The 108,811-nt window shown below is 39.3% G+C and overlaps 3 protein-coding genes across 5 annotated transcripts in view; 2 read left to right on the forward strand and 1 right to left on the reverse strand.

Moving 5' to 3' along the window:
- Positions 1–19,021, reverse strand: part of phactr2 (phosphatase and actin regulator 2) — a 43,600-nt gene extending 24,579 nt beyond the window's left edge. The window contains exon 1 of the mRNA XM_037679688.1: positions 19,004–19,021. The gene's annotated coding sequence lies outside the window, so the exon portion shown is untranslated. The remainder of the gene's footprint in view (positions 1–19,003) is intronic.
- A 27,780-nt stretch (positions 19,022–46,801) lies between these two features.
- On the forward strand, positions 46,802–71,146 carry LOC119418726 (pleckstrin homology domain-containing family A member 1). Of its 3 annotated transcripts, none has more exons than XM_037686069.1 (14): positions 46,802–46,935; positions 47,085–47,136; positions 55,093–55,302; positions 56,200–56,256; positions 56,379–56,424; positions 59,969–60,066; positions 60,350–60,481; positions 61,325–61,465; positions 65,063–65,131; positions 65,661–65,725; positions 65,812–65,875; positions 66,057–66,146; positions 67,040–67,113; positions 70,267–70,584. In XM_037686069.1, exons 3-14 carry the CDS (start codon positions 55,162–55,164, stop codon positions 70,496–70,498), a joined length of 1,209 nt encoding a protein of 402 aa, XP_037541997.1. In that variant the 5' UTR covers positions 46,802–46,935; positions 47,085–47,136; positions 55,093–55,161; the 3' UTR covers positions 70,499–70,584. The 3 variants fall into 3 exon arrangements, with proteins under 3 accessions (XP_037541997.1, XP_037542002.1, XP_037541991.1); XM_037686074.1 differs by lacking the exons at positions 67,040–67,113; positions 70,267–70,584 and adding exons at positions 69,321–69,395; positions 69,943–70,072; XM_037686063.1 differs by lacking the exon at positions 67,040–67,113 and having other exon boundaries at positions 70,267–71,146.
- Positions 71,147–75,444: 4,298 nt separating this feature from the next.
- LOC119430071 (serine protease HTRA1A-like) lies at positions 75,445–90,833 on the forward strand. The gene is made up of 4 exons (XM_037697510.1): positions 75,445–75,904; positions 88,653–88,752; positions 90,488–90,692; positions 90,810–90,833. The coding sequence occupies exons 1-4, from the start codon at positions 75,445–75,447 to the stop codon at positions 90,831–90,833; spliced, it is 789 nt and encodes a 262-aa protein (XP_037553438.1).
- Positions 90,834–108,811: the final 17,978 nt, after the last annotated feature.

The raw sequence follows: 108,811 nt of genomic DNA on the forward strand, positions 1-108,811 counted from the left end.
TATATATATATATATATATATATATATATATATATATATATATATATATATATATATACACGTGTGTGTGTGTGTGTATGGTGGCAGCCATCTTGGATTTTGACACAGCAGCTCAGTTTTTGCACTACTTGATCTTTCAATGTAACCAGCCAAGAAGCGATCATATCTGGAACATGTCTTTTTTTTTTTTTCTGAAAATGGTGATCAGATAAGCTTTTAAAGGCTTCTGTACTGGATTAAACTCCCAATGTTTTTAGAACCAGAACAGTTTTCTGGTCGGAAGTTTTGAGCAGAACTAAGTGCTATGATTTAACTTATATTAAAGGCGTTTGTTTTTGTCATTCTCCAACTTGAACCAAACCCAACTCAAACAGCATCAATTAACAAAGGCGACTTTGTGCTTGTGTTATGCTGACAAAAGTAACAAAGTTTTTCTATATTGCACTCGAGTGGCATGTCCTATTTAACATAACATTTGAAAACATCTTGAAATATATATATATATATATATATATATATATATATATATATATTAATCAAACTAAAGCAAAAAAGAATACTAATCCAAGTTAGCCCTGTCATCCAGATGACATCCAGTTAAAAAAAATAATAAAAAAATAAAAAAATCACCGAGGTAACAGTTGTTCAAAAAATACATAACAAATATCTGTAATATTTTCCAATTCAGCCATTCAAGTGAGACAAATCCATATTTTGTTCTTTAGCTCAAAAAATTTAATCAATATTTTGTTGACTGGTTGGCTCTAACAAGCTCTGGCAGATTGTTGATGTCAATATTAGATGCTTGTGGCCATATAAAGCTCAATATAAACTGACGGACAAGAGCTAAAAATCACCAGCAAGCAGCAAAAAGCCTCAGAATGGTTTCTGTTGGTGAAAATAGATCAACGCACAGTTCATGTGCTTATTATTTAAGTCATACAAACAAGTTCAGACTGTCAATTCTTGGCCATTTCCTAAAAGAGCTGGAGCCGTGTTGGTCAAACCTAGAAAATAAACAGTAAAGTTCATCGTTTCTGTAGCTTCATTAAAATTTATCCAGTGGTTTTTGGTATATTTTATTAACAGAGGCACAAACACGAGCAAAAACATTATCAGCTGCCGTTGCCTTTTAGCAACAAAAACACAGCAGTTAAGACTGACGGGATGGAAAAGTGACAGGCAGAGAACTAGAACAAGCTTTCTTGCACTCACAGACACACATTTCCTGCTCCTGCGCAGATATCAACTCACAATAGGTGTAGTTTGGCAGCTGTTTTAGGCCTCGAATGCTGGGAAAATCAGTAAAAGCAATTAGAGCAACTTTAAAACCTCTAGTGTGACCAAACTGGGACAACAGGCTTGTTGCTAAAAGGCAAAGAGGAGAGGAATATATAGAAACTGTGCTCAAGGGTGTAAATGGCTACATATTGAATTTTAAAGGAGGGAAAAACAAAAACTAGAAAAGAAATAAGGAAGAATAAAAAAGGACATATGCTTCCATTTTGTTACATAAGTAATTATTACGTGCTCTTATTGATGTAATATTATCACAAATGGGTCCTTTAAGAGAAAGGAAAGAACTGAGAGTCAAACATGATGAAGTGAGATAGGAAATCTAAGCTCTGCTCTGCTGACTCATGCAAGGCCTACAAAACAATGTAATGCTTAAATCAACTTTACTGAGAGCATTAAAGAAATCTCAGTCATTTTATCATGGATTCATTATGAGGAAGAATTTATTTTCCCCTTTATTTTTTCCATTCATTCAACCTTCACAGGTTAGTCTCATTGAGTCGCGAGAACCCATTTACATGAGAGACCTGTTTTAGACAGACGACATATAAAGTACAGACGACAATAAACTACGGTAAAATGCAATTAAAATACAAGTAGTGTTATAAAACAATAAATCAAGGTGTCATACAAAACAAAGCAAAAACACTAAAAACGAGAAGATATCTGCTTTGATGTTTCTATTGACCTTATCAAATGTTTAAAATCCCCCAAAGAAATTAAGGTGGACAGCTTCAGTTCTTGTTACAAGGCGTTCCAGGTTACAGGAGCAGAGTAAGGCGCTCTTTACACGGACATGGGCGGGGAAACGCACAGTTTTTCGGCTGTTGAGTCGAGGGAAAAAAAAATTCCTCATTTACGCGACCGCATTCAGTGTTTACATTCGGATTCAAATATTCTTTATTGTCGTTCCACCACATGTGGTACATGTGGTGGAACAAAATTATGTACACAGGGTCCCAGTTACATCCAACAATAAAATGTAAAAGAAAAACAGTAATAAGATCTAAGATATGAACTAAGAAAAACATAAGCTAAATATACACTAAGCACTAATAGCATCAATCAACCTTTATTTATACAGGTAAATCCCATTGAGCCTCGAGGACTCATTTACAAGAGAGACCTGATTTCAACAAAGAAAGATGACAACAATGGACAACAGCAACAACAATAAACAGTTATAAAAAAGCATACTACAGTTTTTTTTTTTTTTTTTTTTTTAACAAATAGGATGGCTAAAAGGAAAAGGTAACAAAACAAAAAAAACAGCTAGATTCCAAGACAAATGTAGAAAACTAACAACAGGAACATGTCAGCATTGGACCCTGCCAGGTGTCCAACAGATTCTTAAAGACACTTAGAGAGGTCAAAGTCGAGAACTTCAAATCTTTTTGTAAGATGTTCCAGGAAACAGGAGCGGAATAGGAGAAGGCCCTTTTGCCTAGTTCAGTCCTCATTGAGGGAACACTGCAGGTAATAATGTCCTGAGAGCGCACTCCGTAGCTGCACTCACGCAGAGACATGTAGGAGGAGATGTATGAAGGCAACAGACCAAGAAGTGATTTAAAGATGAAAATATACCAGTGAGAGAGTCTGCATGAAGTTAATGATGTCCAGTTAACCAGTGAATACAGTGTGCAGTGGTGGGTACGATAATCACAGCCAGTTAAAACAATACACCGAACAGCAGCACGAACATGTAACCATAGGAACACCCCCCTCCCCCGATGTCTTCATTTTCAACTTTAATAACATGCAATATGTTTCACATTATCATCAATAAAGTTTAAATCACATAACATGAATTACATAATGTCCAGATGGTTGAATTTTAGGGATGCACGATATTATCAGCATGGTATCGGACGATATTAGCGTTAAAGTTAAATATCGGACATCGGCCATTCCATCAAAATAACTCGTCGATATAGAAGACGTTGTTTTTGTATAACTCAGTGACACAGATCAGATGCCTGCAGCGAAAGACAACTTGATGACGTCACACGCGCCTACCTGATCTGATCACGGTGGAGAGGAAGAAATCAAAATGTCGGCGGTGTGGACGGGTTTTTTTTTTTCCATTCAGGATGTCAGATTCCAAAGATTTTTGAACTACATTGAACCTCGCTACATCATCCCCAGTCACAGATATTTTTCCGAAAATGCCTTACCCGAGTTACAAGCCATCATTTCCGCCGTCATTGAGAAGCTAATAGCCGATAGCACTTGGGTGAGTTTTACCACAGACATTTGGACGTCAACTGTTAGCCCCGTTAGCATGATTAGTCTTACAGCACAATGGATAGAGAAAAGTTAAAGTGCTATGCATTTGGCTGTTACTGAATATATGTCACCAGCTGTTACAGCTGTTACACATTTTTTTTAACAAATAAGCCTAAATAAGAGGACTAAGTTCTGACAAAGGAAAGTATATAAAAATATCGATATCAGTTATCAGCCAAATAAGTTTTAACATATCGGAATATCAGATATCGGCCAGTAATCCAATATCATGCATCCCTACTTCATTTAGCTCAGAAAGATTCATTACATCTCACACCACTAACAGAAACACGGTCTAATATTTTTGTTATTATTTAGCACATTTTGTGCGTTATACTCCAGCGCTACGTGTGAAATATACGCCTGCCTCGATAGCCTCGTTCAATACATAGCGATTTCGAACTCGATCCGACCGGCGTCTTTTCCCAACACAGATGTCGGTCACAGCAGCTACATTCCGGCGTAGATTAACTACGGGACCCAAAATATATTCCATCAGTCGTAGTACACAAAGCAGTGTGTTATACTCCGGCGCCATTGTTGTTGATAGAAATATGCCGTTGGTCCGCGCATGTGTGAAATATACGCCTGTAGTGCGCGTGTGCTTTTCACACTTTTCGGGGGCTTTTCACACCTCGGCAGGGGGTTTCCTTGAAACACTCTGAGACCTGGGTTCAAAAAAACCTCCTGATTCAGAGAGAGCAGGGGGCTGGTGTCGTGTAAATTAACAGCCGAACCACAGAGGAAACGCTGTGGTTTCACTCAAGATTGTGTAAATGGGCCCAAAGAAAAAGCCTTTTTGCCAAATTCAGTCCACACTGACAGAACACTTCAGGTAATGATGGTCTGAGGCCGCATGGGCAGGGCAACATTTGGCAAGGCATTTTGGATTAGGATGAGTGGGACTACCAATAATCTGACTAAGATTGGATGTCAAACAACACACTGTAAGAAATGTCAGTAGAATTTACGTAGAAACTATGTAAAATCACAACATAAAAATACTGTAAATCAGAAAGCATAAATGTTTTGTTTAATTCACAGTTAACCTTTGTGAACTGTCAAACAATCTTTTTATGTTGTTTGTACAACAAAAACATGTGCAAATAATCAAATGTATTTGTTAAAACTACAAATGGTGGTAAAAAACACAAAAAAATATTGTAATGACCATAACAAAGCAATTTTGTTAAAATGACATTTAAATGCTGGAAAAACTAAAGTTTTTATCAGTTGTTTTTGAAAATACAAAATACAAAGGTAAATCACTTTACAACTTTATGCTGTACTTTTAACATGATTGATGAAATAATAATGACAAAAATAAGTTTGCCTAGAACACGAGACCTGAGTTCGACTCATGCTGAAAGCTTTCGATAATTTTGAACTTTGTGATATGAGAAAATTATAATGAGATCTAATATTTCTTATTTTGAAGGGATCTGTGACCGGAAGGAAAAGTTAGTCCTGTTTGATAATTTCAATAGCTTGAATTTTATTTATATTGAGATACACGACCATAAATCTATAAATATTTTTGTTTGATTTAGTGGAGGTATTTATTGAAACTGTTTTCAAGGCCAACCTGTTAAAATGCATTTAAGAACTTTAAATTGTTACTGCAGTGATATTATTCTGTGACTACAAAAACGTATCAATCCAAGCCAAAATAAATATAGTTTTAACATGGGTCTAAACAATTTTTAGACTGACTAAAACTAATCTATATTTGATGTTCATCCACAGTTTATGAATATTGTTCATCGTCCTGCTGAAAATAGCGAGTTTTTTTTTACATGTTTCCATGGCAACACCACTTCAGCTAGTACTCCGTTTTACCTTTGATCGTGATAAAAATTTCATTTTACACTTTAATATTGTGTGCAGATGCGGGTCAGATATTTAGTGATTTGTATACTTTTTGAAGCTAGAAAAAAATGTTACGTGTTGTAAGTCATGTGACCTCGGGACTACTAAGTGAATATGGTAAAAAGATTGATCTTCGTTTCATTTTAAAACTTTACATTTAAGGAGTAATATAAATTTGAATTTGAAAGTGCGCAACTGACGCTCGTTTTTATTGGATGATCCACTGAGGGCGGAGGAACACGAGCCTCAAGTTCACTGCCGCAGCTGACGTCATAACGAGCCAGAGTTGCCGTCTGTGGAGGAGCGGAGAAGAAATTTTCTAACTGTTTCACAAGTTTTATCGACACTTTTTACACCTTGTTTTTGAGTCTTTGGCTGTTCATTCAGAGAAAATAACATTTCCACGGTAAGCTTTACATTTACTTTTTTCCTACCGGAAATGTCTGCTGAACTGTTGTTGTAAGCTAGTGTAAGCGCATGTTGTTGTAAGCTAGTGCCGTTAGCTTTTAAGACTGCTACACCAATGTGTGATAGTTTAGTTTAACTAAAAGTCACACACCAAATTTTCTAAAAATGATCTCCTGCGTCTTTTGCACAAAGAAACTGGACACATTAAGAGGGTATGTGCTACATTGCAAAGTGCATAGGAATGAGCCTCGTTGTTTTTTCAAGTGTGTTGGCGCTAACTGTAGTCAAACATTTACATCTTACTCTGCTTTCAAGGGCCATTTTTATCGTGTACATAATGCACCTGCGCCACAAGCTACAGCCATTGTTGCCGATTTAAAATGCGCGGTTGCATTATGTGCCCGCCATTTTCTCACGGTGAAAGAGCTAGTGTCTCACTTAAATGACCATATTGGAGAGGGCAGGTCAGTGTCATGCCCAGTTAAATGTTGTAAGAATGTCTTTACAAAGAAGTCGTCATTTACTTCTCACATGTGTAGGAAGCATAAAGCATGCTCCCCTGATAGTATTGATGACATGTACATGGAAACTCGCCCTCAGTCCTCAAGTGCACTTGCCAGCACAGACAATTCTGAAAACACACATGAAGCCATGCAAGCAGCCAGTGGAGCTATTGACATGCCAGAGAAAGATAGTGACTTATATCTCAGAAATGTGAGTCTCTTTTACCTTAAACTGCAAGGGCAGATGCTCATACCTGCCTCTACTATACAAATTATTGTTGAGGAAATGCAAAATATTCACGAGTTAGGTCAAGCCTACACCATATCGAAAGTAATGTCCTTGTTAAAAAATATGAGCCTAACAGACGAAGTGATCTATCAAATCTGTGACTGCATGAAAACATCAGATTTGTTCTCTGCCTGTCATCGGGGACAATTAAGAACAGTGTACTCCAGAAACCAGACATTCACAAAAATGTTTAAATATACAGAACCCCAAAAAGTGGCTTTGGGATTGGATGAAAACATGAAACCAAAACATGCTTACTACATACCAGTGACAGAAACTCTGAAGAGCTTCTTACAGTCTCCTTTATGGAGGAACACAAAGTCAGAACAGTCAGGAGATGCTGACACAGAGATTCTTACAGATGTGTATGATGGACAACATTTCAAACATCACCAGTTTTTTATTGAAAACCCTGAAAGCCTCAAACTGATTTTGTACCAAGATTCATTTGAAATTGTGAATCCATTGGGTTCTGCTAAGAGGACACACAAAGTTCTCGCGGTCTATCTTTCAGTAGCAAATCTACCCATACATTTGCGTTCAAACACTGATAATATGTTTTTAGTATTGCTGTGTGTTGAGAATGACCTTAAACATTTTGGAATACAAAAAGTTTTCTCAGAATTACTGGCAGATCTGAAATCCTTGGAAACGGATGGAATAAATGTAGATGGAGAAATTGTAAAAGCGGGTCTGTACTGTATTGCTGGGGATAACTTAGGTTCTCATTGCATAGGTGGTTTTACAGAGAACTTCAGCCGCTCTAAATTTTTTTGCAGGTACTGTGAAATCACAAGAAGAGAGTTTGAGACTGATCCGAATGCCTGTGGTCCTCCACGCACTCCAGAGGCATATGACGCAGCTGTTGCTGAACTTCAGGCTGAAAACATTCAAGAAGTCAGAGGAATAAAGGTAAACTCTATATTTAATGCCCTTAAGTCCTACCATGTATCACAGCCTGGTCTGCCACCTTGTTTAGGTCATGACCTCTTTGAGGGAGTTTTGTCATATGATCTAGCACTGTACCTGAAGAATCTTATAAAAAATAAAAAATGGTTCTCATACACACTCTTAAACAGGCGCATCAAACAGTTTAAGTATAAAGGATCTGAAGCCCTCACAAAGCCATGTGCTGTCAACCCTGATGGATGTAGGTTATCAGGGCAAGCCGTTCAAAACTGGAACCTTCTGAGATTGTTACCTGTTTTAATTGGTGACAAAGTGCAACATCATGAAGATGAAGTATGGCAGTTAGCTCTTCAACTTAAAGACATTGTGGAGCTTATTTGCGCTCAAAACATTTCCTTGTCCCAGACAGCATATCTTGAAATTTTGATCCAAGAATATTTGGAGTCGAGGAAGTTGTTATTTCCTGAAATTCCACTCAAACCGAAGCACCACTTTTTGCGCCATTATGCTGCACTGTTGTTGAAATTCGGTCCACTCATAAGATTGTGGACGCTTAGATTTGAAAGTAAGCACGGTTATTTTAAAAGGTGTGCCAGACACTTAAAAAACTTCAAAAACATTTGTCAAACCTTGTCAGAGCGTCATCAGATGTATCAGGCGTATCTTTTAGCTGGGCAAGAATGCAGTAAAGTACTGCATGTGAAGGATGGCTCTGCCTTTTATCCAAACCTCTACAGTGACACTATTAAACATGCAGTCAGGGAGTTTGCTTTTACAGAAAGCAACACTACAGTTACCACTGACATTCAGTACAAGGGCACTGCATATAAAAAAGGACAGTTTCTTGTGTGCAGAAAAGAGGAGTACATGGAGTTTGGTGAACTTTTACTCATCTTGATTCAAAATAATACAGCTGTGTATGTTTTGATAGATGCCCACAAAGCCACCTTCCTCTCAGAATACCATTTGTATTCGGTGACAAAGGACAGTCTTGGGTTGCAGTGTATTAACATTGATAACCTACCAGATTTCTATCCTTTGGTGTCCTACATTCTTGATGGAAACCAAGTCATTCCACTAAAGCATAGCATTGTGGAAAAATAAAGTACAAATGAAGCTAATGCTTCTCACACTGTAAATATTATACACTAACATTACAAGTGTGACATGGTGCATGTTCCTGCTGTATTACATTTTTTTTTTTTTTCATTTAGCCTTTATTTATCCAGGTTAGTCTCATTGAGCCACGAGAACTCATTTTCAAGAGAGACCTGTTTAGGGAGCACATGGTGGGGGTTAAGGGCCTTGCTCATGGGCCCAGAGTGGGGCGAATGAGGGTGGGGGCAAGTGTGGGTGTTTCACCTACCCCACCCACAATTTTGATGTTGTCGGGGCCGGGGCGTGAACCGGCGATCTTCGGATCACAAGCCCACCTCTCTAACCTCTGCGCCACCACTCCCCAAATACCTCCCCATATATTTTTTTCTGTTTTGTTTGAAGGTGACATTTCTTCTTCAGCACAAGTATGAGTGACTCAGAGCCAACCTTCTTACATGATGCCATTATGGAAGTCCTACCAGAACTTCCAGCAGTAACCAAAGACATCCTAGAAGAGCACTTGCAGTCCATTGGAGTTGAGACGTACGATGATTTACGCTTCATAGAGGAGGCTGATTTGAAGACAGTATTAAGACCTGTTCAAGCCAGAAAACTTCTTTCTGTTTGGAAACAAAAATGTAAGAATGCCGCACAATTATGGGTTGCCAAGTGAATGAAAAGTTAAAACTTCTCACTAATATTTTTTTATTATTGAGCTCACATTCTGGGTGTTACAAATTTTCTACTAACGTTTAACTGTTATTTAGCTCACTGTTCTGACATAGCTAATTTAAATGTTTAAAAAAAATAACTAATTCTAAATTGAATTGTGTAAATCTTATTGTGAAAGTTAAATGTTGAATTTCACATTTAGGTATTTTGGAAAGGAAAGCAGCTTTTGCTGTTGGTGCTGGACTCATGATATGACATCATCGTTCTGAGACAATGTCTTGTACAGAAGCTTTAGCTGCATTGGAAGGCTAGCAGTTGCTAATGTCTCAAAATGATGACGACATTAATATTTACATGTATTTCTTAAAATTTAAATGTAACATATTGCAGTGAGTTAAATAACAATAAAATGTTAGTAGAAATTTTTAACACTCAGAATGTGATCTAAGTAATGAAAAATGTGTTAGTGAAATGTTTAAACATATTTTACACTTTGCATCCCATGCACCATGTTCTAAACAGGCATAGACATCTTCTTATATTGTACATTGTAAACCTTTTCTTTGTCTTCTGTAATTTACAGACCAGACCCCTGAAAACAGCTCTCTTTCGTCTGTTGAAGCTTCACCTGCCCAATCGCTGTCATTGCTCTCAGTTTCACCCCAAAGTTCAGCATCTACCTCATCCAGCAGCCCACAGCTTGACTCACACTGGGAGGACAATTTTGAAATTCCATGGACTAAATTTCAAGAAGAACTGATGCAATCTTTGGAGAGGGGGAAAAGACCAGGCCCAAAACTCAGGAGACAGATGGTCCGGATTGTTGTGACTGAGATGATGGAAAAATGCCCTCTCGTAGGTAAAAAGCATTCAACTGATGTCGCAAAGAAAATGGTGGCCAAGTATCCAAAATCTTTGCAAGATGTTATAGATGGAGACATTGTAGGCACAGGCTACCATTCCCTTGTCAAACAGTTGCAAAACAGAATTGAAAATGTGCGGCGCACTTCAACACCCAAAATGAGAAAAAGAAAACAGAGTAATTCAGATGACACAGATGAGATCCCATTAGAAGAGAGAGCAGCAATGCAGGACACTTACGGATGCATTAAGTGGAATGTACAATTCCTGCCTCGTGAAGAAACTCAAGAAAGCCAGCAGCAAAAGATGGAAAAACTCAAGGTGATGTTTCAACAGTCTGATGCCAATCCAGAGGAGGTGAAATGCTTTATGCAGTCCACCTTTTACACGCAGCGCCAACATGGGTAAAAGTATCAAGTGCCTCAGAGAGGAGTGGCCATTTTTGTTTGATGAAATTGGCATGTCGATCCACTTCAAGGAACTCACTGGGATCAACCTCAAGGACACCTTCATACGCAACTTGGATCTGAAGGGAAAAAGGCTCCTCAACTACCTGACCACTGTTTGTGTCAAGAAGAATAAGAAGTTCCTTCAGACTTATGCAAGACTTCAGAGGCTGCGGAGACAACAGAGTGGCTGCTCAGAGGATGTGAAAGAGATGGTCCTGCTTCTCCTCAACTACTTTGATGAGAAGGAGGAGTCCATGTTCTTCTATGTAGATGAAACAAGTCTGGCAGAAGATGTGCAACTGGAGCAAGTGGCTGTAACGCCAGCCATCATTGTCTGTGGTAAGTCTGCTTCATATCTAATTTATTACGTTGTACTACTAATGGATTTTATCATGTGAGTATAGGACCTAATAATATATACCCTGCTCAATGATTTTTTATTTTTTTTTATAGGACAGTCATGCTATTCCTCAACAAGGTACATGCTGAGTCTGGACCGGACCCTTACCAACACAAACATCCCCTCCTTCATTTCTGCGTTGTGCCTGATGTTCGGGAGCTATTACTGTTTCAACATCCATTATCCGTCTGAGCTGGCTTCAACTCTGGAATTTCTTCAAAGGTAAATAAATATGGCTTGCTTTCAATTTGTAATACTATAAAACAGTATGCATTTTACTTTACTGAAACTTCAAAATAATTATAATGGTCGTCTTTTCTTTTAACAGGTGTTTTTTTCGGATAAATCCAGAAAAGGGAACCAAAGTGGAGAACAAAAACTCAAAGCGTCGTCTCAACCTGAACCCCCGAGTCCTCACCCTGATACAGGAAATCACCGATCACGAGTGGTGTGACACCTAAATAAGGACTCTCTCTGTGGACTCTTAACTGTTCAATGAAGAGGTACTGCAAGTTTTTGTTTTGTGGACTGTTAGTAGGAAAAATTATTTGAAGTTTCTGCTCTGTGGACTGTTCATTGTAGAACACTGCAAGGTTTTGTTTTTGGACTGTTCTGTTGGAGAAAAGGTACTACAAGTTTTTGCTTTGTGGACTGTTGACGTACTGCACATTTTTGCCTAAACTTCCACATTTCCTCATTTTTTGAAGACAACTGCTAAAAATGTAAACTTTTACATTTAATTTCTTTTCAGCCTGGCATTTGGAAAATTTTGTTAATTGAAAACTGTCCTGACTAAAAGAGGCTAATCTTCTGCAGTTTTTGATTGTGGATTAAATCCGAGTCACAGAATATATTGACGCTGAATTGTTTACAAATGGTGACAATAAATTTTTTAAAGTGATATGTACCGTACCTCTCATTCCATGATGTTACATTTTGCATGTTTTGTAATGACAGTAGTAGTACTGGTAGTCAATTAGCGGGTTTAAAAAGTAACTCTTACCGTATAATTTGATTATTAACGATGAACAAAATACACAATATCTTTTTATTTTACATACAAAATTTTACTGTGGTTTTAACAGTTTAAATTAGTTTTTTGTTTGATATTTCCCAGTTAATTTTGCCTGTTATTGATGTACTAAAAACATTTATTAGAGGTAAGAAATACAGGAAAGGGTTGTCTTATGTAGAACACAACTATGCAAAATTAACATTTAATTTGTGTTGACTTAACAGACTAATAATGTTAATTAACAGTGATTTCAATCACTGTAAGTTAATTTACATCTTTTCTCGGTAGATTTAATTACTTAGCACCCGTAATTTTTACAGGAAAACTCTGGTAACCACAGCTGCCAGAGTTTTCCTGTAAAAACTACAGTTTTTTTTTTACAGTGCATGCTTTAAATTCCTCAGACACAGGTGAGAGACGATCTAAATTAAAATCACCTACCAGAATAATTTCATTGGGATGTACATTAGATAAAAGCTGCATTAAAGACAATGGGCTTTCAGATGTTGCGGTAGGGGGTCTGGAGCAACCAACAACAGAGAACAATTGACCACCAGACCGTTCAGTGTTTAGTGCCAAGATTTCAAATTGCTTAGGTGCCGATTTTGTAAATACCAGGTGTGTTGCCAGGCTAGATCCGACTTATACTGCTGCACCTCCTCCTTTTCTAGGACGATCTGAACGATAGGTATTAAAGCCATTAATTGATACATCTTTGTCCAGAATAGATTCAGTTAACCAAGACGCAGAAATAACAATAATATCAGCACCAGTTGAACAACACAAATCCTCAGCATATCTATTTTTGGAAGGAGGCTACGAGTCAGAGAGAGTTTCTTTATTTGTCATTCGCTCCACATGTGGTGCATGCGATGGAACGAAACTGTGTACACAGGGTCCCAGTTACATCCAATAAAAGTGTAAAATGTAAAAGAAAAACAGTATAAGATCTAAGATATGGACTAAGAAAAATGTTAACTAAAAATATGATACGCACTAGTACGAAAACAACTGAAACATGCATTAATATGGACAATGTGTAATCCTGACACGTTTTTTAAGATCTGTTGGAGTACTACATGAGGTGAGAGGACCAGGATTGGGTTGAATACCAGACAATAATTTAGAACCCAGTAACAGTGAAGTTGGCATGGACGGACAAGTTCAGATGCACCAACATGGTTTGACCATCCAGAATATCCAGAATGGATGGTCTGCTCCAGAACCACGCACATCGGGCGCAGATTTATAAAGAGAAACATTTTTAAAACACAGCTAGATGTCCAGTTAAGAGAAGTCTCCACCTTAATGTGTGGATTTCAGATTTTTTTCCAAGTATTACATTTTTTTAGTGGTGAAAATGGACAATTTGTAAATTGGAAGCTCCGATTGATGCATGTGAAATCACAGTTTGGACTTTAATTTCTGAGCCTTCTAGTGGTATTTTTAATGTTAAAGCAAACATCTCACGGTGGCTGAAACGACCCAGCTTCCACGATTCCAGATCAGATTTCACGCTGAGGTATTTTATTTTGAAAGATAGAAGAGTGAGTCAGGGTTTGAATAAATCGCAGATATAGTACCATAATTGAAAACACAACTTGTAACGCATTAAAACATCTTACTGAAGTAATCACTGGCTGGAAAAATCCAATAAAATGAACTTAGCGTTCAGGTAGTGATGTAATTTATTTTAAAAAAGCGAGAGAAAAACACATATTTTAACATCCAAAACTTTTGCCGCCTTTTAAGTTATTTTGCTTGTTTGTATCATGTACTAGTACAATATGAAACTGCAAAAACAATCTTGCGACATAGCCAGAAAGTTTTTTTTTTTCTTCCTCAGAAGTTACAGAAGAGACGTGTGTTGGGGAGGAGGGGAAAGGGAGAGGCTTCCTTCCTTCACGGCAAGTCACCAGAGAGAGAAGTAGACGTCACAAACAGAGGAAGAGGGATGGAGGTGGGGAGAAAGAGGGGGGGAAAAAAGAGACAAAAGCAAATAAAATGAGGAAAGAAAAAAGAACTGCAAGGATGGTCAGCTGGAAGGAATGAGAAGAGTGGTTAACACAATAAAATATTAGGATGAATGAGGCAAAAAGAGGTGGACAAGAGAGCAGGGAGGGGCTGAACTCGGCATTAGAAGCAGTTTTAACACTTAGGTCATTTCTTCAAACTAAACCCTGGAGAACCACAGCTCACAGTTCTGATAGAGCAGCCGTCCAGAAACAAGTCACACAGGAAGCTGTGGCCTAACTGTGCTTTAGTGTACAGTCATATTTTCTGAAGGAGGGCTCAAGAGTTAACAGTTTGATGTCGATCATCCTTCACGGTGATCCTGATAGAAACACTTCCTGCTTTTAGCGCTGTAGATTCAGCATTTAAAGCACGCCACACTATTATGTCTTCCATAATACAGCCATCCAAAGCATATTCGTGTTTATAATGGACTCGGGTTCCTATGCAAGTCAGTTCAAGTCTGCAACAAAACAATCTGGGTTCAACTTTAAATGCTGACACCACAGAGGTCCGGTTTGTTTTCATCCTGAGCTGAGTTGGTCGTTCTTTACCTCACTGCCTAAAAACATAAACCGAAGGAACGGACCGCGTTGGTTTTACCATCACAAACTGTACGAAGAATTACTGTAACCAAGAGGAAATGTAGGGATTTGATGTTTTTGTAAGGTTGTGTTGGACACTCAACGCAGATGTAAGACAAAACTGAACATTTCAACACAGAATGAGGAAAATCGCTTTATTTTGGTAACAAAGAATTAAAGATTTTAAACCTATTATTTTCTTAAACACAAATGAACAGATGTCTATTAACATGCACTGGTTTATAGTCATTTCTAACAGAAGTGATCACGTCATCGATCAGCTGGTTCAAATAAACACATTAGTCAAGATTTTGATGCTTAAGTGATAATTATAAAGAAATAAGTTTTGTCATTTTTGACTATTATTAAGATTACTGTTCTAATTGCTTTAACTTATTGAGATTTGCCTGTTTGGTTTTTTTTACTAAACCACTCTTCTAATCATCACTCTTGTTTGGAATATGCGTTGCCTGTTACAAACCACATCCAAACCAGGTAGTGAAGACAGAGTTTTCCTCATTATTTTCACTGACATAAAAAAAACAATAGATTAAAAAAAGACAGAAAGAAAAAAGAGGAGATCTATGGATGCAGTTAAGGAGGACATGGAGGTAGTTGGAGTGAGGACAGATGATGCAGACAGATAGAGGTGGAGGGTGAAGAGGGGGAAACTTCGGTTACATTTTAAACATTTGCTTGAATAAATTCACAAATCAATTGTGGCTTTGAGAATATTTCTTGTTATATTCTCCCCCTTATGTTCCCCGTCAGATTCCCAGGTTATTCCATACGTTTGCAGACTAAAAATGTTCATTCTTCTATCGATTTTCAAGTCACTTTGACCAAAATACTTGCATATTTTCTAAAATGTACCAATTTTGTACAATAAAGTAGTGCAGCTTTGTTACAGGTAACTTATACAATAGACTACTGCACCATTATACGCCCGTCAACAAACTATACAGCAATCTAAAGCAATGGCCTGGACAATCAAAGAGCTTGCGTACAATTTGACCTCGATTTTTTTTTTTACCTTGACCTCAGCGCTGGGGTGATGAAAAGACTACACTGTCTAGTGATGGTAAAAATGTGTATCAACTTCCGTAAAATTGACTTGAGCGGATCAGAAGTTATGGCCTGGACTAGCAAAGACCTTGTATAAAGTTTGACCTTGACTTGTGATCTTGACCTTGGAGCTGGGGGGATGAAAAGTATACAGACTCTGTATAGTGATGATGCATGTGCTTATCAGAAGTTATAGGCGGACAAGAGGAAGTTTACAGACGGACAAGAGTAAAAAAGTTTAGATGTTGAAAAGATTGTCAATTATTTAAACTAAAAAATCAATTTTGTGACGATAAACAACTACGGTAGCTACTACTGCTTTGTTTTATGTCCATTTGTGAAAATATATTAGTAAAAGTTTAAAGTTTTTTTTTTATGTGGCAGATATTTCACACCCTTTCACACCAACACACAACATTAACTAAACTATTTTATTTCTTTAGCCTTCCATACATATATATACATATAGGCCTGTACATTTATGTCAGCTGAACTATTAAATCATTTCCTTTTTGCGATTATGAGCTTGTGATGACAACGTAAATACTACAGAATGATATCTAACAACAACAAACGATGCGCGTGTCCTAATTCAGTTCCTGGAAGATGGCAACTGTAGAGATGTATACAAAACAAAAATAAATTGTGGTGACTATATTTAGTTTTTAGCTACTAAAAATATACCCTGCTCACATTTGATCAATTCATTTTCTAAGAAAATGGAATAGGTAAAAAGTTAGGAAACACTAATATTTAATCTGTTTTCAGCTTTCCTTATGAAACCTGGAAAATACTAAAGTCCAACTCTAGGTTTTTCCAGAATCTGAGAACAAAACCTTGAAATTCTCTCAGGATATTATCCACCTTCACTATTTTATTGTGACATTCTCAGGACTTGGATCATTTGTATGTTTTTCAACAGTTAGTAAAATATTAATCGGGCTGGAAAAGTATTCATTTAAATGTGTATCACTGTGAGCTCGACTTGAATAAAATCAAAATAATAATTTGCAACAGTCAAATGTCAGCTAGAAGTTTGGAGATTTCCTGGGACACCGTCTCCAACATAAGTCTGATTAAAGTAATTTTGTTTTTGTTTTGTTTGTCCACAGTTTGGTTTATTAAATGCATTTCATCTCTAATATTAAAGAATATTGAACAACAACCTTCATATCAATGGGAAGAAGATGAAGGAGATGGTTGTGGACTTCAGAAGGAACAAACACACCTCCCCTCCCCTGAACATAGGAGGATCTGCGGTGGAAGTGGTCTCCAGCTACAGTACTTGGGTGTGCATCTGAACAACAACCTCAGCTGGAGCAACAACACCACCAGCCTGATCAAGAAAGCTCATCAGAGACCCTACTTCCTCAGGCGGCTGAGGCGAGCTGGACTGGGAAGCTCAGTCCTCACCTCCTTCTACAGGTGTGCAGTGGAGAGCATCCTGTGCTCGAGCATCAACGTGTGGCATGGAGGCTGCACAGCTGCAGAAAGAAAAGCCTTGCAGAGAGTGGTGAAGGCTGCACAGAAGACTGTTGGAGTCAGCCTCCCCACCATCACATACATCTACACCTCCAGATGCAGGAAGAGAGCCACCTGCATCATGAAGGACCCCGCTCATCCAGCACACTCACTTGTTGCCCCGCTCCCCTCAGGAAGAAGATTTAGGTGCAATAAGTGTAGAACCACTAGACTGAGGAACAGCTTCTACCCTGGGGCTGTTAGACTCATGAATATCTAACTAGGATAAGCACTGTGAAAAATCACATCATGTTGCTGCTGATCTGTTTCATGTTGCTGCTGATCTGTTTCATGTTGCTGTGTTCATTTGTACTCCTCTGCTCACACACTCATGTTCGTGCTGCTGTTCGATGTATTGTTTTTATGTTATTTTAAGCTACTAGTGCTTAGTGTGCTTTTTCTTAGTTCATAACTTAGATCTTATTACTGTTTTTCTTTTACATTTTAATACTTTTGTTGGATGTAACTGGGACCCTGTGTACACAATTTCATTCACACGACAAATAAAGAACCTTGAATCCTTGAATATTGACTGTAAACTGAAAGCAAATGGAATTATAGTCACACAGTCATTTTAAACCGTGACTTTGCAGAAAAACAAACTTGTTAAAACTATAATTTACTCTCCTTTAGCCTCAAATTAGACTTGCGGTTTACTCAATTACCTTGATAGAAATCCATCAGTGCCAAAAACGTGTGACTTCGACATGTAAACATTCCATAAGCGAAACATATTTTATATGTTGTTTTTTTGTATCGTCAAGCTGTTAAATACGCATCAAATTTTCACGTGTATGGGTAAACAATGCGTTAACAACAGCACCAGCTTCTTTTTTACAAGTCAGCTGTTTTGTCTCTATTACTACGTCACTCCATGGCACAGTGCACCAGAAGTGGACTGGCTTCAACCTTGCTCACGGCCTCTGTAAATTCAGAAGTCGCACCAATATTGCTAGAAGGAGTTTCTGTCCTGGACTGAAGTGTCTTGTGAAAAAGCCTATTAACAGATTTATTACAGAGGGAACATCGATGACGACACATTGCAACGTTGTGGTTATTTGTAAAACAAACAAACAAAAAATTGTTAACCACAAAGAGAATCACTAAAGCAAGGTAATTTATTATATTTTGTAAATAACAGGAGGCAGATGTCCAACATACATTTAATGCATTGCGCTCCATGTCAATACAGCTGAGTTCTGCTCCACACCTCTGTTGGTTCTGCAACGCTCTTCATTTTTGAAAACGTGCGTCTGCACAGGAAATGGTCAGCTTCACTTGTAATCTATGAACGACGACCCAAGGAAGGACAAAAATGGACTGGTCTGCACTGCCATTTCACAAAACTGTCTTATGAAAGACCATGTGAAGTGCTTGTTTACACGCGGTCTCTCCGTAAAAGTCATGTGGGATGTCACTTGTTTTTGGCACTGACGGCTTCCCATACGCCAACGCTTCCTCCCAATGAATGTTGCCACATATAAACAGTTATTTTAGCCGTTTCACTAGTTTTTGGCCACAGAACAATTCAGAAACACACACCGCGTTTAAAACTTTGCAAAAACATAAACGCTCTAGCTTGGGTTCAACCGTGTCGAAGTTCTGCAACAAATAATGAAATAAAAAAAAGTTAACGAAGGAAAACAAACTGAGCACACTTCCTGGATAAAGATAGCGGATTGTGTGCGCGCGCGAGAGAGAAACCAGAGGAAGGGAGAATGCACGTACGCACGCACGCACGTGCGAAAGACAGGAACACACTCACCGCTCGCTGGCTGAGACACGGCAGACACCGCGGTCTGACCCATATTTCAGCTCGAGCTCCGGGCCGAACCGGGCCCCCGAACCCGCTACCACAGCCGTCTATTCCCGCATGGGCTCGGTCCGCTGCCGCCGAGGCGGTTCGTTTCAAGAAAAAAGTTCCGCTCAGCGATGGCTGAGGCGCTGGAAACTTGGTTCCTCTCTGACTGACGGAGTGACTGATTGGGTCCCACGCAGCATCGTAACTTCCCCTCCCACCTCCTCGCCCTGTGAGCGCCTGAAAAGTGCCTCTCGTTCCGTTATGCAGATTAGACTGCCCGCTGGGGTCACGGGGTTGAGGGGCTCCGACACCTCCGGTCAGTGTTTTACTCACTGAAGACACCCACTGAACCACAGCACCAAAACTGTATGTATTAACTCAACTATCTCACCGGTTTAAGTACAATGTGGAGATTTTGCTACTTTATATTTACATAATGTCTTATTCCAGCACATATAAATCATAAACCAACTCATTTCAAGATGGCTGCCACTGTAGTTTGTTGCACCTGTCGGCCACCGTAATTTTGACCTTAACGCCCATTTAAAAAAAAGCTACAACTGAGTCAATTTCACATTGTTGAGCTAAGCTGAGGTGTGGTAGTAGCTAGGAGCTAACGCCATATACTCTGAGCGCTAACAGACCACACAAGATTGTTAATAAAAACCTTAGCACTGACTTTGTTGGTCATACTCAAGATGGCGGCCACAAATAGGCTATCTGACTTTAGCAATTACAAAATTCGTCTCAGTTGATTTGACAGAAATTTGGCTAAAAATTCGATGCGGTCGTAGCTAAAAGCTAACTCCATCACATACGCTGAGTGCTAACAGACCAGACCACAAGATTGTTAAAAAAAAATAACTTTATCATTGACTTTTTTTAGTCAGACTCAAGATGGTCACCCGCCACAGATAACTGACTTTAGCAAACACAGTAAATGGCTGTTGACTTTATTGACTTTAGAAAGCACAGAAATGTCTGTGGTTCAGTATGTTTTACAGATACTGAGCTATAATTTAGTTTGGTAGTAGCTGAGACTCATTCCAACACAACTACGTCAAGCACTGATGGGTTGTACAGAATTCAATAAAAGTCCATCAAGTCATCTGGACAGTTTCTTTTTTGTGGAAAGACGCTTCACACTATCCGGAGGGCTTCATCAGTCTGAGGAGTCCCAAGTAAACTGTTTTCCTCACAAAGCAGTACACTCCTTTAGTGGACCAGCCAGTTTGCTAGTGAAAAGATGGTTTGTGGGGGCTGTCCTGTCCCCTGTCAACTCCTCCCAGGCAGGCAGCCACAGCCAAAGTGGTTCAAGACATCAAAGTTCATGCTCAGTCATCCAGGTACAAAATCCAATAAAGGTCAACCAGTTTATCTGGACAGTTTGTTTTTTTGTGGAAAGACGTCTCCACCAAAAAGAAACTGTCCAGATGACCTGGTTGAACATTGCTGGATTTATATCTGGATTAATGAGCATGAACTTTGGTGAAAAATGCTAATAATTCAGTCAGTTTTACAGTTATTGAGCTACAATTTGTGGTGGTAGTTGCTGACACTCGTTTCCAACCTGTATTTTGAGCACAAACAAATTGTGCAAAATTTTAGTTTAAAACTTTAGCGTTAACTTTAGGGAGTCAATACAGTTCAAGAATTCTACCACAACATTGTCAACCTTAGCAAACTCAAAAATGGCTATAACTCATTAAGTTTACAAATATTAAGCTACAGTTTGTTGTTGTAGTAGCTGAGAGTCATTCCCGTCACATACTCAAAGTGCTTTGTTTAAAAATTTGGCATTAGCCTTAAACTTCAATCCAATTTAAGATATCTGCCACAATCTATTAACCTTGGCAAACATTAAATGGATATAGTTTTGTCAGTTTACAGATTTTGAATAGTATTTAATATTATTGTAAAATGAGAGACTTCACTGTGACTCAAGTAACACAAAGGGTCATCAGTGCCACAGTAACTTCAAAAATCTAGTTAAATGTAAAAATTATTGCTAATAGCACATTTTTGTCATTTATTTTCCAAAGATACTGGTGTAAAATCACAAAAAATACTATAGTTGTCAAGGCCATCTGTTGTCATTATGCTCTTAATTAACAATCGTTTGGCAAATATTCGGAGTCACAATCCTCTGCCATTGTTATTTTTTTGTGATTCAAAATCTGAAAAGTTAAAGAACCACTGCCTTTAAGTTTTATAATAATATGCTTATGAAATACAGCAACTTATTAGTCAGTGCGTATTTAGAAATGTGGTTTGTGATTCTTTCCAGGAAGTAAAGACACAATGATCGGAGACCTAACCACTAACCCTTTTCAAAACTGTCCACAATTTTACAACAAAAGCAAATATTTCAGCAGAGTTCAGCAAATATGTTTTCACAGTGTCCTTCTCACTTTTATTCCTTCTCAAGTTGAAAATAAAATCAACATTTTGGTTAAAATAGGCAGTCAAAAGCGAACTCAAATGAAAATTTGTCTGTCACTCAAGAAATTGCATCCTTTTTTTTTTTTTTTTGAAAATCTTCAAGTGTAGAGAGAAAGTTATGAAGAGGAACTGAAAGAGTTTTAAATCAAGGTCAAGCGTCATCTTCACTGCAACATCATGTTTCTGTACACAAACACCCTTCTGCCCATTCTGTATAGCTTCATCGCAGGAACAAAAGGGAAGATTAAGATATTATTTCACAACTAACTGAATGTTAAAATTATCTAACTAAATCTGGGTTTCAATGCTGAGATCCTTTATGCTGCTGGCTTGTCAAGGATTCATGCAAAAGTATGAAACTTCCAAGAAAGAACATCAATATGTGAGGCGTTTTTGACGACTAAACTTCAATGAGTGTCAACATTTTTTTATCCAAACATATGTAACTTGACTATTTAATAGATGGTTTCCCAAAATAGGAGTGAAACACCAATTGGGGGTTTTAAGATAAGTAACAAGACCGATGGTTTGAGAGGGGGTGAAGGAAGCCATTTATGTGAAATAAGAGAAACCATCTTTAAACAGAGGAGGAGGTCTCAGATTTCAATAATGCAGCTTTAGGCCTGATACCCAGTCATTTTCACACATATCAGGAATTTCATCCACATGACCAGAGTGGCTCCACTGTGAATCAGACTAACAAAGACCCTAACGAACCCCTATTGTGAGGAGTGATAGGGCAATCTGCATATGTATCTAGCTTACCTCGGCTTTATAACTTGAATCCCACACTCTGTTCTTTGAATTAAGAAAGCTCCTCGGATGAGAAGCGAAACGTCTTCTGTTACAAAATAAAGTCCTGCTGTTTTTATCGTGAACATTTTTTTAATTGACCATAAGTAATCAAATGAATTAAAACAATAAATCATGTTCATAATTTCATACTTTGTCATGAAAAACAACTGTGTAGTGGTTTTTATCTGTTTGTGTTGTAAAAAGGCCCACCTTTCAGCTGGTTTAGGGATGTTTTTATGCTTCAATCACCGACAGGGATCAGAAGTATCTTTCACTGTTATTTTGTGGTTTGAGAGCTGAAAAGGTAATGGACGCAAAGTGACACCAGATTGTAATTCGTTTTCTGTTTCTTCCCTGTTTATTCATCTTCATGTGTCAATCTTTCAGTATCACATGTTAAATTTTTGCAGATATCTTCTTGATTAGAGTTCTACAAACAAACTCAGATTTGGAATACAGTAGTCTCTCGTTTATCACGAGGAATCCGTACCCTGAAGTCCCGCGATAAGTCCGGCTGTACTCTCGGCCACGCCCACTTCTCCACTCTGCACGGAGATCAGCTGATCAGCTGCAGGAGGAAGCTTCTCCCCACAGCTGTCGGCTGCACACAGGTGCTAAATCATTTAAAATAATTTATTTTAAATAAAAAAAATCCATGCCAATCGTGTGGCTCATCCATCAATCAGCCATTGTGTGTCATGTCCAATCTTATTTTGAAAAACCGCGATAAAGCGAGTCCGCGAAAAACGAACTGCGAAGTAGCACTACTGTACAATATTTATACTTAACAGAAGATAAATTAAGCAAATTGCAAGAAAGCGGCCTTGTGAGCCAGTCAAAGTACAGATGAGTGAGAACAAAGAAGGCAGATAAACATGATAATGTACTTTTACTTCAGGCTGAGACACAACTGGGCCAACAAAAATAGCCAGTATAAAGTGCTGCATTACAGTACAATGTACAGTGTAGAATACTGTTGTTTGAAACAGGTAACATGAGTTTACACAAACTACTGTCGTAAATAATCATATTTTGGCATGAAAACATTTATAGATGTGTGTGGGTCAATGCTTTTGGATCAAGCTGCCTCGTTAGCCCATAATAATTAAATGAGCTTCTAGTCTGGACAATGTTAGTGGCTCCAGATGAGGCCTATTACAGTAAACTGTGCACTGAAGGCAATTTATTATGAGAATAGAGGATGACAGCAAAACCTGGACCCTGCTGTGAATCAAAAAGGGGAAACCAGCCAACTATATAGGAGGGCACCAGCGTAATGTGTTTAATATTAATGCTCCCTAACAGAGCCAAGCTGTCCTGCCTCTGACTTACAGCGAGCCTGCATGTGTGTATTTGAGCTTGTGTGACAAAGAGAAGACTTTAGCTGTCATCACTGTCAGCTGAGATCTTGCAGGACACCCCTTGATTCAAGTTAGCCATCTCACACGCAGCTGTAGCTGCATTATTCCAGATAAAATTACACTGACCACCTATATTAATGAACATTTTTTACTCTAAGCTTTAATCATAACCTTTACTTTATCCCCCTACTTTGAAACTCATTTATAGTAAATTATGACATGCTTTTTTTTAAATTTTCAAATAGAAAATACCATTGCTCTATTAGATCTCCAAACATATGTGAACTTTCCCTACTGTCACAAACAGCTGCTTGCATACAAAGAGACACTTGTGTGGCCACATGAACTTGTTTGGCAAGGAAGTGAATGGATTTTCCATTTTGATCAAGACTGCCATCTAGTGTCAGAATAAAGCAGATCAGTTTACTTTGATCATTTTGTATACATTTTAATGCAAAATGTTTCCTTGTGTCACTGCTGTCCATCTGCCGTTTTATTTTATTTTTTTACCCAAGCCTTAAAAGAGGAAGAAGGCAGATACTTGGGTCGTGGTCACAAGAAGGCCATTCTTTCAAAGGATTTAGATACAAAGTCAGTAAAATAAAAAAGCTAAGTTGGCACATTCACAAAGGAAAGGGGGAAAAAACAGTCAAAACTAAACAGTTTAGTTGGATCATGCACACTTTATTAAAATGTTTTTTTTTAATCCCTCTGACTATTAATACAATAACCTGACTATTCTGTAGTGATTTACATGATTTTCTGCTTTTATACAGCTTTAGACAGACCCTTTAAGTGATCCAGAGATCACTAACTGTGTTAGTCAGTTTAGTGTTGCTGCAGAATGTCCACCCATAATGTTTAATTTTCAAAAGCCCTACATATTCACTTTACAGCTCACTTTCTACCTGTCTTCAAAACGTGGAGAAGGCCATCCATGCCTTTGTGAGCTCTAGGCTTGATTACTGTAACGCCTTATATGTCGGTATTAATCAATCTTCTATCTCCCGTTTACAGCTTGTACAAAACTCTGCTGCTCGCCTGTTGACTAACACACGTAAATATGAACACATCACTCCTGTCCTTTCTTCTTTACACTGGCTCCCGGTTCAGTTTAGGACACAGTTCAAGCTGCTGCTGTTTGTTTTTAAAGCTTTGAATGGCCTTGCACCACCTTATATTTCAGAACTTTTGAAAGTCCACCAGCCCAGCAGAGCTTTACTGGGCTGGTGGTGCCACGCTCAAGGTGCAAACAATGGGGGGACCGGTCCTTTTCTGTTGCAGGCCCAACAGCCTGGAATACTCTTCCCTATGAGCTGCGTGCCATCTCTGATCTGGTTCTGTTCAAAGCCAAACTGAAAACGTACTTATTTAAAAGGGCTTTTAATGTTTAACTATTAGTAGTTTAGGATTTATTCATTTATTTTATCTCTTTTACCTTCTTTTATTCTCGCTGTGTTTTTAATTTGCACTGATTTATTGTGTCCTGCTTTTAATCTTGTCTTGTCTTGTGAAGCACCTTGGTCAATGCAAGGTGTTGTTGGAAGGTGCTATAAAAATAAAGTTTATATTATATTATATTTATATCCGTAATAGAACCAAAAAGCACAAGTTAGCTGTGCAGCCATGTTTGTCATGAGTGCCCTGTTCCAAGTTCTAAATACTGTTTGATTTTTTTTTTTTTTTAAGTGCCAGATTCTACTTGGAAGTCATTGGTCATAAGTGAGTATGATGGACCTGCAGGAAGTCGGTGAAGGACAGGAGGATGGAAGTCCTTGAAGAGATTAACAAAGGAGAAAGATGTTGATCTGTATCAGTAACAGACTGAATTTGTGTTAGTCAGTTTAGTGTTGCTGCAGAATGTCCACCCATAATGTTTAATTTTCAAAAGCCCTACATATTCACTTTACAGCTCACTTTCTACCTGTCTTCAAAACATTCTTATAATTTCCCTGCAGATCAGAAGAATTATTACAAATACTGTCAAATCATATCTGACCCATATAAATATGGCAACACAGTTACACTTTATTCCTCAATATTTCCTTCAGAGTCACACTTTAACAGCTGCATGTCTATTTGTTACCAGCTTTAGTCTTTAGCAAGTAAAAAAAATCAGGTTGCCATTATGTGACTAAAATAGTCAGGTGAGGTGGTTTTATTCTAAAAAATAAAAAGTTGCAAGATCGACTGTCAACCAAATCAAATCAGAAACACCATGTTGCTTTGCACTGTTGAGTTTGAAAATTGATAATTGACCTGATATTTTTTAATCAAAAGCCCGTACCTACATTTTGCAGAGTGTTTTCCACTTATGCAATTGTTTTGCACCATATTCTGCCTCTATAAGCTCTTTTAAACGTTTTGCACGGTGCTTTCTATGTTTGTGTCAAGTACTGATCCGCTACTGGAGAAAAACTCCCTCTGGGTGTAGCTTGGATCAATTTGATGCTTTTACATGTAATTTGTAAAGAAACACACATCCACACATACACTAGCTACAAAGGGGATCTGCAAATATATTCAAAGTCAAAGGGGCACACATTCTGGTGTCGGAACCAGTGTGTCAGGATAATGCTTTTTCAGGAAGTGGATCTTGATTGTCCTGGCACTAAATAACAGAGATCAACCGAGACCGGCTGACCTGTCACGTTCTAGAAGAGTGAAAGGAGAAGACGGCGGAGGTGAAGGAGACGAGGGGCCAAAAAGAAAGGAAGAGAGTCATCAAATATTAAGTAGTAGTCTCAGTAGAACAAGGGATAATAATTGTTTAAGTGCTGTATTTCAAAGCTTCTCGCTTCACTGACTTATTCATTAAACTCCACGACTTAGTACCGTCACCGACGAGCCCGAGTGTTTACTTTCACGACAGTCTCAAGCTAAAATAAAGAAATGCATAAACACACACACATAAGCACTTTGAATTCTCCTTGGCTCTTACATTGCTACAGCACACTTCCTGCTTGTACATAAATGCGTGGAGAACAAGAAGTTACTGAGTGACCTTTCAAGAGCTGGAGCTCAGACGTTTCCAAAGCGGGATCATGAATCAGACTGCACGCTGTCATAACAGTCAAGTGTGATTCAGCAAGAAGCAGGCTCCGCTGTACACGACACGAGTAAAGACAAAGCTGCAGGAAAAAGATAGCAGTGAAACGCTTCCATGGCTCCACTGGCTCCACTGGCTCAGATTTGATTAAATGGCTTTATGATGAATCTTGATGGGTGGATTGAATAAACGCCCGTTTTGTGTTCATTCGTCTGAGCTAGCTTAATATCAAACAAATAGTTAATTAAGCAAATTAAGCCAACATTCTTTAAATTCTAAAACTCTGAAAAAGGAGCTCATAAAATAACACTTAATAAGGCCCTCATTTTCCAGATGAGTCTCATCACAGCTTTCTGTGCAAGAGTTTCATCTCATCTCTAAAGTACCACTTAGAGCCAAATAGAAAGTAGTTTTCTGTGACACAGAGGGATGAGGTGCAAACACTAAAACTCAGATGAGTTTGAAGAAAATGCTCAACCTCAGAGGTTGGATGTTTTTTTTTTTACTGCTTTATCTCTTATACTGTAAGAAAAAAAAAAGAAAAATCACTGTAATCCCACTTTAATTGGTGATATGTGACTTATCTGTGCTCCTGATTATCCATGCTGCTGATTATCCATGCTGCTGATTATCCATGCTGCTGATTATCTCATGCTGCTGTATTCATTCATACCCATCTGCTCACAGACTCATGTTCGGGCTGCTATTGTTACACCGTCAGTCGCATGATAAATGAAAATGATCAACCTTATTTTCATTTATCGGCTTTATCATTTCTTCATGTCTCTCTCTTTCTACTGAAGACACTGGATGACAACAGGCTCAACTCTGGTGCTCTTCACTGACCCCTCCCTTTCTCTTTTCTCTTCAAAATCCATTTTAACCGTCCAAAATTGTGTTTTTGGATCGTTAAAAGAAGCGAAGCTACGAGCTAAGCTAACAGGCCGACCTCGGGGGGGGAAAAAACCTCCGTCTTGTCGAAGCTCCAAAATTCACGGTTGAAACCCGTGCCTTCGTGTAAAAAGTTGTTTTTCTCTGCAAAAAGAAGCTGAGAACTTGTTTACTGATTTTTTTATTTTTTTTAAACTTTGTGTGAAAACTGCTATGCTAAAGAGCTCAAACCACAATGAGCGTCTGCCATTTTGAGAACCGAAGAGAGACACCCCCCCCCCCCCCCATGTCACGTCAAGGGGCCTCCCTCCCATTTTTCTTAAAGAGACACGCTGCTTGTTTCCTCACTATCCATCCTTTGTTTCAAACAGTCTTATACTGCCATCTGGTGGTTGAAAAAAGGTACTACACTCAAAACAAATTAAACATTTCTTCTTAAATTTGACAATAATTACTAACTATTGTCAAATTTCAAACCATGTTATCAATTATCTCAATAATTTCTAAGACAATTAATTGCCCAGCAAAATATGTTATCATGACAGGCCTAATCTAGCATATTAGATCTTTTAGTCTAACGTTTGGCATTTGTTTAGCATATATTTTAGTCTATATCTTAGATCCTTATTTACAATTTCTTTTTATATTTTGCTATTTTTGGGTGTAACTTGGACCCTGTGTACATAATTTTGTTCGGTTGACTTGAACTTGATCTCTTCCGAGCAGTTCCAGCAGACGTTTCTTTGTGCCATCATTAATCCTTTCTGTATCTGTTTCCATTACATGCTGACTACATCTATATCATTAAACTAAACTTCTACCTCAGCAAAATGTTTGAGCTTTTACCTTTGGTTATTATATAGTCATGATTATTTAATGTAATAGAGGGAGTTTAAATTTAGCCTGAACTCAAAGGTTCCCTGCTTCCAGTAAGTGAGACTGTTTTTGTGTTCGCTACTTGTTTTGCCGACCTGTCTTCGCTTTAAAAATAACGACTTAAAGGCTTCCTTGAAGGAGCGCTGCCATTCATGCCAGAGTTTTAGAGTTAAATCAGCTCGTGCTGAGAAACGACAAAGTTGTAGCCGTTTTGGTTGAACCTTAAAAAAATACTGTTCTGTGCTCTCCAAGTATGAGTTGTCAGTGACTCTCAGCTTCTTCCAAGTCAAATTTTAACTTTGATATCTTAAAATTAACTGAGTTATAGCCATTTATGTGTTTTCTGAGGGAAGTTAGCTAGTTTGACTCTTAAAATGAGATTAACTCAAAAGACAATCAGTTATAGAGGCACATCTACTAATTATTTTCTGAACTTTCCATTAAAATACATCCAATGGTTCATGAGATATTTGGCCAACAGAAAGGTAGAGTTTAATCCAAATAGTTGATGGCAAAATTATAATCCAAGGTTTCGCACAGTCTGTTAGAGTTCAAAAAATATGTTAAGGATCAGTATCGGCTGCAACCACACCAACTTTTAGCACAACATCTATACACTTGACTAAAACGGAACAATTTTTGTGTGGATCAAGGTGTATTAGATATGACAGCCTTCTTGAATTGTGTTAACTCCAAAACATAACCAGTTGCAGATGTGCATCCAGTGCTTACTTTCTGCTTGTTTCGTTAAAATCTGTCCATTAGTTCACGAGATATTTTGCTAACAGACATGCACAGACGTAGGCAAAAACACCTTCTCAACATCACCTTTTGGTGGTGGGTGATAACTTAACATTGAATCGTTTTGCTTTTACACATTCATATTTCACAGCCACAAAATTATCTCTCTCGCAACCATCTCATGCACTTCTATTTAAAAACATAGCTGAGAAAATCATCTATACGGTCTTCGGATGAAAGTACGCGTTCGTGTTTACTTCTGTTCCTCTTCCTCTTCACATCAGCCAGTGAGCCTGGTCTGAAACCTGATCTCCTGTTTGTTGTGTTCTGTTCGGCGCGGCCCATCAGCTGCCATCACTGCTAAAATGTTGTCCACATAAATCAATAGTTGACATCCTGCCAGACGAGCAGTCAGACAAAGCAAGCTTTGAGAGAGACGGAATACGGGTAAGAAAAACAAAAAAAAAAACAAACTGGGAACTAAAAAAGAGCCAAAGGAAAAACTGATACAGAACAGAATTAATAGTAACCACAAAAAAGGGTCAAAGGGGCAGGAAGATGTTCAAATTTAACACAAACCTGTTCAGAATCATCTGTTGCTTTATTAGTGTGTGATAATGAGTCTAAAAGTAAAAACTAAACCGTTCCGCATCTTCGTCTTCTAACTATAAAAGGTCAAATCACACATCTACTAGATAGCCACTGCCAATTGCAAAAACAGCTGCTGTCTCAAGCATGTCCGCCATGTTTACTTAGCTGCGTCGTGTGGCTGGGAGGACATCATTCCTCTTTTAGAGGCTTTGTTTTAAAGTAAGCTGCCAGCGGTTGATGATGGTTGCTTTGGCCACTGTCCAGTGAGCGTTTTAGACACACTGAGGTCTGTTTTAGCAGAGTGTGGCTCAAAAGGGTCCCGCTTGAGGTTTCGTTGTGTTCATCTGACACGTTAATTCCAAGGTTACAGATGCGATGCAAACAGTCGTAAAAAGCCAGCAAATGCAAACATGGGGTTTCGGTTAGATAGACCACGTTAAAAACAAGCGCCGCTCAATCTTCCCAGGGGTTGATGACTTCTGAGGCAAGTAGGCCAGAGTAATTATTGGTGTGACGAGAGGAGTGTTCTGGTTAAAAATGTAATTGAGTCACAGCTGCTAGGTGTACCTGTCAAACCAGCAGATCAATCTGGAGTTAGGTTGTTTCACGTGGGCAGGCCTCATTTTTACTGAGTGGCATAACTTAAGCCATAGGAGTGGCTTTTTATCAAGCTTCTGTATTACTAAATGTGTTAGTCTGAACAGTAGAATGCCAGCATTTAAAGAAAAACTTGGGTTAGCTAACATCAGGCCAGTAAGAGCAATGAGTGTAACGTTTTAGAGAAGGTGAATCTCTCACAAGTAAGGATGGGCAGAGGTTCACCTGTCTGCAAAAACCTGTGTTCACACAAAGAGGCGCACTTTCAAAATAATGTCCCTCGGTGGGGAAATTTGGAATACTTTGAATATTCCATAATCTAGAGTTTGTAATTACATTAAAAGATTTAAAGAATCTGGAGAAATGTGTGCACAAAGGACTAGACTGAATGTTTGATGGATGCTCGTGAGCTCCAGATGAAAAGTCTTATTCGGACATCACTGCATGGGCTCAGGAATACATCCACAAATAACTTCCTATAAAAACAGTTAACCAAATCCACAAATACTGGCTCTATCACCTTCTAACAGAACCACACTGCTAACAGTACCATGCTGCTGTAGATGTAGTTCTTTTTCACTCTTGGCGCCTTTTTTTTGTATTTTTGTTGCATGCTTTGGTATTTGATTTTTATTTATTTTTTATTTTTTGGCAAGTCAAGAAGGTTCTCATCCTGAGCATTTCATTGCATTGTTGACCTTGTGTTTATTTGCGTATAACAAATAAACCTAAACCTATCATGCATCGATGAAGCATGGGAACACCATCTCCTCTGGGTCAAAGGTCATTTAAAATGGACTGAAAGAAATTGAAAAAAAGAAAACAGTTCTGTGATCAGATAAGTCAAAACTTGTATCTTTTTAGAAACAATGGATGTCATGTCTTCTTTACTGAAGAAGAGAGGGCTAATCAAACCTTTTGTCAGCACTCACTTAAAAACCTTGCCTTTCTGATGGTATAGGGGTGCATTAGTGCCTATGGCATAGGCAGCTTGTACACCTGGAAAGGCACCACCAATGAAGAAACATATAAACAGTGCAGGTTTTACAACATGCGCTCCTATCCGGACAACATCCATCTTCCAGGGAAGGCCTCGCATATTTCAGCAAGACAATCGTAAACCTCATGTTGCATCCATTACTACAGCTTCATCGTAGAAGAGTGTGAAATTTTCTGCAGTCCACTTTCACCAATTGAAACCATTTGGTACGTTTTGAAACAAAATAAAAATAATCCAGCAAGACCCAGGATTGTTGAACAACTAGAATCCTACATCAGACAACTGTCCTCAGCTCCAAGATGTTTACTGGCTATCGTTAAAAGAAGAGGAGATGCTTCACAGCAGGAAACATGGACCCTGTCCCCACTTTGTTCTCATAATTGCACAATTACAAATTGATACGTTGACTGTTTTCCATTATGAATTAATAATGGGTTCTTGAGATGTGCAAATCATTGCCTTTTGTTTTTATTTGCAATTTACACAACGTCATGACTTTTTCAGAATTAGGGTTGCACGTAAAGTTGAGTGGTCACATAGGGCTGTTACACACTGACACACAACGCACACACTCCACGGCAGAGTGAGAAAACGCACACAGCAGGATAGTATAACCTGGCACAGAGTTCGGAGTAAACCAGCACAAGACATGCAACACATGCGTGTGGGAACAGTCGCAGGAGCTACTTTGCCTTGCAAAAGGCTGACTCACAAATTTGCAACGAGCAATAACTCGTCACGTGCACATGTGAGCTCACTCAACCCAAATCTCTGTGACCACAAACAAGATAACACACAAAGAAGAAAGTTTCGCAATTTCTTTATTTCTTTATTGACTATAATTTAGGAGGTGTGTTTTAGTGGTAGAAGGGGAGATTTAGGAGCAGTGTGGCTTGAGCTCCAGATTGTGTTCGATGCCCCAAAGATCTTTATATGTGTGACTGTAAACTGAAAACCGCATTAATATAACATGAAACAATTTATTAAAATTAAGCGTCTAGGAAAGACACGGCCATTTTCATCGGGCATTGTATGTGACACTGAAATGTAAATGAGTGAATGACTCTCAGCTGCTCTCACACTAAGTTTTGGGTCAATATATCAAAATTGACTAATTTAAAGCTGTATATGGGTCAGTTAAGGTTGATTAGCTGTGGTGGCCACCTTAAACTGGGGTGACTCCAAAGATCCATGAGTTGTGGATGTACACCAGTTAGTTACTTTCTGAAACTTTTATTAGAACACAGCCAGTGGCTCCTGAGATATTTTGCTAACAGACAGAGCTGACTGTATAAGTTGATGAGGGAAAATTTGTATCAGTTAACACTCCTTTCCTGCTTGCTCTTGCCGAAGGCGGACACTTTTTCCTCGTGCTCCTGCTTCCCTCCTGCTTTGCTCTCTTTCCTGTGAACCCTACCAGAGCCTCTCTTTACATATCTTCTGAATTGTAAATTATGGATCTGGTCAGCTGGTCTCTCAACGCAACTGATACAATGAGAAGACAGGGTGAAGGAGAGCCCTGGATACACGATGGATTCCTGGGGGCAGTGGAAGATCGTGCGTCTGTCAGTATTGTCGGTTGATGACGTAGAAGAAGTGTACATAATTGGATTTATGATAACAGGATTTCTGCTGTTTGGAGTTGGTGGTTACCTGGCATATCAACAAAACGTTGGCAGCTGTTCTGGCCATTGTGTTGCTGCCCACCTTGTGTGAAGGAATGTGCCGTGCAGTGAGCACTCAGACTCAGATGCTGTGTGAGCTGAGCCGTAAGCTGGACGCGATTTCTGAGAATTACAGGCCACTTGCAGCTCCTGAAACTCGCTGGCGAAAAGGAATCGACCTTGGAGAAGCTACAAGCTCGGCCCAGTGGTGTTGATGTGGCTGTTTAAAGTTGCCATTGAGATGTACCAGTAGAACTATGAAGGCAGACAAATCAAGCAGAGTCGGCCTGACCCCAAATAACGGTTGTCATCAGAAACTGGCTCCCCGTGTCGGCCTTGAATTGGCCAACTATCTCAAACTGTCCTGGATGTTATGTGAACAAGAAGCTCTGCTCCCCCACCTCCTCTACTCGCTCCCTTCCCAAGGACATCTGTGGACCTGTGTCAGAGCTGAGCCGGCTGATAGACACTGTACCATTTCTTATGAGGACTATGGAACTATCTGGCTGTGTCCACGGACAAACTCACCGCCTTTGTCGGCCTTCCTCATGCATAACTGTATTATGATGTCATCAGTATGTTGCCGTCTCTGTGCTGAGGCCATTGTATGCAACTTTCACACTGTGTCCCATGTAGGACACAATGCAAGATATGATTTTTGTTATACATCCCCTTCCCTCGTGTTTCTCTTTTCCTTTTCTAAACGGAAAGGGCAGCGCCTCCCGAGGCTGCAGCCTCAGACACCTCCATCTCCCCATGTCCGTTTTTGTTTTTCTCAGACGGGTTGTACTGAAATGATTTTGTTGTGCTTCGGTGCAATGACAATAAAGCTGATTCTGAATACTCAACATATGAGTTGGGGACGAGTCTCAGCTACTACCACACCAAATTTTAATTCAATATCTCTAAAACTGGCTAAGCTACAGCTGTTTTTGTGTCAGTAAAGGTGGCATTAGCTGTGACAGCCATTTTGAATGGGGGTGACATCTGAAGTTAAAAAGTGAGATATGTCCCTCCAATGATTACCGTTTAAGAATTCCATTCAAATCTGCCCATTCATAAGATACTCTAGTAATGGGTCAGACAGCACAACACACACACATACACGCACACAGGCAAAAACATTATTGCCCTCGGCAGCAGCAGTAACAACAGCTGACACATTAAAAGGCCAACATAGGATTAAAAAGGTGCTCCATAAGCATGGATCATTTGCCAAGCTTCAACTTATAAACACGCTGATATGTTATGACAACCTCTGCAAACAATAATTAAACTATATTAGATAGCAAGAGCCTAATATAGCCTGCACTGACTGACTGACTGACTGACTGATGTATCATCGTCACTTGGTCCAACACACCCAAGTTGGCAATCAGCCAAGCATGCTGGGAATTATTAGTCGAAACCAGTTTCTTCTTCTCTGAAGAGATGTTCAGAACAAATTAGCTGCCATCACATGAAGTGAGTTTCCTATTTTTTTATGAGAGAAACCAAAGTGCTCTATGTCAGTGTGGACAGACTTACAAAACCAAAACAAATACAACTATTGTTGCTTAACCTGCTTTGCCAAAGAGTGTGTTAAAATGTTGTCGGCATGGCAAAACAAGAGAAATGGTATTAAGTGATCTATGGTATAATTATTATTGCATGATAAGCGTTTATCTTTCATGTACTCCTGTACACTTTGTAGCTGAATATTTACTGCAACATGTGAGCACACGGAAAAGGAGCACAAGAAAAACAAGTTCCAGGCAAATGACAGCGCTCTCTGACAGCAGTATGAAGAACACGGTCCACGTGAACTCTTTAAAACAGAATGACATTTTTGCTCTGGTCTGCTCTTAAGTGAAAGAATCAGCGTTAAACAGGTGAGGAGTGAAGCTCAGAGTGTCCGAAGAAGAACAGATTCATTCTGTTTGTGCTCAGAGAGAAAGAGGGAAGAGCGCCTTTTTTTTTTTTTTTTTAAAGGAGGTAACTCACCATCATGTTCCATGATTTGATCCGAGGAATACGATCAGGAGTGTGAGTCGATCCTTGCTGCTTCCCGACACACAGCCTCCCTCCTCCTCCTTCTCCTCTCCTCCTCTTCAGCCTCTCTGTACTTCCCTCCTCCCTCCTTTACTGCACCCTCCTCTATTCGCTCCTCCTTCCCTCCTTCTATCCACAAATAAAGAACATTAAAAGTTAATGTTTGTTTCCATCTCAGCCCCCCCACCTCCACCCCACCATCATCTCTCTGGCCTGCATTTGTCTCCATCTCCACGACTCTCAAGGTTTTTCCCACTTCCTCTGGCTCCAGTCTCATCCATTTAAACTCCACTCCTCCCCCCATAAAAAACCAAGAAAACAAATAACTGCACGATTACAGCTGCACTGCATGTCTTTAAAAACAATATTTTCATAGCACATTTAGTACTATACTTTATACACATTATGAATGAGAACTTTTATATAAAAGTTCTCATTAAAAACGTGTTTAATTCAAAGTTCAGTGGAGACAAAAACAACGTGTCTTAGCGCAGCGGAGATGTACAGCAAAACAGGTTTAAACTATTTCACAACAAATCAAACTTCACTTAAGTTTCTTTTATAGATTTAGAAAATGTTTCTACATGCTGTTTTCACATAAAATATGTATCTGTGCAAAATGTTTTATTCCATTCAAGTATGTTTAAGGCTGAAATGCAACCTGTCAAAATAAAACTTTTTTTTTATTTGATGGAAAAAAAGTTTTATCAGAATTAGATCAAATGTAACAATTTAATCACTTCCAATTAAACTGGATGTATCTTAATGAAGCACTTTAATTGTCTGTTTACCCAGTAAACCATGTTTGTTGCTTAGCAACCCAGTCAAAGACCATGGCAGCCGTATGAGTGCGTCATGACAAAATTAAACAAAGTAGATATTGAACCTACGAATGATCAAACAGAACATTAGCTGCTTTACAATACAGATTATATAAATAAACACATATATTTTATATATTTTAACAATAAATAAACAAATAAGCATTTCATTACAACACACATTGAATCAAAACAGATACCATTGAAAAACAACTGATAAACAGGCAGAAAGTTTTTTTTTTGTTGACACACATGATCCAAACAACATGGATGAACATCATCTGATTGCGCCACTACTAACCGATGTTTGAATACACGCTAATGGCCATATCAGTCAGTTTTACAGATAATGACCTAAAGTTTGGTGTGGTAGTAGCCGAGAGTCTGTCCCAACTCACATTTTGAGTGCCTACTGATCGCACCGTTGTGTTAAAAAAATTGCCATTCACTGTCAAGAGTCTGTCTGTTAACGAAATATCTCATGAACTACTGGACGGATATTAATGAAACCTGCAGAAAGTGGTCACTGGGTGGACTTCTTCAACTGGTTTACTTTTGGGTTCGCTCCCATTTAAGAAGGCTGCCAAATCTAATCGACAGTGGCAGTATGGAAAAATGGCAGTAACTCATCAAATACACAGATATTAAGTTAACATTTGGTTTGGTAGTAGCTGAGAGCCAATCTGAACACCTGCTCAGAGGGCTATCCATTGCGTGACATTTTTCTTAAAATGTTACCATTAACAATTTTAGTTTTTAGAGCAACACTTCCTATTTGCTGTTGTGTATTTGCTGCTGTGTTCGGCGTATTGTTTTTATACTATTGGTGCTTATTCATTAAGTTAGTGCTTGCATTCAACGTGTAAATTATAGCCCAACTGAACCTATGAAAACTGTGCTGCTGTTGTTCCGTGTATTGTTTTGCACTACTAGTGACTAGCGAATATCTTAATCTTTTAGCGTCCCATTGGGCGTTCGTTTAGCATATATAGTATATATCTTATTTAATGTTTTGTTTTTCATTTTATATTTTTGCTATTGTTGGATGTAACAGGGACCCACACAATTTTGTTCCACCTCACGTACCACATGCAGTGTGAATGACCGTAAAGAACCTTGAATCCTATTTGAGATTAGAATTCAAGTTAAAATGTTGGGACGGTTAGAGCTGGGTTAAAAGGGGTGTTAAGTCAGTGGATAGAAAATTGTACATGCTACAAACGTGAAACAAATAATCAGCGTTGACTCATAATATCCTCACAATCATCAGGATATTAACCAGAGTTTAGGCCTACTCCCCTCTCATCAGTAAAACTGCTCCACACACTGAATCTTCTACTTTTCCTGTTTCATTTGTTTCTATTTCAGTTTCTTTCACTTTCCTCCTCTGGTTTTAAACCCTCTCTAATATGTAATATTTACAGTCAAAAATGTGTAATCTAATATGACAGCGTAAAGTTGTCATTTTGTCATGCCCTCTGCTCAGCGGGCTTCCAAAATCAACCCCGCAAGTAGCGATGCATGATATTGGATTATTTTTTTTTGGTCGGTAACCGATACCAATACCGATATTTTTTGCCCTAGACCTACTTACAGAGGCTACATAGCTTTCTCTGCTGTGGAATTAAAATACTACATTATTCTGCATTTGGCCTGATGCCAAATGTAGATGCCAAAAAGGGAGCTAAAAATGATGCAACACTTCAAACTGGATTATGTTTAATGTCAAATTTATTCACGACATTTACTCTCTCTAACACAATGACAACACTCGAACAGTGTAAATTTGTAAATTTTCATAAATCTAAACTCAACCTGTTCACAAGCGACAAGTGAAAAGTACATAAGTAGTAGTGCATTAATAACGTGACAGTTTCTTGAATTAAAAATTAACTTAAAACAGAAGCCCAGTACGTGGTTATACAATCTTAATGATCAATCCAAATCTCTATGAATTCTGCTATGTGCAAATAAAATCCAAAGTGCAAAAAATATAGTCAGCTTATTTCCTGTGTCAGAACATAGCCCTCTTATTTAGGCTTATTTGCTACAAAAATGGTGTAACAGAGCATGGGAAGTTCAAACAAGCCTCGAGTTATTTTGATGGAGTGGCCAATGTACAATACTTAACGTTATCGCTAATATCAGCCGATACCATGCTGATAATATCATGCATCCCTACCCACAAGTGATTCACAAGTTTCCATTACGTCCAAAGATGCACTCAGTGTATGAGCAAAGCATCTTTAGAGTTGGGTTAACATCCTGTTCATTTGCTGCCGAAGCGTTTTCACAAATATTAATAGAGTTAAAGGCTTATTAAGTAACCACAGAGTTGCTGATGGACAGATGGAAGAGGAGAGGAAGAGTGTAAGTGAGACTTTGACTTTTCAAGCAGTCCAACGGAGCGACTCGCAACAACTGGCTCATCGACTCTGACAGCACCCACCCCCACAGACACACGCACAAAAGCATTTTGTGGACAAAAAATAAATCATCTTGAAAGCTCGAGCACCTCGAGAGGTCAGCTGGCATTTAAAAAGAAAGTCTTCATTAGTCACTTTTAAATGTGGGAGCAACACATAGAGTCCAGGTAAAAGTCAAGTCGCATTTATTTATATAGCACGTTTAAAACAGTAACTGTTATCAAAGTGCTCACCAAAAAAGATCACAGGATCAAATATTAATAACAAGATATTACAGCAACATGAATAAAAGCATAAAAACATGAAATATAATGAGAAACAATGAAATACTAAATCAAATCACCCTGCGTTAAATGTCAGGGAGTAAAAGCAAAATGGATGAACACAATCATCAACAACAAAATACCAAATGAGATCACACTGTGTTAAATGCCATTGGGTACAGATGTGTTTTGAGGAGAGATTTAAAAATAGAGACTGAGGTGGCCTGTCGAATGTTGATGGGCAGATTATTCCAGAGTTTAGGGCCCATGACTGAAAACACCCGATCTCCTCTGAGCTTCAGCCTGGTGTTTGGTACGGCCAAAAGCAGCTGGTCTGATGATCTCAAGGCCCGAAAAGGAGTATAAGGATGAAGGAGGTCGGAGAGGTATGAGGGTGCAAGGCCATTAACACACTTAAATGTCAGCAGAAGAATCTTAAAATCAACTTTGACACGCACAGGAAGCCAGTGAAGAGAGGACAGAACTGGAGTAATGTGCTCAAACCTGCGAGTTCCTGTAAGTAGCCGAGCTGCAGCATTTTGGCCAAGCTGGAGACGTGAGAGAGAGAGACCTGACTGACCCCAGCATAAAGCGAATTACAGTAGTCCAGCCGGGTTGTAATAAATGCATGGACTAATTTTTCAAGGTCAGATCTGGACAGCACGGACTTGAGCTTAGCTATCTGCTTTAGCTGAAAGAAGCTTTTTTGAAGAACAGAATTTATCTGCTTATTAAACTTAAAGTCCGAGTCTAAAACTATCCCGAGATTGGTAACGGACTGTTTTAGATATGGCTGAAGGGAGTTCAGGTTTGCAGGATCAGTGACAGTGGCAGAGCTAGGATTAAACACAATGACCTCAGTCTTCTGATCATTAAAACTCAAAAAGTTCGCAGCCATCCAAGTCTTGATGTCATCAAGACATTTTAACAAAGGGCGAATGGAGGAGGAACTGTTAGGTGTTAACGGCAGATAAATCTGAGAGTCATCAGCATAACAATGAAAGGAAAGACCATGTTTCCATAGGATAGCCCCTAAGGGGAGGAGGTACAATGAAAACAGAAGGGGTCCAAGAATGGAGCCTTGCGGGACCCTGCAGGAAAGAGGCACTAGCTATGTTTACATGCACAGAATTCTTTGACTGGATTGAAATGTGTTCTGTTTGAATAATTCAAATGTATTGTTTACATGGGCACAATCTGTTCATGATGAGCGTTTACATGCAGCGGGCTTTGTTCTGAACAGCAGTACTGACATGCGCAGAGTGGTAAACTCTCCTTAAAAAAAACACCGAAGAAGAAGTTCTACTTCCGGGTGAACGTAAACAAACCTGAGCACCCAAAATGGACCCGCGACAGGTTTTAATGATGGTGGAGACGTTATTGCACTCCCTGACTGAGCTACAGGTAATACAGATCATTTTGAGCTCTTTCAAAGTTTCTAGTAGAAATGTTGTGTCACTCACCGACCAGTTTTACTTCCCTGACATGCTAATATTATTAGCGTTAGCCAGGCGGAAATGGCAAAGTCGCACATGCGCAGTCAGGTCAGTTTTTCACCATCAGATAAAAACGAACAGATCAAGCGTTTACATGCGCACCGATCAGGTTTCGGATCGGCGTAAACCACCCGTTTCGTTCTGATCAGAAATTATAACGGATCGCGCCGAATACACAAAAAAATAACCCGAACGGAGTGTTTACCTGACACACTTTTATTCCGACCGGCCATTTGATCCGGTTACTTATGTCCATGTAAACATACCCATTGAAGTAGATAGAGTGTTAGCAAAATTAACACAGAAACTCCTGTCGCTCAGGTATGAATGGAACAGACCAGGACGGAGTAGGATTACTGTATATAAAAAAGAGAGACAATCACTTTACAGTTTGAATTTAAAGTATTAAATCTTCGACACAGCAAAAGAAAAGCAAAAACTGTCTATCTGTAAGCAAAATATCTCATGAACCACTGGATAGTTTTCAATAAGACTCACAGAAAGTAATAGATGGCAATATCGCCTGAGTTGGTGCAGAACATTTGCAAGTTTTGACTCACACTTTGGCATAAAAAATGCATCGGGCGAAATGCATTGCTTCAAATAATGCTAAGCAATGTTTAAAATTATACTTAGTATATACTTAAATGATCTAATTAATTAATTAATAATGATAATAATAATAATAACTTAAACCTCACCCCTCCCTGCTTCTCTGTTAATTTCTCTGTTTTCAATGGATGACATGTTTTTAGGGTCAAAGGTCAATTTGTCAATCATGCTTATTTATTTATTTTTAGGGGTTTGGAGGAATTTATATTTAAAAAATGGTTGACATAATTTTCCAATTTTAAACTAGGCAACAAATTTCATTACTTTTAAATAAGATATGGAAATCTTTTCTGAACATTTATAAACTTTCTCTTATTTACTCGTGTGTATGTGTGTGTATGAAGTATGGCTCGACAACACGTGCACAGGAGAGAGCCAACCTCTTCTATCTGTTATCAGCAAAATAGCATAGTGTAATAATTGGAGCTTTGGTTTGAGATGCATCTCTGAGGCTGTAACAGAAGCCTAACAGGAGACCATGTGGGAAAAGAAGGCGGAAGATCTGCTGCAACGGAACGATTTGAACAAGTAGCTGTTAAAGCCTGCAGAGGTCTATAATCAACGCTATTTTAAGAAGAGCAGCCAAAAAGAACAGAGCTACCAGCAAGTGGATGCTCCTTATTGTCTTTTCTTTAGCCCTTTCCTCCTCCTTAATCATCACATGTCTGTAGGATGTTATACCCTCTTTTTGTTTCCTTTGATTCTGCTTAAACTGACGTATTTTCTGTTTGTACATCTCTTTTTAGGATGGTATTATTCTTTTATGCTTCAACATGTCAATGGTTTTTGGTTTTTTGGTTCATCTGTCACTCCTTTTTTCCTCCTTCCCCCTCTAATTACTGTATAAGAAATGGCTGCTTCGTGGGGGGCTCCACAGGTAGACAAGAGTTAGTATGTGCCAGCGTTGCCAGATGTACGATAAATATTGTATTTGTACGATCATTTTGCCCTCTGTACGATCAGTAATTTAAAATAAATCCCATAATCCTTCTGCTCTAAACACTAGAATCTATAAAATGTCATGTAAATGATGGATTCCTATACTGGTGTGGAGAAATGAAACAAAATCTCGTTCAGTTTTGCATGGCACACTGTACAGTTTTGAATGACAATAAAGTTATAAAATATAATGTACAATAATTTGACAAACTCAACGCGTGACCTTAATAAGACACCGCGCGACTGTCTGACACGTGAGAAAAATGGCAGATTGCGTAACACTTGCGGTGTTGCCAATGGGGCGACTTTGTCCGTGTCTTTAGTGAGTTTTCGTTATGAAACAAAAGGCGGTTAGCGACAAGTCTAGTGAGACTTTTGGAGACTTGTTATATCCTCCCACCCCTGTCCTAGAGTACTGACAGTCCTCCAGCAGTGTCCCTCCCAGCTGCAGTCAGAGCAGAAGATGTTCACCACCTAGACCCAAAAAGACTGACACATGCATCACGCTGCTGCTGCTTACTGAGCTATGGTAGCATGTAAATGTAGCTTTTACCTCCACCAAGGAGGTTATGTTTTCAGTAGCGTCTGTCTGTCTGTCTGCCCGCCCGCCCGTCCGTATGGGCACAAGATGTTGCTGGGTGAGTGAGTCTTGGTGTGCACTTTCTGACTGCTTCTAATTTTTATTTTTTATGTATAAAACAAGGACAGCATGATGTCTAAGTTGCTAGAGTTGCCTCTAAAAGAAGGTTGTCGGTTCAAATCCTAGCCGGGGACCTTTCTGGGTGGAGTTTGCATGGTCTTTCCGTGCATGGTTTCCTCCGGGTACTCCTGTTTCCTCTCACAGACCAAAAACATGCATGTTAGGCTGATTGGTAACTAAATTGTCCCTAGATGTGAGTGAGAGTTAATGGTTGTTTGTCTCTATGTGTCCCCCCAGTGGTGGGATGTAACGAAGTACAAATACTTTGTTACTGTACTTAAGTACATTTTTCATGTATCTGTACTTTACTTAGAGTTAAATATGGGTACTTTATACTTTTACTCTACTACATTTTACATCAAGTATCTGTACTTTCTACTACACTACATTTCTATAACGTGTTGCATTACAAGTTACATTCATGTTGCGGCTTTTTGATTTGTTAGTTAGTTTGAAAGTAACCAATGGTGAGAGGGGAGTTGGTCCATTGAATCACTGCAAAGTGGGCAGGTAACGTTAGACCCACCTTCAAGAAGAGCTGGGCCAATGACATATATTCTAGTATATACATCATTAAGCTGGGTGCACCCACAGCACCGCTAACACACCCAAAATGTATTCCACTGCAAGAGAGTCACCCAGAAGATACACACCACCCATGGCCTTATTGAAAGACTGCTCAGTTCAGCAGGACAGATTCTTTCTCCCAAAAGATCCAGACTGGACTAAAAAAAAACAACTTCTTCTGAACTTGAACAAGAAATTCTTGCTGCAATATTAAAATGTGTCAGTTCATGATGTTAGGAGACAAGAGATGTCTCCAAATGTCTCAACACTCGGGTCCAAGTTTTGAAAATGGTGTCAGGAAGTTAAAATATTGTTCAATATTGACCCATTACAAGGTTGAATAGACATATTTTAACTAGAGTTGATGACAAACTGGAGTTGAAATGATCAGTGCCTGTTCCTTTGTTAGGTCTAATGCTCCTTTTGTTCAGGCAGACAACTTTTACTTAAACATGTTTACTGCAGTTAAAATGACACATTGGTTTTACTTTGTGTTAAATAAAAACTTTCAATGATAAAATCATTCCTCGTTCTTATTTTGCTTAATGGCATTAACTCTGCAGGTCATCCCTGAAATTCTGACACACAGAATCACAAGTCCAAGTGTGAACTGTGTCACAGAGTAAACACAATAAAAACATGTATTATCTGCAGCATTGTTCATTAAAATGACTCAACACTATTAATGTATTACAGAAAATATATGGTAGGTACACTTAAAGATATGTAGACCATTGCATTAGGTAACACATTCAGTAAGTACTTTTACTTTTAATACTTTAAGTATTTTAAAAGCAAGTACTTATTTACTTTTACTTAAGTAAAAATGTTAATGTGGTACTTCTACTTTTACTAGAGTACATTTTTGTCTGTTTATTTGTACTTTTACTTAAGTACAGTGTTTGAGTACTTTCTCCACCACTGGTCCCTCCACCTCTCACACAGTGAATATGGGCATCAGTGACCCCCCATGACCCGAAAAGGAAGAAGCGGGTAAATGATGATGGACGGATGGACGGACGGATGTCTAAAACAAATCACTGCAGTCTGATTGTTTCTTTTGGGTCACTTCTGCCAGTGTCAAACCCAGATAAGGCATGAGGTCATCCAGGTCATGATTAATTAAAACAAAAAGGATAAAAACAAAAACAACTGCACTTTTATTCTGACGCTGAAGACGTTTTGCTTCCCATCCAGGAGGCTTTATCATTTCTAATTCTCAGACATTTTAGAATTAACTAAAACTAAACATTCTGATAAATAATTTTTTTTTTTTAATAAAAGCACACAGAAGGAACTCGGTATTCATACAAGTATATTTTATTATTATTTCTTTGTTTAATTTCCAGAAACGGAACAGTTTTTTTTTTTTTAAATGACAGAAACACCAGATCTGGAAAACTCACATTTTCAGCAGCTTCTATTTGGACATCGTCTTCATTAGAGGTGATTGTTGCCACAGAAGGCTTTACAGGCCTCAGTAAGTGCATTAGCTTTACAGAAGATTAAAGTTGTATCTTTAAATGGATTTCACATCCTCAGTTATTCTCATAACAGACTAAAAACATAAAAAGACTAGTGTGGATGGGATTAACATATTCTGAATAATGTGTAAAATGGTGAAAGAGCTCGCCCTGCTGTTCATTTTACTATATTCTGCTGTTTGTTGGTTTTTTTGCACATTAAAGCGTGAAGAGTAACTATTTTATTTTTATTTTTATATAAAATCTACAATCTTAGATCCATCCTATATAATATGAAACTATTACTGCTACTAAACCACTATTATGTTATGACCATAAATAGTATTTAGCAACAGATTATATTTATGTAAACTGTGTTTCTAAGGCATTTCAAGTCATTGCATTCAAACAAGCAGAATAAATAACTTTGAACGGCTAATTTCTTAACTACTCCACTCTGCCGCAATTTCCTGTAATTGCAGCTTAAACATAAACACACACTTCCTGTGCTACCACTTCACTGTAATTATATACCGTGCAAAGCAAGACAGTTTTTATTAAAATTACGTGTGCTTTTAAACTTGAAGTCTGCAGTCAGAGATGGCTAAAGTGCACAGCTGCAGGATGAGATGAAGATGGTTGATAGGAAGTGGTTCAAACCGCTGAGATCACATCGAGGCCTGAATGTGCTCGGCATCGGGCAGAAGACAAAGTGTCCCACTGACATTTAAGAAAGACGATGAGACCAGAGAATAAATTAACGCCATGGCTGAGGTGTTACACCACCAACAAATTTGTCACCCCCCCACTGGACCCTGCAGAGTTTCCGTCTTTTTTTGTAAATAGCACACGTAGAGGTGATCCTTCTGTTTTCACAAGTTTTAGTTGAAAGTACCTTTCTTTGCTCTAAACCTCTAAATGCATTGTTTCACAGCCAGATTAAAGTGTGAATTATGTATTAAAGGATTAACAACTGAGCACGGAAGTGTGGAGCTGAGATAAGCCACAGAATGGTCAGCCGTATAATAATAAAACATTTATTTATTTAAGGAATAAAAAGCGGTAAAAATGAAAGCAAGACATTCTTGTGAACGACCAGGAAGTCGTTTGAGATGCTGTCTAATGAAAAGAGTGAAGTCAGATATTTTTTACTGTGGTTATTTTAAACAAATGCACCACCCATCAAATTTTGTTTAGCTGTTTGCCTTATTGAACTTTAATCATGGGGTGTTTGCACTGCAGGTGAGGGTCAGACATACCTGATCGGGCCCCCCGGAGCCTGAACAGCACCCTGCTGCGGAAACCCGAGGTGTCACTGTGGGAGCGGAACCTGGGAGCAGGCAGCAGCTGAGAGAAATGTCTGACCTCCGGGTAGGTGTCCCCCTCCTCATCCTCCATCGTTGCCTCCTCCTTCAGAGCCACCTGAAAAGCAGCAGCAGACTGAAAGTTAACAAGCACATCAGCTGCAGCAACAGGCTTCCCCCTCCTCCCTTCAAACATTTTCTTGTTTTCACCGCCCCTAAAAAAAAAAAAAAAAAGCCTTCATTTTTCTTTTATAATAGGTTAACACATTTTAATAATGTTAATTCATTCATTCAACCTTTATTTAGACAGGTAATCCCAATGAGTCTCGAGGACTCATTTACAAGAGAGACCTGATTTCAACAAAGAAAGATGACGACAATGGACAACAACAATAAACAATTATAAAAAGTCATACTGCAGTTTTTTTTGTTGTTTTTTTTACAAATAGGATGGCTAAAAGAAAAAAGGTAACAAAAAAAAACAGCTAGATTCTAAGGCGAATGTAGAAAACGAAAAACATGAAGTTTATTTCAGCTAAAAATGCACGTACATATTTGCATTGGTGTTTGCTGCAACTATTAACATTAAAAAGAGATTAAAAATAACTATCAAAAATGTAAAATTATTACATTGCACGGATGGCATGTAGGTAAATAAAGTAATGCTTTCTTGACCAAGTTGGCAAAAATCAGTTACTGGAGCGAAATTGCAAAATGTTACAGAGAATGAAAAAAACTATAATTTGTTTCAATTTAGCAACACTAGATGGCGCTAAACCCCCGTTTTAGTGTTAATTTTAAAACGGAGGACAGTATGGTAATATAAAAGACAGACCTCTTACTCCGCTTTTCTTTTCTTTACAAACAATGCGAAATATAGATATTTAAGTAGTAGTTTTGTTTAAAAGTATTAATTGTAAAGGCACAATGACCGGGTAAAAAATACAACTGAATGAGAAACAGAATCCGCACATATTGGTGGTTTATGTGTTCTTGAAATAAGTAAGCAAAATTTGTGAACGGCGGTCAAGCTATGAAAAGCATCGAAGTGACTGAAAAAATCCATCCAGCTAGCTAGCGTTTTCAGTTCATGATTTAGCTTCGGAGTGATCATCTTCACAACAGACGATCTTTGTCGGGTTCGCACTCTGCAGTAGAACGTTAGCAGCTGTGTTCGGTTCCGAATCCGAGATGGACCGAGACGTAGAGGACGAATATTATAACTAAATCGCCGAAGCGTGGCTTTTACAGGAAGGGACACATCGAGGTAAGCTCTTTTTTTTTTTTCAGTTACAGGATAAGTTACCGTGGGACATTTGTTTTGTTTGTCTGTGTTTGGCTTTTGGTGAAGTTTCGACTCGGGGAGTATTTTGCGAACGAAGCTGGCTAATTCCAGTCGCCTGTGTGTGTTTTTAGCCTGGTTTTAACGAAGATGACGAAGCTTGTTTGAAGAAACAGCCAAGTATCGGTAAGTCCGAACAGCTTTAGGGTGTGTCTGTAACCGTATAAAACTGTTGTATTAGTATTTGGCATCGTGCGAGTCAGCTAACAGTTGTGCTAAGCTAATCTGTGCCCTATCGCTCCTGAACAGTGAGCTACTGTTGATAATGCTAACACTAAACGCTAACGTGTTGTAGTTACACATTTCCCAGTGTTAATTGAAGTCTGGCAGTGCATTTTTTTTATTTGGGTAAACATTTGGGGTGGTTGGTTGTGGGCTGTAACTGAGGATCCATTCATCTTTTTGAGCATTATCCTTGGTCCCCAAATACCCACCTTTTCCTATAAAAACCAACTTGTCTAACCTGCTAGCCCTTATATGCCCCATTAAAAACCATGATTAGTCCCACACCTACAGTCTGATCCACACTGACTGAGGCTCCAATTGATTTTGTTCATGTTGTCTTTTCTTTACACCTTTCTTATTTAAAGTTTTAAAAGGCACATTTATCATCACGGACACTATAATGTATTTCTTAGTGATTTGTTTTGTAGTTTATGTTGAACTCAGGCAGCCCCTAAGTTTATAGCGCTTATTCTTCTGTTTCCTAACTGATCTGAGATTTTAAATCTAAAGTACAGGCTCCCTAAGACAAGTTGCTTGTCATGTAACAGTTGACAAAACCTTTCAACAAATGGATAGAATGGGGATATGTTGGCTGTGAAGAAGTCATCTGTCACATGTTGTCATTGTTTGACTGAACTTGAGTGTTTTCTCCGTTTTATCTGATGTCAGTTTTTGATACTGCAACATTAACCATACAAGAAACCCTTTTTTCCCCATTTACCAAGAATAGTTGTACAAAGTAGAAGAACGCTCTGTCACAATTTCGTTCTAGGAAGAAGGGAATAAAAGAAAACCACAATGTGCAGTAGTTTTAAACTGTTGATGAAAAGTATTGTCAGATAAGCTCCCAATGACGAGTTTATTTTTTAAACTATTGCTAAGGGTGAAACTACCGGTATGTTAAATATGATAAGGGGAACGGAACCAGCGTTGTACTAAATGCCAGTCATCTGAAACACAAACAAATGAGAGGAACATTCTTAAGTGATCAATTACTTCTCAGAGTACGTGTTGGAGATGAGTTTCAGCTACTACCACACCTAGTTTGAGCTTTACATCTTAACTGCCAGAGTTAAAATTGTGTTTTTGTGTCTGCTAAAGGCAAGAAACAAGTGAGACGAATGAACAAATATGACTAACCCCAAGACAATTAAATGATCAGATAGTTATGTGCTGTCACTCATGTGGGCACTTTGCTAGTCACCATGTTGATAGGGTTAGGGGCTGACAATCCAAAAATCAGGAAACCCGTATAATGTTGACAGCAACTTTTGACTTGTCAACCGCCAGGATAAGCCTTCGAAAACATCCTAAATCTGATACATTTTGTTAAATAATGTAGAACTACTCAGTTTACGATTTAGAACATCTTTACTGTAGATAACTCAGCTATGTTGTGTGCTAAACCTCCAAACTGTGTTGATGCGTTGCACCGACCAATTATCTAACTCTCAAACTCATTCACTTCATATGGGTCAATCTCATCAGTAGCAATCTTCTGCATGTATATTTCCCTCACACATTGCTCAAGACTATCTATACACCTATGTTTAGTTTGTTTTGAAGCCACTGTGTCTAGTGCTTGGCTTGCCTACCAAGATGGCAGCAATATTGTGTTGCACACATCTGGTTGAGAATTGTGGGAACTACTGTACATGTACATCCTAAACTTGTGAGGTAACTGAAGTTTAGGAGGATTCAGGTTAACGCTGTGTTAATGCTGTTAACCATTTTCTTTTTTTTAAATAAAATCATACATATTTTGAATATTTTTAAACGTGAACAACTTCAAAAATAATTCTAACTCTCTTTTAAAAAGGCTTGTTAAATTAAAATCTTTAGTCGGAATGGTTAAAAACTGCTGACAGTGAAGAATGTTAATCATATCACAATGGCATTTGTTAAGTGGCTGGTACAATTCCAGACACATTTACAACCGTCTTTAAAGTGTAAATACTTTACGGTAAGTTAAGATGACATACAGGTGCTGGTCATAAAATTAGAATATCATGAAAAAGTTGATTTATTTCAGTAATTCCGTTCAAAAAGTGAAACATGCGAGATGCTGGCCGATATCTTTAACTACTCACTTACCCTGCAACAGTTCCCACTTGCCTGAAGACCGCAACTATCATCCCAGTCCCAAAGAGCTCTACAGTGACTGGTCTGAATGACTACCGGCCAGTAGCCCTCGTCCTGATAGTCGCGTAATGCTTCGAAAAACTGATCATGACCCACATCAAAACAACAATCAACATCAACAGGACCCTCACCAGTACGCATACCACAAGAATCGATCTACAGAAGATGCTTTCTCCTCTGTGGTCCACACTGTTCTCACCCACCTGGAGCAGAAGGACTCCTACGTCTGTATGCTCTTGGTGGACTTCACGTCTGCCTTCAACACCATGATCCCCCAAACCCTGATCGACAAACTATTCACACTAGGATTAAGCTCCTCCATTTGCAACTAGGTCCTAGACTCCTTAACAGACAAACCGCAGTCAGTGAGGATCCACAACATCTCTTCCTCCACCATAACCCTCAGCACTGGCTTCCCTCAGGGCTGTGTGTTGAGCCCTCTTCTGTTCACTCTGCTCATATGACTGTGCACCTACCCATCCAGGCTGTCACATTACAAAGTTTGCAGATGATACAGTGGTGGTGGGATGCATCACAAACAACGAGTCCAGCTACAGGCAGGAAGTGGAACACGTGGAGAGCTGGTGCAAAGAGAATAACCTTCACATCAATGTGAAAAAGACGAAGGAGATGATCGTGGACTTCAGAAGGAACAAACACACCTCCCCCCCCGAACATAAGAGGATCTGTGGTGGAAATGGTCTCCAGCTACAAGTACTTGGGTGTGCACCTGAATAACAACTTCAGTTGGGGCAACAACACCACCAGCCTGATCAAGAAAGCTCATCAGAGACTACTTCCTCAGGCAGCTGAGACAAGCTAGATTGAGAAGCTCAGTCCTCACCTCCTTCTACAGGTGTGCAGTGGAGAGCATCCTGTGCTCCAGCATCAACGTGTGGCATGGAGGCTGCACAGCTGCAGAAAGAAAGGCTTTGCAGAGAGTGGTGAAGGCTGCACAGAAGTCTGTTGGAGTCAGCCCCCACCCCCCCACCATCAGACATCTGCTCCTCCAGATGCAGGAAGAGGGCCACCTGCATCATGAAGGACCCCACTCACCCAGCACATACACTTTTTGCACCGCTCCCCTCAGGAAGGAGGTTAAGGAACATGAAGTGTAGAACCACTAGACTGAGAAACAGCTTCTACCCTGAGGCTGTTAGACTCACAAATCTCTAACCAGAATAATCACTGTGAAAAATCACATCATGTTGCTGCTGATCTGTTTTCGTGTTCATGTTGCTGTATTTTTCCTGCTCATCTGCTCACACACTCATGTTTGTGCTGCTGTTCAGCGTATTGTTTTTATGTTATTTTATTAGTGCTTATCATATTTTTTGTTTTTCTTAGGTCATATCTTAGATCTTATTACTGTTGTTCTTTTGTATTTTATTGTTAGCTGTAACTGGGACCCTGTGTACACAATTTCGTTCCACCACATGTACCACATGTGGTGTGAATGACAAATAAAAAAAAACTGACTGACAATATTCATTCATTACACAGAAACTCTTTCAAATGTTTATTTATTTTAATGTTGATGATTATAACTGACAACTAATGAAAATTCCAAACTTAGTATCTCAGAAAATTATATTATTTATGACCAATAAAAATAAAAAAAAAGATTTTTAGAAATGTTGGCCAACTGAAAAGTTTGAACTTTTAAAAGTATGAGCATGTACAGCACTCATTACTTAACTGAGGCTCCTTTTGCCTGGATTACTGCAGCAATGTGGCATGGCATGGAGTCTATTAGTCTGTGACACTGCTTATGTATTATGAGAGCCCAGGTTGCTCTGACAGTGGCCTTCAGCTTTTTGAATTGTTGGGTCTGGCATATCGCATCTTCCTCTTCACAATACCCAATAGATTTTCTATGGGGTTAAGGTCAGGCGAGTTTGCTGGCTAATTAAGAACAGGGATACCATGGTCCTTAAACCAGAAACTAGTAGCTTTGGCACTGTGCCTCAGTGCCAAGTCCTGTTGGAAAATGAAATCTGCATCTCCATAAAGTTGGTAAGCAGCAGGAAGCATGAAGTGCTCTAAAACATCCTGGTAGATGGCTGTGTTGACCTTGGACCTCAAAAAACGCAGTGGACCAACACCAGCAGATGACATGGCACCCCAAACCATCACTGACTGTGGAAACTTGACACTGGACCTCAAGCAACGTGGATTCTGTGCCTCCTCTCTTCCTCCAGACTCTGGGACCTTGATTTCCGAAGGAAATGCGAAATTTACTTTCATCAAAGAACATAACTTTGGACCACTCAGCAGCAGTCCAGTCCTATTTGTCTTGAGCCCAGGTGTCTTGAGCTTCTGGCACTGTTTCTTGTTCAAGAGTAGCTTGACACAAGGAATGTGACAGCTGAAACCCATGTCTTGCATACGTCTGTGCGTGGTGGTTCTTGAAGCACTGACGCCAGCTACAGTTCCCTCTGTGAATATCCCCCCACATTTTGGAATGGGTTTTGTTTCTCATTTCTCTAGGGTGCGGTTATTCCTATTGCTTCTATACTTTTTTTCATCCACACCTTTTCGTTCCCTTAGCCTCTCTATTAATGTGCTTGGACACAGAGCTCTGTGAACAGGCAGCCTCTTTAGCAATGGCATTTTTGTCTCTTGCCCTCCTTTTGCAAGGTGTCAATGGTTGTCTTTTGGACAACAGTCAAGTCAGCAGTCTTCCCCATGATTGTGTAGCCTACAGAACTAGACTGAGAGACCATTAAAAGGCCTTTGCCGGTATTTTGAGTTAATTAGTTGATTTAGAGTGTGGCACCAGGTGTCTTGAATATTGAACCTGTTCACAACATTCTAATTTTCTGAGATACTGATTTTGGGGTTTTCATTAGTTGTCAGTTATGATCATCAACATTAAAAGAAATAAACATTTGAAATATATCATTCTGTGTGTGATGATCGAATATAATATACATGTTTCACTTTTTGAATGGAATTACTAAAATAAATCAACTTTTTCATGATATTCTAATTTTATGACCAGCACCTGTAAAGTTAAACTAGAACTGGGCTTCCTGGATAAATATTCGAAGGAGGAAAAAGGTTGGTAAATCACAAACAACTCTGTCAAGAAATAAGGTAGACGATAAACTTTAACGTTGTTTTCGTTAAAATGAGAATATCTGATTGTATATCAGGCTAAGAGTTTGACTTATTGCTATTTTTTTTCTACTTGAACATCATAAGCAGAAATTAAATTTCTGTTTGTGTAGAAATGTGTTTTCAAGAAAAACGTTTTAATTGTCCGCAGTTACGGAGCAAAGAGTCAGAATTGGAAACACCGTATGTTTGTGCGTGCATGCATGTTGTATGCATGACAACTTGAAACAAGTGAACTGCAGACATCTTTTTTTTTTTTTTTTTTTGGTTGTGTGTGGCTACATACAGATGTAAGGAAGGTTCCTTTCAAAAATTGGTTTGCCATATCAAAACCCAAGTTAGCTGATGTTATAAATGTCTGTCCGTGTTGTGAGCATAACTTGAAAAATAAATGAGAAGTACCATCTTCAATTTTGGTGTGTGGCATGGGTAAAATAGAACAAGTACGCAAACAAAGATTGGATTTACTATTACTACAAACAGAAATCACTTATGTCAACCTCTGCTTTTGTTTAGCTGCAAAAACAGCCACATTTACTGAAAATTAGAGCCTGACTGATATGGAAATTTTGTCTTATCACTGATAACGATATTGAGAGGGTAAGGTGGCTGCTGAAAACTGATATAATGGCTGAAAAAATTGAGCTTCATCCACTTCTAAGAATCCAAGAAAACAGCCTGGGCTCCTTATCCAACAAACTGTCCAAATCTGTTGCAGTGTCTACTTGGAGAAATAGGCTACATATATACTTGGAGCACACTCGTCTAGCTGTCAAAATGCAGTGCAATAGTGCAAGCAAGAAAAGACCATTTCAAATAACACAAAAAATAGGAATGTTAAAGTCGGTAGGTCCAACAGTGATTTATGTTAACGGGTGTGTATTCTGACCTAAAAATGTGTTCCTATGCAATTAAATCACCATGACCTTGATGACTGAGAATCTGCACAGTCATCTTATGCAGTTGCTTTGAAATGTTTTTTATTTATTCATAGGAAGAAGGAATTGTTTGTAATGAAAATGTGTTTTAGTATTTAAGTGAGCAATAAATATGAGATTTAAGTTAGACGTGCACCGATAAATCGGCCCCAATTTCCTTAATTTTGGGAAATGGGAAATCGGCCGATACTTGCATGAGAAACCGATTTTACAGATGTTTTTTTGTTTTGTTTTAACAACAATTGTCTAAACGTCATTTATATTTCAGAGCATTACCTCATGGCCAGATAAAACAAATTGGTATTGTTTCCAAGATATTGTTCAAGGGTATGTTTTTTCAATAAAATAAGATTGGAAAATTCAAGGTGCATTGTGACCTTGTAACACTTGACAGTGTCGTTTACAAAACAAAGTCGGTATCGGCCAAAATTGGAATCGGCAGGTCAGACTTTTTAGAAATCGTTGATCGGCCAGAAAACTGCAATTGGTGCACCCCTAATGTAATTATTTGTAAGAATACTGGTTTGTCTCTTCACTTTAAAATCAGTCGTATGCCTGTTTCAGTTTTATTCAGTTTTCCCTACCTTAAATATCATCACTAAAATGCACGCTTGTAGCTAACTCGTGCACTTCATTTGCAGGATCACTAAACTCCACTGGTTGGTCTCGCTTATGACAATCGTTGTTTGTGCGGTGCTGAGCTAGTTGCCGCTGAGTGCTGCCTCTTTCCTCATGCCTGCGTGTCAAATGGGACATCTCGGGTACATGCAGACCAGGCACTAGACTGAGATGCTCGCAACACAGTCTGCACAAAACAACCAGGCCTTTTGTCCTTTCCTTTGCCTCCTGGTCACCCACACAGCCCTCGTAATGTCGTGGAGAAAGAGCGTCTTTCTTTGCTTTCCACCGACTCATCTCAGTCCCGTTTTTTTGTGTTCTGTTGGAGAAGCCTTAACAGGCTGTTGCAATGATGTGCTTCCAGTAACTATTCACCCACACAAGCTCCGACATTGAGATTTAATCATTTACACACAAAGGCACCTTTAATCATTTACTTTTTATTGAATAGCACGAGGCAGTATATCTCAGGGATGTGTCTAATTCAGGTTAAATACTACACATTCTGTCCTTCACCGATCCTTTAGTTGTGTCAAACATGGCTGAATGCGGCTGTGTCCTTTCTATTTTTTTTGACGATGCTTAAAGCGAGTGCTCAGTTGCAGGTGGGAGGAGACAGAAGGGGCTGGACAGAGGCTTGCCAAATCAGATGAGTGAGCAGTCAGGAGGAGGAAACTCAGAAAGTGAAAAAGGAGATGTGGGGGTGGGGGAGAGAAAGCAAAGGGGTTGGAGGATGTAGACGAGAGAGTGTGTTGAGTATGTGTTTCAGACAGGGGAAAAAGCGACTCGAGGAGAGAGGGTGGGTGAGGCTGGTATAAAAGGATAAAGACAGGGCTGTGGTTTGTGTCACGTGATCTGCTCGCTGACTAGCCTGGTGAGCTCCAGGTGGCAGCGAGACCACAGACTGTGCATGCAGGGGGAAGGAGAGAGCAAAGCTAACCACGAAAAGACAACTGAAATCCCTCGTTTCCTTTTTCCCGCCCCACACATTTCTTTTTCTTCTTGTTTCTCTCTGCGTCCTGAAGGGAATTCCTCCCAGAACCGCTCGCCCAGGCTACTCCGTCTCCCCTCCTGGCCTCAGCAGGCCAGGGAATGTCCGAGTGGCAAGATGCCTTATGTGGACCGACAGAACCGCATCTGTGGCTTTCTGGACATTGAGGAGAATGAGAGCAGCGGCAAGTTCCTGCGTCGTTACTTCATACTGGACACCCAGCAGGGAAGCTTGGTGTGGTTCATGGACAACCCACAGGTAATTACACAGAACTGTGTTAGCTTAGCTTCTAGCTTTGTTTCTTAGAAGAGATAAGAAAAATTGCACAGGCAAATGTTTAACCAGGGGATGTAAAATCGGAGAACTTCAACCAACTACACATCATATATCATGCTTGAGAGATGATCAGTTCTTATGCAAACACAGGCATCTTCTTGGTAAGCACGCTCCATTCATTGAGCACACAGTTCAGTACACTCAAAATGTTTCCAATGCCAGGCAGCCCCATGAGGATAGGAGAAGTTGTAATTATGTAATTCTAGCTGACAGAATTGGGAAGCACATATTTTAGGCACAAGTGTCTAAGGAAAGTGGTGTGTCTGTTTTAGCTGCTGGCAGACACCGCTGTAAATCATTTAAAATGGGGCTGGTTGTATTTTAAGTTTAAACCTGAGATTTGCCTTTTTGTTTTAATTGTCTAAATTAGTCCACAACTTTAGCAGCAGTGTTTCAGACTAAAAGTGTTGCCACAGTCTGCTCTGTGTTCTTTCAATATTCTTTTTTTGTTTGTGTGTAAATCTTGGTTTAATTTTTTTTTTCTCCATGCTGGTTTTAAGATGCTTTTACATGAACGGTTTATAAATAATGTATTACAGGAAAAAACTTAAATAATTAAGTCCCTCTCTTTTTATAAATTGAAAAAGATAAAATTTTAATTATGTTAAATCGAGGTCTCCAAGTTTGAAAAATACAACTAGGCTCTGATATTAACTAATGAATTCGGCCAAGTTGCACTTTATAATACTGTCGCGCTTTGCTGAACATTTCTTCACCTGATGACATTGTTTTACACAAGCTTCAACTATTAAAAACGTTGATCCTTCAATTTTAATGCATATATGTTTTTTTACTATTATTTTGACCAATTTTCCATAGAACTTGCCTGTTGGTACAGACAGTGTTGGCTCGCTCAAGCTCGCTCACATCTCTAAGGTAAGCAGAAATGCCACCGCAGCATTTTTTGAGGCTACTGTAATATGACTGTATAGAAATTGTTTAATTATTTATAATTTAGTTAGACAAGGAAGATAACTTTGGGATTAATCCACCTTTAGGTCAGCGATGCCACTAAGCTAAGACCAAAAGCCGAGTTCTGCTTTGGTAAGTAAGCACTTAACAGCCTAATCTTGCTATCATTCAATAAAATGTAAACTTATTTCATCTGCTGACATTATGATGATGAAACGGCTTGCTCAAAAATGTTAATGAATAAGCTTGTCAAACTTCACTAAGTGAACGAAACGAAAGAACGTTTACTGTTTTCCCCTGTTTAATTTGGCCTAACACTGCTCCCTACATTGGCAGCCTCATTAGTTACTGTGTTTTAGTCAACACAAAGATGCAGGAAGCTGCAGCAGTTAGTGATCTGGGTTTATGTTTGACCAGTTTACCTTTCAGTGGTTGTTAGTATAGTTAGGATTTATAGTGTAGTGGTTGAGTTGACATTTAACATAATTTCTGACGGTTTATTGTCCTCTGTCGCGGAGTAAAAAAGGGGAATTGGAAATACCCTCCATTTGTTTGTTAGTTTGTCATGCGAGTTAATAACTTGAGAAATAAGTGAGATACCGACTTCCATTTTGATGTGTGTCTGCTTCTAGGCGTAAGAAATGTTGCTGTCAAAAACTGGCTTGCCACGTCTAAATCCAAGATGGCAGCTTCCATATATATGTAGACCTTGCTAGCTGGCTAACTTGAACAAATAAGCAATGTGCACAAATCCATCCATTATCTTCTGCTTGTTCTGAAGTCTGGTCGCGACTTGAGCAGGGAGGACAGACATCTTTACACAGCCACCTCTTCCAGCTCTTCTGGGAGGATTCCAAGGCATTCCCAGGCCAACTGAGAGACAAAGTCTCTCTAGCATGTCTTGAGTACCCCGGGCTCTCCTCCCAGTCGGACATGCCTGAAGTACCTCCCTAGGGGAGGCGCCCAGGGAGCATCCATATCAGATGCCCGAACCACCTCAACTGGCTCCTCTCAATGTGGAGGAGCAGCGGTTCTACTCTGAGTCTCTTCCAGATAACTGAACTTTTCACCCCATCTCTAAAGGGGAGTCCAGCCACCCTGCGGAGGAAACTCATTTCAACAACCTGTATCCACGATCTTGTTCTTTCGGTCACTACCCCAGAGTTCGTGACCATAGATGAGGGTAGGAACATAGGCCAACTGGTAAACACAGAGCTTTGCCTTATGGCTCAGCTCCCTCTTCACCACAAAGGACCAGCGCCAAGTTTGCAATACTTCAGATGCTGCACCAATCGCTGTCAATCTCATGCTCCAATCTTCCCTCATTCATGAACAAAACTCCGAGATAGTTGCACTCCTTCACTTGAGGCAGAACCTCACCCTCGACCCAAAGAGAGCAATCCAGCCTTCATCGGCCATCCCCTGGCTCCATCATTGTGCCTAGTGGTGGATAAAATCGGTCCCCACGCTCACCAGGATTTGCAATCTGCACCTCTTTGGATGTGAAAAATATAAAAAATATAAAATTAAAAAACACCTACCTCTGCTCTTATGCACAATGTAACTCCTACCCACTTCAGTATTTTAACACTAAAAACATTAAGGTTCACTTGAGACCAAACTTTTAAGCATTTTCTGTCTGGACTTTTCAACTTTTGACACCCTTTTGCAACATTTTTTTTCCTTGTAGATAAAGCATTTAAAATATGTTGCCTCAAAGTCTTCTTGTAGGCAACTGGAATCTCAAATTGTTACATTACAAAATAAACAAATAAAAATCAGAATATGGCATAAACTTACCAAAACCCTACCTGTCTGCATTGTTCTGCTTTTTGAGAATGCATGGGCCTTAAAAGCCAAGTTGAGTTTAATTTAGACTAAAATGTGGATGTTGTATCACTTTTAGGGTTTTTCCAAGATTGAACATTGACATTTTTAGTAATCTTTAGGATTTCCATGCAAAAGGAGATAATTACAGATCAACACTAATTGAAAAGACCAATTCTTAGAGATGTTTCTTTTAAGTATTTGAGGAAAAACTGCATCCTTTAAATAAAATTGACCCAAGTAAATGTGTTCTTATTATACTTTTGATTAAATGATTTCATTTTACGTCTAGTTTACACTGAAAGCAAACTATTTTTCATTGGCTCGGACATCCTCTGTTTTTAGATTTAATTCATGCCAGAGACATAAGGTTTCTTTAAATCACTCGTCATCCCATCCCATGGGGGCTAGCTTTCAACAAAGAAATACATGTGTCTCCATCTGTCCTTGACTTGACACTCCTTTGTGGGCAAGATGAAAGTGAAAAGTATTTCATAAATAAGAACCATCATTGGGTTATTTAGGAATAAACTCCCATCCTTGTTATTGTTTACGAACGTCTCGCCGCTCCTTACATCAGATTCAGGCACAGGAAATACTAGTATGACCAGAAGTTGACTGTGTGCGTGTGTACATATTGTGCGGCTATGTGTACACCACTGTTGAGGTTTCAACAGGATGCCGGCATCCTAATCGGAACCTGATTCCTAGATGTATGAAGTTATTTTTAAACTGTGCACCATATGTTGTACTGATATCCACAAATCCTGCCCCTCCCTCCTTTATGCCTTGAGCAATTCAAGAAGAAATATAGAGGTATTCAAAAAAAAACTCTGTGGCTGTCACGTTTACAGATTTATTTTAAAGTAAGAAAACTATTTCCTTCTGTAGTTTGTTTTGTTCCAGAACTGATATCCTTTGTATTGTGGGAGGTATAAGTAGTGCATGTATAGCTTTAATGCCTGGCAGCGTTTTCCATTAAAGTCTTGTTGATGGCCCTTCTCCCAGATTTGTTATCCCAGTGCTCAAGAGTCCACTGCACTTGGTCAACACATTTGTAGAAAGTTAAAACTGTTAAAATATCTTATGCTGGTCATCTAAATAAGACTGATTTATTTAGTGGGATTGGGGGACAGAGAGGTTTTATATGGTCTTAAAGCTGGATGAAGCACGCAGAACTAGAATGAATATGAGACAATGTTTGCCTTGTGCCTTTTACAGCTTGCCCTTGACAGTTATACCAGCTCAGCTTTAATGTAATTTATTACCATAGTGTCAGAATGAAACAGACGACACAAGGAGGCTTTGAACAGCAGAACTTAGGGATTCATGACAAAGAACTGCAGACGGATCTGTTTCTAAATCCTGGATACCCAAAGAGTTTAGTGAATAAAAATGTGTTTAGCTCATGTTTACCAAGGAACCAAATTTGCTTGCATATTTAGTGTTTGCTGGTTGTATTAGATGAACGAAGGAGCTCAATCTAGCTTAGTCATCACTGTGTTCACGTGGTGAAACAATGCTGCTGTACTGAGTGGGGAAACTTCTGTGCCTCAGCTGAATTTTCTTTCCAGAAAAGCCTGTCTCTGTCTGCACTCCGACGCTCATCGTTATACAAGAAAGGTCAAAATAACAGTTCAGCTCTTCATATTTATTGCAAGTTCCAAATAATGGACAAGAAATTCTTGAAAACGTCATTAACTCACCCGAGACCTTTCAGGCATGTAGTGTGAATTTGATATAGTGCATCAAATCGATGGTATAATAATTTGTCTGACTGCAGCAGGAGAGGGACGCCTGAAGTAAAATTCACTCTGTCTAATGTCCCAACTGTTTTATGGTCTGTTAGTCATCAATGCTAAGATGAGGAAGTACTTCCTGCAGGCCAATGACCAGCAGGACTTGGTGGACTGGGTCACCGCTCTCAATAAAGCCACCAAGATCACTGTGAGTCAAACACACGCATGACATGCCAGCTCTTCCTGATTGACTGTGTGGATCATTTCTTTCTGGCTCTTTCTCCCCCCCCCCCCCCCCTCTTTTGTTTAAACTGAATAAGAGGACTTTCAAGGTATTAGATGTAAGTCAAAGCATGACTAACAGGATGCTGCATTGTTGTGCTGAGGTTTAGGATGAAGAGCGTGTCCATTGTTCTCCATGAAGACTTAACCATGCAAAGAGGAAATGGATGTTACAGAGTAGTGTTTGTCTTTTCTTTTCCCTCTCTTAGGTGCCAAAATTGTCTGACAACCAGCAGAACTCCGAAAACCAGAAGGTTTTGCCTGACGTTGTAGGAGCCAAGAAACAAGTTTCCTACAAAACAGAAATAATTGGAGGAGTGCCCATTGTTACCCAAACACAAGTAAACATTTCTCTAAACACGGGCATGGGATTTTATGAAAGATTCAGGCTTTAGGTTCAAACAAGCCTGACCAACCGCAGCTTACAAATATGATCTAATCCAGCTTATTTTAATGTTTCTATAAATAACATGCGCCATTACTTCTGCTTATTTGCAGTAAAAACACAAGCTGGGAACCAAAGTCCATGCTCAATGGACTTTGGACAAGCTGGGGAGGCTTCCCTTCAAAAAAAAAAGACTGTTGGCCAGCACCACATGTCTACTACCTGTTCACTATTCAATATTAGGCTTGTTGCTTGTTGTTTATTATTTTGAGAAGCAAGTTTTTATTGCTTTACGAATCTTTATTTCATCTGCTCATATAACTTTCAAACTGTTAGTTTATATGTAAAAAAAAAAGTAAGTTATTTTATTTATTGCAGAGTTGTTCATTTGGCAAAAATACCCCAAAAGAAGTTGATTCCAATTTCTTAAATGGGACTTGTGAACAACAAAAACAAAACAAAGGCAACATCTTTAGGATGGCTTTTAGTTTTTTCAGATAAAACACAGCAGGAAGGTCTAGAGAGCTCAATTCTTTGTAGAACCGTTCTGTTTCTTGGAGATGATCTCTAGTTAGCAGAACAGATGGGTTCTTTTTGGTTTTGTGGCATTTTTGGCGTTAGCTTTTGTTTAACTTAAAACATTCAAACCAAATGCAGCAATGCCATACATCTAGCTCAGGTTTTCAAATTCCATCTTTTTTAGATTGCATCAAAAAACATTTTGTCCGAATGTAGAAATTTTTTTTTTTTTCTTTAGTCGAGCTTTAAATGCAGTACCTTTCTTAATTTTATCTTTCAGCATGAAGGTGGTGACTCTGCTAACAAACTGGAGCGTGAGGCCATGCAACGCTCCCACAACCAGCTGCCGTATTTTCTGAGCAGGCCAGCTCAGGAGAACACGATCATCAAGTCAGGCTACTGTGTCAAGCAAGGAGCTGTGGTATGCCACTCTTGTATAAAGAAGAATTATAGTAGTCCTTTTTTTTTTTTGGGGGCCCCCCCCCCCCCCCGCGCCAATAAGTGAAAACCCGCGAAGTAGGAACGCTATACTTATTTTAGTATTTATATATATTTTAAGGCTTTAGAAACCCTTCTCACACTCTTGCAGTGTTCTAAACTCTTGAACTTACGTAATCTTAACAATATGTATGTACTGTACACTAGCTACGTACTACAAACAAAACCACACAGTGGTCCCGATCAAGTCCAAATCCAGATAAAAAAACGTCCCGGTGAGCTTCGCAGAAAACACCGGGCTGGCAAGCAGCACTCGGATTGACCAGTGAGGCTGGAAGTCCGGCTCTGGTCCAACTCTCAGTTGGTTCCGTACGGCTCTCTGCATCCACTGAGCACTGAAGTCACTATGAATAAGGACTAAACTTTTTTGGATCGGATCAAAACTTTCCCTCCATTTCAGCAGAAAGCCATCGGCTGGTGTCACTGTTGGGGCTTCTGGGAAATGTAGTCCTTTTGAGTGGTGATACAGTGTAAGCTTATTGAGAAAAAAACTACAAAATGACAATGCATATCCAAAGTATTATTTTATCTTTTCGTTAACTTTTTTACTGTATCATGATTACATCACGTGAGTAATAAAGTTGACAATCGTGTGTCATGTACAATCTTACTTTGAAAAACCGTGAAAGAGCGAGTCCACAAAAGTCGAACCACGAAGTAGCAAGGGACTACTATAGTCTCAAAATTATTCAAAAATGCATAAAGTTTTTCAAAATGTACACATGTCAAACTGCATAAGTAGAAATATACTACTTGTACAAATTGTCAAATGTAGATGAATCCGGATCCATAGATGTGATGCTGCATTCCAGACTGGTGAAAAGCTCAAACATCTTGGTCTTACCAGATTTACCGGTTTATTGGAAAAAAACGTATTTCTGATGTGGCCCAGTAGGTCATAACCCCCTTTAATAACACATGTTCAGTTGCGTTCGAAATAGTAGCAGTCCAATTAGACTAACCAGATCCATCACTGTTTTTGTATAAATCATATTACCAGTACCACAAGGCAAATAATTTACTAATAGGTGTAGTAGAGTCGTAGAAAACCAAAAATACCAACATTCATATTGTGCATGTTCCTGAGTCTGTGTAATTGAACGATTGAAATAGGCATTTTCCAAATAATAGAAGTGTGGAGTTCAATTTCTGAGGTCATTTTTTCTGTGAAGAAACAGGTGTCAGTCAGGTGGCCCTTATTTAAGGATGAAGCCAGCACTGAACATGTATTTCTCTGAAAATCTGACAAAAATGCGTTGTTCCAGGCTTTGTTCTGAAGAGCAACGTACTTTGATTAAAACGTTGATTGGAGAGGGGAAAACGTATAAAGAAGTGCAGAAAACCATAGACTGCTTGGCTAAAATGATGTCCAGTGCTTTAAAATGGAAAGCAAAACCAGAGAGACGTGGAAGAAAATGAAAGATTACTATTCAATTAGATCGAAGAATAGCCAGAATGGCAAAGATGCAGCCAATGATCAGCTCCAGGGTGAACTAAGAAGGTCTGAAGTTAACAGTGAGTACTGTGAGAAAACGCCTGTGTGAAGCTAAGCTATTGTTAAGAAGCCCCTGCAAAGTCCTGCTGTTAAAAAAAAGACATTCTAAAGAGGATGCAGTTTGCCAAAGAACAACACATCAACTGGCCTAAAAAGAAATTGAGAAACATTTTATGGTCTGATGAAAGTAAGGTTGTTCTTTTTGGGTCCAAGGGCTGCAGATAGTTTGTAAGACGACCCCCAAACCCTGTATTCAAGCTACAGTGCACTCTGAAGACAAGCATGGTGGTTCAAGCATAATGTCATGGGGATGTTTCTCTTATTGTGGTGTCGGGCCTATTTTTCCACATACAAGGGGTCAGGATCAGTTTGCATATATCAAAATACTTGAAGAGATCATGTTACCTTATGCTGAACAGGAAATGCCCTTCAAATGGGTGTTTGAACAAGACAACCCCAAACATACCAGTAAGCAAGCAGCCTCTTGGTTCCAGACCAACAAAATCAAAGTTATGGAGTGGCCAGCCCAACCAGTCTTTAATTTGATTGAAAACTTGTGAGGCGACATCAAAAATGCTGTTTCTGAGGCCAAATCCGGAAATGTAGAGGAGTTGTGGAATGTTGTCGAATCATCCTGGGCTGGAATATCTGTGCACAGCTGCCAGAAGTTGGTTTACTCTATGCAACACAGATGTGAAGCGCTTCTCAGAAACTGGTTATGCAGCTAAATTTAGTTTAGTGATCAACAACAAGGGGCAGCACGGTGGCGCAACTGGTAGAGCTGCTGCCTCTCAGCGAGCAGGTCCCTGGTTCAAACCCTGGTCCAGGGGCCTTTCTGGGTGGAGTTTGCATGTTCTCTCTGTGCATGCGTGGGTTTTCTCCGGGTACTCCGGTTTCCTCCCACAGACCAAAAACATGCATGTTAGGCTGATTGGTAACTCTAAATTGTCCCTAGGTGAGAGAAAGTGAATGGTTGTTTGTCTCGTTTGTCTCTATGTGTCCCTGTGATGGACTTGCGACCCGTCCAGGGTGTACCCCGCCCCTCGCACAGTGATTGCTGGACATGGGCACCGGCGACCCCCGTGACCCAAAATGGAAGAAGTGGGTAAAGATAATGGATGGATCAACAGCAATGATAAATTCCAAAGATTGTTCAGTTTAAACAGTGAATATGAGTTTGTAAAGCAAAATGCAGACACTGATTTTAAACGGCCCATTCATTTTCTGTAAAGTGATTTTAAAAAGTAATTTTTTTTGTCATAGTTTGATTTAGAATATAATATACAGTGTTCCCATTGCATGGATATCAACTATTCTAAGCATTTTCAGCTACATTTGTAAACATTGCTATTATTTCAAACACAGCTGTATGCAAGACACTGAACACCTCATTGCCTCTGATGTGTCCCATCACTGTATGAATGTGATAAAGCACCAATTAGTCTTTGTACAGATACAGTAGAGTGCTGTATGAATGGGTAAATGAGGGCACATATTGTGTTGTAAAGAGCTTTGAGTATCTTGATTAAGATAGAAAGGCGCTATATAAGTACAGTCCATTTACATTGACAGTACAGGATTCCAAAAAGTTTAACTTTGTGGACTTTAGAGCTGAAATAAACAAAATGAGCAATTCTTCTTCGCGTTTGACACCTTCTGTGTGTAGCATATTTGTACTTGAAGTTTGAAATGTGAGCATTTAAAAAAACTACGTATTTGTGAATTTTGTGGTACACTTTCAAATCTTGTAGGCTTTTTTTTGGACGATTTTTGAGACCAATTTATCTTCACGCTCCTGCTGCTTATTTTCTGTTAGGCTGCATGGATTTCATTTGGTCTGCTAGTATTGTTAAGTTTTTTTTAATTTGTTGGTCAACAGTCTTTGTGAAAAATCATCCTTGTTCAGTTTAGTAACACATGTAAAACTAAAAATGTCTTCATTAATAACACAACCGTTATGTTTCCTAATTTCTCTAAAAGCCACACCAAATATAGATTTGAACATCTTGTCTCCTTTTCCCACAGATGAGGAACTGGAAACGCCGATATTTCCTCTTGGAAGAAAATGCTTTGAGTTACTTCAAGTCAGATTTGGTAATTAACTTTAATTACGTAATATGAAGAGTTTCAGGAATGTTTTTATGCATGATATATGTGGAAATATAAGCTTAAAAGCTTACAGTCTTCGATGAAGTAACATGGTTCAACGAGACGAGCTTCAGCTTGTTTTATTCACAGACTGGAATTCATTGCCTGCACTTCACACGTTCAGTCATGCCTTGATAACCTGGCCTTTCTTACACCCACACACACGCAACACACACTTTTCTGAGGACAACCCGTACATCCCATACCCTGTCCTTGTCAGGATCTGCCCCTATTTGACAAGTTTGTCTGTGTATTTGGCCATCAACAGTCCTGAAGGTCGCAGACACTCTGTCCGCTCAACAAAAACATTACAAGTGTCTGTTTTTTTTAGTTGGATGTTTGTAGGCTGCTACTTCCAGGAACATTCATGATATTCTGGCTGTGAACAGAATCAAACTCAGGCTTTTTGTTTTGTAGTTTACATACAGATAAGATATTTGGCTTTTGCTTTGAACAGTGTTGTTCTTGCTGTTAGGAGAAAGAGCCTTTGAGGATGATCCCACTAAAAGAAGTTCACAAAGTCCAGGAGTGCAAACAGAGGTATTTAGCATGCTCTGACATTTTCTGATAAGACCAAGTTCTAGATCAAATAAATATGATTCAACTTGTTTTTGTCTTTGTTGTAGTGACATCATGATGAGAGATAATCTGTTTGAAGTTGTCACCACATCAAGGACGTTTTATATCCAGGTATGCTGATTTTGATCACTCAATGTAGTTCATTCACGTTCTCACTGGAGCTCTTACTGATGATATCAAATGGCCAAATTTCTTATTCATTCAGGTTATATCGTTCTGATTTCTACACCTGATAGATTTCATTTTCCAAACTTTCATTCTTCCTGTTGATTTTCTTTTCTGCTTCTGTTAGGCGGACAGTCCAGAGGAGATGCACAGCTGGATCAAGGCTGTCTCAGGGGCCATTGTAGCTCAGAGGGGGCCTGGGAGATCAGCAGCTACAGTATGTATTGCACACATTATCACATCTCAAATTAGATTTAATTCTGACTGGAGTCAGAAATTTTGGAGGATATTGCTTAAACTAGAACTTGAAATTTACAGCGACATCTAGTGGTGAGAAGAGACAACTTTGTTTGTTTCCACAAAGCCCCACAGCTCTGGTGAGGTCTTTTTGACATCACTTCTTAGAGTTTTAGCTACATGTCATTTGTGGATTTGTCCCCAATTGTCAATTTTGTAACTATATGGAAGTGAATTTCTAAAATCCAAAAATAAGAGATAAAGATAAAGTTTGTGCTATGTCTCACTTACACCAGTTATTCAAAGCCAAAATGAAGCTGTGGGGAATGGGGCTCCTGGCAGCATAATTTACCTATTAAACTGCTCACTATTAGGTAATTTAATAAACTTATTTTACAGCGCGCACTTTGAGCTTGTCATAACGTATTCTTAATTTTCTGGATTTCTGTTTTATCACAATTTAAACAAATAGTAATAAGACAAGCAACAGACTGTGTGTCATTAAATGAATGGGAAGCTGGTAGAAGGAGAATAAGACAGGTCCTCAGGTTGATACAAACCACTTGGAACTATCCGAGTTTTGATGTCGGGAGACGACGTGCAGAAAAAAAGCATGAACCTGGCAGGTGATGACACGAACCACCTTCTAATCAGATGAAACTCAAGCCTCTGCCTCAGTCGTGGTTAGTCTGGACTCAGTCTTCTTAAAATTTTCTGTCTTGCCTCGTCTTCTTTTCTCTTGCTTATTCTTCTAGATCTCTCTAGCCTCTTGTTCCCACTGTTCTTAGTTTGTCCCATTCTCTCCACTGCCTCCTCTCCTGGTGGGAAAACAGCCCTTCTGCTCTAACCCTGCTTTGCACTGTGTTGTTGCAGATGCGGCAGGCCAGACGGCTGTCGAACCCTTGTATACAGAGGTATACGTCCCGAATTGGGGAGTGCAGCAGCACGTACGTCAGCTCGTCTGAATCCCCTTTAAAGGCTCTTAAGTTCACCTTTTCAGTACCTTCTTTTCCTCTCACTGGCTGGCCCTTTTGGTTTTAGATATTAGCCGTTTTCACACACGAACACCGGATATGTTCCGGCGAATGTGCAGACATGCGCTTTTACCTCTTCAGAGTGGGAGCTTTTCTGCTGTAGAAGTGCTTGTACAGCATGAAATGTGAGGAAGGTGTGGAGGAGGAACGCTTGTTTAAAGTGCAAAAGAGGCAGGACATGATCCAACAAAATGTCGCTAAAGCTTTTTTATAAGGAAAGCAGATGAGATCTAACGAGGTCTTTCACTGTGTCCACAATAATAGAAGACAGAGGTTATCAAGATAAAAATAAGCTCACCCACTCAATCTTTTGGAAAATTAGAAAATATATTTGCACATTTATTCAACCACTGCTGTATAAATATTGTTCTTAATGGTTGGAAGAAAGATGTCTGCAAAGAAGTCCAAACAAATACTGCAGGTATTTGCATACTGTTCCAAAACATCTCTAGAACATTTTAATGCTGCTCTGCACGTGTGAAAACGGCTATTATGAGAAAATCAGACTTTAATTCCCATCTGATGTTCTCCATTTTTATTTTTTTATGCTAAGTAGCAACCACATCCCAAATATGGCTGCAATAACTCGGCAGGCCCTCCTCTCTTCACGCCCCCATTCTTACTGCTTTTCTTATTGACCTCCTTCCTCCTTTGCTTTTAATTTGCTAAACTGTAACATAAAGTTCATCTGTGCTTAAAACTGCTGCAGTCAGGATGTCTTCTGTGAACAGGTTTTATGAATCGACAACATCAGGCGGACATTATAATTTCTGCATGCACAACAGAAACATTATCGAACATGACTAATGGAACGACACTGATAAAATATGATGTACAGTAGTCTCTCGCTACTTTGCGGTTGGTTTATCGTGGACTCGCTCTATCGCGGTTTTTCAAAATAAGATTGGACATGACACACAATTGACTGATTGATGGATGAACCGCATGATCGGCATGAAGTTTTTATTTAAAATAAATATTTTTTTATTATTTAGCACCTGCTGCAGAAAAAGCTTCCTCCTGCACCTTTATGCAGCCCTTACTGCCGCAGGATGAACTTCCTGCTGCAGTTGATCAGCTGTTCTCTGTGCAGAGTGGAGAAGTGGGCGTGGCCAAGCACACTTGCAGGAGGCTGAGAGCAGAGGAGGCAGGGAGCTGAAATTATGACATTCTGTGCTCTTAGTGCATTTGGAATATTGCAATAGTGTGGGAAGGGTTTAAAATGCCTTTATTTATATATAGATATAGATAGATAGATATATGTATAGATTTAGAGATATAGATATAGATGGATAGATAGATGGATATAGATAGATGGATATATATATATATATATAGATAGATAGATATAGATAGATAGATGGCTATAGATATATATATATAGATAGATATCTATATCCATCTATCTATATCTATGGATGGATGGATGGATAGATAAAATAAACTACTACTTACTACTTGTACTACTATTCCTACTTTGTGGTTTTTCACTTATCACGGGTCTGCAGAGTACGGATCCCCGCGATAAACGAGGGACTACTGTACTGAGCACGCAGTGTGTAAACTTCTTGTTGTGCCTGTCAGCATCACTCCAAGAGTAGTCCTCTTATATAGTGTATAAAAACAGTACACACTCGAAAATCCTTCAGAGTAAAAAAAAAATGTTTTTTTTTTCATCTTAAATAATGTTTTGTTTTGTTTTTTATTCAGCTGCACCACCCCTGGGATCAACCCTGTCGCACTTAAGGGATTAAATATTGCAGATAAATATTCTTTTTTATATAAATCTTATTTTTTGTGAGGGGAGCAGTAAGTAAAAGTAAAATATCAATATATATTTTTCTGACATCATCATGCAGCATTAGTTTGGAATCTTGAAGCTTTGAGTCTCTTTTGCATCTGATCCACTCCAGTTAAGCTTTCCTCTTTAAAACGCTGAAATACTGTTTTTATTTTTCTCTCACGCTGTTTTAACAGTTTTACCGATTAATGATGTTTATAGATGTGCAGTTCGTTACAGATGTGTACCCACTGCCTGCCCTCCAGCTCGTCTTCTTTCAACTGTGTCGTTATTGCTGTCATTCACACCTTCTCCCTTTCATGCCCTGTTTTCTCTGCAGTCTGCTGCAGCTGTGTACCTGTCTTAGATGTGTGACTTCCTGCTTGTCTCTTCTGTTCCCTCCTGTCCGCTGCCTGTATGTTTCCTTTATTTACATGACAAGTTAACTGTTTCCATGTTAATGTTCTATAACTTTGTCTGAAGCTATAAACTTGATAAATGTTATTTATAAATATTGATTAGCATGAGAGCGTTTGTGTTTCTAAGAGCTAATTCAGCATGCAGAGGACTTTATCTGTTAAACAACTGCAGTGGTTGTCCAGGTTTACAGTGTGTTCATGTGAGAATCTTCATTAATCCCTCTGAAATGTTTGAGCCTAACTTTGAACTTTCGGCTTCAGCGTAAGGCATCGACTAATAAACTTGCAGTGCTTTGGCATCTGCAAGTTGAATTTTACAAGCCTTAAGCGATCACTAAGTGAAAAGGAGTCGTACGAGTCTGCTGTGCAGAGTCGAACATTATGCTTTAGGATGATTTGGAACAGTGACAGATGCCTGCACTGCAGTCTTGCAATGATGTTTATCCACCATGTTTGTCTTAACTCTTCACCAACTGTTCAGTGGCTGCTGTGTTCATGCTTTCTATTGTTTTGTCTCTTTTCTTGCATCTGTTTATTTTTCAGAGATTGAAATCTGATTTTGAAAAGCTGTGAAATAATAACCAGCCACTGCTCCCAAAGGCTTGAACTTTCATTGCAACTTATCTAGACTCCAACTAAAACCTGCTGACACTATTCCTGCTACCTCTTCTACTACCACCATCTTCACTCTCAATGCCATGATCTTCAGCTTCTACAACCTTCGAGCTGAATCAGGCTCCACGCGCTGGTGCTAATTCTAACCTTTTTGATTAAACATATCAGGATTTGATTTTCCCCACTAACGGCGTCCCCCCCCACCCGGCTGATTGTTAACCTCTCTGTGTCCTCCCGCTGTCTCCGCTGCAGGAACACGGCAGCCGCTCCACGTTTTACCGCAGCCCAGCAGGTCCCCCCGTCCCTCGCTCGCCCATATCCGCAGTGCCACCGTGCTACCCAGAGTGGGGAGATTCTGTCACGTGCGGCGCACGCCCGCAGCCTGGCGTGGGACAGCGAGCACTTCATGAGCCTGCTGCCACGCCCCATTCACAGCCACACGCCAGCACGCCTGTCCCTGCAGGAGACACACCTAGCAAAGTGAGCACCCAGCTACCCGCAACCACCAACGCCAACTCCGAGGAGTCACCGTGGCGACGTCGGAGCAGCTTCGAGCCCCGCAGGCCTGAAACCCCCTTTGGAATAGATGATGCTGATCTGCCAGTGAGCGAGGTCTGACCCACTTTACTGGACTTCAAGGCCGCATCTGTTGATGGATGCTGACTGGGAACTAATGGATAAACAGGAAACTGTTTATTAAACAGCAGTTTCACAAACTCATCCTCTGAGCTCTTGCATCTGAACAAGGGTCTGAATTGCACTTGTGTGCCAAAGGCAACAGAGTCCTCTCCGAAACCCCTCGGCCTGCCCGCTGAACCACTTACAAAGGCACAGGTACTCCTAGACGTTAAAACAAACAGCAGATTTTACTTGTTCTGAATCAAATTCAGCAGCAGAGCTTTGTTTTAACATGCGGGCACAATGACTTTTGTAAACCACTTTGCGCCAAAAAAAATAAAGAAGCTTGTAGGAATGCAACTTTTTTCCTAATTTCTGAAAGGAGTGTTTCAACTTCGGACGGGCTTGTCGGCACCGCTTACATCAACAATGTTAGGTTCTCTGCTCCGTTCACACTCATTACAGCAACACTGGACGAAACAGACTAAATGTTTTACAGCTCAACTTTGGATAGGCACCTCTAACCTCTTTGTTTTCAATTATCAGTGTGGGGGGTGGGGGGGTCCTTTTAGTTCACAGAATAAACTATAATTAACCACACATTAAACCTACCACGAGCAGATTTTGTAATTTAGAGAACTGCAGGCGGTGGAGTCGGCTATCCGTTTCATGTCTTGAGAAAATAAAGATTCTGTACGAAAGCCAAGATTAGTCACTTAAGTTGCATGCTAATATTTTAATAATTCTTCCGGTGGTCTTTGTGTTTTGTTTTTATTTGCAGATGTCCTGGTTGTTGTGAGGTTGCAGACTAGAGAACAGATTTAGTTTTTAAATGCTTTTAGACCTGTCCCGTTCCTGTTTTCTTGTCTCTGTATTGCCAGTGTAATTCTAGGCAGCTGCCTCATGGTGTTATTTAAAAATGTCTCACTGTAATCCTGCTAAATGATGTACACTAATCTTTTTTTTTTTTTAATTAAGTCTGATAGAGCCAAGCTATTTCACTCCCGTTTCTGTCTGATGTAACTGATATGAATTGTTTCTATTTATTAAGTGGATGACTTGAATGAAATAAACACTGAAAATGTGCTCAGGTTGTGGTTGTTTTTTAAGTTTATGCGGAGCATGAGAGATTTCCAAAGAAAATAATTCAGAGTAGCTTTCACACTTTTCTCTCTCAGCAGTAACTGCTCACATCGTCCTCTGCCCTCTTGTGGAGAGTGAAAAACCTTCACTCACTCGTCCACATGGCTCCGTTGGCCACTTGTTGGGTGTTTATTTCTTAAAAACAATTTGTGAAAATCACCAGAAAGTGCATCAAAGCTACACCACAGTTGTGCATCACGGCAAACATTTTGTCAGTAAAATCACCTAAGATGCAGCTTGAGACCAAATTTTAGACACAACAGTTCAATTAAACAGGAGACTTTGTTTATAGCAATTACAAAATCAATCATGACTCAAATTCAATTATTCATTTCAAAGGCTTAAAACGGCTTAAATGATAAATGTTTACATCCAGCAAGTAAAATACTCAGTTCTTCACTTATAAATTTGTCAAAATGGAAAAAATTGACTAAAAAGATTATTGCTGCATGATACTGGAAGTAAATTGTAGGTTTTGAGAATATAATTTTAATATACAACCACAACAGTAATGAATATCTATTTAGCAAAGTGTGATTGAAAATAAGACCATCACAATAACGGATGTAGATGGATGATAATGTATACTTTATTGTCCCCAAGGGGAAAATTGTTTTGAACATTGTGCGCTAAACAAAGCTTCTTCCACAATTAAATATACTACAAACAATAAAACCATGTGAACACCACAGTAAAATAATAAAACACCTATTGCTCAATAAAAACAATTCAATAAAACCACATATTGCACATTCCAGCAAGTAAACGAAACGGCAAATCAGGCCAGAGCATCAGCACCATGACAAAAGACTATGACAACTTTATTTAACTGACTGGTGTAGGGACAAATTAATTTTTAAATACGTGCAGGGATTCGCCGGATGTGCACATGCACTTCGTTTCAAACTGATCATTTAGTGCAAGGGTCTGCAACATGTGGCTCTGGGGCCACATGCGGCTCTTTAGTCTCTCGTCTGGCCCTTTGAAGCTTTGACCAAAACTTAACATGATATTTAATTTTACTGATTATTTTTGTACCCACAACCGAGGAAGTGGTGGCGCAGAGGTTAGAGAGGTGGGCCTGTCATGGGAAGATCGCTGGTTCAACTCCTGGTACTGAAAACATCAAAATGTGGGTGGGAAAGGTGAAGCACCCACACCTGCCTCCACCCTCCACTCTGTGCCCTTGAGCAAGGCCCCCACCATCCACTCCCCCAGTTGCCCCAGATAGCAGCTCTCTGCTCCACACAGAGGGCTGTGGTAGCTCAGTGGTTGCATCAGGAAGAGCATCCGGTGTCAAAAAAATAATTGCCAAGTCTTCGTACGACTAAGTTCACTGTGGCGACCCCTGACGAAGGGAGCAGCCGAAAGAAGAAGGAAAATAATAATTATACCCACAACCGAAAATGCTATTTTTACAGTTGAAACTACAGTTTTCTGTCAGTTTTCAGTAAATTTGTAAAGGATACTACTAATACAAGGAGAGAAACGTTGATTACATTTAGCTACTTCATTTATCCAACCTCCAGGCTTACAGTGATCTTTCTTTCAAAAATAAATAAATAAAAATCAATAACTTGTCCAGCAAAATGTCCAATGTTTCTGTACATGTTAAATTGGTTTTATTACTTCTGGTATACTTAATTTTAAATCCTATAAAAAGACTCATAAACCTGCAGAGACTCGGTGTAATTTTTTTTCCTACTTTTGGTCTTTTGCGCTAAAAAGTACAAATGATCAATAAATGTAAAAATTCATTATATGTTTTTAGTTTTATAATGTCACCCCAACAGGCAAGAAACACCTTCCTCCAACGACCTATTAGTGGCCCATGAGCCACCAGTTGATGAGCAGCTTTGCGGCTCCAGACACATTGTAAAGTGGCAGAAATGGCTCTTCTGATCAAAAAGCGTGCAGACCCCTGATTTAGTCATACATGAAGGAGACAGGGTTTTATCGCCTCTGTGATGTTTCATACATGTTCGGCTTTTAAAGTGAAGCTGGACATGCAGATGGATACAAATCTGAACACTAATCAGTCAGAACTTATCCTAAAGAGTTAAAGTTAACATAAGGAGAAGGAAAATGGTTCACTTTGGATTGTAAAGCAGCTTGGGTGCATTTATTCGGCTTAATAAAGGCTTAAGACTTGTGTGGGATTTTGGACATTGCACTAAAGTCCATTTTTGTTCCTTTATGGTCTTGGTTCCTGGCTGAGACGTCATGTCAGACGGGTGACGAGGGATCACACAGCCCTCAGCTGAGTCCATCCTTGGCTGAGTTCACTGGCCTCGGTTGGAGAATGGGTGTTCCTTATAGATGAGGTTGTTTTCATCTGCACATTTTCCCAGCGTTTCTCGCCTATGTACAATCTGTCCCTTTCACTCATTTTTACATCAGCCCAACAATGTGTTTTAATGCATGAGAATTACAGGGCTCATTCTTTTCCACAAACAAATGCCCTCTCATTTCAGAAAAAAAAAACCCGGAAGAATTCAGAGCGGTAGACATTGTGAAAACACTCCCCACTTCCGGTGCTGCCCTCTGTTCATTCACGCTCCTTTCTTATTACCTTCCAGATACAAAATCTTCTGTTTATCCTGAGTTCTGGTGCACCACAGGGTGTATCCTCCCTCATTTCCCCCCCCCCCCTGCAGCATTTCAGAGGCCCTTGACTTCAATTAGGGGCTTTTCAACCGACCCTGCACCCACAATCAATCACTTTGTTCTGAGGCGTTTTATGATGCTGATTTACAGCTTATTGGACTCCCCACACATTTAAATCCAACAGAGGCCCGTTGTTCTGTTTCTATAGGAATGGGCATCGTTTCAGCCAAAAATTAAATGAATCAGTGGCTTAGACTATTTTTTTAAATATATTTTTAAATAAATCAAGCAAGGATTTGGCACACATTTACTGATAATTTACATTAACTCAAGGAGGGAACCAGAAGTTAATGGGACATGTGCGTGTAACAACACGTTTTATTTTAAAGATAAATGTTTTCTTGAATTCCTACGATTAGGGAAAAAAAGAGGCAAAAATACCTGAACTCTAATAAATTCCCTACTAATTTTTCTCCACGTAGCCCTAAGGCTTGTGAGTGATTCAGGGGTAAAAGCAACATAAACAATAAACCATTAGGATTATAGGAAATAATCCTGCAGAGTGGAGTTCATAAAACTCGTTTTTATTTATTTGTTTATATGTTTCATAATCTTTACAAACAATGCTTGCCTAAAGTGATTTCACAGGCAGATATTTGCTTTCTGCTGCAAAGAGGAGTTTTATTCACGGGCCTGCTGCGTCACGTGCGACTCCTAAACAAATAAAAGAAGCCGTATCTTTATACCCCACTCCTTACTTTGAGTTATTCCCTTGTTATTTTATCCCCCCTCCTCAGTAGGATCATCAATAACTCGGCTCGTCCTCGGAGTGCGTCACGTGAACGCACCACTCGCCCGGTTTGGTGCCCGGCCGGCGCAGAGCTGCGCAGATTGGATGCGCAGTGATTCAGTTAAATGCCTCCACAGCTGGGATGACTCCCCCCTTTCTGCTCCGAGTCGTCTCCTCTTGCTGCACCGCGAGCTGGATTTAACTTTTCTCTTTTAACATTTTGTTTTCGTTTGTTTTTTTAAACTTTGCTTTTTAATTTTACAATTTGAGTCATGTTTTGGTGCTTTTTCTTCTTGTGCGTAATGTTTGCGTCGTCGCGGGCTGACGCGCAGCTCTCCGGCCGGTTTGTGGTCGGATGTCCCGCTGTCTGCGACAAATCCATGTGCCCCCGGGTACCGGCGGACTGCGCGGCGGGACAAACCCTCGACGCCTGCCACTGCTGCCAGGTGTGCGCGTCCAGCGAGGGGGAGGCCTGCGGCGGGAACGGGAAGCTGGGCGACCCGGTGTGCGGAGAGGGGCTGGAGTGCTCGGTGTCCGGCGGGGTGGCGCACTCTGTCACGGTGAGGAGGAGAGGCAAGAGCGGGATCTGCGTGTGCAAGTCCGCCGAGCCGGTGTGCGGGAGCGACGGGGTCTCCTACCGGAGCCTCTGCGAGCTGAAGAGGGTCAGCCGGCGCGCGCAGAAGCTGCAGCAACCACCTGTCCTGTTCATCCAGAGGGGAGCCTGCGGGAAAGGTGAGGCTGGGAAGGTTGGGTGGCCTCTGCAAACCTCATTAACTTTTATTCTCAAAGGAGCATGTACATACATCAACTGAAACTCTGAAATTGTATCATGTTTTGAAAAAAAAAAGGGGGGGGGGGTGTTTGGATTTTATGGCAGCAACACATTGCAAAAAAGTTCAAGTGGGGTCATGTTTACCTGAAGCATTCTCTTAACATTTATTTATTTTTATCAGTGCAATCAGATGCCCATGTCATAGACACGCATGTACCCCCATACCATCAGGGAGGCAAACTTTTGACATGTTTGCCAATAACAGACTGGATGGTCCTCCTCCTCTTTAGTATGAAGAACATGGTGTTTATCGTTTAAAAAAATAAATAAATAAAAGATAAAGTTTTGATTCAACCGACCACAGAACAGTTTTCCACTTTGCTTCTGGTCCAGAGAAGATGGTGCAGTTTCTGGATGGAGTTCACATATGGCTTCTTCTGTGCATGATAGAGCTTTACCCAGCATCCATGTTTCTGATGAACTGTGTGTACAGGAAATGATTTGTGGAAGTGTCCCTGGACCCACGCAGTCATGCCATAACAGAATCCGTTTTTATGTAGAGCCGCCTGAGGATCACGAGCATCCGATACTGACTTTCAGTCTTGTCCTTTGAGCTCAAAGAATTCTCCAGATTCTTGAAATCTTTTGACAATATTATAAACTGTATCTAACAAGATACAGTCCACTGGACTGGTTCAAGAAGAACCCACCCAGAAGATCTGACTCAACCTTGTTACATTCACCTGGATTATTGAGCATGCATCAGGACATTATGAACAAACATGATGACATGTTCAAAGTCAAATTGTTTCATCATTTTTAGATGAAGTTTATCAGTTTATTTGCAAACTGGTGAAGTTCTCTGCCCATCTTTACTTCTGAGAGTTTCATCCCCTCTAAAATGTTATTTTAATACCCAGTCCTCTTACTGACCTTTTACACAACGTCCCAACTTAATTTAAACTTGAGGTTGTAGATGCGTATTGTGTTCTTCAAAACTTCTGCAAACAGCCAGTGTTTGAAACTCAAACGTTTGTTCTTCTTGCAAAAATAAACTTTAAGTAATCTAAGAAGTCAGTCAACCCATTTTCTTCCCATACTTTTTTATTCAAATATGCTGCCTTCACTGTCCCTTGCTTGAAGTCTGACCCTTCAGTTTCCCCTGGATGTTTGTGGTCTTAGGTTTACACAGATGTTGCAGCTCAGAGTGGCACACAATCGCCATGTGTCTTGAACAACAAGAGCCACCATTCAAGTGGGTTTCCGTCTTGTTCCTGCATTAGAAGTAGCCTCAGACCATCAGAGGACGGTTTGTACTTTTGTCTGTATGAAGTCATGAATGCCGCCGTCCGGTGAAAACACTTGACGTGACCTTTGGGATTACCGCTTACGCGTACGTCTGACATCCACATGGCTGCTTGATTATCCCTGCCAGGTCTGTGTGAATTAATCCAACAGGAAAGTATTTTTAAAAACCTGATAATTAGGCCTGTCACGATAACAAATTCTGCAGGGCGATTAATTGTCTCAGCAATAATTGCGATAAACGATAATATTGTTTGAAATTTGACAATAATTAGTCATTATTGTAGGGCAGCACGGTGGTGCAACTGGTAGAGCTGCTGCCTCTCAGCGAACAGGTCCCTGGTTCAAACCCCGGTCCAGGGGCCTTCTGGGTGGAGTTTGCATGTTCTCTCCGTGCATGCGTGGGTTTTCTCTGGGTACTCCAGTTTCCTCCCACAGACCAAAAACATGCATGTTAGGCTGATTGGTAACTCTAAATTGTCCCTAGGTGTGAGTGAGAGAGTGAATGGTTGTTTGTCTCGTTTGTCTCTATGTTGCCCTGTGATGGACTTGCGACCCGTCCAGGGTGTACCCCGCCCCTCGCACAGTGATTGCTGGACATGGGCACCAGCGACCCCCGTGACCCAAAATGGAACAAACGGGTAAAGAAAATGGATGGATGGATGGATAGTCATTATTGTCAATTTTAAGAAGAAATGTTGTTTAATTTTTGCATGTAGTACCTTTTTTACCACCAGATGCAAGTATAAGACTGTTTGAACCGAAGGATGGATAGTGAGGGAGCGAGCAGTGTGTATCCTTAAGAAAAATGGGAGGGAGGCCCCTTGATGTGACATGGGATAACTTTTTGTTTTGTTCTCAAAATGGCGGACGTTCGTTGTGGTTTGAGCTCTTTGGCATAGCGTTTTTCACACAAAGCTTTTAATAAAAAAAATCCGTAAACAAGTTCTCAGCTTCTTTTTGCAGAGATAAACAACTTTTTACACAAATGCACCGGTTTCAACCGTGAATTTTGGAGCTTTGACAAGACAGAGTTTTTTTTCGCAAGGTCGACCTGTTAGCTTAGCTCGTAGCTTCGCTTCTCAGCTTAGCTGCTTTTTAACGATCCAAAAACGCAATTTTGGACGGTTAAAACGGGTTTTAAAGAGAAAGGGAGGGGTCAGAGAAGAGCACCGGAGTTGAGCCTTTTGTCATCCAGTGTCTTCAGTAGAAAGAGAGAGACTAGAAGAAGCGATCAAGCCGATAAATGCAAAGGAAGTCGATAATTTTCATTTATCATGTGATGAATTGATTTATTGTTTATTGCGACAGGCCTACGGATAAGTAAGAATTCGTGCGTGATTATGAAACATAAAAAGAGTGTCATTACATACATATTTCATCCTAATCAGAGAAACTATTAGAAAAGTGTTTGCTCTTTTTGAGCTGCTCAACTGGGAAAACACTCTGTACAGTTTCCGGGGGTGGGGGTGGTGGGTGTCATTCATCATCATCAGTGTGGTATGTGTCTATTGCTTGAAATTTAATGTGAAACTCAGAATTGAGAAATGTTCAAGCGTTTGCACACGTAAGGCTACAGCTGTTGGGATGCATCAGTCTGCAGGTTATGATGTCTCTAGCTTTTTGGGGGTGGGTACCTGCACCCTGAAAGCTTCAACACCTGTTGCCTCAAAGGCCTAAAACTTCCCTCAGTGCTGTGAAACTTGTTGTATTTTCCTCGTAACAACCTACCCAACTGCTTCCTCTCCCTCCTCCATGTGCCTCCCCTTTCTGTCTGTTTCTTTTGTCACTCATAAATCACAGAACCGTCACATGAAGGAATTCCTGGCACCGACTCAAAGCCACAATTCCTCCTCTGTCGAAGACGGCTTAAAACGGGCAAGAGACACCAAGGAAAACCCTAAATTAGCAGCCTGTATATTTTGGGGAAAGGTTCACTTGTGCATTGAGAACCGTGTGGGTCGACTGAATTGCCACATTTGTTGTCAGCAATGGCAGCGACTGAAATGGTTGCTGCAAGTCATTCTCAGGCAGCTGAAACCGATTGTGGTAGTGCGACTGATTTGTCAGCGCACCCAGTGAAAATGTTGTTTTCTGCAATAAAATGAGCCATTTTTCAGCTTATGGTAAAAAAATAAATAAATAAATCCAGTTTCAGAATAATGGAGTCTATTGCAGTATTTTTATTTTTTTAACTTAATGAGTTGTGATCAAGGCAGTACATAAAAAAAAAAAACCTGCAGAACTTGACCGTAAGATAAACTCAACCCCCTTGGATGTCACCAAACTGCTCCCTCAGTCATGGCCCCACATTAAGAAAACATGTGCAAGTCCATGTCCTGATTCATGCTCAGTACTCCAGTAGATGAAACGTTTTATTTTTTCTTTTATCCAAAAGACTTCTTCAGTCTGAGGAGCTGCAGCACCTTCTCATAGTGGATCAACCAGTTTACTGGTGACGGCAAACTGGTTGCGAGTATCACTCAGCCCTCTGTGAATATCAAGCGACCATCAGGGCACTAAAGATCGGTTAGGCTCTGTTTGCACATGAACAGCTACTGGTAGTTTTGGCTGTCACCAGCAAACTGGTTGATAACTATGAGAAGGGGCTGCTTAAATGACAGAGTTTGTTGCAGCTCCTCAGACTGAAGAAGTCTTTTGGATAAAAGATGAAACGTTTCAACAAGAAGAACCCATCCAGAGGACTTGACTCAAATTTATTAGATTTACCTGGATTAAAGAAAGTTTTGTAAGCTCAATCATCCAGGTAGATGACAACAAAAATGATTATGCAAATCATGTCATCGGGGTCTGTTTCTTTAAGGGAAGAAACGTTTTGGCCCCCATCCAGAGGACTTCATCAGTCTGCGGCCTGTCAACCAGATCTGTCCCATAGCCTTCACTGTTGTGTTTTAAGCCAATTAACCTACTGCTGGAATCTCAGAAGCAGGCTTTTTAACATGTGCAAACGGAGCACGCCCATCCAAAACCATCAATTATCATTAACATCAATCAAGTGTTTTAGCCCAGGTGGCCAACTTGCTACTCACAGAAACAGCCTGTGGACAACCAAGGCCACAGTGGTTCAGAAAAAAAGTAATTCAAGCTCAATCATCCAGGTAGATAACAGCAAAAATGGTTGAATAATGTCATGGACCTGTTTAAGTGAAAAAAGTCAGGCTGCAGACTGACAAAGTCCTCTGGATGGGGAACGAAACATTTATTCACTTAAAGAAACAGGTCCAGATGACATGATTTAACCATTTTTGTTATTTACCTGGATTGCTGAGCATGCACCAGGACATAGACTTGCACAAGTTTTCTTAATATGAGGCCATGGCTGGAGGAACAGTTCAGTGCTCTCAAAGGGGGTTGAGTCTGAGATATGCAAGTCCAGTTTTAGTAGTTAATTTTATGTCCGGACCGTAAAGACGGTGATTAAACAGTTAGTTTTGGCAAAGGAAAGTGGGTCACATCATTAGTGTGACATTTTTCGACTCATTAGTTAAAATGAGCAACATTTTGGAGTAGTCTAAAGCTTTCATCAACAGCAGAAGACAAAGGAATGATGGAGTTGTTTATGTGCTGCACATAAATGAGTCGACTAGACTTCATCAGTGGCTCTGATTTAATTTCATATCTGCATGTTGAGGCTGTCCAGGAATATTGAGCACGATGCCAAACATGGATGCGAGTGTTGGTGATTCATTCTGTACTTCTGTCTTTTGAGCCAGCTGATATTCCTGAAACAGTTTAAAGCTGTTGTCTGTCTGTGTCACTCACGTGTTTACCGGCTGATGTTGCAGAACTCAATGACTCCTGACTGCTGGGATCTGCTGAATCCGCACATTCTTCTTAAACTCGTCTCAGCCGCAGATATTATTAAAGCATCGGTTTTTTTCTTTTCTTGTGTGTCTCACTTCTTTCTGTCAATCTATCATTCGATCTCTGCCGCTGTTTCTGTTTTCTTCATCTGCGTCCTTTCCTGTTCTTCTTCTTCAATGTTCTTTTGCGCTTGTTTAATGTCAGGCTATAAAAAAAAAATGCACCCCCCATTTTATTCTAAGGGTTTAAAGTTGTGAACACGGCTTGACGCGGTGCACTGCGGTGTTACTTATTTGACACAAACAAACAAAGTTCACCCCGACTGCTTTCATAGAAATGAAGCAGAAGCTGTCGGACGACTGGTTTAGATGTTCCATCTGATCATCAGTAACTTGCAGCGTCTTTATAAAGGCGCATGTTTTTGCAGTTTGTTGGTCTGGAGCTTCATGGTGCATTAAAACAAAATGCCAAGGAGAACTAACATCAACAGCCATTAGATAGAGGCAACTGTTACCTGCGATCGTTCTACAATGAAAAGATTTTTAAAAGTAGAAACATTCAAGGCAGATGTTGGTTTTCCCAGAACTGGACGTCCCAAGAAACTTGCCTCCACCAGGTCCCACCCTGAAAAGCTTAGAATTTAAAACAAGCCAATTTCAAACTCGAAACATATCAGTTAGCAAGATAACATTTTAATTTATGACAGTACAGTTGTGAAAATATTGATCAGACACCAACTAATCCAGGGGTGTTCAATCCTATTCTGCGTTCAATGGTTCAGTTTCCTCTTGCTGTTCTGCTGAAGCCTGTGAATCAGCCATTGAGCAGAAAATCATCTAAAACATGAAGGATACTGGCCCTTGAGCACCAGGATTGGGCACCCGTGAACTGACCTGTCACACAGTTATGCAGCACAGTGGTGGTAGGATGATGGTTTGGGCACAAAACTTGAACACCTCATTGTCACTGAATTGACCAAACAACCTTTTTGTTTACCAAAGTGTTCTCGAGTCAAATGTGCTTTGATAGTAATATTTTATACTTGGGCATCCATAAAAACAAAAACAACCTACTGTGTGTAAGAATGGTGGTAAGAAGTTTATTAGTCTATTCTCAAAACCAACAATGTTCAGTCAGGTCATCTGCATGCTTTTTTTTTTTTTTTTTTGCTGAGATGTTTCATCCTTCATCTAAAGGACTTCATCAATGATAAATGGACTGTACTTATATAGCGCCTTTCTATCTTATTTCAAGATACTCAAAGCACTTTACACTACAATCTGTGTCCTCATTTACCCATTCATACAGCACTCTACTAGATCTCTACTAAGCTAATTGAACAAAATCATTCTAAAGAGACTAATCAGAGCTTTATCACGTTCATACACTGATGGGACACACATGAGAGGCTATGAGAGGTTCAGTGTCTTACCCAGGGACACTTCAGCATGTGACTGCAGGTGGATTCAAACCCTCAACTCTTGCCCTGGAGGACGACTGTTCTAACCACTCAGGCTGTGGCTGAGTTCAGTCAGGTCATCTAGATTATTATTATTATTATTATCATAATTTTTATTATTATTAACAAAGTCCATGCTCAATAATCCAGGTATACAATCCAACATGTTTCAGTCAGGTCATCTAGATTATTATTATTATTATTATCATAATTTTTATTATTATTAACAAAGTCCATGTTCAATAATCCAGGTATACAATCCAACATGTTTCAGTCAGGTCATCTGGACAGTTTCTTTTTTTGTGCTGAAATGTTTCACCTTTGATCCAGAAAGCTTCATCAGTCAAGGAAACGCACAACACAAAACTGATTCTTCCCCCAACAGCTTACTCCAAAGTGGAACAAACCAGTTTTATTGGTGCTAAGATGGTCTCGTTGGTATGCCCCCTCATCCATTGCTGGCCCTCTTCCTTGTTGACAGTCGTGTCAAAATCGTTGAAAACAGCAAAGTGTTTTGTGTGTTTCCTTGACTGATGAAGCCTTCCGGATTGAAGGCGAAATGTTTTAGCACACACAAAAAAAAGAAACTGTCCAGATGACCTGACTGAAAAATGTTGGTTATTATTATTATTTATTTTTATTTTTTTCTGAGACATTTTGTCCTTCATCCAAAGGACTTCTTCAATTTGAGGAGGCACCAAACAAAACTGATTCCCTCACAAACGGCATACTCCATAGTGGATAAAAAAAAATATAAAAAGTTTGCTGGTGCTAAGATGGCCTCTGAGGCCTGCCCTCTCCCCCATCAACTTTTCCACTATAAAGGAGTATGATGTTTGTGGGAAACCAGTTTTGTTTGGTGGCTCCTCAGATTGAAGAAGTCCTTTGGATGAAGGACAAAATGTCTCAGTAAAAAAAAAATCTAGATGACCTGACTGAACATTGTTGGATTTCATACCTGGATTATTGAGCATGAACTTTGGTATTCTCAAAACATTATTTTTACCACATCAGCAGCATCTGTCGTAGTTCATTCCCAGTCATCAGATTTAGTACCTCAGCCGTGTTTTTTTTTTTTTTTTAATCCTCATGAATTTTCCTTCACATTTGTCATTAGTTGGCATGACGGAGCAGGCTCTGCACCTGCTCGTCAGCTGACGCCCTTTTATTTGTCACCTGCGCTCTGAGGCCTTGCTAATTAGTTTACATAGTGATTTCAAATTAACCTTGAATGTGAAAATAAAAAGTTTATTTTTGCTCGGTCATAGTTTGGCAAGGCCTACAGGTTGTAGTCTAACCTGGTGCCAGCTGGAATAAGCTCCAGCCCTCCCATAAACTCACTACGAAAATAACTTGAAGCTATTTTCCATAAAAATTAAGGGAAAGTGGAGCGTTTAACAAACATGGTGTAACTTTTCTGATTATTTGAGCGTTAAATATAAAGAGGTTACACAGAGCAGACTGAGCCAATTAAAGGAAGACGTGAACAAGATGACATGCAAGTGTTTTCACGGCAAAACAGCAAATGATCTCTGAATGAGCCTTAAGCCTGTGGTGGGATATTAAAACTGGGACATTATTGGTGCATATTCGTTTTTATTAAAAGAAAACATGTCTCAAATTGAGCTTTGCATGTAGCTGAACCCTGTTTCCACTAAAAAAAAGTAATCCACAGGAAATCATTACATTTAAATTGCTCATTTGCTTACCATACTGTGCTTACATATACAGTACTTTTTGTCAGCTTGTTTTTAATGGAGAAAATACTGTTTTTTTTCCCCATCTGCAGACACAAATAAAACCCTGGGTGATAAGTATGGGAAAACTAAAGTTCGAAAACAAGCTGAGAAAATGAACCAGGACCCCTGTAACATGCAGTTTGAAGGGGTATATGGGGGCATTGAGGCCTGTGAGTGTGTGTTAGAGACTGTGAGGAAGATTTATAAAGCCTTTATAAGCAAATCAGTTGGAAATGTTTGACCAGTTTCCTGGCATTTATTGGATTAACCATCTTCAAGAACCAACCTATGAGACATCTGATTGTTATGAACGGATGCTTAACTTTCGTTTGGCTCTTTTAATAAGAGTCACCAAATTTCTCCATATGTCTTCCTTATGGGGGTGGTGGGGGGCTTTATTTGCAGTAACCCAAAGCAATCCATTAATCTTTATATCTCTCTATCTGGCAAACACTTGCATCTATTTCTACAGAATTAAAATGACATCATCTGTCGACCGAGAATGGTTTTCATAAGAAACTAAATTCAGCGCACCCCTGAAATAACACGAGTGTTATGTGCACAGGGGCTCTTTTGTTAAGTCTTGTTTTAATTTCAACACATCTAGAACTCCAATCCTTAATCCAATGTCCTCTCCAAAAAATTTGTGCCTGTAGTGATGTAACGTGCGAAACATTTCAGGGATTCATACTTTTTTATTAATTCCTCTCTGGAACGCACAGAAAGCTTAAAGACATTTGAACAAGATCCTGTTTACACTTTTACACTCGTGGTTTTATTGTTTAATCACTGAACAAGTAAACTCAACACTTTGAATTTTTCTCTTTAATTTTATTTTTATACTTAAACAAATAGGAATTTCTCTTCGGCTCTCTTTTTAGGAAGCAAATGCAAAGAAATATCCTGATGCATGCTCAATAATCCAGGTAGAAAAATCTAAAACGGTTAAATCTGGTCCTCTGGACATTCAAAAAAAACAAAACAAAGCAAAACAACAACAAAAAAAAATGTAGAAACGTTTCGTCTCTCATCCGAGAGACTTCCTCAGTCTGAGGTGCTGTTTTCAGCTCAGTCTCTTAAATAGCACCTTCTCAGAGTGGATCAACCAGTTTTGCTGCTGACAACCAAAACCAACTGATCACATGCTCAAGAAGGACCATCAGCCTAACAATGGATCATTAGCACACTGATGGCTGTTTACTGTTCACAGAGGGCTGAGTGATACTAGCAATCACAGCATTGTAAGAGGGGGACAGTTGAACACGTAGGCCTCCACCCCTGTTTAATGATGGACAATTTCTTTTCACAAAGATGGCCTCCTTTACTCCTCTCTCAAACCATCGTTCCTCTCTGTCCAGGATGTGAACATCTTCATCCCTGAAAGAGTGACCGCTGGCCTGGAGATGAGTGTAGACCGCCGAGTCCTGGCCTGATGATGTTGATCTTCTGTGCTGGGCCATCCTTTTGGCCAGTGGCTGTTTAGTTTCCCCGATGTAAGACTGATCACAGCCCTCCTGACACTGAACAGCATACACAACATTACTCTGTTTGTGCCGGGGGACTGGATCTTTGGGATGAACCAGTCTTTGCCGTAATGTATTTTGGGGTTTAAAAGCCACTGGGACGTTATGTTTAGAAAATAAACGTCTGTTTCTCTGATACTCCCTCAACATATGGAATGACCACTGGTCTGGGTTCCTCCTTTTCACCTGTTGGCTGACTGGAGTCCTGTTTGGGTTTCTTCTCTGCTTTCAGGAAGGCCCAGTTAGGATATCCACATTGCTCTAGAGCCTGTCTTGTGTGGGATTTCTCCTTCTGCCTGGCTCCTGAGCTAGTGGGGACGCTGTCTGCTCTGTGATACAGAGTCCTGATGACTCCTAACTTGTGCTCCAAAGGGTGATGGGAGTCAAACTGCAAATACTGGTCTGTGTGGGTGGGTTTGCGGTACACCTCAGTTTGCAAATGTCCTCTATCAGAGACTGAGACCTCACAGTCCAAGAAAGCCAACCTGCCATTTTTTTCATCTTCTCATGTGAACTTGATGTATTTATCCACAGAGTTGATGTGGTCAGTAAAATGTTGGACTTCCTGAGATTTAATTTTAACCCAGGTGTCGTCAACATACCTGAACCAATGACTTGGTGGTGTCCCTGAAAAGGACGTCAAGGCTCTCTTTTCTACCTCCTCCATGTACAGGTTGGCAACAATAGGAGAAACTGGAGACCCCATAGCACACCCATGTTTCTGCCTATAATATTGCTCCCCATATGTGAAGTAGGTTGACTGCAGGCACAGTTTCAAGAGTTGACACAGTTGTTCTGTGTCCACAGAATAACTGCGGCCTGAACTCAGCAATAAGGCCTTTTCTTACTCTGCTCCTGTAACTTGGAACACCTTGTGACTCTGTGATACTACCTCCATAAATAAAGGTTGTTGTTGTTTTATATAATGTAAATGTATTCATCTCATTAATAGTTTAATTGTATAGAAGTTTTTCCCAGCACTTTGTTCCACAATTTAGTTTAAAGCATATATTTTTACTGATTGACATTGTTAAAATTAACACGTTTTCTTCATTCGCTTTAGAGAAAAGAAGGGGATTTCACACTGGTATCATGCAATAAAATGCCAAACATCAATAAGCACAAGGCGTCTCAGAGTTTTCTCATGTTATATGAGAGAGGCTGCTTCTTTCTGTTACGATGTTCTTCTTTTGCTTGGGAACAAGATTTCCTGAGACTTCCATCAAACTTAAAAAGCAAAATAAAACAAAAGCAAAACCTCTTAAGTGACAACCATGTGATTATACAGAATCTTTAATGTTTTTGTGGACTGTCAGCCTATTGTTAGCTGAAATGGTTTCAATCCCCCACATCTTTAGCTTGAAGCTTTTCCCACCAGAATCTGTCTGTCATTTACAACTGATATCATCATCATAAGTATATTCAGTGCAGGCTGCTACATCTTTAATCATAGATTAGTTGTCCAGTTACTGTATGAAGCTAATAATTAGCAGTTTTTCAGTGTTATTACAAGATTGACTTTTCTTTCACCTTGTGAGACAACAATGCAACAAAGCACATTTTCAGGCATCTGATTACTTACATGACAACACCTTGAGGTCATTAAAGGTCAATTCTGTATCTTCAGCTGTTGGAGATTATGCTAGGAGTGAACATTAAAGATAGTTTGCTTGTAAGGATGCTAAAGACTCTTCAGGCTATTGTCGAAGTGGAGCCTACATACCCAAGAATGAGAGCCCATGTTCTGGAGTTCTGCTCTTCCGAGCAACGATCCTATCAAAGCCGACCACAAACCACCCAGATCTGAAGTTAGCATGGGGGGAAATGACCCAGTGTTTCCATTACCTCCCCTTCATGCTATGGCACGAGGGCTGCGTGGCATTTATCATAATTAATACTTGATTTAAAGTTCTCAAAGAAAAACACACGGAGGTTTGAAAAGAGACGTTTACTTAAGAGCAGCTTCCTTTAATGACTGCTGTAAATTTTGCTCCTATCGCTGCGCAACAGCTATGGGAAGAAATGCAGCCAAACTTTCTTCTCACATACTTCATATTTTATTACTTGACTTGTCCTCGTAAGGGTTTGACTTTGTGTGTTTAGGGGGAACGTCCCAACGACCGTTGTGCAGATTGTCATTAAATTTTGGATCTGACAGTAGAGGATCATCTAGTGATCGTATGAAGCTTCCCCCTGCGGGTCGACAAATGTTTTCGTACTGTGTAATTTAGTGGTGTTCCTTATGGTGAGGTGGTTCTCATTCCATGCCTGTGTTGGCTTAACTGCACCTCAAATGGAAAGTGTCCTCATTTCTCAACAGCAATGATGTCTCAGCTCATGGGTGCCTGAATCTTTTCCTCGTATAAAGTAATGCTGAAAATTGACCTTGGGAGGGAAGTACGTGGCAAAACGGGGCTTTTCATATGAAAAGATGAAAAGGTCTGAGTCTGGTTTGAGCTTTTGTGTGCGTATGACCTAATTACCATTTAGAGCAGTCGAAATTTCCTAAAACTGGAGTTGATAGTTGACGAAAGATCCGTTTCTCTGGTAACAAGTTAGTCTGTGAATGGCCTAAATCATGGGGTAAGTTAAGGTCTTTTCAACGTATTCATTCATAATGTTTACAGCTCGACTTTGTAAATGAGCATGTGTGTCAGAGCTGACCGAGACTGTCTCAGCCGCAGATGGACTGTCTTTTTCTTTTCCGTTCGGTGTTATGATAAAGGGCAGTTTTATTTGTCGCTTTGCTATTCTCACACAGCTCTTACATCATTCAGTGTTTCAGCGCATCTTTTGTTTGTTTAATTAGGCTGACCTCTGTGTGTGTGTGTGTGTGTGTGTGTGTGTGTGCTTCCAGCTCAGGACAATCCAGACAGTCCAAGGCACAAATACAACTTCATCGCTGACGTGGTGGAGAAAATCGCTCCGTCTGTGGTTCACATTGAACTTTTCCGCAAGTACGTATGAGGTGTACTCCTGTTTGTGTTTAGGTTACAGACTAAAATACCGGTACATTAAAATTTAGTGGCCATTTGTGTGCTTAACTAGTCTGCAGCAGCTGACAGAGCACCACACTCTCCTATTCAGTTGTTTTACTACAGTGACACACCAATGGCTGTTTTCTAAGCCAAATTTTGTAATAAATAAATTGATTGATTGCTTGATTCGGATTTTAGTCGATTAAAGTTTATTTTTTAACATTATAAGATGTATAGTAATCAAATTTGTGGTGACTTGACCAAAATCAGAATTGGTGGGTCATTTGGCAGAATGCAGTTCCTCAATTTCTTTTAAAAACTGAACTGAAAATTTGACTTTGTGCATTCTAATAAACTAAATTATTATTTGTTCAGTGTAATGTTTACACCAAATTTCATAAAAATACAGTTTTATAAAGCAAGAAGAAAGTTGCAGCACTAAAGGGCCCGACATACTCCATCCAAAACTGAAAGGTCGGCACGTGGTCAGGTGGTTGCGGGACGTTCGTTTTTTTTCACACACCTTTTGTAATCCATGAGACGCATGGCACAGAGCTCATGGGAAACCCCTCCCACTGCAGTATACATCAACGCACTGGTTTTGTCCCTGCATCCACTGTTTGGCCACAAATCTATCATGAAGAGAGCGCCACACTTTTCATCAGACAGCCTCCTCCAAACACAATGTCTGCATGATCGCCATCCAGGAGTTTTAAGCCATTGGTGCATCCTAGCACATTTCTGCATTGACGAACATGCCCACAAACTTCTGACCAATCACGCAATACTTGGCGCATACACCTGTGAGAAAAAAGTTTGGCCAAGGCCTTGTGTCGAGAAGGGGCGAGTGAAGCTGCTTTGCAAACAAAATGACACAATTTTCTTGACGTTACTGCGACATCGAGAGCCAATTTCGGAACTTCGGATGGAGTATGTTGGGCCCTTAACACCTCTTGTGAATACTTTGTCTTTATTTGTTAGCAATACATAAAACCGTTCAGGGTACTTGCCTTGTAAATACAAATTAAGGACCCGGTATGCATCAAGTAAGTACCTGGGGTGTATCAAATGAGAACCTTGTACTATCAGGTAAGTACTTGGTACATGCGTACTGTATCGCTGCCAAATAAATACAAAGGAATTGCAAGAGACTTATTGCTGCTATTGTGTTGCTTTTGTACCAGATAGGTACTTACCTGGTATGTTCCGGTGCACACTTGCTTGATAAATATCTGACAAGTATTTGACAATTACAAAGTACTTACCATGTACAATCCCAGTATCTACCTGGTATGTATCTTGGATGTACAGGGGACTGGGCTGTATTTCTTATATTGTGTACACTGAGTTCCTACCAGGTATCTGGTATGTACCAGATTGTGTCCAGGTATTTACTTTTTATGTACTGAGCTGAATTATTTACTGTTACCTTTGACTTTTGAATTTTAGTTTTGGGTCTCCTTAACTTTGTAAAAACTTCCACCAAAAATCTGTTTTGGAGAAATTAGCCTCTCTATGATCAGCTCAATGACACCCCGATCTCTCTCTCTGTAAATTTAATATCTTATACTAAACTCTGTAACAGACTCCAACATCGTGTCTTTGTGTGTTTTCTTCAAAGTGGAGATTTGTTTAAAGAATTTTAAAGAAATAAAGAGAGAGAGAGCTAATCTCTTCATCTGTCCTGTTACTGTCTACCCCTGTTCTTCCACAGGATGACTTACTCCAAGCGTGAGGTGGCTGTGGCCAGTGGTTCTGGTTTTGTTGTGTCTGAGGATGGCCAGATTGTGACCAATGCCCACGTTGTGGCGAATAAACACAGGGTGAAAGTGGAGCTGAAGAGCGGCGCCTCCTACGATGCCAAAATCAAAGACGTGGATGAAAAATCGGACATCGCTCTCATCAAGATTGATGCACCGGTCAGTCAAAATGCTACACAGACAACTGAGGGTTGGAGGTGGAAAATGTTCATGACTTAAGCTTCAACGTACAAGCTTTATGCTTACTTTTATTTTTTTATTGTCTAATTTAAACAGGAATCTCTTCAAGCAACAGACTGATACATTAGGGGTGTGCATTTAATTTCATGTCAAGAAAGATCACAAAGATCCAAGATCCACTGTACAACTAGTTTTAGTGTAAAGTTGTATGTGGAGAAAGTTTTGGAAACTTTTTCCATGTTTGCTTTTGGATGCAGAATGAACACATGAGCAAATCTGTTTGGCAGTCAATAAACCAAAATAAACCATATGGTAAACTAAATTAACGAACACCTGGAAATACAGGAAGTATTTCACAAAAATTTGGACAAATGTGTGAATTAGAACGTAAATGTTGCAAAAACGGATACAGATATTCTTTACTGTCATTAGCACCACACGCGGTACATGTGGTGTGAACGAGATTATATACACAGGGTCCCAGTTACTTCAACAATAAAATGTAAAAGAAAAACAGTAATAAGATCTAAAGATATGAACGAAGAACATCAACTAAATATACACTAAGCACTAATAGCATAAAAATAATAAAAACAACACGCCGAACAGCAGCACGAACATTAGTCTGTGTGAGTAGATAAGTATGAATGAACACAGCAACATGAAACAGATCAGCAGCAACATGAAACGGATCAGCAGCAACATGAAACAGATCAGCAGCAACATGTGATTTTTCACAGTGATTATTCTGGGAAGTGACGCTAGCAGGACCTGCTTTAAATGTATTTTTGGAAACGGTCTATGCACGGTGGCACGATGGATCAGTTGCTAGAGCTGTTGCCTCAACGCTGTATCAAATCCCGGCCTGGGACCTTTCTGGGTGGAGTTTGCATGTTCTCTTTGTGCATGCATGTGTTTTCTCCGGGTATTCCGGTTTCCTCCCACAGACCAAAAACATGCATGTTAGGCTGATTGGTAACTCTTAATGGTCCCTAAGTGTGAGTGGTTGTCTCTGTGTCCCTGTGATGAACATGCGACCTGTCCAAGGTGTCCCCCGCCTCTCGCACAGTAACTGCTGGATATGAGTGAGCCTCGCAACCCAATAAGAAAGAAGCGGGTAAAATGGATGGATGGAAGGTCGGTTGGATGGTTGAACTATGCACTAGCAACGTGGGGCTTTAAATCCTGCCTACTGACCATTTACACAATCATGAAGTCACATGACCATGCATGGCCATGTGACTTCATGTGGCTGCATAAAAATAACTGCTTACAGCTCAGAGTTTTAGAAAAACAAAATACTATTTTAATATAAAAACAGTAACGCAGGAACTATGTGAATGAACAAAAGTCAGCAGCTAAAAATAGTTATGCGATGCCTTTTATTTATTTATTTTTTACCTAAAACAACGTCCTGATCTTCATGGACGGGTCGGGACTTGACTTGTGCTAGAACCAGCCGACGTGGAGAATCGCTCTCGGTCAGAGGTTTATGAATATTCAATATTTGGCTGAAAACGGGTTTATGTCAAAACAATTTAATTAAAAAAGACAGACTTTTAAACAACTTTAAAATATGACTGAGTCAGTTAAAATGAGGGACACTGGATCACGTTAAGTAACATTTCAAACCATATTTTTTATCATGTTTCTGGCTTCAGCCATTATTCATTACCTTTTATACACGTTAAGTCAACATTACCACATCTGAATGGTAATTGCTCTCGTGTAAAAACAACACAAGCAGATAGATTTGGGTTATGTACACAAGCGTGCGTGCAGATATGTAGGATTCATTTGAGATGAATTAGTTTGATGTTTCCCTGCTTCACTGTCAGCCAGAATAAGATCCAAGCATGAGCTCATTTTTTTTTTTTAATAACGTAGCAGTTGAGTTGTAAAACTTGGAAGTTTGGTATGAAGGTGCTATAAATCTAGCTGATTGTTCAGAGTGTAAGTACAGGTGTAACCAGACGAGTGTGTAAAAGGCAAGCGGCTGGCAGTAAGCCCTGATTCTGTCTGTGCTCAGACCCAAGCTGCAAGAACTGACAGCTATGAAACAGCTCCTCTCAGGAGAAACTTACAGAAACCATTACTTAACTCCTGACAGGTAAAAAAAAAAAAAAAAAGTGTCAGTATTTTAAAGAAAACAATTTTCTACACAAGTCCAACAGGACATCTAAATGTCAGATTTTCTCCTGTTCTCCACACGCCCCTGTCCGTCTTTATTTTTCATTCAACCTTTAGGTTAGTCTCAATGAGCCTCCATGACTCATTTACAAGAGAGACCTGTATTAAACAAAGAACACAGATTAGGTACAGACAATGATAGACAATCATATAAAAGCATATAAAATGAAAAGTGAACAAAATAAATTATATAAAAAAAATTAAACAAAAACGGCTACATTTTAAAGCGATGTAAGATACTAAAAACAGGAACATGTCTGTGTTGGTTTTTGCCATGAACTTAGCAGATGTTTAGAGGTCAAGGTCGAGAGTTTCAAATCTTTTTGCAAGATATTCCAGGAAACGAGAGCAGAGTAAGAGAAGGCCCTTAAGAGAGTAAGAGAGCACACGCTGTAGCTGCACTCACGCAGAGACATGTAGGAGGAGATATATGAAGGCAGCAGACCAAGAAGTGATTTAAAGATGAAAATGTACCAGTGAGAGAGTCTGCGTGACGTTAATGATGTCCAGTTAACCAGTGAATACAGGGTGCAGTGGTGGGTATGGTAGTTACAGCCAGTTGTGAATCTTAATGAACCATGATAGACAGTGTCCAACCTCTGCAGATTGCTTGTAGGCGCGTTCATGTAAATAATGTCATCGTAGTCAATGGAGGGAAGAAAAGTCGCAGTTACCGTATTTTTCGGCCTAGAAGTCGCAGGTTTTTTTGCATAATTTACATGCCCTGCAACTTATACACCTAAGTGACTTATTTATGTTTTTTTCTCCTATATTTTCAAACCAATTTTTGGCTTAGCTATGACCGTTTTCATTCATTCTGACATTGAAAATATTGAACACTACCATTTTCAGCTGCTGGATGGCATTTGAGTTGTATGGCATGCCGTTGTCATGTAATAGGTAAAAGTGGCTATTAATGACACAATCGGCTTCTGCAAATCGGGTTTTAAAATGCATCTGATTTGACCATTAAAGTGTATTTATCAAGGAAAAGTTAGACTGAGACACATCTTTACTATAATTTCGAGCAAACAAATAATTGTTTTTAAGTTTTAATCTTGTTAAATTCTTGTTAAAGTCCTTCCGTGCATGGTCCCGCGGCCACCATTTGGTAACCCACGGATTTTTGGCACAACACCGGCCCACATTTCCGGGTTGTCAGCGGTGACGCATAATAGATTTGACTTGTGCGGCGAAGCGACTTGTTTTTTTTTTTTTTCCACTTTATTGGACATATTTGGACCGATGCGACTTATAGGACGGTGCGACGTTTATGGCAGAAAATACGATGCAAGATGTTTCCTAGCATTTAGAATTGGACAGGATCTATTTCTAAAAATAAAACCCAGTTTTACTTTCAGTTTCTTTACCAAGTTTTTGACAGTAGGCTTAAAACCGATGCGAATCAGCCAAGATGCCCAAGTCTTTATAATAATCCGCAAACTCGATAGGAACACCGTTCATAGATGAGATAGAAGGAAGGACTGCTGGGACCGACTTCCTGTTTGAAAACGACATCCCTTTGGTTATGTCAGCATTTAGCACAAGCTTGAGATGGAACAACAAATCTGAGTGGATAATGTCTAAAGCAGACTGTAAAAGCAGGAAAACCTTAGCAACTGTTCTAGCTCGACAATAAACAACTGTGTCATCAGCATAGAAATGTATATCAGGAAAGATCTGACCTACATTACTTATGTAGATTGTGAAGAGTCCGTTAACGTTCGTTTGTCTGTTAACTGGGCAAAAAGGAAGCAGTGGATATGAATCCTGGTCCTTCATGTTGAAGCAGAGACCTGGGACCAGTTGGAGCTCACTGGGTGACACAGCTGAAGTGATGTTTGTGACTGCAGAATGAGGCGCGTTACAAAGACCCTCAGCTCCCAAGAGGAAGGACATTTGAAAGCCGACAGCACGAGCAAAGAGCGCAGAGAAGAGCAGTGACAGACGCTTTGTGTTTGTTCATTCTGGGATGGAAGCGTTGACGACAGGCGTCTTACATCCTCGATGTTCACAGCCTGACTGGTCTTTAGGAAGCAGCAGCATGAAAATGTTTTTGTCATGGCAGCCTTGTTGTATATTTTACTAATTCTGTGGACTTTTGCTTCCAAAATGCATGCAGTAATCTTTGAATATACATCTACAGCTGATTATCTTTTGGAGACGGCATGATTCAAGATGGCTGCCACAGGAAAGTGACCTTAAACTGAAAAACGGCTATGCTTCTATCAAATTTATAGATATCCATCTAAAATTTGGTGTGGCAGTAGCTGAGACTGACCCATAACATGTACTCTAAGCACTAACAGATTGCACAAAAACCTCTGTTTAAAACTTTGGTGTTAACTGAAGTTAACTTTGTCTGTCTGTTAGCAAAATAGCTCATGAACCACTGGACGTGTTTTAATGGAACTTTTCAGAAACGTATCAATGGATGTACGACTACAACTGATTTTACTTTTGAAGACTAATCAGTTCAGGAAAGCTGCTACAGTCAACTTGCCATAAAAAAGGCTATATTTTAATCACTTACAAAACTGTGTTAAAATTGTATGTGGTTGTTGCTGAGAGGTGTTCACAAGATGTAGTCAAAGCACAGCTACCGCAATTGTATAAATTTTGCCTAAAACTATAGCATCAACTGTAGGAGCCAACCCTGTATATCTGTTAGCAAAATTTCTCATGAACCACTGGATATATTTAAATGAAACTTTCAGGAATTAATCATAGTAGTGACGTTTACAATTGATTAACTTTTGGAGTCAATTCAGTTCAAGATGGCCACCACAGCTTATTGATGTACACAAACATAAAAATGACTTTAACTTTGTCAATTTTTCAAACATTGAGCTAAAAATTGGTGCAGTAGTAGCTGAGAGTCATCCCCAACACATGCTCTTGAGCGTGACATCTCGCGATATTGCCTGAGATTATACATGACTTTCTGATCCAGATTTCCCCAAAAACGGCTAAAGCTCCATCATTTTTCAACATAAGACAGTAAGACGGTCTTGAAGCTCTACTAAACCAGTTGTGGCTGTGAAAAGTCCTCTTGATTTGGATGGAAGTGGTATTTCTGCTAATGACGGGTAGACGAGCCTGTGTGTGATATCTAGAACTAGTGAGAGTTAATACACAGGAAATTAGAGGATGAGTGAGTTATAATGAGAGGGCGGGAGGCGTAGCAAAGCTGTCATTTACATTTAAAAGATAAATATAGTCATCCAAAGCCAGTCCTACAGTGTTTAATTTCACTACCTGGAAAGTAATAATTGTGAACTTCAACTTGGAATTATTCCTCCTCGTAGCGGAGTTCACTGAAGGTGTAGTTAACAGATGTGGACATCAAGTCAGCCCAGGCTCCAGATGTAAAACTTCATGTCTCAGTAAGCGAATTGTTTTCCATTTGTAAACGTACCCAAAGCGAATAATGATTTAATGTGAGCATGCGTTTTCAAGTCGAGTGAAAAGGCTTCCACGAACTACGATCGTTCTTTAACGAAGCAAAACACCATCGCGCTGCCTTTCGCCTTATGTCGGCAGGTGAAATTGAGTTTGGACGTTTGAAAGACGTTATATGTTGGGCATTTAATTCAAAATAAAATTAGGAAAAAAAACATTTGACGTGATGATTCATTCAAGGATTGAATGGACAGTCTATAAATAGAAGAAGGAAGATTCATGTCCATTCCAGCTGTTTTTAGTTACAAATATTCATCTTAAACCGCTGTTCATACGGCTTATTTTAGGTTTTTATTCCATTGTTCACTTCCTGTGTTGCACTTATATTTAGGAACATCACTGTGTGCTCACGTCTTGGATCAGTCACTGTTCTGATGTGTCACAACTCTTTCCACGTGTGCTTAGAAATCTATTCCTTTAAAGTAGGAACTGAAGCAAGTTAAAAACACTTGTGCTATGTTTAACTATAGATCAGGGCTATTCAGCTAAATTGCTCGAGGGGCCACAGTTACTGAAAGCCAAGAGCTCGGGGGCCATTCGTCCAGCAGTTATTCTTATTAAGTGCAGTTGTTTTACGATTTAAAATCTAGTTTTATTTCAAATGAAACCCATTAGTGGGCCAAACTGAGCACACCCGTGGACCTGGTTTGGCCCCTGGACCACCAGTTGAATAGCTCTGCTATAACAGTGTGAACAAAAAGAGGAACTTCTTTAAATAGTTCAAACATTTTTATTAAAGTTTTGCTTCTGTCAGAAGCATATTATGAATCACTGTGTCAAAATGACCAAGTTAAAACTATTTTGTTGTCCATTATAATCTGTATGCATCAAAAGGAACAAGAGGCCAAAGATGATCAATAAAACTGAGTCGATTGTTGAGAATGTCAGCTTCGGTTTTATTGTTTCTTTTTTTCTGTATGGATGGAGTTCATTGGTGGCGAGGCCCAGTCTGCTCTAAAGACTGTGGTCTGCCCCTCTGCTCTGGGGAACACATTAGTCTGTCTACTGCAGCTGGAAACTCAAAGGGAAGGGGTGTGTGTGTGTGTGTGTGTGTGTGTGTGTGGGTGTGGGTGCTTCACTCACTTGTTCCTGTGCAGTGTTTGGAGTGAGGGGGGGGGCTGCAATACGGAGGAGGAGAGGATGATGTGGCCTGGAAAGTGGATCCATATGTGTGAAGGGTTGCGTGAGCTAATGGACCGACCGGAGCAGCGAGACCTCGAGAGTCTGATGTGGCAAAAACGCAGCAGAGATAGAAAGAAGTTGAACTCAGGTTCATCTGAACCATGAGTGTGTTCACGTTTACCTGTCAGGATGTACTCCGATTTGAAAACCAGCTGACTTGGAAAGATATTCTTTTTTTTTTTTTTTTTTACTGACCTTGGTTGGCTTAGATTTATCAGTAGTACAAGGAATTTATTTTCTGCTGAACTAAAGGGCTAAAGCTGAGCGCTGAATAACTTTGATGACATTTCTTGAAGAATAATGTACCTAAATTTCAAAGTTCACACTCAATAATCCAGGTAAAAAAATCCAACAAAGTTAATTAAGTCAGGTCCTCTGGACGGTTTCTTTTTTTTGATGAGACGTTTCGTCCTTCATCCAAAGGACTTCATGAGTCCGAGGAGCCACAACAAACTCAGTCCCATAAGTGGCTTACTCACATAGTGGACCAACCAGTTTGACGGTGATAAGATGGTTTCTGGAGTCAGCCGTCTCCTCCATCGACTCCTCTGAGGCAGCCATGGCTTTATAATCCAAACCATCAAACTGGTTGGTCCACTATGTGAGTGTGCTGCTTGTGAGACTGAGTTTGTTGTGACTCCTCGGACTGATGAAGTCCTTTGGATGAAGGACGAAACGTCTCAACAAAAAAAGAAACCGTACAGAGGACCTGACTTAACTTTGTTGGATTTACCCAAAATGTTGAAGTTAAAACAAGCAGAGCAAAAACAAAAGTAGCAAAACAGTTGCTCAAAGCTAAAATGAGCAAAACATCCATCCAGTAACTTTACCCACTTCTTCACAAAGCTGTAGCTACGAGCTAAAAGTAGCAAAAGAAGACAAAAGTATGTTGAAGTATGTTTCAAAGAACGTTTATGATGACATCTTAAAGTATTTCTATTGATTTTTTTTTTTTGCAAATAAAGTTAAATAATTCCAAAAGTAGAAAAGTTATAAATAATAAGTCATAAACTATTTCACATCAAGCCAGATGCCTTGATGTATAGATGGTTAAAGTAGCACAAAGTAAATTGAATATTATTGTATATTGTAGTCTAAATACAAAAAAAAAAAAAAAAACCTGAGTCATTAGTTCTGAGATTGGGTCTAATGCATTTAGAAGAAGTTTAAAGTTTACAAAAGCTTCAGATGCTTTTGAATATTACTTTATGTTGTAGAGTGTGAGGTGTGAGTGTCAGGACCCCACTGTAAGGCAGAAAACACTAAATGAAGTGTCTTAGGATGATTTCCAGAATTTAAAATAAATATAAAATTGATTGTTAATTGCATATTTTCACAAAAATTGTCAATACCGATGGAAAAAAACCTGTAATCATTCATTCATTCAACCTTTATTTACAGTATACAGGCTAGCCTCAGTGAGCTGCAAACACTCATTTATAAGAGGGACCTCAATCATAAATAGATATAATAAATATAGATATAATAATATTAAATAGAAAACCATTGCATAACTGTTAAGACTTTCTGTATTAAGTAATTAGTGTACTAGCTAACAAATCTAACAGTTCAAATAGCAACTGTAGTCTGAACTGCTGGTACTTTGGTAGTTTGAGAACCATCATACTGGTCTGTTTGAGCCCAAAGTCAAGTCATGATATTTTAAATATGTGAAAATTGTTACGAGCTGTCGTCGATGATGTGCGGTCAGTTATGAAATAACAAATGAGCTACTTTTGTTTACTTCCATCATAAACCAACATCATATCACTTAAAGTATACATAATACCGAATTGTAAATGTCACTATGGTATATTTTTTGGAAAGAAGCAGTGTATCTGTATAATCCAAAATAAGACTTGAATTTATTTGTAAGAGCTGGATGGAGCACCAATGAACGAGTCATTACCTGAACATTTATATAAAACCAGATCTGTCCTTCTGCTGCATAGTGGCAGGAAAACTGGCCTCGTGTTTCTGTGTATTCCTCTGAAACAATAAGACCATTTGTATTACCCATCACCTCTTACTCAAAGTCTCAAAAAAGTGTTCTGTCTGGAAAGTTTGCCTTGTGCTGGAAGGAATCGGGCTGTTATTAGAACATGCACAGCAGGTCTGTGTGTGTGTGTTTATGTGCAGAGAGGAAAGAGGAGAAAAGTGCCTCCATGCAGACATGTGGTCTTGCATTTATCGCTCTGTTTATCAGCAACAGCGAGTAAATGTTTCCGCAGGAGATGTTTCATCTGCAGTCCCTTGAAGTCGTGACGGACCGATGCGAGTTTGCAATCAAATTTTAAATCAGAATATGTATAGATGTGTGTTCAAGTGACCACAGGGACACTGACATTATGCTGCCAGTGCTGAGACGCTGTATAATGTCCTTTAGAGGCCGGAAAAGGGGAAATAAATCCCATCCTCCTACCCTCCTGACCAATTCTTTCTACTTCATTTCTGTAACCAAAATGGTTCCCAGGCTAGCGGACGCAGTTGGTTGAGAAAACGCAAAATAATATAAATAAATAGTAACACAAATCTGTCTTGCCTGGTCCTCATACACTTGGGCCTACTTTCCATCTTTTTCAGAACCGATTTCCTGGTCTGCTGGACAAACTGCAGCTTTAACCCCAAATTGTTTCGGTTTAGCAGCCAATGACGTCACCCTAAGATGTGCATGAGTCACGTAAGCAGCGTTCTGCAACAATTTTAGGCCCTTCTGACTGAGTTACTTTTATTTTTCATCTAAATATAAGAAAGCTGTGCCTCATTTTTAACTATACATGTACAAAATGACTAAGGTTTTACAAAGGTTGGTGTGACTGAAGAAAAACCAGCAGCAGCTGTGAAACAGTCTCTAAGACATCATCGTCATCATGATCATCATCATCATTGAAGCAGACTAAGCACACATAGAAATGTGCTTCTTAGAAGAGCCGTAACTACAGCTTTAAATTAGGTATTTTGTTAGAAAAGTTACAAATTTTATTCAAACAAGACGTAAAACTTGCACGTTTCAAACAGTCACGGTTGGTTTCTTTTAACAGAGGTCACATTTATTGCCTGCAGAGGATAGATTCATTAAATCTTTATTTATACAGGTTAGTTCCCATTGAGCCTCGAGGACTCATTTACAAGAGAGAGTCAGAGACCTGAGATGAAAAGACAAAAATGCTTCTGCCCACAAATTTTAATAAAAGTTGCTAAATGTAATCCTTAGATATACCGTATGTGCCGCCGTACACATCGCACCACCTTATAAGTTGCGTCAGTCCAATCAGTCCAAATATGTCTAATAAAGTGGAAAAAATATAAAAACATTGCTTTGTCATAAGTCTCTTCTATTATGCATCACCACTGACACGTTGCGTTTGTTATGTGTCACAAGTGACCACCTGGAAACATGGGCCTGAGTTGTGCCAAAAATTGATTATCTGCCAATAGGCAGCCGTGGGAGCGTAGGAGGACTTTAACAAGAACTGAACAAGATTAACACTTTTAAAACACTTATTTGTTTGCTCGACATTATAGTAAAGGCGTGTCTCAGTTTAACTTTTCCTTAATAAATGCACTTTAATGGTCAAATCAGCTGCATTTCGCCTGGGCGGTGCGGTGAAATGCAGCTGATTTGACATTTGCTCCAGGAGTTCCAGAGCGAGAGGAAGGTGGCTTAGTAAGGCAAGCCAAGTGTCTCATTAATAGCCACTTTTACCTATTAATGAGACACTTGGCTTGCCATAATACTTGAATGCCCTCTAGCTGCTGAAAATGGTAGTGTTCAATATTTTCCAATCATAATGAATGAAATCATCAGATCTCAGCCAAAAACTTCGCTGTATAAGTCTCAGGGCATGCTAATTTATGCAAAACGTGTGACTTATACAACGAAAAATATGGTACTGTACATTCATAACTGATGCACTTTAGGCGTCAACCCAATTCAAGATGGCACCTCCAGCCGATTATCCTCAAGAAACCCCAAAATGGCTACAACTAAGCCAATTTTACAGCCATTAAGCTAAAATTTAGTGTAGCTGAATATTATCTACAGCAAATGCATCAAGCGCTGACCACATTTTTACTTAAAGCTTTGGTATTCATTGCTGGCATCAGCCTTACAAACACAAATATGGCTTTAAGTCAATTTTACATGTGCCAATAAGCTGGGGTGGTAAAAGCTGAGAGTCCTCCTCAACACACATTCTGAGAGCTCACATCTTGCAAGTGCTAGCATGACATCATGTGTAATGCCGTTGACCAATAAGGCTACAGCTCAGTCATTTCTCATCATAAGATGTTCGTCATTTAAAAGCATGAAAGGTGGTGGGCAATATGTGTTACTTCAAGGATTACAAGACTTTATGTTTATGTGCAATAGTTTTTAGGTGACCCTTCCGATTATGAAGGGCAGTGTTTTGTCTAACGAGACCTTGTTGATCCATTTGGTGAAGCTTCTTAGAGCCACATGTGTAATGCCGCACATTGACCGGGTCAGTCCTGAGGTGATCAATCTTGAGAGAAATACACGTTTTCAGCATCATAAGAGAAATGAAGCGCCGTCTCCTCGAGTTCGCATTAAAGTAAACAAACACTTGAGACGTCATCGCCTCCCATTACTGCAGTTCAGAGTTTTGTGGTGTCTGGCCAGAAACGAGACACCATTGAATCCTCTCGAGCTTTGATGCAAAGCTTCAGTCCCACAAGAAAGTCAGACATGGGTTTGTTCTTATAAAAGCCAGAGAACTTTCTCAACAACATATGGAAGTCATAGTGGTTTCTACAGGGATATAGTTTTATCCAGTACCATGTGGAAACCAACAACGCAAGAAACTGCTCTGCAGAGCAAAAGATCCACTTTTACTGCTGACCTCAACTTTGAATTCACCTACATATAAACATTTTTGTGTAATTGCGCCAAACATGCACAAACAAGCGCACATGCCGACATAAGTGAGTCTCCTAAAAGGTAAGTGCTGGTACATACTCTCCTCTGTGTCTTTGCCTTTTCCAACGCTGATCCTGATCTTCTGATCCCGTCACTTGATGCAGGAGCGTGCTGGATCCTGCCTCGTTTTTTTTTTTTATCTGCGCTAGCACAAGCTCGAGGGCACAGGTTCAAACATCAGCTGTAAAAATCCTGTACATTAAAGTACTTTTTATTTCAAGATAGCACCTATAAAAATATATGCTTCGCTTTTAAGTCGATGAAAGAAGGAGCTTTTAAGTATGATCAGAATGGAGTCAGCCAGTTTGTGTGTGAATGTGTGTATTTAGAAGTAGTCTGGCTGTAAACTAAAGGGAGCAGGTGTGCAGGTTTTAATTTACAGATGTTACTTTGCGAGTTCATGCCCTCCTCCTCCTCTCTGTGTGTTCTTGTGAGCTTCAGAAAACTGTTAAAGCACAATCGATTGAAGCCTGAGCAGAGGGATCGTTTGCACCTGGTCAGGTCATAAAACAGTAGTTAGTGTAATGTTTTTATAATGAGACTCTAAAGGAACTAAACCTTAACATTAATAAAAGCTTTACAGCAGCTCTGCTGTATTTTTGTCTCTGAAATATGTATATATTATATGTATATAATTTGAAATGGTTAGAAATCTCGTTTGCAAAAGATTGAATGAAATCTCAATAGCAAAAATAAAAACATGAACAAAAAAAAAAACAATAATTGTGAAACGTTTCCTAAAACTTCTTTATTCAAAGCAACGGGAGAACATTCCTTATTCTCCTTTTGTTGCCTTTGAACTAAGATCTTATGATGAGAGGGAATAGAGTTAATTTTGGTCCAACCTTGTAAACGAAAAGCAAGATCTCGTGCGATATAAGCAGATCTTGCAGATGGATTTGGCTGATTTGAACAGTTAATATCAAAGTTTTAAGCAAACTTCTTGCCCCCTACGTAGGGCTCAGAGTTTGTGTTGGAGATGATGCTCGGCTGCTTCCACACCAAACTTTACCTCAATAGCTGTAAAACTGACTGACTTTTCATTCAACTTTATTTATACAGGTTAGTCTCATTGAGCCACGAGGACTCATTTACAAGAGAGACCTGTTTTAGACAAAGAACAAAGATGAAGTACAGCCAACAATAGAGAATCATATAAAAAAAAAACTGAAAAAATAAAAAGTAAATGGAAGAAATTAAATAAAAATGAAACAAAAAAACAGCTACATTATAAAGCGATGTAAAATACTAAAAACTGGAACATGTCCCATAGAGAGGTCAAGGTCGAGAGCTTCAGATCTTTTTGCAAGGTGTTCCAGGGTAAAGGAGCGGAATAGGAGAAGGCCCTTTTGACTATTCCGTCCGCACTGAGGGAACACTGCAGGTAATAATGTCCTGAGAGGCACGCTGTACCTGCACTGACAAAGTGACATGTAGGAGGAGATTTATGAAGGCAACAGACCAAGAAGTGATTTAAAGATGAAAATGTACCAGTGAGAGAGTCTGTGTGAAGTTAATGATGTCCAGTTAACCAGTGAATACAGGGTGCAGTGATTGGTACAGTAGTTACAACCAGTTCTGAATCTTAGTGCACCATGATAGACAGCATCCTACATCTGCAAGGTGCTTCCAAGTGCATTCATGTAAATGTCACTGTAGTCAGTGGAGGGAAGGAAAGTAGCCGTTGCAAAGTGTTTCCTAGCATTCAGAGTTGGACAGGATCTATTTCTGAAAAAGAAACCCAGTTTAACTTTCAGTTTAATTACCAAGTTTTCGACATGAGGCTGAAAAGAGAGATGTGACTCAACCAAAATACCCATGTTTGTAAGAATCGACAAACTCAATACGAACACCATTTGAAGATGAACTAGAAGGAAGGACTGCTGGTACCAACTTTCTGTTTTAAAATAACATCTGTTCGGTTTTATCAGCATTTAGCACCAGTCTGAGACAGAACAAATCTGACTGGATGATGGCAAAAGCAGAATGTAAATGCTGGAAAACCTTAGCAACTGATTTAGCTGACCTGCATTATTTATGTAGATTGTGAAGAGGATGGGTCCAAAGACTGAACCTTGTGGTACACCATTGTTAACAATTAGATAGCTGGAAGAAGTATCATAATATTGAGCACATTGCTTCCGATCTGAGAGATAATTAGAGAACCAACCGATCGTGTGATCGTATAGTCATTTTTGTGTTCACTACAGTGGTTTAGTTTTGGAGAACATTTTAAATGTGGTTGATGCCAAAAATGTATAAAAATCAGTTCACCGGTCAAGACATAGTTATACTGGAAAAACATTGTCACTCTTTGACCTTCAGCATAAGGCGACAATAAAACAAACTTTTTTTTTTTTTTTTGTATGACATTTTTAAAAGGACACTTTTTAAGGTACTAAAATAATTCTAGATCATTATCCGGTTTCTGCCCAGCACAAGTATCAGCTCCTCGTTTTCCTCACATTCCTCAACTCTTCATCCTGTGCTTTGTGGTGTCTGTTGCTCTCTTCACCTCACCTCTTTTTTTCTAAGTACGGCTTCAGCGAAGTACCAGTAACCTTCGTCTGAAATTGCACCGTGAGTCACTTGGGTGGTCAGGAGGTGCAGACTTGCATGGCAAGCTGAATTTCCACAAGTTGTTTCAGATTTCTGACTTGTAAAAAAAAATAAAAAATCAAGAGACATGTCAGCGAATATGTTTTTTGGACCTTTTGAGAAGTCTGCAGGTTTTGTTTGTTCTGCATTCTCACATAGGCTCGGTTTGCTCGTCAGCCAGTTCCTGCATTTTGCACTCTGTGTTCATGTTTCCTTTCAGAACGCAGTGCGACTTTGTGTGGGTGATTCTGTTTGCAGCTGCACACCGCATTTGTTTAACGTTTCACATCTTGTTAAGATCGACTACAGTCAACGTAGCAACCGTCTGCATGTGTATTAGCTGTTATTATAATCATGGAGGCCGAGACGTTCATTCACCGAACGTCCTCCTTCTCTCAGCTATGTTTTTTTGCCTCCTTTCTCCATCTGGTTAAACTGTCGGAAGGAGGGGAGCGGGGGGTGAATATACAGACTGCTGCACTTGTATCAGGTGTCTGAAAAGTGTGCTTCCTGGTTTGCACAACCCCAAGGGCGATAAATAAAATGTGTAAAATGTAAATAAAAACAGAATGCATCGATCTGAAAGTCTCTCAAACTCATTCTTTAATCAAAATTAAACATAGTAAACATATTAAGTGTTTAAACTAAGAAATTGTACAATTTTTAGAAAAACAAATTGCAATTTTGTTGCCTTTGCCTCAAATTTATTTGGACATGTAGCTGCCGTAAAATTCAAAACTGTGATTATGAATGGGGAAAGTTAAACAGTTGGCATGTTTTTTTTTTAATGTTCCACTATGAAAATAATGTCTAATTTACTGAATTTTAAAATGTAGGCACTCTGTTTTTATTGAATTTTGCACAATGTCTCACCTTTTATTAGAATTACGAGTATATATGCAACTCTTTAACCATAACGTTTATTTCATCGTTGGCTCGGCTGGATATCTTATTGTTTGGTCTCACACCAATTTAAGATCGATCTCACAGCTAATCCTTAATAGCCAAACATAAAAACAGTTTTATAACTTACATTTTACAGATATTACACTAAAATATAATCAAGACGTGCTCCATATGCTATACTGTGAAACATTTTTGCTTGAAATTATAACATACCTTCTCCAAGCACTGGCGAGTCTTGTGAAATTTCACAATATCACAAAAATTAATTACTAGGTTTGACCAAAACAGTTAAACCTCATTCCTTTTCAACATTAAACAATCTTAGTTTAAAACGCTGGCATGAAAGGCGGTGGGCGATATGCATTCCTTCAAGGAATGCTACGTCTTTAATCATAGCTCAGTTTCGCTTAAAGGGAGTCAGGAGGAACAATGGAAGTTTAATTTTTTTTTTTTTTATATATATATTGGCACAGCACTAACCCCTACTTTGAGTTAGAGAATTAGGTTGTCATAAAAAAACTGCATCCTCTTGTGTCTGTTAAAAAAAAAAACAGCATCTTGATTTAAAAACTAGACCTTATATAAATGATTATTGGTTGTAAATAAGTCCTTTTTGTGGCATCTGTGCAGGGTGGGATTACACTTTGCCATTTGGACACACTAGTTCAACAGAACTGTGACTCAGTCCAACAAATAAAAATAAGCACAGAATCTTGATTATTTGTGTTTTGAGCTGATTGGCATGAATGTCACTTCTCCCTGTGGTGCTGAGGGAGGACTTGTGTGGGAACGCAGGCCTGCAGCAGTGGGAGGCTGCCGTTTTAGAGAATTGTGGTTTAGCTGTAATTATTCAAAGTGTCTGCCTGTAAAACACAAGATCATGGGAAGTCTGAGGCTCACTGGAAGGACTGAATTTGAAGCAAAACTTCAGATTATCTTTAAGAACTGGTCTATTTTTAATGGGCTTTGTTTATTTGGTTTTGACAAAGCATTAGTCACGAGAACACATTAAAATGTCTGCTCCAAACGAGCTGCTGTGCTGAGAACAAATGGCTCTTTAAGATTGTTTTGGCTGCCACAGCTGAAGTGATGGTTCAGTTTGTAATATGTTTAAGGTCAGGGTACTCTCAGTTTAGAAGAAGCGGTAAAGATTCTCGTCGAGTGCAAATTTATACTATTTAAAATAGTTTTCAAACTTTAACATCTGCTACAGGGATTTTTATACAACTTTTTAGACGTGGGGTTTTGTTCTGACTTGGTCTTTGCTTGCAAAATGTTTCCTCTGGAATAAATACTCTTACAACACAAGAGATGTAAAGAAGCGACAATAATGCTTTAACCTCTTAAAAAAAATGTGTTACATTGATTCGGATCATAGAAACTCTATTTTGTGGTCTCTTCTCTTTATTGTCCAAAATGAAAGTGCGCTGACTCATACGAATAAGAAACTTACCCCTCATAAGTATTTTGTACAAATATAGTTTTGGTATACAATACAATTTCATCACTGCTAAAAACAAATCACTTGGTTTTTTGGGTTTTTTTTTTTTTTTCGACTCCAGATAAAAGAGAAAGAAGAAATGTGTGTCTAATTTCTCACTCATTGGTCTAATTTTAACTAAGGGGCATGTACCACAAGCTTTTTCAAGCAAACGGCATACATTAACCACCTGTGGCAGCAGTCATTATACCATCAGATATCCTGTCAAAATATGGTCTAATATTAATAACCTAATGTATTTTACACAGGGCTACATAAGATAATGAGCTTATTCTGCATTTGCATATCTTTCACTTTGAAATACTGTACTGTTTGGATTCTATATTTCTCGAATTATATATATAAAAAAAAGCAACTGACTTTTAAAAACTCTGCTTAACAAATACATCACAGAAATTATTAATTTTGAAAAGATAAACGTAAGTATATTTAATTCAACAATAAATCAATAAAAATAAAACGAAACAAATAAAATATAATTTTCAGGATAAAATTATTATCTTTGCCTTCTAGACTTTAAAAAGATTATTTAGATATCAGTATTTGGCTTTTTCTTTGTCTCAAGTATAGTATCTATAATTCACTGTACAACCTGACAAGTTAAGTTAACTCAAATAATTTGGGGAAACTGATTGCACAGATTAATTTAAGTTTAGAAAAACTAAAATAGTTTGAGTTTCAAATTACTTGATAAGAGTCTAAAGAGCCCAAAGCAGTTAGGTAAGGTAAATCAAATGCATATGTTTATTAACCCATTTTATTTAGTATGTTGTAACTTAAAGCATGTTGGACTAAAATGCTGTATTTATTCATGCTTATTTAAAAGAGTTCATGTTAAAATAAAGTCAAATTAACTTGAATGGTTCTTATTTAAACAACTTAAAATCCTAGTAGAGTTACTTGAGTCAACTGGGGAAACCGATTGCACCAAACTGTATGAGTATTACCCCAACAACAAACTTTGAATTTTCCATTCAGTTTTTATTAACTGCAAACTGCATACAAACATAAATTAAGGCTACCAACGCCATTATCAAATAACAAAACTTGGTCTTTTAGATCTTACACTTTCAAGGCACTTACATATTTATTATTCAGTTTGCTAAACGCTAATAAAACTTTTTTTTCTGTGTACATCAATAAAGCAGAATACTGTACAAAATGAGAATAATTTCAATATTTTAGAAGCAAATGATTTTAGTTGTCAACTATCAGACACAACCATCAATTTTTTAAGATAAATTTTGATTGACAATTATTATTTTTGTTATACTGTGTGTGTGTGTGTGTGTGTGTGTGTGTGTGTGTGTGTGTGTGTGA

Source organism: Nematolebias whitei, chromosome 1 (genome assembly GCF_014905685.2).
Source record: "Nematolebias whitei isolate Nwh7 chromosome 1, NemWhi1, whole genome shotgun sequence".
Taxonomy (NCBI): domain Eukaryota; kingdom Metazoa; phylum Chordata; class Actinopteri; order Cyprinodontiformes; family Rivulidae; genus Nematolebias; species Nematolebias whitei.

Excerpts from the sequence above, each read along its gene's own strand:
- LOC119418726 (XM_037686063.1), top strand. The coding sequence starts at position 55,162 with ATGCCTTATGTGGACCGACAGAACCGCATCTGTGGCTTTCTGGACATT. Across the intron at positions 61,466-65,062 it reads GTGTCAAGCAAGGAGCTGTG|ATGAGGAACTGGAAACGCCG; the intron begins GTATGCCACTCT and ends CTTTTCCCACAG. Across the intron at positions 65,876-66,056 it reads CAAGGACGTTTTATATCCAG|GCGGACAGTCCAGAGGAGAT; the intron begins GTATGCTGATTT and ends TGCTTCTGTTAG.
- LOC119430071 (XM_037697510.1), top strand. The coding sequence starts at position 75,445 with ATGTTTTGGTGCTTTTTCTTCTTGTGCGTAATGTTTGCGTCGTCGCGG. Across the intron at positions 75,905-88,652 it reads GAGGGGAGCCTGCGGGAAAG|CTCAGGACAATCCAGACAGT; the intron begins GTGAGGCTGGGA and ends GTGTGCTTCCAG. Across the intron at positions 88,753-90,487 it reads CACATTGAACTTTTCCGCAA|GATGACTTACTCCAAGCGTG; the intron begins GTACGTATGAGG and ends GTTCTTCCACAG.